We start from the raw sequence: 122,478 nt of genomic DNA, 5'->3' as shown, positions 1-122,478 counted from the left end.
ATTGTACAAAAATGCACTTTGCTGTAGAGCTGGGCAATATGGTCATATATATATATATATATATATATATATATATATATATATATATATATATATATACATACGATATACGATATTTAAAGACGTTTTAATATGACATTATATTTATTGAAATATTTTGTCATGTAAACAAAATGCACCAACACCTCCCATAGGGAGTACCGTTATTTTTGCTCAAATGTGCTGCACTCCATTCATTTAAATAGGACCGATTACACTTCCTGCAATGTTTGCACTGATGGTATTCCCACAATATGGTATACTCATAAAAGCATACTGTGTACCACGATAAAAACAACAACAAAAAAAGATCACCATACATTTTACCAACCCCTACTTCGCTGTGTGAGTGATTCTCACTCATGGAGATGTGATAACAGAGAACACGTAGACGAAACTAATCGATTTCTACTGGAAACATCAGTGTTTACCACACAGAACCTTTATAAAACACCACCCACACCTTTAACCAGCCTTCAGGAGAACATTTCCAACCCATGTCTCAGCCAGCTCATCTTCACCGTTTGGTTGAGCATGTGGTCATTTAACCTGCAGCTTCCTCGTGGTGCCATCCAGACCAGAGGGGACAGATGAGGAGTTCTCCTAGCTCTCCTCGACAGCCGCATTACAGCAAGCAGCAACAGTTAGCAGCTGGCACAGCAGCATTTCTCTCCAGAGAGGGATATTTCCTCCTGCATATTCTGAGGGATTCATCTTGCTAAGTACTTTGGCTTTAAGGTATTCAAATGGTCTCGGTTTCGCTCTCCTCTGCATTTGTATAATCGCTTCAGAGCAGCGCTGAAAATACCCTTTTAGCATTTACCCATTTCTGACCGGTAAGGCTGGAGGCGTTTAGCATTTGTGCTTGCTCCTAGCAAGCTACAGGCTTCGAAAGAGGAGGTGAATAGCGGATAATTACGGCAAAGCGTATTCCAACTGCTCTCCACTGAAGCTAGAAAAGCAGCATTAATGAGCCTTTGGGTGGGAGATTTCCCCCCACTAACAGCAGGAGCAGCATTAAACTCTTACCGCTAGGAGACCTGACCCACTGGAGACACGACGTGACCTCTTGGTAGATATGAATCTGTAGGTGCTGTACTTTACCTGGAGAAGATCCATAAAATACCTGGCACTAAAGAAGCAGCTCTGTCAGTAACTAGCTAAGTTTTTTTTTATTATTATTGTTGTAGCTAATTCTCACCTCTCTGCTGAGACCCCAGCTCAAGGTGGCTTCAGTTGGCCCAAGCTGGTGTTTGATGGTCAAGGTTCAAGCTGGCTGGTCACCCTGTAGAAAATTTACCATATGCTGGTAAACCAGCTAGTTGAACTTTATTTGAGTTGGACGGACAAGCTGGAGTGTTCATGCTGTTCATGCTGGCCAGCACTGCTTGGTCACACTGGTTGACCAGCCTTGTCAGTAGCCGAGCTGACATCTGAAACAAAGCCAGCACAGTCTTAAAGCATTTGCTTTCACTCATGTTTAGGCTAAGCCTTTTCATGTGTTGTACTCTGGACCAGCTGTCTTGAAACATGTGTGATAACTAAAAGTTCTGGGAAATGGGTTTATCTAGGTCATGCAACAGCACCACACGTCTTGTTGGATTCATATACTAAATGATGCCACTTAAACTAAATGCTGTATGATCGTTCTCCAGTAATTAACTCCAAAACAACATTAGTGGTCATTTGTGTCTCATTAGAGAGGCGATTTATCACAACTTAACATAATTAAGCATTGATTTCTGTCTAAATGCATGAAAAAGAAACCCAGACAGCAGGTTTTTCTAAAGAAGGATAGATTCATTCCTGGCCGTGGAGAGGAACTTCAACTTGCCAGGGTTATTGCAGGATGCATCAACCCATACAGTGACACTGGTCAGGCCTGGACCAGTGAACAGGCCTGACCTACATTAATAGAAGTCATGCGTTCAATTTACTCATTTTTACGTTACGTTTTGGCAAGAGTAAGAATATTAAAATATAAAACTGTTGATTTATTACAGGAAGAATTTCCTCAGCAAAAACAAATAGAAATAAGACCAGCTGTTGCTTAACACGCTCATATTAACACTCAAAGAACCTCTGAAACTGAGAATATGGAGCAAGACTAAATAGGCAGAAGTGCAATGTTTATTACAAAAATATACTGCATCATTCAGGCATTTACATTCAACAAATGAAAGATGTTACACTTGAGGTACTGCTCACAATAGTGAAGGTGAAGACGTTCAAGATAAACTTTTTTTTTTTTTTTTTTTTTTTTTTTTTTAGCAATATGATTCAACATACACTTTACATCGGTCAACTATGGCGAGATGTTCTCTGTAAAACTGTGGGGTTAGTATACTGGTTATTGAACAGGCATATGCCTAAACGGAGCGTGAACAATTCTACGGTACGACCAGAAAGCGTAGTGCAAAACCTATTTTTGGTGTTAGCTTTGTGTGTAGGCTTTAAACTCCTACTATTTGAGTAGTGGACATACAAGTGAAGAGTTTACAGGTACTTGTATTTGTGTCTTCAACTGCACCAGGAAAAGTGGCTGAAACTAGTAGTTCTTCAAAGTCAATGAGTAAACACTACCCCTGAAGGCCTCTGCCCTCCTAGTACATCATCCATAGTGTAATTTCACAGCTTTAACACAATCCAGTCACATTTCAGAAGCTTTAAATTTGGAATGCGTTTCAAAAACCAGCGAAGCTTAAGCAAATCAGTCTCACCTAATAAGTTTAAGAGGCTGCTGGGTGACCGGCTCACAGTGCAGTGTTTGCAGTCTGTCTTTGCCTTTTTTATTCATTTAATTCTTCTTACACTTATTAAAATTAAATTAATAAATTTTCCATTGAGAACAGGGCCCCAGGTTGGGGGTGGGGGTCAGTTGCAGTATCAGTTGGTTTCACTGTATTAACAATGTGAAACCCAGTCAACAATTGTAATAATTCATAAAATCTAGTGTAGCAAAATTTGGTTTACAAACAATTAACATTAAAAATGTGTTTCTAGTTATATTTCAAAATAATTTCATTCAGAATAGCCTCGGTACTATCCAGTCTCCTCTTTAAAACTTGTCCAGTGTGTTATTTAGTACTCTCTGCTAAGATTTATTAGTAAATCCCTGCTGACAGAGGCATGTGTTTAAAATGGTCTACTAAACATTTATAACACTGTAAAACGGTTAATATACTCTCATTAACTGAAACTAAAAGTTGATATAATACCAACTGAGAGATTCTGCGCATCACCATCTTCAAGGCTATGTATAATCTCAAGTAGGTCGACAAATGTGTTATCAGTAAGCTTACATGATGCACATGCATCATCATCATCTGTACCTCTTAAATCCACTGGATGAGTTAACAAACAGTACAAACATAAAAAAAAAGTATATTATGGTTCCTTTACACATCAAAAGGCTTAGCTTGGCTCATCTACCAGCATCCTTTTACACTTCTATTCTTTAATAAAACTAGGTTCAGATCAGTACCCAACATAATTGTCCCTGAATATAAAGAAAGGCTTCTTTTGAAACTTGCTCTGTATTCCCCAGTTCTCTCTGTTAGTCACAATCCTAGAACAGAGCTTCTCAAACGTCCAGTCCTAGAGGCCCTCAACAGCTCCCACACTTGTGATTCAGCAAGGGGCCTAATCACTTGCTGACAGACTAAACGAAGTGTGGGTGGGTGGGTGAACAGAATAATAATAATAATAATAATAATAATAATAAAAACAACCCCTGCAGAACATTCTGGCACCCAGGTGTGGCGTGAAGAACCACTGTCTTAGAACTATCTATCTAGATTGGCTGATTGATTGTCAGGTTTCATCCATTTGGCCCCTTTCAGTTAGTTACATGTCAAAGTGATTTTAGTGCCTATATTTCCAACCTCCTTATCATTCATAACGACCAGCTGGCAGGGAAGACTTTCACCACTGTACATTCTTGAATTCATTAAGTTTTCAATGTCTTGAATGCTGAAGTTTTCAATGAGCAAACCGGTATGTAACATTCTGTTCTCCAGCAAGGCTTGAGGCTCCTTACCAATACTGTGCACACTTCTAATTCACTTGGTTTCAGAGTGGACCGGATCATCTCGCCTTGTGATTGTCTTTCTGTAAGTATCCAATGCTCTCCTGTAATTTCTTGGTGAAAATGTGACTGGATCTTCCACAGTATGTGTGCGTTGTACTTTTCAGCTTTTCCTCCAAGGGTTGAAGGAGAGAACTGACTGGATCTTCTCCAAATGGGTACTATAAAAAAATAATAAAAATAAATAATAATAAAACATTTTAAAAACTAAACATAAAAATGAGTAGCGTACTTCTACATAAATATAGCACTTTCCCCCTAGCTTTAACCCTTAATTCATAAGCCATTCAGCCATTATCATTCTGTAGAAGGAAGTGTGATTTTATAATGTTCACAGTGAATAATAATAAAACAAAAGACTTTATGGGGCCTCACTTGCTTTGTGTTCTGGCCTGGCATGAGGTCACTAAAAAGTGCACTTTTTATTATCACTGATGCAACACATATCAGGCCCTGATGAAGCTGCATTTACTGTCTCCTATTGATTTTTATGGGAAGGATGGGCATACTGGATGCTGCCTTGCATTCTCCTAGTCCCAAACGAAGCAACGGCACTAAAGATTTTACGGCTCTTCCGTGGGGTTTGGCACTGTAATGGTGGGGTCTTTTATTGCCAGCCAAACTCCTGCATCTGTGAGTGTGTCTCCAGGGAGTAAACACTACAACAGGATGCTGTGGGGTGTGGTGGGAAGGGTTTCTTGCAGCAGGCAGAAAAGCGGCCTGAGGCCTGATGCAGTCAGAAGTGCAGAAGGTGGAGAGAGAACAGACTTGGTGAGAGAAAGAAACATCAAAGTTCACATTTTACCATTGGGCTCTCTAGCAAGTCATCACCATGCTGAAACAAAATCTAACACATAATCAGACTAAACATTTATCTGATAAAGACAACGTAACTCTCTCAAAGCAACTCCAAATGTGACCGTCTGCTTGGCCTGCCAAACAGACAGCACCCAGTTGAATCATGGGCCTCTACTAATGACAGACCTCATTTAGCTAATGGTCCAGAATGCTTCCTCCGCTGTCAGGGGCAAAGAGGTCTCGCCTGGCCATAATGACCGGAGACACATAGGCACACTTTCACCCTCCCTCTGCAGATAAAATGAACAAGGGATTGACTGCTTGCCACGAACCACAGAAAAAGGGGGAGGGAAAAAGAGAGTGCGTGAGCAACCTCAAGCCTGATGAACGAGGGAGGGATGCAGTGAGGGAGAGATAAAGAATGGAGGGAGGACGAAGGGAGTGTTGGGCTTTAAAGATTAGCGCATTAAGAGCGATCGTTGTGTCTGACGAAGACGACAGAGATTAAGTCCAGAACACGATGGCCCTGGCAGGCCGACGGGAGAAGTTAACAGAGCTATTGATTTCTCCACGTCAGCTTCAGAGCAAACTCTCCCTCTCCTTTCAAATACAAAGGCTCAACAAGCCAGGAAAGCCTGTGGCATTCACTGACCACCTCTTAAAGCAGCTAAATTTAGTATTGTCAAGATTGCCTTTACAAAAAATAAATAAATAAACAAAACAGATGTTCAACACTTTTAATTTTGTTAGTGAATCCCAAAACCCTATACGAAAGTCAAAGTGAGGGAGATGGTTCGAGCAGATCATGTGACATCCAGCGGGACTTAACGTGGTAGACCAACAATGGCCCACAGGACCACAAGCACAGGTGTTATGTCTGAAAAATGTTTGAGACAACATCCCAGTCTTCTCTTCATTCTTCCAGACTGAGCCACTAATATGAAGAACAAGACCGCTAGCCAAATGTGTGTCAGCATGTGCCCAAAGGAACCTCAATATGGCCTTTTCCAAATTAACCACCTCTAATTAGATTTTAGCCTGCCCTAATGAAAACCTTGCATGATGATATTTAGCACTCACATTATTAAGCAGTGCAGCCAATTAAAAAGTTACACCTGTTTTCTCCCGATAGACTTAACAGTGGAGAAGCATTAAAGAAAAGAAAAAAAATATTAATGATACTACAAAAATTCTTACTTTGTGAATGGCTTCATATATGGCTCGGAATGCAGGTTGCTTTTCATCATGGTAAACGCCGCGATTGCCGTGGAGAATATAAACACCATGTTGCTCAGCTGCAGCACAGTTGCTGCCGTAGATGCAGTGGTCTGGACGGTAGTTCCACTGACATGGGAACACAAATAAGCCCTCTGTAAAACATGAGGAACATCAATAGTTATGTGAATGTGTCACTTTCATGTGTTTGTGCACATGTAAAACATCTTTGTGGGGTAGGTTGGGGAAGGAGAGCTGTTTGACTTAAATCAAAGTCTAGTCGAGTAGGAGAGCTGTGGAGAGCTGTAAAACTTTGCAGAACATATGAAACCAAAATAGAAATTAGTACATGCAATTTCATACAATCAAAGAAAGATCCTATACTACATTAACAACTAGACTACTTCTATTCTAAACAATATTCAAATTATATGTCAAGGTTTAAACACTATATACACTCACCAAGCCCTTTATTAGATTAGAAGACACTTGTACACCTGTTCATTCATGCCATTATCTAATCAGACAGATCATGTGGCAGCAGTGCAACACACAAAACTTTGCAGATATGGGCCAGCTGCTTTAGGTAATGTTCTTATCAACCATTAGGATAAGTAAAACAAACAAACAAAAAAGTAAGATTTTAAGCTTTGCACAACTGTTTGTGCAAGACAGGCTTGTTTGAGTACTTCTGGAACAGCTGCTCCCCTGGGATTTTTAGAAGAACTAGAAGTGTCTAGACTTGCACTCAGATTGGCATAAAAAAGAAAAAACATCCAGTGAGTCTCAGTTCTGCAGACAGAAACACCTTGTCGATGACCGAGGTCAATAGAGAATGGCCAGATTCATTTGAGCTGACAGAAAGTCTATGGTAACTGACAGCCTCGCACTAGAGTTACAGTGTGCAGAAAAGCATCTCAGAATGCAAAACACGTTGAACCTTAAGCTGTATAGGCTACAACCCCTTCTGTCAGACAAAAACAGAAAGCTGAGGCTGTGGGCACAGACTCACCAAAACCGCACAGTCGAAGACTGGAAAAACTTATAGCCGGGTCTGGTGAGTCTCGAATTCTTCTGAGGCACACAGATGGTCATGCCATAATTTGGCGCAAATAGCATGAATCCATGGATGCAACGGGCCTTGTGTCAACTAATAGAGTAATAGAAGCGGTGTAATGATGTGGGGAATGTGTTCTTGGCACACATTAGGCCCATCAAGATCAATCCATCAATCATTGCTTAAATGCCACAGTTTATTTGAGTATTGTTGTTGACCATGTTGTTGACATCTCTTCATGGTCACAATTTACACATCGTCCAATGAATAAATCCACCATGGCACAAAGCAAGTTGTCTCAAACTGGTTTTATGAAAATGACTATGTGTTCAGTGTTCTTCAGTGGTTTTTCCAGTCACCAGATCTAAATTCAGCAGAATACCACTGGGACATGGTAGAACAGGAGATTCGCAGCAGGAATGTGCTAGTAAAAAGACCACAGGAATTGCATAATGCAACCATGTCAACATGAGCAAGAATTTTGAGAAAATATTTTCATCTTGTGGAATCTATGTAATGGGGAATTAAAGCTGTATTGAGAGCAAAAGGACGCCCTACCCAGCATTAGTAAAGTGTTCCTAATGAAGAGCTTAATGAGTATGCAAGAGGTGTAAAGACAGTTATCTACCTGGGTTGTGGTGGAATATGATGTTTAGGAGGTCTTGGTCCCCCCAAGTGATATTGAGCTTGTATTTTTGTAGTAGTGGCATAAGCAAGTTCTCCCATCTTAGATTAACTGGTGTCATGTCATTCTATTTAGAAAGGACAGAATAAAAGACCATCAACAAACCTTAAGGAACTTCTAACACAGGGTTATAGTGTACAACACAGACATAAGATGCCCTTATAACAGAGAACAGATTCCCTAGTAGTGGATGAGATCAACATTTGTATGATGAACACTGATCCTAGATAATCACTCAAATACATCTTCAACTTTGCTTCATTAGTATTCTATGGTTTCAAGCTGGGTTGGCACTGATGTGACCAAATGTTTTAAATAAATATTGCTTCCTCCCATCAAGTAGAGGAAGGAGGGCATGATGAAACACTTTCAACAGTCTAGAAATCTGAGAAGCCAACTAACAGAATAACAGTGACCTCTGCTGGTCAGTACTGGTAATATTAAGTACCATTAAAAAGCGATCTCTCTGATCCAAGATTTCCCTTAAATAAATTCAAATTCTAATTAGCTCATAAAACAGACTTCCTCCCTCTTTCAAGAGTTCTTGTAAAACACAGAAACATACGCTCACTATTTTACCTTGAAGTGCTTAGCTCTGATTCGGGTCATGTTCATAAGCATGACTCCAGAGTTGACTCCAGTCTTGCCATAGTATGGATGGCGTGCGAAACGGTTATACCAGGCAATCCGGGGCTCCTCGTGTTCTGGCGCCATGGCTGCCATGTGACTGCTGTTGAACTGGGACAGAAAGTTCCAAATCTCTTCTACTGGCTGCAGAAACAGGATGTCGGTGTCTACGTACAGCAGGGAATCCACCTCACCTAGGATCAGCTGAGAAGAATAACACCAGAAACCCCTTAACTGCTGACCTGAAACAATTCTGTTGCAGAACAGTTCTGCTAAACCAATTATTGCAAGTTGCTCAAGATGCTGCTCTGAACCCATTCAGCTGAAATGGGACGTGTGATTTACCATGAAATGGCAGTTTAGTTACAGTTTTTTCAGTGTCCAAATACTGCAGGGCAAATCTGAACTGACCCTCTGTATCTGTGCAACAAGTGTTTGTATTGAAGTATGATTTCTGCTCTCTGGCTTACCTGACTAATCTTTTATGCACCTTAGTTTGTCCTCCCCGATTAGATAAAATGGGCTTAGAGTGACATAAGTTGTGTGTGGAGAACAGATTCAAGGTGAGCATAAGAGGATTGAGGTAATACAGTGTACGCACCGGCAGGAAAAGCCTCTGAGAAGCACACGGTTTGAACAGCCTCTTCCACTCTTTGGCATTGTCACTGGGGAAAGTGATGGGGTAGGTGGTGTAGTTAAACTTGGAACGGAATCTCACTGGCCATGACTCCAGCTAGCCAAGAGAAGACAAACAGATCCTCATCAAAACAGACCGTTGCAAATTATTACAAGACCACACTAATGAAACTGTCCTAGGAGTTGGAAGCCACCGCGAGTGTATTAGTGATCTATAAATCGACTGTAGGACAGGGAGACTTACTTTTCAACTCTTTAGACTAAAACTGTCAGTTCCAAGAACTTGCCAACACACAGTTACGTGTTTTGACAAAGGATAAGTCCATGGGCTGATTCCCCGGACATGGATTAAGTCATAGAGTACATTTTCCTTTCAATGGAAAATACTCATTCAAAATGCTGTGTAGCCCAGGAGTAAGCTTAAGCCCTGTCTGGGAAACCAGCCCAAAATTTACTTCAAAAATCTAAGAAGATGCCTTAAAGCAGTGTTTCTCAGTCTTGGTCCTGGAGTACACCAGTCCTGCACATTTTATTGTTTTCCTGCTCAAATACACACACACACACAGAGATTGCTTAGTTGCTCAGTGGGCTAGAGCAGAAATGACCACAATAAGCAGGCCAGAGGTACTTCAATACCAGCCTCGGAGACACTGCCTTAGGGACAAAGGAAATCACTAACTTACAGAATCTCTGAAGCCAGAATGAAGCTCATCTTCAGCAAAGATGTGAAAGTGGAGTGCTCTCTGGCTAAAAAGAACAGCGGACTTCAGCATGGTGACAGTCTCCTCCAGCCTTGGGCCACATGCCACGACCGCCAACCTGACCGGCTCAACCCTGTCCACATGACTGACCACAGACAATGTTTTATCCACAGCAAACCTGCAGAACAACAGCAGAGCATTTGTTAGCTGCAGGATCGGTGCCGGGTTGTTCATTCCTTTCACGTTAAGCACTCAGGTAGGTGTAATTAAGCTGATGGGGTGTGAGAACCTGAAAAAAAAACAAGATGTTAAGGGCACCTGCAACCAAACCAGTTGACATGAGTCCAAAATAAGCACAGTCCAGTCCAAACAGCTCTCCACATAACGGATGGCTAAAAACTACACTCACAACCAAGGTTCAAGTCAACCCATCCTACCTACAAGCCGACTCCAAAAAGCAGTTCTTTCCACAAACATCAGGGGGCAGTCTCCAATAGGGATTCCAGTGTGTGACAGACACTGACTTACACCTGACAGAACAAGAAAAATAAGCTCTACATGAAACACTCCTTTCTTTAGTGAACAGCTTCACTCCTCATGAGTCCTTCCACTGGCAGATCTATGATATAGTCATGAAAGGTCAGTCGTAAAAATACAGTTCCAGATCAGTAATGACAGTAGTTCGGGTTACTGCAAAGAGAACTGACATTTCACACACTCCTTATCTTGGAAAAAGCCATTAAAAACAAACGTGAATGGTGGAAGTAATAAAATACAATGACATAATGACAGTGGTAACCGTTATGACAGGTGGATTGGTAGGCAAGCCTCCAAGCCTCAAGAATGAAGGAGACCTGTGTAGAACAGCAGGCCCACCTTTCACAACTGAGAGTGCAGCACTTAACCCATGAGCAAGTCCCACATTTAAGGACACGGCTACAGCAATCATGGGTAACCTTCCCATGTAACAGATTTACATCATTGCTGTCAGGCAAAACCTTGTAGCTAGCCATCTCCAAAAATAACTTTTTCTTGGTCCTTTCTCATGAAATGTGTGGTGTGAACAACACTGTCAAAGTTTTAAATTAGGGTAAAATAATGGTTTAAGTGACAGTGGCGACAACTTTTATTCAGACAACTTTTTAAAAAATTAAAAAAATAAATAAACTGTATTTGAGGTTGCCTAACGATCGCCCAAAGTGACTAGTTAGCTAATTTGCCATACAGCAAGTCAGTCACAGTGAAAAACAACTTGCTCAGGGGTTTAATACTGGAAAACAACACCACTACTGCTAGTTACAGTTGATTAGTAGCGAGTTAGTAAGTTAGGAAATGAGCTAGCTAGAGTTAGCATAACTACACCCAGCTATCTGATGTAAACTAGCAGTAACACAGCTCCCACCCAAAGTAATCCTAGTCAGAGCTTTGCTAGTGCTGAAACGAAGTTGTAAGTTTTCAGAAATCCCGAGATACAGCGAGCCAGCTATCTTGCTAACTAACTAACATGCACGCCGTGGGCTAGGCGCACTTTGTTTACTTTTGGCAGCTAGCGAAGTTAGCCCAGCTCGCTAGCGTACCTGTCCCTCCAGTCCGCGAGGCCTTCCCTCCCCGCGGTTTTCCTGGCGGAGCGCGGCGGGCCTCCATCAGCTCTCGACTCGGTCCACGAGTTCACAGTCTCCAGAGAAGAGGCGAGCTGGTTGAACACATACAACACCGAGAAGAAGAGCAATATCACGCAGGCGAATAAAAGACGAAGATATCGACGCATTTTCTAGGGGGGAAATCTCTGCAGGGAGCTGTCAAACTAAAAGTCACGTCATTTTCAGGCGATTAGAAAGTCGCCCGCTCCACCGAGACGCAGACGAAGCGCCGTATGGATGTGTGTCAACACACACACGCGCGCGCGCAGAAGCAAGCGTGCAACTCTGATAAGCTCAGCTACAGTCCATTACATAATAGGGATCTCCACACTATCAGCAGTGCAGTAAGGACATGAGGGGAAGAGGGGAGTAAAGCTAGCTTCGTAAACCAACAGTCAAGTAAATATTATTATAATAACAGGCACTGCTCCCAGCAGACCACATACATGTTCAGAGAACAGAGATCCCTCAATGTAAAAATACAATGTGCAATACCCCCCTTCCCCCAAATAATCAGTACATAATATTGTTATTGCTTTTTTTTTTAACTTCTATTATTTATATTGTGTATACAGTGGTAATTTCTGTTTTATTAATTAATGTTTTTGCATCTGAGTGTCTTGCTATCCAATTTCTGCTGTGACACTGAGACTTTTTGCCACTGTGGGACTAATACAGGATTATCTTATCTTATATTATCTTATATTAATATTATACTATTATAATTAACAGCTGGAATAGAATAGCCCATATTGTCGTTATTGTTTAGGAAATGTTTTGGAGTGTGTGAACATGAGGGGCAGTGGTGGCTATCGATAACAGGGTTGTGGGTTCGATTCCCGGGCTTGGCAAGCTGCCACTGTTGGGCCCTTGAGCAAGGGCCTTTACCCTCTCTGCTACCCGGGCACTGGAGTTGGCTGCCCACCGCTCTGGGTGTGTGTGTACTCACTGCTCCTAGTCACTAGTGTGTGTGTGTGTGTGTGTTCACTACCAGATGGGTTAAATGCGGAGGACACATTTCACTGTACATAGTACAGTGACAAATACGTGCACCTTAACTTAACTTTTAAAGTTTCTAAATGTACCGTCCCCTCCTCAGATAGTAAACACAGCACACATATGGAAACTGTACTTTTCAGATGTCATGAAACCAGGTACCTGCATTTAATACACCCCCTTTTTCAAGTCAAGTCAATTCAATTCAAGTGGGTTTTTATTGTCATAACAACTATATACAGAGTACACAGTGAAACGAAACAATGTAGTGTGCAAATTATGCAGTGTGCAATAAATATTGAGTCTAGTGAGGTAGTATAGTTATTAGTGCAAATGCTTCCCGTATTGTCTGGGGTAAATGGTTGGTGAATGAGAGAGAGAGAGAGAGAGATAGAGAGAGAGAGAAAGAGAGAGAGAGAGAGTGTGTGTGTGTGTGTGTGTGTGTGTGTGTGTGTGTGTGTGGAACAGAAAAAAACATCAGTTCAGTGTCTGGAGTTGAGGAGTCTGATGGCTTAGGGGAAGAAGCTGTTGCAGAGTCTGGTCGTGTTGGACCGGATGCTGCGGTACCTTCTTCCTGATGGCAGGAGGGAGAACAGTCTGTGTGAAGGGTGGGTGGAGTCAAAACTGGAATTTAATTTAAACCCCCACCAGATGCTGGAACTAGCCCAAAATGGAAACAATTAGCTACATACATGGTGGACCTAATCCTCAAATCTCTGAAACAAAATAAAAACCTTGTTATTGTAATTGTAATGGATGTTTATGTAACATGTTTGTTTTTGGAGCCATTTTAGTTGGTTCACCATGAAATTTGAAATGGACAGAAATGGAAATGCACCAATGTTTTTGTGTGCAACCGTAACTCATCTGGAAATTACTTGTTTTCTGCATTTATTATTTTTATTGAAGTAAAATACCTTTTCTTTAGGATATGCCACTGCTGGAAGTCCCTACACATCTCTAGTGGCTGAACTGATCCCTAGACATTACTTCTCCTTTGTCCTTGTTTCCCTGATTAGCCGTGGTTTACTTAACCTTGAGTCCACCTCTCCCAGCTATAGTGTACTGTACTGTACCTGCCTGTCTCTACTCAGGTGTCCAGCTACTCTAATCATGATTAACATACAATCATAATGCAATTCTTTTTCATTTTCCACTGCCTACAGTAGAGTTTGGCGACAGAGGTAGATTTTTAAAGTAGCCCAAAAAACCTCACCAGCGACCCAGCAATCTTCACCCACAGCTGTCTTTTAAAACTAGCCCAATTTAGCAGAAAAACCACAGAGTCTGCTACCCGGGCACTGGAGTTGGCTGCCCACCGCTCTGGGTGTGTGTGTACTCACTGCTCCTAGTCACTAGTGTGTGTGTGTGTGTGTGTTCACTACCAGATGGGTTAAATGCGGAGGACACATTTCACTGTACATAGTACAGTGACAAATACGTGCACCTTAACTTAACTTTTAAAGTTTCTAAATGTACCGTCCCCTCCTCAGATAGTAAACACAGCACACATATGGAAACTGTACTTTTCAGATGTCATGAAACCAGGTACCTGCATTTAATACACCCCCTTTTTCAAGTCAATTCAAGTGGGTTTTTATTGTCATAACAACTATATACAGAGTACACAGTGAAACGAAACAATGTAGTGTGCAAATTATGCAGTGTGCAATAAATATTGAGTCTAGTGAGGTAGTATAGTTATTAGTGCAAATGCTTCCCGTATTGTCTGGGGTAAATGGTTGGTGAATGAGAGAGAGAGAGAGAGAGAGAGAGAGAGGGAGAGATAGAGAGAGAGAGAAAGAGAGAGAGTGTGTGTGTGTGTGTGGAACAGAAAAAAACATCAGTTCAGTGTCTGGAGTTGAGGAGTCTGATGGCTTAGGGGAAGAAGCTGTTGCAGAGTCTGGTCGTGTTGGACCGGATGCTGCGGTACCTTCTTCCTGATGGCAGGAGGGAGAACAGTCTGTGTGAAGGGTGGGTGGAGTCAAAACTGGAATTTAATTTAAACCCCCACCAGATGCTGGAACTAGCCCAAAATGGAAACAATTAGCTACATACATGGTGGACCTAATCCTCAAATCTCTGAAACAAAATAAAAACCTTGTTATTGTAATTGTAATGGATGTTTATGTAACATGTTTGTTTTTGGAGCCATTTTAGTTGGTTCACCATGAAATTTGAAATGGACAGAAATGGAAATGCACCAATGTTTTTGTGTGCAACCGTAACTCATCTGGAAATTACTTGTTTTCTGCATTTATTATTTTTATTGAAGTAAAATACCTTTTCTTTAGGATATGCCACTGCTGGAAGTCCCTACACATCTCTAGTGGCTGAACTGATCCCTAGACATTACTTCTCCTTTGTCCTTGTTTCCCTGATTAGCCGTGGTTTACTTAACCTTGAGTCCACCTCTCCCAGCTATAGTGTACTGTACTGTACCTGCCTGTCTCTACTCAGGTGTCCAGCTACTCTAATCATGATTAACATACAATCATAATGCAATTCTTTTTCATTTTCCACTGCCTACAGTAGAGTTTGGCGACAGAGGTAGATTTTTAAAGTAGCCCAAAAAACCTCACCAGCGACCCAGCAATCTTCACCCACAGCTGTCTTTTAAAACTAGCCCAATTTAGCAGAAAAACCACAGAGTCTGGTTTCAGCACAGGCTGCTTTTTGAATGAAGCATAATTCAGGTTAGTCAATCAGAAAAGAGAACATTTATAAGCATACACTAACAAAAAGAGGATAAAATAGAGGATAAAACAGGGATAAAGAGAAGCTGTAAAATGATCATGCAAAATGAATAACAATGGTTTTTGGTACTTCAGCTCACAAAAACTATAAAAACTAAAAAGTATGGGCCTATTAAGTACTGAGTATCTTACAGAACTGTAGTAGATCTTCAGCAGCTTTTGCTCAGATCACTGTTCTAAAACAGTGAAGATTCAACGTAAGAGGTGTGACCTAACAGTTTAGATGTGGCCCTCAATGCAATGCAAAGAAACGAAACACAAAGCTGTGTTCACAATCCAAGCCTCACTAATCAAATCTGAATGTTTGCTCAGATGAGATTTGGCTATCTTGGATAGTTTACATTCATAAATGTAAGTGAGCTGTATCTGTCTGTAATGTGAAGGAATCTGTCGCTAAAACGGCATACATGCACACTTTCCTCCACTGTTGTTTTGCTGTGCTGCCTGTGCTGGCTGATGACAGCAGTACTAAGCACATGCGTAGAGGCATCCAAGCTGACTGTTCACACTCTTGTCGCATGCCCACGAATATGATATGTATCTGATCTAAGACCACTGATGCACAAGCATTATCATTTAAAAACACACAGGGAAATACATATCAATCAACATGGTGTTTAAGCACATGTAACTCGAAACTAGTAAATAAACTACCTCTGTAAGCAGCTTATCAGTACATCATTAAAACCCAACTGTAGACACGATTACACACTCATGGTTATAAATATTTTTATTTTATTTGGAAATTCAATACAAACCTTTGAGCTGATAACAGAAATCTCAGAAGTCAAATTCACACAATTTAAATTATTTCATTCCTCAGAACAGCCTTTCCTTATAAAAGAAATAAAAATAATCCAAATACACACATACCCACACATACACACCTGCTTTGCTGAGGACACCAAAGGGAATCCTTTATGAGAAACTTGGCTTTTTGTGAAAATCTAGCCAATAATAAGCACATTAAATCCAAACTTTTAAAAAAACAGGTAAAATAAACCAAAGTCCACAGATCTACAGATTGCCATCAAGTGCTCTAAGTGATGTAAACAAATGAGAGGATGAAGTTCATATTGCAAAAGTAGGCTACTGCATCTTTCAGGGAATAGATTGGGCTGCTGTTGATGAATGCATGTAAAAAGAACGCTTCGCCACTTTTTAACATGTTGCTGCAGTACGTCCAGCTTGAATATAAACTATATGGACAAAAGTATTGGGACACCCGCACTTCCTAAATCAATAGTTATATAAAAAAGTATATCATATAATATAATGCAATTCTGTTCTATAATAGTGTGGTTTTCCACTTACCTGTCATAAATGCTGACAATAATTCAATGCTGGACATAAAGCACACCATGGTAAGAAACCCCTTTAACTCCAAGTGCAAACATAAATCTATCTTTTAACAAAAACCCAGATGATTTTTTTTTTACCTTTCATATAATTGAATACATCATAGCAGTCCACTCAGGAAATGTGTTTTAGTAACATGAAAAATGTTATTTTAAGATTTATAAAATTCTATAAAGTAACTTTTCTGTCCCCAAACCAATTTACCAGACATTAAAACAGTGCCTGTATCTCAGTTCTTTACGATCTACTAAAACCAGTAACTACTCAAATCTCTTCATATTTATGCTCTGTAAACTGTTCACTTGTGTGAAACTCATTCCAAGACAGTCCTCATTAAAAAACAAATAAGAAACAATAACTATGTTATTTGAACATCACAATATTATGGCCATATGCTATACTAGTGGTTCTCAGTCTCAGTATTAGGGACCCTACACAGTGCACATGTTTGTTTTTCACTTATCTGACACACCTGACTCGCTTCCTATATAATTACCTCAATTGAATCAGGTGCATGGATCATACAAACGTGTAATGTGTGAGATTGAGAACCACGGCAGTATCCATATCCTTTAGATACATTCTCATATAGTCCATTACTTCCAAGGGACTGAACTTCAGCAAGTGTCTCTGAGACAAAGCGCCTCTCCATGTAGCTCCAAATGCTTAGAAAAGATAGATAAGTGAGTTGGTTCCTAAAGCAATTTGTCTAAGTTGCGATGACGGACAGCACGAGCATTAACTTCCTGCAACTACATCGAGACCTTCCTGTGATCTTAGTGCAGTGAATGTTGCTGGGAAACTCAAAGCCCCATCCAGTCCAGGTGAGAAGGAGTCAGGGGGTAAAGGAGCGACTAAAGTAACATCTTTGACCTTTCATAAAATGATGGGGTTCACAGGGGGTTAGTGTGGTTCTCCGTTGACAGATGTGCCTTCACCTCGTGGAGAAGAGGATCTAGACACTGCTCTCTCAGCGTTATCTGAGCTGGATCCACTTTGGCTGTGAGGGTCTGCTGACGTGGCTGTGGAGGATGAGCTGGTGGAGGAGGATAGGGGCTTCGTTTTCTCCTTAAAGTCTGTGATGATGACTGTCAGATCCCCCACTGTAACTTCCAAGTGCTGTGCACTGCTTCTGTCAATATTTTTTAACCGTGGCCTGTGAACAGTGAGAAGAAGAAAAAAACACTTAGGATGCAGAACAATTTCAGAATATAGGCATCATAAAAAACAATAACAAGTGTGCATTTGAAAAGAGCTCAATCATAACCCTTTTAATTAAACAAAAAATCTAAAGTAATCTCTGTCCCCAACAATACTGGGCTCCCGTTCACTGCATGTCATATTCCACACGGTACAATGCCAGAACACAGTACAAACTCCTTTACCTCATTTTTTTGTGACCGTTCTTTTTCACTGTTGGCTCCCTGTCGTTTTTATCCTTCTCTGTCTTTTCCTTCTTCTCCTTTTTGGGTTGTGTAGGTGAAGCGAATTGCGGCGGTACTTGCTGAGCCACAATCTGAGAAACGGGGCGAGGTTTACTGGAAGAGAGTGTCGGATGAATAATGATGACATCATGGAGAACTTATAGTCAGGGCTAATGGGGTCATTAGTGGTCAGTACTAAATAAAGGGGTTGTGCTCAAATTCCCAAAACCTCAAGAGCTGGAATCTTGTTAAGCTGACCATTGCCCTGAGGCATGAGTAGAAGATCAGATCTGAACTCTGCAAGCTATGGCACTATTCATCAGTGATCAATATTTAACATTTCTCATTAAATCACATTATTTACACTTGAACTGCCCAAATGATGGGCAGTTCAAATGTAAATCAAGTGCAAGTTACATTAAAAACTCAACCAACCCTAGGCCAGAAAGCAAGGTTATAATAGAAAACATGAATATCAAACTACTAGAATGATTACTTAATGAAGAATTACATATTTATTAAGACATTAAGTTATTAGATATCACAGTGGAGTCATATTGCAATTCTCAATCCTCAAACATTCTTTACCAATTTTAATATTTCTCTAACAGGCCTATTATATTAAGATACTAAACCTTATATACCATACACTTTATATGACATTTTTTAGACCTGTACTCCTATATATGCAATTACTGAATCAGCCAATCATGTGCCAGCAGAGCAATGCTCAAACCCATGCCAATACTGGCCAGCAGCTTCAGGTAAAGTTCATATGTTCACATCAGAGTATTTAAGTGTTTTTAGAACTGCTTATCTCCTGAGGGTTTCAGCGCAACAGTCCATCCTGTGAGTGATAGTCCTGCTGACAGAAATGCCCCGGTATTAAGGGAGGTCAACATGGTCCAAAAAGTAACAGGAATGACTCCAGCATCTTGCTGTTGCCATGAAGAACTAAAGCTGTTTTGAGAGCAAAAGGAGGCCCGGTCCAGTATCAGAACAGTCATCCTAATAACCTGCTGAGTGAGTGTATATTACATCACGTGTAAGCAGTGTTTCATTATTTATTAATCCTCACCTTTCAGGGGTCCCTGTACCACTAATCCCACTTGTTCAATAATCTGTTTTCTTATTTGTGTGACAAATGGGCCTATCCAAATGAAAGACACAAGGTACGAACGCTGTGTTACTGAAATTAAAAACAAATAATTATTTAAACGGAAGTAATAACGGCTACCAATAGGAAAAAGGTCCCTATGTGTATTAACCTTGTTGGTTCATTTCAAATGATAAAGTGTACGAGCAGTAATGAAAACGTCCCCAATTATGTACTTGCCCCTAAAGACTACTGCTAGCCATTAGTCACCACCACACACGTGCTGCCTGGACTAGTGCTGAGGAAGATGAGCAGCAAGTGTGCAATGTTGTATCTGATTTTTTTTTTTATATTATATATATATATATATATATATATATATATATATATATATATATATATATATATTTAAACATCATTGACATATAAATATAATACGGACTATAACATGTCCACAATGTCTGTTAAAACACTGACTTTTTACCTTTATGTGTTAGTATAGTTAAATATTGGTTCCCCTTTGACTCTTAAACTAAGTAAACTTCAGGACTTCAGAGTCAGTGTCGTCACTGTCTGAGAGGTGGGAGAGTTGCGGTAAGCTCCAGGCTGAGGGGCTTCGTGTTTTGAGGTCTTACCGAGTTGACGTCCCCTTCCGAACGTCGCACATCATACATTTGAACGCCTCAGCAGTATTCCTGTAAGTGCAAACGCTACAGTCCCAGTAGCCCTCGTCCGACGGGGGCTTGCAGTGCCTCTTCGGCCTTCAAAGACAAACAGACAGACGGGGAATGAAGCATTAGGGGCGAATCAAGTAACATAGGGACAAATCAACAGAGCACGTCTCATCATCACTGCTGTGTGGTGTTGCCGAGGGCTGAAAGCTGCTGCTGCTAATGTTGTTGAAACTAACCTATCCGCCATGTACGATACCGTACGAGTGGGTGAGTGGGTGAGTGAGTGAGTGAGAGAGAGAGAGAGAGAGAGAGAGAGAGAGAGAGAGAGATACTCAGATACTGCTTTACAAACACGCCGCGGCTTCCCGCAGCCCTATTAGCAAGCTAACTCTTTTACCTTGTCGGGCTCCTCTTGTCTCCCATTTCAACAGGATGTTACAGTAATTAAAGTATACAGAAATTGGACCCCAAATCCTCCCACCGAGCAGAGCTCTCTGTCCAGCTGTCGCGCAAACTCCAGGCGGAAGGCGGTCACGTGGTGCGAGCTGAGCCAATCGCGAGGCAGACTCGCGCTCGCTGGGAAAAGGTTAAACCGGGAAATTCCCTGTAGAGAGCGCTTCTTCTGAAAGTACGTAAAAGCTGTGTCAGCCACTACTGCCGCAAAAGTGGACTCATAGCAGTAGTTTAATATTTAGAGTAACTGGTGACAGACACGTTTTTAGGTGAGCAAAATTAAAGCGAACAGTTTTAAAGTAGCCTAAAGTAAATAATATTGGGAATATCTGGTTGTTTATATCTTGCTTGTTGTAGCCAGCTGGCTAGCTGCCTGTGAGACACGCGCATCACCAAACTGTCCGTCTCCATTGCGTTTCTATTTTGCAATGATGCAGTGACTGATTTCCCCTCAGGCATCTCAGGTATCTCTCTGCTCTTCATATTGGTGTAAGCCCAGTGCTCACCCCAAGAGAAGCCTTTCAGGTCTATCCATGGTTTACATAGTCAAAGAAACACCTGTCAGTCACGTTACAATTTCTGATCAGCCATTCAAAATGATCACCCCCTGCCTAATATTGAGTGGGTACCTCTTGTGCCACCACCATATATCTGACCATTCGAGGCATGGACTCCGCAAGACACTGGTTGTCCATTCTTGTACCAGTTTTGGTAGGTACTGACCACTGCATACCGAGAACACTCCACAAAACCTGCCTGATGTCTTCCATCAGAATCCTAGATCCTCAGATCCGATATGCTCGCCCCTTCCTGCTTTTCTTGCTTTTAGCACATCGTCTTCACGAAAGGGTGATGTATCACACCCCTTGACAGATGCCAGATGAGGATAATCAGTGTTTCTCACTTCAGCTGCTAATGTTATGGCTAATTGGTGTATGTTTATTTGTGTTTCAGTCACAATGTCATACAATCCATCATCATCTCTGTGTGTGTGTGTGTGTGTGTGTGTGTGTGTGTGTGTGGGCAAATCCATTTTTCAGTGGCAGGAGTTTTTTGTGGCCTCCCTGTGTCCACATAGGTGTCCTCTGGGTGCTTGGATTTCCTCCAACCTCCCGAAAACACACTATGCTGAATTGCCTTTAGGTGTGAGCGTGAGTAGGTGTGTGTGGTACCCTGTCCAGGTAGTAGCCCTGCCTTGCACCTAATGATTAAGAGGCATATAAAGAGGCAGATAAGAAAATAAATAAATGAATGTATGTGTTTTTGGATATGAACTTACACAAACACAAAGTAGACAGTATACAGCGAGCTTTTGGAAACTATGTGTGGACTGTATTTCTGTTTTTCCAAATGTCCAAACAAGTCCATGGCTTCACCTGATCCCTTCATGTCGGTCCAACACAGGCCCTAGATCTTCAATACAGAGCCATGTGGGCTCAGCTTGGCTCAGAGCGCCTCCTGTGCGATAGGTGGCGATAGAAGCCTGGCAGTGTTTGCACAGAGACATGTTATGGTGGGCGGAGGAGCAGTAGTGGCTGTTCCAGAGAACTAGCCCTGTCGTCCTGCGTTTGGGGAACTCGTCTAAAACCTGGATGCTGGGGATTTTAAAGCGTGAAGTTGTAGCCAGCTGCTTCCCAGGGTTAAAAGCGGCGTGAGGAACTGTAGTTCCAGTAGTGAGCTCGGTCAGTGCCGGAGCAGCTGCCCTAACTGGCACAGCTAAATAAGACACTTCTTGTTTCCAGCTCGGAAGTAATGTAGCTAGCAGTGCAGTATCTTACCTAATCTTAGCCCGGTAACTTCAGCATGGCGCCATGCTGTGTCATTAGCTGGGTGTCACGTCTGTTGTGTTTTATTGTATTCGGATATCATGTCTAAATCAGGGTGCCCAAACTTTCTGTCTTGGGGTTCAAGGTGTAGTGTGTGGTGGATAAGGGTCAACAAGACAAGACAAAACTTGGTTTCGCGTTTAGTTATTTTAAATATAGTTACATTTCTATAAAAAAAAGCCATATTTGCTGCAGTACAATCAGTAACAAATGCAAAAATAAAAAAAAGTAACCCTTTTTATATAAAAAAAAAAACTGCATTTTGTTACTGAATTAAACGACAACCTTTTATTCCTGTGGTTTCTTTAATTTTAGCAGCTTCAGGCCAGTGGAAATGTAAAATATCAGGTATTTTAGATTTATTGAAATAAAGATTTAAATAATGTATTACTTGAGTTTTGTTTAAAAACATAAATAAATAAAGCATTTAGCAGACTAAAAGTGCTTTGCTGTTTACTCAGAAAATACCCTTACGTAGTTTGTATAGACTAGGATGCACTAAGTACAAACAGTATGAAGCAGTATGAAGACCACATTACTCAACATACGCTACACTTCGCCCAAGTACTTTCAGAAGCTCCAATAAAAGCATTGTAAATTAGTCGCAATATCAAATTTCAATCTGAATCTGCTGATCCTGATGCACATGTTAAATGTAGCTACAGCATTATTGAGAGTAGACACTTGTTTCAATTTTTTCTATATTTATAGTATATCTTTATATAGTAGTCTTATATAGTAGCGGTATAAACATTTAGCTCTTCTGGACTCTTCAGTTTGAAATATCAGTCCAATTTAAACATCCATCCATTTATTAAAGCAATTACCTGCCAACACTAGTATGATTTTGAAATTGTCATGCAGGTTGTATAAAAAGATTTGTCCTCACATTAAGGGAAGACAACTTTCTGGAGGGCTAAATCAGGCAGTTTTGCCTCACAGAGCCCACTTTGGGCAGGTGTGTTGTATATTGTGTAAGAAATAACAAAATCCTAAAACTTGTTGTTCCCCTCCTTTTAGATCACCTTTTTAAGGAGCAAGACAAGAAGAGCTCAGCCACATCGTAAAAAGCAAGTTGCCTTGTTTCAAACTAAGAAATGTTGTCATTCTGTGCAAATCATTTGTGTGTGAGACAGAGAGAGGGTTTATGAGGGGGTACAATGAGAACAATATACAACTGTGAACGATGAAGTTTCCTAAACTGATGACATTTTTTTGGTCAAATTCAAAACGTGTTGTTTAATAGCTTTGATGTATTGTTATTGTAAAATGAGTAAAACAGTTAAAATGAAGACTGATCACGTAAGTGATTACACAAGCTATGGTCATTCTATGGTCAGCTTTTGACACCGGCCTTTTGCTCATATCACAATATTTATAGTTTGTGTCTTTAGATAATCACACTAGAAGATAAAATGAGGAATTCTGTCCCTAGAATTAGTGGTGGTGATAATATAGGTAGTCGTTTTGCTACAAAGCTTTCATTATAAACAGCAATGGTGCATGTTTGTTACAGTGGCATACAGACGGGATCGCATCATCAGAGAGCTGTATGAAGAACGAATTATGGGAAGATCAGTAAGTTGAACCTGACACTATACAGTCTTAGTATTTACTAACTATATATTCTTAGTATTTTTCCATGTTGTGTTCTGTGACACCACCATAACAAATCTAGTCTAAATCAGCTGTTTTTTTTTCCTGTGGGTTAGTTGAGTATTGAAACACTGATTGTTATTTAAGGCCGTTCATAATTTCTCTTGCATGCTCATTTGGAAAATGGTATGCTTTCAAATGGCAGTAGCCCTGGTAATGGTTTAGTGGTTTCCTGACTTGATAAATAACATTGTAGCTGTTTGTTTCTTTTTTGTGTTTTTGTCATCATTCTTATATCAAAAATTCTACTTTCTAAAAATGTATGCATTCTACATTGCTGTTTTTCTTTTAGCAGCCAGCACCGTATCAGAGAATGGTCAGTCTTGTGAACAGAAGGCCTCCCTTCAGACGGTCAGAGGATGACTACGACAGAGAGATTGACTTTGACTATGGTCGTAGAGGAGGTGGATTCCAAGGAGATGATCAGAGAGCCCACCATGGGGAGAGAGTGCAGTATGGTGGAGAAAAAAGAAGTGAACCACCTTACAGAGGGGTGGGACATCTTTCCTAACATTTATACAGTGGATTGGATTGCATGTTCTATAATATACAGTTCAGCTATGTAATTCCAGTAACAGTAGGTGAAACAAGTGTGGAATGCGTGTGAGTGATTTTTAGTATTTTAATATTGAAGTATTTTTTTTATGTGAAATGCAAATGGGGATTTAGAACCCATTACATGAAATTAATGGTGAAGCCAACTGTAGCTTATATATAAATAATGTGTGCATATATAATAATATTGTATTTACATAATAATGTATAGAAACAATCAATAATTAGTTCTTTTGAAAGGGTTTATGTGAACCTAATTAAATCTCTGTTTTCCGGATGTCTGATGTTGAGCTCCTATCAGATCAGATGTTCACCCTTCTCCACCAGTTGGCTTAACAGTAATAAGAAATGCACAAAGCATCTGCTTGCCACTCATGTTCATAAAATGTTTGATGGCTTGGGGTGTCACATTAGTCTGTTATTGTCCACAGACTCTCAATACATATTGGTTGGTCAAAATACTGCTCTTAAATTTGATAAATTGTCATGAGTGTAATTGTCCCTCTAATGTTAAGACCAGTCATACTTCTTCCCATGCAGGAGGATTCATATATGTTTAACAGAGGGTCTTCAGAGGAACACCCATCAACAAGACAGGCTGAATTCAGGTAAGTCACACAGGTGTAAAATGAGTTTTGTGTTGCCATTATTTATTATCATAGTGCATACCTCCTAAAAACATAGATCGAGAAACAACTTCACAGTGCTGTACAGTGTCTAGTAGCATGCTATTATTCTGGCTGCGTCTGACCGGACCAAACTGATATGATGAGCTTTATAGGTGGTTCAGTTTAAGACTATGCATGGATGGATTTTTATAAAAGTGTCCAGCAGGGGGCATAGAAATGGAAAAAGAGAAAATTGTTTACAGCAATGAAAGTCATAAAAGCAGTTGGCTGCATGAAAGACATTTTTGATCTCCTCTTAACTGGTTCCAGCAGAAGCTCACACCCGTGCATGTACCAAATTGGGCGTTGCCAGATTGAAGGCAGTGGGGTGAAAAGAATAAACAGCGGAAACTGCATCTGCCTATTGTGGCACAGGATTAGATTTTAAATAAAGTCAAAAAGGAATAAATAAATGTGCTCATTTCTAGTCTACTGTAATTTCAATGTGTTGTTTGAACATCAGTTAATCAAGGTAACATTACTGCATGTTGTTCTGCCTAAAAAGAAAAGATTTGTGCTGTGTCTCTCAGTCCTGCATGTTGTTTTACATGAAAAGAAAAGATTTGTACTGTGTGTCTCACAGTCCAGAAATGATTGGTCATAATATTTTTAAGCTAATAATGTTTCCCCTGGTGCTGAAGCGGTTAGATTTTCACTGGCAGTATTTGCCTTTGCCCAGCAGGTGGCAGTACAGTACTTTTTACTACTGTGCCTCCATTTGGACTTTGTGTCTCCAGGTTTGCTTTGCAGTTGGAGAGCATCATTTAAACTTTGTGTGTCTTTTTGAGTAACACAACGTAATGGGTGGTTAATCAGGGAGTTCTTTCATTTCTAACTGCTATGCGTTAAGGCAGTCATCCTGTTTTTTTTTTGTTTGTTTTTTTACGTCAGTCTTATGAATGTACATATTGTTTTTATTATTATTACTACAATTAATTTTTCCTTCGTTATCTCTCAGTCTAGATGTGATGGGTGCAGTGGATGTGAGTTGTATATTAGATTTGCAGGTGCGTTATCATGCAATCTCTCTCTTGGTAACTCAAGTCAGACCCCACACATCGCATAACACTTGATCTTGGTACCCAGTGTAGTCATCTGATCCCACCCATGTGCATTAATTTTAAGCCTAACAGGGTGCCAACAGTTCACTGGCATGATCTCCAACTCCCTCCCTCATTTTGCCCCACTCTATTCCCAGTGGAGGCCCACCAGACACCAGGTTTAGGACAAAGGGCACTACTGTCTACTCCTGGAGCCAAAATGTTAAGCCCCTGTGAGGTCCAGCAAAGCCAGCTGGGGAATGGTAGACTCTGGCCTTATCCGTTGCTTTGCACTGAATAAGGGGCTAGCAGAAGTGTCTTTAAGCTTCAGATTTGAACTAGCTTTCACATTGTTCATGGGTGGGAACTACAAAGGCCATTTGGGAACCTGAGTTTGAACACGTTTTAAGCACCTAATCTAAGGTCAGCTTTGTATTTTTACATTCCAGCTGGAAATTTTAAATGTACCATACGACTTTATGGCAATGATAATAACTAAGGCATGCAGACTAACCAGAAGCTTTAGAATAGATTTTTCTGGATTGCTGAGTGGGCTGGTAAAAAATAGTCAGTGCCCTAAGTGTGCAGAGTTTCATGGAACATTCAGTGTATAGGTGTCTTTTAGGAGACCAGCAATATCAGTGTTGCAAATAATGCAGCGTCATGCACAGGTTTGGGCCCCACTGGTCAAAATATCTTTAAATTGCTAGGTGGGTAAAAGATGACATGATTTGATGGCACAAGTCTTTATATTTGAAGCAACATTTGTCCACAGTTCAAGTTCCCTGCATGGTCAGTACTTGGTTAGTTAACAGGTATTACAGCTCACAAGTGTCTGCTCTTAGCTCTGTTAGAGTCCTGTGCAGTCTTTTAAGGTCTAATCACATTTTTTTTATGATGCTGAGGGACTGTGAGGTCCATGGCAAAACCTTCAGCTTGTGCCCCTTGAGGTGTTTAGGATCATTCCTCAATTAAAGCTGCTTCCAAAATGTTCTGGTATTTATTTGGAATCCTTCTTTCCTCTACTAGGTAAAATGTTGGAATGGTGTTCTTTTTTATGTATTTCTAAACACTTTTCTTCGAAAATACCTGTTTTCATTGCAGCCATTGAAGTCCTGTTCAAAATGCAGCATTCCTGTGCACCACTGCTCCAAAGTCTGCTAAATCTTCCGGAAGGTCTTTTTCAGTTAAATGGGGGTTTTACTTTGCCTTTCTATTAATCTTTCGAACAGTTCTTTTAAAGGTTTCTTGGTTTTCCAGACCACAAATTGACCTCCACTGTTCCTGCAAACTGCTAGTAGAGCTTCAGTAGAGCTAATTATGAACTGAATGCCTTAGATTGGTAAATTCAGATTGTGCAGGAGTGCACATATGTTGGAAGTAGATTAAAGCTGGCCTATGTTGCCACCAACTAGCTTCAAACATTTTCATATATCACATATATTTTAGGTATTAGCCTTTTACTGTTGTACGTCATTAACAGGTAAAATATGATACATAAAAAAGGTTTGATGAACTGCAAATGATGAGCCAAGCTTTCTCTGTTATTTCATATTTGTCACAGAGCTTGGTCATAAATATTTAAATAAAATTCAGAACACATTTTAATCATAAAATGAATGTTTAATGTATTTAAGAAACAAGGCTATCTGATATACAGTCAAAGTAATTGCTCCTTTAACATTAAAAGCTAACCTTTAGCAGCAGTATCAACTAACGTTTCCTATTATTTAATACCAGCCTTTCACAATGATGTGGAGCAGCTTAAACCCACTCTTCTTTACAGAACTTAAATTCAGATATATTGGTAGGTTTTAATGCATGAACTGCTCGATTGAGGCCCTGCCACAGCTTCTCTACTGGGTTCAAGTCAGGACTTTTACTAGACCACTCCAAAACATTCCTTTAGTTCAGTTTCAACTATTCAGATGTGGCTTTGCTTTTCTGTTTTTTTTTTTTTTGTGTTTGTTTTATTCTTGTCTAATTGTTGTCTTGCTGCATAACATGGCTATCCAATCTTGGAAAGATTTACCAGTGTCCCTTGCTTTCTCGGTTTGTACATAATGGCTCTCACTGTGTGACTCTCTAGAACTGTAGATATAGGTTTGTAAATCTTTCCAAACTGACATACACCGATCCGCCATAACATTAGTAGGTTGTGACGTGAAAAATAATGCTGATTATCTTCATCTACAGTGGCATCTATGAAAGGGTGGACATATTTGGCAGCAAGTAAACAGTCACTTCTTGAAGGTAGTGTGGAAGCAGGGAAGATGGGAAAACATAAGAACCTGAGCCACTTTCATAAGAGCCAAATTGTGATGGCAAGAAGGCTGAACATCTCAAAACATCTCAGAGCAGGTCTTGTGGGGTATGCAGTCGTCAGTACTTACCAAGAGGCCTGTCCTCACTGCAGCAGTACAGCAGTAAGGCTTGGCTGTGTTAAAAACTATTTGTTGCTAATAACCATGAGGTGATCTGCATACTGGATAATAGTTTGATAAATAAATGAAATTGTAATATGGAATGCAGTTTCTGTAAGGTTTTTTTAGTCTAATATTACATTTTCTCAGGATGATAAGAAGCATCTGTGCACATCTCTTTTCATACCTGTGAAGGATACAGCGCACAAAGAGTCCTAAATGCTAGTAAAAGGATATGTGTATGATGAGTAATGGCTCCATTGTGGGTCAAGATTTACATCTAGATGTGCTTTTCCCCCAAGAAATTAGACATAGACATAAATGTAAAATACATCCTTTCTGTCCAGATTAACTCATCATTGCTATTCTTGTTTACAATATGTTTAGAGCTACTATAAAATAGGGGTTTAAGAAAATGCTTTACAATATTATGTTTTGCAGTTCTTTATTTATTACAAAAACCACAGTATTGATTAATAATTTATAAGTAAATATTGGTGTCAGACAGTGGTTCATTTTGTTTTGTTTAAACCCTTAGCTCTATTAACATTTTCCTTTTCTCAGAGTTTAATTAATGGTGTGTTGTTTCTACAGTTTTCCTAAAATTAGATTTTAAAAATCGCAATAAATTACCTTGCTTACAGTATCGCAAAACATTTAGCTACAGTGGGGGGGGAAAGTACTTAGTCAGTCACCAATTCTGCAAGTTCTCCCACTTAAAAAAATGAGAGAGGCCTGAAATTGACATCATAGGTAGCCCTCAACTATGAGAGACAAAATGAGTAAAAAAATTCAGATAATCACATTGTCTGATTTTTTAAATAATTTATTTGCAAATAATGGTGGAAAATAAGTATTTGGTCACCTACAAACAAGCAAGATTTCTGGCTGTCACAGACCTGTAACAACTTCTTTAAGAGGCTTCTCTGTCCTCCACTCATTACCTGTATTAATGGCACCTGTTTGAACTCGTTAACAGTATAAAAGACACCTGCCCACAGTCACACTCCAAACTCCACTATGGTGAAGACCAATGAGCTGTTGAGGGACACCAGAAACAAAACTGTAGACCTGCACCAGGCTGGGAAGACTAAATCTGCAATAGGCAAGCAGCTTGGTGTGAAGAAATCTACTGTGGGAGCAATAATCAGAAAATGGGAGACCTACAAGACCACTGCTAATCTCCCTCGATCAGGGGCTCCACACAAGATCTCAGCCCATGGGGTCAAAATGATCACAAGAACAGTAAGCAAAAATCCCAGAACCACACGGGGGGACCTAGTAAATGACCTGCAGAAAGCTGGGACCAACCTGTTTCTCTGCAAAGGGACTAGGACGACTGGTCCGTGTACATGAAAGAATGAATGGGGCCATGTATTGTGAGATTTTGAGTGCAAACCTCCCTTCCATCAGCAAGGGCATTGAAGATGAAACGTGGCTGGGTCTTTCAGCATGACAATGATCCCAAGCACACTGCCAGGGCAACAAAGGAGTGGCTTCATAAGAAGCATTTCAAGGTCCTGGAGTGGCCTAGCCAGTCTCCAGATCTCAACCCCATAGAAGACCTTTGGAGGGAGTTGAAAGTCCGTGTTGCCTGCCGACAGCCCCAAAACATCACTGCTCTAGAGGAGATCTGCATGGAGGAATGGGCCAACATACCAGCAATGGTGTGTGCCAACCTTGTGAAGACTTACAGAAAACATTTGACCTCTGTCATTGCCAGCAAAGGATATATAACAAAGTATTGAGATGAACTTTTGTTATTGACCAAATATTTATTTTCCACCATTATGTGCAAATAAATTCTTTAAAAATGTGATTTTCAGATTTTTTTTCCCCCATTTTGTCTCTCATAGTTGAGGTCTAACTATGATGTCAATTATAGGCCTCTCTCATCTTTTTAAGTGGGAGAACTTGCACAATTGGTGACTGACTAAATACTTTTTTTCCCCACTGTATATAATAGCCTCTGTATCTATACTTGCCTCTATAGTAGCCATGTATCGTACCGCCAGGGTACACAAAGTACTACTTTAAACACTTACTGGCTCTGTATTTTTTTTTGTTTACCCTTAATATGCTTTCTGTTCATTAGGAGTGAATTGAATTAACACTTGGTTCTGTAGCTTAGTAGGCTGGCCAGCATTCGACACCATTGACAAATCACTCTTGCTTTCGGCATATCAATCAGTGGTGCTTCAAAGGAATCTGATGACTGTAGAAGCTGTGCCACCATTTAAAGCTGCTCAATATGGTCCTCGGTAACTATGAATAAGTTTGCACTGATGTGGGCGCTCTTCCCCACAGTTTGAAAACCGCTGTTTAGGAAGAGTGTGCAGCCCTCGTCCACTAAGCATGTGGGCCAAATAATTGTTGAAGCTCCACCACAGGTCTGCTGTTCAGAACCTGTGATGTGTGCTCGTATAGCCGGTGGGTATACACATGCACTCACTCGGGGGGGGGGGGGGGGGTCTGTGGGTGTTGGTGGAGGCCCAGTGCTGTAATGGCATTCTGTATGAAGGGTGGGGGAGTGCAGACAGAGCCTGTGGATTTCTCAGTCTGCTCCAACTGTGGCTCTATGTGACCTCATATGATGAATGGCAGATAATGAGCCAAAATGGCCACCCTGTCAAGCACGTCCGAAGTGCAAATGGTTGGCAGACAGCTTCCCTTTGAACGTTTGAATCACCTCAGCAACTCTTTCAATGGTTAGAACGTACTCTCTCAGAAAAGCAACCCATGGCTCCAACTTTGTGTTTAATATTTTATGTGCGGGCCTGACGGTAATTAGCGTTTGCTGATCTCGCCAGTTCCAACACTGATGAAAGCGCTGGATGAAAGCTCGGGTGATTGAGGTAACCGATTTGTTTTCTGTTTGTTTTGATTACTTTTCTGAAGTCTTCCCTGTATTAACTTTGTGGCCTAAAAATGTCTTTCAGGGCTGAATGCTTAAAAAGGCTTCCCATCTCGTCTGGGATCTGTCATGCACATTTGCAGGCCTGTGCAGTTGTCCGTCCTGCTGTGTCTGAAGGAACGCTGCTGTTTATTTTGCCTGCTCAGTGTTTGCCACTCTCTGTGGCACCCTGTTGCTCAGCCACTGTACTGATCTCTTGTTTGAAGTTCCCATTTCATCCTCACGGCAGGACAGAGCTGCGCACACAAACGCACCCACACCTGTCTTGCTGTCTCTGCACCCACTGACACTGCAAATAACAGAACTCCACATGTCAGGCCATGTTTAAGCAGTAGGTTGGATCATGCAAAGTGTCAGGCACCAGTGCTGAGGCGAGACTTGCTGCCCAGGGATGGAAAAAGTACAGAGAAACTGTACGTCGGTGAAAGCATGTGCACTTTCTCAAAATCTCAAAACTCTACTTTTCAGCCCACTCAAATAGCCTGTGTTCGACAAATAAGTATGTTTTATTTGTTTAGTGGTGTGTGTGTGTGTGATGTATGGTGATTAATGGGTGTTAAAGAGTGTAATGGTTTCAATATGCATAAAAACATGAATTTGAAACCTAATGTGGGAATTTAGGACTGTATCCCATTACACCCCCCTAGTCTCTTCCAATGGTCTCTTATGTATCCCCTTTTGCGGAAATCTGTCAGAAATAAATAAAAACATCAACATGGTCGGCCTTTGGTAAGAGGGCCTTTGATTGAGCCTCTAATAAATTAGTTATACATTCTAGAGGTTGTGATTAGCAGGGTTTATTTTGTTAGGGTGTTATGGTGCACTTCTTAAAGAAAAGTATTATTGATCTGATCTGTGTAGTATACATATTAAGAGCGTTAAAAAAAGTATCATAACAATCATATCATATCATATATCATAATCAGACTGGTGTTGCAGCAGTATACCGTTGTTAGGTGTACCACTTAGGTGTGTATTTGCTTAATACCATTACTGAATACAACTGAAAAGAGAATCCCACCAATTTCCTTACTAGAGAAACTTACTTGAGAAACACCAACAATCAAGCAATGAATGGAGCAGCAGATTACTTTAGAATGAAAATAAGCTAGAAAAATAGCTCCACCTCAAATTCAGCTTTCTTTTTTTATTTATTTTTTCAAAAGGGAGACATAAAAAAGGTTAGCAGAACTGCAAAGGATGAGCCAATCTTTCTCTGTTTTTTCATATTTATCACAGAGCATGGTCATAAATCTTTATATAAAATTCCATTCATAATTTTTTTTTTTAGTTCTAAGTATAACAACTTGTTATAACTTGTTTTTAGTTATTTCAAGGTGAATGTGTAATAAGAAGATGACCAAGGAATAATGTAAACATTGTAAAACGGTGATCAGACACTCTTTGCTGAATTAAAGCACAATTTCTACAGAATTCTCTTCTCTGAATTGAAGACACCTACATATAATGCTATAGTAGTTTTGTTACATTCCTGTCACAATTCCTGTCCTGGATTTTAGTTTGATATTTTTATAAAAGTAGTTAAGTGAATGCATGCACAGGAACAGATTGTGAAGAGAAAAAAAAAGAGTTTTGTTTTGTGAATGTTTAGAAGACTTCTGTCACAGTTTCTTCTGTTCTCAAATGTTGGTTCTCTTGTAAGGCCCTAAAAGAGAGAGAGAAAAAAAAAATGGACTTTTAGTGCTGGGCTACCAAAGCTTCTGGCTGAACAGGTCACTGAAGCATTTAGCTTCTATTTATTCAGTGTGACTGAATCAAGTTGGCTCTGGGCAGCAAATGGTGGATGGTGTCTGGATAGTTTCAGCCAGGCCCTAGGTCATTAAAGTCCTTAGCCACGTTAAGCCCGCTCTTTGTTTAGTTTGTGGTCTGAGTTCAGCCACAGGTCGTGGAAACCAGGTGCCATTTATACCTTCATTGCGGTGTTACAGCCTTACGGCACGTCGTATAGCCACCGCTAATCAGGCTGCCGAATCAAAGGCATCAGCAGACAATGAGCTCACTAAAGCAAGCACTTTGCTTTACAGCTGTTGCAGCAGATATGACAGAATGCAAATAATTTGAGGGGAAATCTTCGAAATCCTGGTTGAAGGTTGATCATGTGGCTTCTATTGTTACCCTGAATGACTGAATCAGTTTCCCAGCCTGTTATTTAATGACAGAATTCAAAATCTGTTCCACTGCTCTAACTTTTAAAAAACTTTATAACAAGTGTAGATGCTAGTCATAGGCCTTGACTTTATCATTTACTGCCTTTGTGTCACATTCAATGAGACTGGAGCCACAGTGTGACTATGTGGCCTTTTCCCCAAAAGGTATAGATGTCAGGAGGTCATTTTGCAGTGTCACTGACCTCTAGCCCAGCAGGCTCCAACTGCAGACTTGAAAAGCCAGGGGCTAACTCCTAAAATAAACAATTAAATTAAAAGTAGGAAAGATGCAGGGATCGTTTTCTCCATTGCCCTCTGCTTAACCTGAATTAGACCTAAGAGTAGCAGTGGCAGAGCCCTAATAACTCTTTCCGTCTTACTTACATGCAGCTCTGTCAGGACTAGACCTTTTCTGCTAGGTAGGGTCTGCTTTTGGTAAAGCCACAATCAAGACCTTCATAGCAGCACATTGGCAGCCTTGCATCCACAGGAGGAAATGTACAATGTACAAAGCTCTGAATGGATAATCCAGCTTTCAGTATGAAGAATCACAGTGAAAAACTATTTGGATTAAAGAGGCAAAGGCTATATCACTCAACATGTTGAATTAGGCAAAATATATACACTGACAGAGAATGAGTTTAGTCAGACATGTTTATAATTTCTACCCATATGACATGTAATATGGTAGTACTTAGTACTATAACTGACCCACACAATCAATCTTTACTTAATTAATGCAATCTAATATTTTTTTTTATATTTTAATAATAACATTTGATGGATTGTATGGCTTGTACAGCTCTTGAGTATATTTTCTTTCCCTTTTTTTATATCTTCAGTATAATTTACCATTTTTTAGGAGCAGTAGCAGAGGGACCTCACAACCCAGTTCCAGGGGTCGAAGAGCCTCTCCACGGGCACTAATGAGTTTACCCCTCAGAGGAGACAACAGCGATACATATGGCACTATGAATCCAAGGTACACTAAAGAACATGTACATTATTTATGAAAAAATTAGTGTTTGGAGTGTTTGAACACTTTTATTATTTTAAAACAGGAGTTGCTAGGCTAACATGACTAACATACACTGGATTTGAACTGTGACCGATCTCTTAATAAATACACTGCCATAATGTTAATTTATTTGGTTCACAAATTGTGTTTTTTTCAGACTAAAGTCAGTCATACTGCATCCTAACATGCAAAACAAACAAAGATCTGGATTAGGGCTGGGTGATATGGTAGAATAACTGTAATCCGATCATTTTCATGATGCACAATACATGTGATCATACACTAAATACGTCAGTAGCAACAGGTTCTTGAAAACTACTATTTGGATACTCTCCTATTCAGAGAACAGTGAGTTTTATTCAACAGCTGCTGCACTTTATTTAATTAAGCAGTCTAGTTACACTGTTTGTAATAACACGTGGGGTTGATCAGTGTTATTAAGCACAATACCCCCAATATTGTGTATTACAATAACAAAATTCATAGTACTATAAAACACAGTCATATTTCCCTGCCCAAATCTGGATGCGTTTTGAGCTTGTTGAAAGACGTTTGTGAGCATGTGTTTACAGAGATTAGATTGGATACAGTCTAATTGCAGAGGTTGTTAGCAACTTTAGCATAGCATATCCTATTATAAACTTAAATATAAGTAAATCAGATACCAAACATATCTTGACTGATTTGACTGCATATGTAGTAAGTGACAAATCATGCCAATTGGTCTAGGTTTAGGCTAGTATTTGGGTATCAGCCTTTTTTTTTTTTTGGTATACAGTGTACACTGTACAGTGACAAATATGGGCACCTTTGTTTTCTCAGACATTTTGGCATTTGTCCATTTAGAAGCCAATAGTAATTATTGACCACTTCATCAGATTTTGCTATTACCTGATAATTTGTATTTGTACACCTCATTTAATGCCGCTGTTAAAGGGGTGAGCGTGAGAGCCTGAAGCGGAAAGCTCCTTTCTCTCCTGCTCGGGATTGTTCTCCACCAAAAAGAGAGGTGCCCCCCTCCTCCCGTACTCGCTCCAGCCGCAGCTACTCTCCTGAGTACAGCAAGAGCAACTACCCTCAGCCTAGCCAGCCCAAGAAGACTCCCTTCCACCAAGGTCAGAGATTTCTAGCCTGCTTTAAGCTTCTGTCTCTTTGTTGTGACATTGAACAGAATAAAACTGACCTGAACCTTTATGCAGGCCACATAAACGGGGGGTGGTTTTTGAAATGTTGAAATGTAGTAAGTAATTAAGAACTAATAATTGTATAATTGTTATTCTTATTATAACTCATATATTATATAATAATTTCTGTATATTATAATGCAATATTATTTTATGTTTAAAATTTATTTAGAGACCACAGTGGAATAGTGCAGTTCTCCAGACTCCCAGCTTTAGACTCTGAATACAGTAGAACTGAATACAGTTTTTCTCCAAAGCTAATGACAATTTAGAATCTCTAAACCAGTTTTGTAAATTGAATTGAACTATGGGCACAGTGTAGTATTATTAAAAAGACTTATGTTCACCTAACGTTGGTACTTGCTGGGCTACTGATACACATGCTGATGACTAGACAACACCTAAACAGATGTGAACACAAGTTATTCAAATGCAGCACGAGTGTGTAAATAGGAGCAAATATCATTCCATTCTGACCTGCTCACCTTTGCTTATGCTAATTACCTTAGCATTGGATCCATCATTTAAACTAGTCTGAGATCTGACTACCCCATTTTGCAAGATGTTTTTCCAAGCTGAAAACTATTTCTTGCAAAGAGGTTTTTGCCAAAAGTGCAACAGTGAAATTATTAGCCAAGGTTTCATTTAGCTTAAATATGAACTTTATGATCATTTCTCCATATTGCACTTGCACAGAGTGTTCCAGATCTGTCTGCCATATTTTCAAACTCGTATGTTGGTGCTAAACTGAAGTGAAGCAGCTCTTTTATTTAAAAGCTATTTTTTTATAGCCATTTCCTCTTGCCTTCTGCCTTTAGCCATGGTGTGGAGCAATAGAGCTTTCAGAGCTCTGTGGTTCGCTAGACATGGTCATGGCATCAGAAACCTGAGCAAGCATGTCTAATCACCCTGCTGCAGCCCAGCCAGCCAAGCCTGATGAAGGCTTTTGACTTTTAAAAGGAGGTTAAGCTGTACATGGCTGGAATGAGGAGCTGTAACCGCCACGGCTACAGCATCGAGGGAGTAAACTACCACACTGCACCTTGTTCTCATTCATATGCCTGTTTTTTTCCTCTCAGGTATTACTGTGCAAAATCACAATTTTACCTGGGAAAATCACAATAGGCATGTCATGTTTATTTATATAGCACCTTTCATACACTGTGGTCATTCAAAGTGCTTTTCAGATAAAAAATATATAATTATAAAAAAATTATAAAAAAAATAATTATAAAGATAGTTCACAATAAAAATTCACAATGAAAATGTAAAAAAATATTAAAGCAATATATTTCACAGAAAGACAATTACTCACACAATTGGGATAAAAAGTGCTGTTACTTATAACATCCTAAGATCTAACACTTCAGACAAGCTTTTGCAAGAATAGTTACAATCTCAACAGTGCTCCAAGTAAGACCAGTGTCTAATCTGTTAATCAATCCTTGAGATAGTCGTGCTAGCAACCTTTTAAAACCTTCAAGAAGATTATAAAGCTTAGGTGGAACATTTAGATGTTCTCTCGTCATTTCCAGCACTCTGAGTAAGAGCAAGAAAGTTACTGCTTTCACCCATTGAATAGCAGCCGTAACTGACTAAAATCCTACTTCGGAGTAATACCAACCTTATAAGTTGTTAAGCAATCCTTGGGATATTTGTTATATTTGTTTGTTTTTTAAAACCTCCACAGAGTTGATAAAGTTTAAGAGAACCTTTAAGTTTAGATATCAACAAATACAGTCTAACTAAACGGATAACACACAAACAGTTGTACTGTTCATGTCTTGTATTGTAAGTAATTGAGACTGGAAATCTGGTCTTTCCCATGTGCTTTTCTCATTAAATAGTCTTGGTTTGTGTGAACCATGTCTTGTTACAAAGAACTTTCAAAAGACATGAAAAGCATTGCTAAAGATCTGCTTGTACGTCAGTACACGGTTAGACAAATTGTCTACAAATTGAGTCAAGTCAGGAGTATTGCTACTCTTTCTATTACTGGATGTCCTGTAATAATCTCTCCAAAAGCACAACAGGCCACAAGTCAAAGACCTACTCTGAAAACAAGTAGAAGACCTACTGAAAACTCCACAAATGGTAGAAACCTTTGTTTTTTTTCGTTCACCATTAGAAAGACTATTACTATTAATAGTAAAGTATAGAAAGTTCATGGAGATGGAGACGACATGGAGAAGAAAGTTGCTGCTAAAAAAACCACATGGATGTGGAGATACACAGCACTTCTAAAAAACATGAACTGATAATGACAAAAGTGCTGGGGGAAAAAAAGCACAACACCACCACCAAAACCTTATCCCAACTGTGAAGCATGGTGGAGGGAGCACCTTGTTTTGGAGCTGCTTTGCTGCCTCAGGGCCTGGATGCCTTGCAATCATTGAGGTACCAATAAATTCAAAGGTGCTTCAAAACATTTTATATAAGAGTGCAAGGGCAGCAGTCCAGGATCCCAAGCTGAAGACACGTTGGGTGACATTGACACAAGACAATGACATAAGTAAATTAATAAATGAATGGTTGAAAGATGATGATGACAGTCCTGAACATAACACTGTCAATATGCTGTGGCATGATCTAAATTGGGTTGTACACACAAGTCATCCCAGACATGATCTAAGACATATTTGCAAATAAAAATGGTCCAAAATTCCTCCTAGATGTTGTGTAAATGTCCTTTCAGCTACCAGAACATTTGGTGGAGATAAATGCTGCCAAATAGGGAATTTACATGTTAGTAAATTCAAGGGTTCACTTACTTTTAGACTGCGCTGTGACTGTTTACTGAATGTGCTCAATGAAAGACATGCGAAGCACAGCTGTTTGTGTGTGGTAGATTGTGTTTGACTATAATTGTGACTTGGATAACAATCAGAACACTTTTAGTGATCAATGGAGGTACTTCCAAAGGGTTCACTTACATTTTCTTGCAACTGTACATCCTAGACAGCACTAGCCAGGAAGGCTTCATTTTCACAGCCTCTGACTGCGAGAAGTGTCTGTGTTTATATGTATGTGTATGGAGATTGCAGGCAGCACTTTGACTTTAATCACTTAAAAGTGAGGCATGATGTATTGAGGTGAATCTTTCTACCTGATTTAAGGGGTGTGTGTGTGTGTGTGTGTGTGTGTGTGTGTGTGTGTGTGTGTGTGTGTGTGTTTGTGTGTGTTTGTGTGTGTGTGTGTGTGTGTGCGCGCGTGTGTGCGTGTGTGTGCGCGCGCGCGCGAGTACATGCATGTTAACCTAGGTGTTCCAGAAACAGCATGTCTTCGGGTCTGATAGATATCTCTGGCTTGCAGCACCTTTAAGTCGTTCTGCTTGTCCTTCAACCCTGCCTTCTAGCTATTAGAGCAGTTTGAAGGCTTTTCACGACATTCATGTGTAAAAGATTTTGAAGGGTATAGTTGCAAAATTCTTTACAATCTTTTTTCATTATTTACTGTGATTTCACTGTAATAAGGTGTTCAGAGTTGCCTTTACACACTCCATATATTTCAGTGCTATAGGGTGTTTAGTTATTAGAGAAAGAAAACTGTGGTTTTAATTCCAATATAGATGTGTTTAGTAACGAACAAACAGAATTGTTAAGAATTAACTGGCTTATTTAAAAAAAAATGTCCAACTGTTAAAGAGGCAACTGTGGGTCAATGCATATAACAGTAAACCCGTATACCACAGTAACAATTTTAAAATTGTGATGGTTTCTTAAAATGAGGACAGTATTTAAAAATTCTGACATCTGATGTGTTGGGTCTCTGTTCTGTGTCTATCTAGTACATCCCTCCTGATACAGAGCAGTTTAACGTTTGCAGTTGTTGTCTGACGATTTAACATTCAGTAAATGAATGGTTTAAAATTGCGCACATTTTTCGGTTTTGAAATGTTGCAGAATGAGACGGTATGGATCTTAAATGTAAAACTGTAGTGCTTATTTTCAAGTGTGACTTGTAAGTTCTTGTTTGGACTGGCTTTAAATATTGTTCAAATCCACTAAACACTTCTTGTTCACCATATGAAGGCGTGGTGGGTTAGCCAATAGAAATGATGGCAAATAGCTGGATTATTGCGGTGATAAATGCTTGTCATAACTTCAGTGTTATTTTTTACTCTTTACTCATCGAAACAGTTCTACATTTATATATATATATATATATATATATATATTATACATTATATATATTATACATTATATACATTTATGCATTTGTGTTTATAAGCAGAAAAACATTTTCTTGGGTTTTGAGTTGGATGAAGATTTCTTGGCGTGTGTGTGTGTACAGTCTTTTGAACATCCTTTGACATTCTTGATATTGACATTTTATATTTGCTATGGATCAGAATCTGAAGTGCAGCATCAAACCTGTTGATACAATCATTGGAAAACTGTGATCGTGGATCAAAGCAAAAAGTAATGTAGATTTGTAGTGATCTAAAACCGCAGCTCTCGTCATGGCAGTTTTAATATGATCCTTCCGCTTTTTGAAACTGGAGTCACCATTTCAAAGTCTTACTCAGACTAGGTTTTTTAAAAGAGGATATTTATGTGCTGTTAAGAGAGTTGACTCACCAGAGGCCCCAGTCTACCAGAGTCACTTTGCATTTTGCCAGAATCTTGAGCCCTTCTTTTGATGAGGCTATAAAAGCACCAGCAAACAGATGTTGGTCTGTTACCCCATCACCCCTCTCGTGTCCTGCTGGCCTGCTAATTAACCAACACATCAAAGTAGGCAGAGAACCTATGTCCTCCTAACCTATGTGATCCAGAATGCATGTAGACTTTCACATTAATTCTCTGCAGAATGTCTCTTTCTCTAAAGCCAGAAGATTTTCTCTTTCCAGCACCCTCTTGGATATGCTTAGGATGAGTCTGCACTGATGTACCCTGAGAAACAAGGTGACCAAACTTGCCTGTGCCACAAGGTTATGGGATTTGTGATCCCAGTTCCCATTAGATGTTCTTGCTAGTGTGGTAGTATGTGACTGACTGATTCATATGGTCTAGAAGGGCAGTCTAGGTGGTGATATCTTTACTTGCTGAAGCTTATGGATCCCAACCCTGGAGTACCCCTGCCCTGCTTATCTTGAGAGGATCTGGTGCGTTTCTCCTATTGTTGGGTATGTTCAGGAACTGCCTACTTTGACAGGAAAAGACCATTTAATTAACATGCAAACTGACCATCACCAGAGCAGAAGATTTTCACAATGGTGCTGCTGGATATCCAGTATATACACACTGTGTGCAGAATTATTAGGCAAATGAGTATTTTGATCACATCATCCTTTTTATACATGTTGTCCTACTCCAAGCTCTATAGGCTTGAAAGCCAACTACCAATCAAGTAAATCAGGTGATGTGCATCTCTGTAATGAGAAGGGGTGTGGTCTAATGACATCAACACCCTATATAAGGTGTGCTTAATTATTAGGCAACTTCCTTTCCTTTGGCAAAATGGGTCAGAAGAGAGATTTGACGGACTCTGAAAAGTCAAAAATTGTGAGATGTCTTGCAGAGGGATGCAGCAGTCTTGAAATTGCCAAACTTTTGAAGTGTGATCACAGAACAATCAAGTGTTTCATGGCAAATAGCCAACAGGGTCGCAAGTAACGTGTTGGAAAAAAAAGGCGCAAAATAACTTCCCATGAATTGAGGAAAATCAAGCGTGAAGCTGCCAAGATGCCATTTGCCACCATATTTCAGAGCTGCAACGTTACTGGAGTATCAAAAAGCACAAGGTGTGCGATAGTCAGGGACATGGCCAAGGTAAGGAAGGCTGAAAAACGACCACCTTTGAACAAGAAACATAAGATAAAACGTCAAGACTGGGACAAGAAATATCTTAAGACTGATTTTTCTAAGGTTTTATGGACTGATGAAATGTGAGTGACTCTTGATGGGCCAGATGGATGGGCCCGAGGCTGGATCAGTAAAGGGCAGAGAGCTCCACTCCGACTCAGACGCCAGCAAGGTGGAGGTGGGGTACTGGTATGGGCTGGTATCATCAAAGATGATCTTGTGGGACCTTTTCGGGTTGAGGATGGAGTGAAGCTCAACTCCCAGACCTACTGCCAGTTTCTGGAAGACACCTTCTTCAAGCAGTGGTACAGAAAGAAGTCGGTATCGTTCAAGAAAAACATGATTTTCATGCAGGACAATGCTCCATCACATGCATCCAAATACTCCACAGCGTGGCTGGCCAGTAAGGGTCTAAAAGAAGAAAAAATTATGACATGGCCCCCTTGTTCACCTGATCTGAACCCCATAGAGAACCTGCGGCCCCTCATGAAATGTGAGATCTACAGGGAGGGAAAACAGTACACCTCTCTGAACAGTGTCTGGGAGGCTGTGGTGTCTGCTGCACGCAATGTTGATCATAAACAGATCAAGCAACTGACAGAATCTATGGATGGAAGGCTTTTGAGTGTCATTGTAAAGAAAGTTGGCTATATTGGTCACTGATTTGTTTTTTGTTTTGTTTTTGAATGTCAGAAATGTTTATTTCTAAATGTTACCTGGTGAAAATAAACAAGTGAGATGGGTCTATATTTGTTTTTTATTAAGTTGCCTAATAATTCTGCACAGTAATAGTTACCTGCACAAACAGATATCCTCCTAAGATAGCCAAATCTAAAAATAACCCACTCCAACTTCCAAAAATATTAAGCTTTGATATTTTTGAGTCTTTTGGGTTGATTGAGAACATAGTTGTTGTTCAATAATAAAAAGAATCCTCTCAAATACAACTTGCCTAATAATTCTGCACACACTGTACAGTTTGTGCAGAATTATTAGGCAAGTTGTATTTGAGAGGATTCTTTTTATTGACAAGGAAAGGAAGTTGCCTAATAATTAAGCACACCTTATATAGGGTGTCATTAGACCACACCCCTTCTCATTACAGAGATGCACATCACCTGATTTACTTGATTGGTAGTTGGCTTTCAAGCCTTGGAGTAGGACAACATGTATAAAAAGGATGATGTGATCAAAATACTCATTTGCCTAATAATTCTGCACACAGTGTATGTCCTGCCCTTAAAGGCTTGTCATCACAGCATACAAAGGGCCACTGGTTTTAATAGTGTTTTCCTCAGACTGCATGGACGTGTGGCGAGACAATCAGAATAGAACTGACATAATTCCAACAGTTGTGGTCAATGATATTGCACCTTCTGATGATACACAGTCAATACATGAAAATGATTTCCAATGTCTAGGCTTATGCTGGTGCTGTTCTTAAGGAGAGAAATAGTCAACCAAGCATGTTTTTAATGCCATTGGATATTTTTTTGAAAAAAAAGCTTTTATGTTTGCTGTTTATAGACATTGGAGCCCTGAGAGCACAATATTTCGGGTCTTGACTGTTCAACTGGTTGACAGCTATTGTGCAAGATCTCCACTGGGAGGACAAAACATATACAGCCTATTTGTCTTATGCTCCCTCCCTTTTTTTCCTGTTTTCTCACTGACTTGACTGAAAGCTCAGCTGCATTGCATTGAAATTGGGTCACACTTTCAAAACTGAATTATATGAAGATGGCTCTAATATTCTTTTGGAGCGCTTCCTTGGCAATCTGTATTTCAGATGTGGATGTATTTAAAGTTCATGACAAATTGCTTCTCCTAGTTTACACAAATCTTGCTCTTTCATTCTCTTGCTCTCCTGCTTTCTCTTTGCATAGAAAAAGAGAGACCACCCAGCTGCCGCACTGCTGAATCTCGAGACGGATCCCCACACAGCTCAGTATTAGAAACAAAGGTATTGCTTAACACTTCCATAAAAACAGATTTCCACACTCGCATGAAACTCAGCCCAGATTCCTTTTAGTTATTTTTGCAGTGTTAGATTAGCCATACTTGGGGCCTGACCTGGGGCCTGTCTCATGATGAAAGATTTTTTACTTATCTAGTTAACTTTCAGTCTAACCCTGGATTTTCTGCCCATTAATTCCCGGTAGTTCCCCGTTTATTTCCATGGTAGATTTATTTGTATTGTTATGCCTTCATGTCTGCTGTTGACAAAAAACAGTACATTGATGATAGTGTATGATTCTTTTGAAGTATCCAATATTTCCTAATAATTTCAATACATTCCTAAGTAATAAGTTCCCAAAATTTAAATGGAATGTTTACGTTTTGGAATATTTTCAAAGTTACCGAGCTTAAGTTCCCATGGAAAGTTAAAAGTAGTTTACTGGAAAGTTCACTACTTTAACACCTTTTTAATTTTTGATATAACCCTGCATTTTCTGCCTGACATTAGTAGATTGTAAGTTCATCACGATGGAAATGTTTTAGGCAGAGGATACAAATCAGTCCTTATAGATACCATAAATATTTAGCGGTTATTGCTCTAGTAAACACCAGTATGGTGTCAGTGGTGACATTTAAGTAGTAGTCCTTTCTTTATCTTGTTTAATAAGCCATAAGACAACTTATGTTTTAGACTGTTTGCCTTTCGTAGTAAACAGTGTGCTTTTGTGTGCACAAGCTTTAATCATAGCTTAAGGATCTATTCCTGGTTTAAGAGAGATGGTTTTAATCACTATTGTAAAACCACTGAGCATTTGTTAAGTTTAAATTAAGTTAAATTAAAATTAAATTAAGTTTCATTTTGTATCTGTTGTTCTGTTACCATTTACTGGCCTCTCTGTTAAATGACAACAGTAGCATTTTATTACTAAGCCTTGCTTACACCAGAAAGTAATAGGATAGAGTAACTACCTAGCATTGTTGACTTTTGCTTTCATTTGATATTTCATTTTTATTGTTGTTTTTTAAAAGTTTTAAAAAAATAAACTACATTATATGATTTATATGCTTACTTTCCTTCATTTTTGTTCTTATTTTTTCTGCTGGATATTTGAAGTGTATCTCATCCTGCAGTATTTGAGATCAGCAGTGTCAACACCATGCAACACCAGGCAGCTACCTGAGATACCATAGCAACTGCATATCAACCACCTAGCAACAACATAGCAACAGCCACAACAACCACTTAGTAATACCATAGCTATCACTTGAGGTACCATAGCAACTCAGGGACACTTAGCAACCACCTAGCAACACTATAATCACCACTTCAGGTACTATAGCATCCACCTAGCCACATCATAGCAACCACTTTACTCCAGTGACCACATCAGCAACAGCCTGTCGAGTGTCTGGGGTGGACTCTTTAAGCTATGCAACCTTTTTGCTTCATAGAATGCACATTTGTAGTTTATGTATATTGAGCTTAGTCTAAAGTGATTTTAGCTAAACATGCATGTGAAAAGTGACGTTTCCATGTCGTACCTATTTGACTGTACTCACCAAGTTCCATATGATTTTTTTCAAAGCCCTAATGCTTTTGGGAATTTCAATCTTTGGCTGACACAGTAAATGTTGCTGTTACAGGAGGAGATGGCAGGGTCCAAAGTGGAGCAGGTCGAGGCGATGAAAGTGAAGGAGGAGGCTGGACAGAGTCCAGAAGAGCGTCGGGCACATGCAATCGCAAACAAAGCTTTGGAGATTGAAAAGGTAACTGGATCGCATAGCATCACACCAAGCTTCATTAACATCTTCATGGGCAGTTGCTTTCTTCATTAGGAGGAAGTAGGATTGCAAAAGTACAGGAAATTTAAGGTGGGAATTAACAGGAATCTAAATGTGTGCTTTCAGTAGTGGTGAGTGTCAGGTTTCTAGAAATCATCTGGACAAGCATCTGGACATGCTGTACATGTAATGGAGGAATGAACAGTGCATGTAGGGGGTGTGGTCTCAATAGCCCTTCAGTGTGTAACGTGCCTGGGATTGAGGAGCAGCTTTGCTATTCAACTGTTTTTGTATCATATATAATTATTTTTGCCAAGATTATGCTCCAGTGTATTCATACACACTATATGTGTATATGTTTCTTCGAATATTCCCATTTTATTTCCATTAATTTCTGTTAATTCCCATAATTACCTGTTTATTTCCATGGTAAAATTATTTGTATTGTTATACCTTCATATCTGCTGTTGACAAAAAACTATACATTGATTATGGTGTATGATAAAGTTTCTTTAAAGTATCCAATATTTCCTATTAATTCCAATACATTCTAAAAAAATCCCAAGTAATAAGTTCCCAAACTTTCCATAAAAAGTACATTTTGGAATATTTCCAAAGTTACTGAGCTTAAGTTCCTGTTGGGAGTTATCAGTAGTTTACTGGAAAGTTCACCATTTCAACAGCTTGAAAAATACTCCTTTTTAATTTTTGATATGGCTGTTATTGGCTCTACCTAATTGTGTTGTGAAACTTCTTAAGTGTTCCTAAGAGTAACTAGTGTTCAGCATGTTTACTGCTAAAATAATTCTTAGTAGTGCTTGTTGTGTATGTTTTCTGCCCACCATTTTGTGCATGTGTGTTTCCAAATCTCCTGAGGGTTCCTGATTGTTAGGTGCGTGGGCATTTCCTGCCTTAATGAAGAGATGGCTCAGTCTACGCCATGTCCATAAATGCACAGATTTGTGATTCGTGAAATACATTTGATTTAGTTTATTTTGTATTTAGAAATACATAGTTGATTTAGTTATAAATCTGGCTCTTAAAATAATGATTTTAGTAACTAACGTGGTTTAGACGCGTTCATTAAGCATCACTGCTATTGGTTAAAACAGTTTAGCTTGGTCAGATCTGTTGTTGATGGCTGGGAGTGATTACAGAGACTTCATTCATCATTTCAATCAGCCTAAACGAAATACATCCACTTGGCCTATTATACTCTATCGAGCACTCTGCTTTGCAGCCTCAGTGATTAAATAGCTCTTAATATTCCCTAATGTGTACCAGCCCTCAAATAATTATTCCCACTTCCTTGATTACTGTGGACCCCCTGCTTGCTTTAGCATTCATTTGTTGCAGAACTGCTCTCCTCTGTGCAATGGTTGTGTGATATTCGTAATGTTTCACAGACTAATAGACCAGTCCCCACCTCACCCCCCCCCCTAAGTCTGGACCACGTAGGAAGCTGTGGTTGTTCCAATGTGGTTCCTGGTTGCAAAACCCTGCTTGTGTGGCCATGAGTTATCAGCCCGTGAGATCAGGTCCTGGTCTCCCTCCGTTTGGGAGTAGAAACGATGCATAACCCTGCCACACAAGAGCAGGCACAAGAGTCAAACTCTAGTTTCCTGTTTGCTCAAGTAACAGTGGCAGCCTTTTAGAGTTCCCAATTCATTTTAAGGATGAACCTTCCCAGAAATCAACGGAATATCCTTGCTATAATTACAGCCCAGAACTGGGTGAGGCCTTTCCTGTACCATTCGTGTTTTTATTTCATTGCTTTATTGTAATTACTTGTGGCTGGTGGTTTTGACTATGCTGATATGTCAGGGGAAATCATTGTAAATTGAGTTTATTGTTCATTGCCTTCAGTGCTTTGAGTCTTTTTAACTCTTTTAAAGTGCCTAAAGAGAACACATAGTATTTAGCCTACAGTGTCCACAGTATAGGCTGTTCTAAAGGGCTTGTAGAGAAGGATATATAAAGTGTATATAAAAAGAAGCAAAAAACAATCTGTTCTGATCATCATAAATGCATCATAAAAGCTCTTGTGCCATCTTGAAACTATTTCCCCATGTACCATTAACACCGATAACAATAACTGTCTTGACATCTGTAAGATAGGAGCGAATTCCGAGTTGCAGGGATATGCGTGTAATCGCATGTAGTAGCTTTGCTTTGCAACAGTACGTTATTTCCCTGGAGTGACTACTCTGTTTCATTGTCCTTTTGCTTAAGGAGTAAACCAGCTACCTAGGCTGGACTTCACTGATCTGCTGTAATGCAAAGACATAGGTAGCCAGACCAGTTCGTCTACAACTGTTGTCCAGATTTTGCCGCTTGTCTGCCTGACTTGACTACACGCTCTCTTTTCTTCGCCTTTTTCTTCTCCTTTGGTTTTTGTGTTGGAAACTGGGACAAGAGTAGATCTGTAAATGTTATAGCTGGAGGCTCTGAGAATCCTCTAATTTAGGCTTAAGTTGTAACCCTTGAAGAAGGGTGGGAACACAGTCGTTGCATCTCTGTCAACTAAAAGATGATGTACAGTCAAGGCTTTATTTTCCCAAAAGATAATGTGCCAAGCTTCTCTTTTATAACCACAGGGCAATGTGGCAGTGTGCACCCAGGCTTCTTCTTTTTCCCATTTCTGTCTTTAACTACTTCTCCCAAAGTCTGCAAATTGGCTCTGTCTGTTAGGCTGCCTCCCATCTACTCCATATTCATGCAGAACCTGGTGTTTTATGTTTTGAACCAATATTCTCCAAACTTCCTTACTTCCTTCAGTGACCTGACGGTGATCAGCCTGTGTCTGTTTTTCTGTCCTTATTACAATTGTGAGACAATAATGTGACATAGCTGTACTGAACAGCTGCCATAGACTCTTAATTGAAGTGCTAGTTTTATGATATGGGCTATTTTAAGATATTCTGCTGCTTTCTGAAACTGGCTCTTCAAACCCTCTAATTTTATTCTGTTCTCATGATGTCTTACGAACAAGATGCGTCTCCTTAATTATATAATATCTTTAACACCTTCGTTTTTCTTCCTGAAAGCTCTGCAAAGGGCATGTCTGTCATGTAATAAATTTTTTTACCAAGTCAGCTTATTTTATGCTGAAAGAGAACCTCTGTGTAATTTGTGAGGCCTAATCATGTAAATGTTAGGCTAGCCATCCATCTTATATATATAATTATTTTTGTCAGTGAACTAATGTTATCCTTCTGTCTTCTTCCCAGCTGTATAGACAGGATTGCGAGACCTTTGGGATGGTGGTCAAGATGCTGGTCGCAAAACAGCCAACTCTGGAGAAGCAGCTGGAGACGGCATTGAAAAAGAACCTTATAGAGATTAAGGAGCAATGTCTGGAAGACCTCCGTCACTTTATATCCGAGGTCAACGTAGTGCTTGAATCTGACCAGTGTTGATAGAGAGAGGCTTTGACAAATAACCTTTTATGTGACACTTTAAGCCACAGCAATCTATATACGTGTATATATTTATAGTATAGTTGAGATGTATATTAGCAGTAAATTTTTAAACAGTTCAGTTTACCATTTGTGCAGTTATTAGACAATCTTGATGTAGCTTGTATGTCAAATGCGTGTTCAAAGGCAAAAAAATATTAGCCCAATTTACAGGCCAACTAGTTTTTTAAACAATGCCAAAAATACCCAAGATTGTTTTACATTAAACACTTTAATAAACTTGTTTTCTACAAATGTTTTTGAGCTGAAGATGTGAACATTGACCAAAGCACCAGTGTTTGTGAAAGAAGATGATTTAAAACAAAATATAACTTACATATGCTTTTATTGTCAGCCTTATGTTCCAGTTTTTGCATTTATACAGATTACACATCTGTTTACTATGGCACATAAATAAAAGTCAAAGCAACCAGGCCCTGCATAATACATAGAATGTTTGTTTTCAGTTGCTTTGATAGGAAAGAAGTATGTACATAGAAATAGCGAGGGACTAACTGCATTGTATTTGATGACATTTTTATTTTTAAAACCCTGATTAACAAAAGCCGGGCTTCTGCAAACCATTACTGATACTTGTCAGCTATTCTACTCTATCCGTCTTAAAAAAAATCTTTTGAACTTCAGGGATATAAAAATATCAGCTTTAAATCAATAGTTTTTACAGTATATACACTTATATTTGGACTGTTAAATATTCACTCACTTTATATATGGTGCTTTATAAATACTATATTCTTTCATTCTGTCCATGATCATAAGTGACATTATTTAATACACATACCTAGTTGCTGCCGAGGTGCTTTTTTTGCTTTCTTAATGCATTGTCTGTGACATTATTGCATCTCTTCTCAAACTGTTGGTCTTGTCCATCAGGTGGAACATACTGCAAAAAAAGTTATGACCTACAGTGACTGCTGGCCTTTGAATAAAGGCAGTTAAAATGGAGAAACTATCTACTGCATTGCGTCGGTTTGACGGCTGTTTATGAAATGATACAGTTTTTGCCTTTATGTCCTCTCTTCTTTTTGGAATTTGTCCTTGTGCCAAAAGGTGGGGACACTTGACTGGGAAGTTCATCAGTGTAATACTGATACCTAGGTTGCCTGGGCTGTGGAATTGGCTGACCCAGAAAAAAGCCCTCTTCCTCTGATTCGGAGGAGGAAGAGGAGCACGTAGAGCACCAGTCATCATCGTCTCCATAAAGACGAAAGAACCGTTCTGCAGCCTGGTTCTGCAAACCATAGTCAGAGTTTGCATGGCCATGAGAATGCGGTCCATACTGAGCATTGGGGATAGGAGCATGCTGGCGATGGTCCTCTCTGAAGCACATGCGAGCTCGCTCTTTGGGTACTATGTGCAACGCATTGTCCGACCGAGACTTCCGGCTCCTTCGCCGCCTGTGATTGTGATGATGCCGATGTTGTCGCCTGTCCTGTTCATCAAAATGGTATACCCTTCTGCGAGTGCGTTCACTCATAGGAGGCTGCCGCACCTCCACGTCATCATAGCGACTGTTGTCCACAACATCATCTGAGAACTTGACCTGCTGGGGCCTTGACTGAGATCTGGTCCTCCGAAGAACAGGTATGTGTGGAATTTTGGGCCTTTCTTCTGGGAGAGGGATGACTTCCTCAGGTTCTTCATCCTCTCCAGCTTCCACTTGCTCTAACTCGGAGGTAAGACTCTTGAGTGAGTTGGCACTCCTGTGCAGCATTGAAGAATTGAGAGTTCCCATGTTGCTTGTTTTCTCACAGTCTTCATTCTCCAGCCCTGGGAAGTTTTGCAAGGAATAGGGTAAAGGCTTCTCTTTGAAGTCACCGTCCACTGATGCACCTGTAATAAAAGAGACATGATTAGATTAGCTATCTTAGCAAGAATACTGATAAATTAATATTCAGTGAATTTGTGAATCTTGGCAGTTCCAGTCCAATGTATTGTTAGCTTTTCTTAAAGGACAGATTTTATATGACTTATCAGGCTGATTCTAGTTCTTGTGACTTTAATGCTGACTGTGTTTCTCGCAGAAAGTTCATGCCTCACATGTAAAACTCGGGCTGTGCTGATACAGCTTCAACAATGGCCTGGGTGATCATGCTACTCCAAATGAATACTTGAACTGAACAATAGAAGTCAGTTGTCTAAATATTTTGCTCACCTGTGATGTTTGAGAGTGCTAGAGAGTCCATGGAGTCTCTGACGCTTTGCTCTGCTTGCTTCAGCTCATCTGTGATGCATTCCAGCGAGTCATCATACCATTTCTTGTCTTCTCTCTTAAAGTTAGCACCATGTTCCAGATCCAGCTCCTGGATTTTCCGACTGCTCGCAGGCCCAGGATGACTACCATAGGCGGAGTCTCCCAGTCCATCTTGAGACTGTGTCCAGTACATGTCTGCTTTGTACTTTTTACTAGCCAGGCTCCCGTTGCCACCACTGCTCAACATTTTTGACTCTGCCTTATTTTTGACCTCTGAGTCAGTCGTCCAAAGGTCACTTGGTCTGCTCTCCTCTGACTGCTGGACGATGCCATGCTCTCCAAACTTAAGAAGTAGCTGGGTCATATAGTCGTCATGCTCAGCCCATTCTTCGTGGTCCTCAGGTGCCTCCTGCTCCTCCCTGTTCCTCCAGAAATGGTCATTTTCAAAACTCAAATGGGACAGCTTGTTTGATAAGGTATCATCCGCGTTGCCAGAAAAACCAGGGAACTTGTAGTTTCCAGCAGGAGAAAAGAGCAGAGATTGGCGACACTGGTCTGCAGAACGACTGCTCTTCCCCATTCTTACACTGCGACGGGACTCGCGTGACCTGGCAGACTGAAAGGCAGAATCTGAGGAGTCTGAGGCATGTACATCCTCCCCCAGACTGCAAGCCTTGGAGCAAAAGATGCGGCCTTGTCTGGGCAGGAATGGGCAGCCGAGCAATGAGCTCTTGCACTGGGCACAGCTAAAGCATTCATCTGTGGCATGCCAGTGGAGACCGTCGTACGTCATCTGAGCATGGTCAACTCCTAGAACAAAAAAGCAGGATTTTAAGGTTAGGGTTTGCTTCAAAACCAGGATAGTTTTGACAGTAAATACAGCATCTAGGAACAAGACAGGCTATGGCTTACCGATGTGTTCTCCACAGGCCTCGCAGTATTCCGCATACAAGGACTCAAAGCACCCACAACAGTATGGCCGGCCATCTTTCATGATGTACCGCTGACCACCTAGAATGGTTTCGCATTCAAAGCAGGAAAAGTGCTTCATGTGCCAGTGACGACCCTCAGCCTCGGTGCACTCGTCGGCAAAGATAATCTAGGGAGGTGGGGATAGATTTACTCTTTCTTGCAAATTCTTGAAGGTTTAAAAAAAATGTACAGATGTTTATTGCAGTGACGAGGACGCTTCTGTTTGTCTTACCTCATCACAGGCTGAACAGCGAGGCTTTAACAGTTCAGCATGATGTCGCCCACAGTGAATCTTCCCCTCGTGGTAGAAGTAGATAAGATCCACAAGCAGTTCACTACATGTTGAGCATGCAAAGCATGCTGGATGCCAACACAGTCCTGGCCCTGCTCTTGAAGCAAATACTGCCATCTCTCCTCCGCTGATGTTCTCCCCACACTGAAGATAAAGAACATGTGAACCTTAGTAACCAGGAACCCAATTAAGTACTTGAGTAGAAGCAGTCTTCCTAGAAAAGCAATGTTGTTTGGATACCTACATGCTCACAGATAGCATGAAGCATAGTCCTAGGCAACAACTTGAGGGTTCCACGTCCCAGTGCCTCCTTCTTTCTCTGCACACTAAACATGTGGAGCTCCTTCTTTTCTTCTTCACTGAGAGACTGGCAATATCGCACCTAAAAGAGAAAGTGACAAGCTTGAGTGACAACGTCGCAGCAAATACAGAATGACAAGCTTGTCTAAAAGTCTGGTGAGCACAGTTTTCTCTTAAGCTGTTGCCACATTTAGACACATCTAGTGGCCTCTGCCCCTTGTGTTGGCTGAGAAGATTTGGGTGGCTTTTGTTGAATGACACCTAACAAGAGGGGACATTTACACAGACGGGGCTCTGTGTTTAAAGAGTAATCAAGAGTCAGACAGCAGGACTCAAGCTGAGACACGCAAGTGATGCCATGGTGCCTTGGAAAACAATAATGGCACATACAGAAGTGCCTCAGAGCAATGTCTTTAGCCACTCTCTGCTAGTAAACCGCAGCAATGTGAGGAATCTCTGTGCCACATGTTGTGCAGAGTCCCCCAGCAACATCATAAAATCATCAGCTCAAATATCTCATTGTGCCCACACCCACAGAAAAACAAGGAAACAAAGGTCTCCTCTGTGATGGCAGAGGGAATACAGTGGATGAGACGAGGTACAAAAGTCCATGAAGTTAACCAGCACCCACACCATGAAGGCATTTGAGTGGGGTTCAAACTGTGCCGACGCACATCTCGGTGCAAAAACAGAGACCCTTTTTAGTTGCAGTTTCAGTTGCTCCGGAGGTGGCGTTGCCCTTCTGGTTTATGGCCTCACACCAGAGTTGGAACATACATGGAACTGGTGGTTTCTTGGATCAACTCTAAGGAGGGTTATTGTAGGTATTATGAGGCTAGACATCCAAAAGTCCTTCCTTTGATCACAGCCATTACATTTATAGCCTTGAGCAAGGCACTTATCCAAATTCCTGTAGGCATGCTGCTACATTGTACCTCTGAGTCTACTGTCCCAGCATAGCTGCTGAATAACCAACCGCTAAATGAACTGGATGAAACAAAACCTTTTACTTGCATGCGATAGCCTGAGACAGCTGTGCAAAACAATGAAAGTAATCCATATGTAATGCATAATTTGCACATTTGAACATGAATGCTATTGTTTCTCAAGTTACTCAGGTAAAGGATCTGGGTAGTCCATTGAGCGTACCTCATTATCGTGAGGAGGCAGTTGATACAAGAGCTGTTTGATGCGATGTTTCTCTCCTGGGCTGTTAACGTAGGGAACCTTGTCCTCTGGAAGACAGGAGAAGTACAACTGGACCTACAGGACAGATTGGGACAGATTTGAGAAATGTAATACTCTTACATATTCCTGCCAAGGAACACTAAAAATGTGGAACAAATGACACTGATGTAAAACCAATTTGCCCTATTCATTTTCTCATAGTCTTTAGCAGATTCTAACCTAACAATATGCTTACTATTGATACAGTTTTGTTTTGTCACATTTCTTTACAACTAAATATATACTTTTACAAATGACACTTTTTACTAATTCCGAACATCAAACATGATTCGACCTTTTGAACCCTAGGTTTATATTTCTGTTATTAATTCTAATTCAGTAGCTACTATAAAGTATTTGATAACCTTTGGTTTAGCATGTTTTGTGGCATCCCACAGGGTTCTATTTTAGGGTCTATGAAACTGTGTTATTTATGGGAGCACCACAGGTATGAGAGTGAAGAACTTAGGTTTGGGCCATTGTACAGGGTGTAAGGAGTTAAGCTCATGAGTTTTTACCTGGTGTTTCTAACTACTTTCTGGGTAGTGAACTCATTTGTGTTTGTGAGATTCAAAGTAAAAGCCCAACCATACCATAACTATTGTCCTGCTACCAGTATAGCATTACTCATGAAAAAAGAAATGAAACATTATTCTTCAGTTGAAGGACAGCTTTGAGTCCTCATCTGGGCCCAGTTTCCAAAAATCTTACAGCTAAGATCTTCAGACCTGCTAAAGATGTGAGACCTGAGTCATTAGGAATCATCTTAGTGCTAAAACCCAGCCCTGATTGAGTAATCCCTATCTGTCTGTGACTCACTGTGACTTCTTGATCATTTTATTACTTACTATTATTATCTCATTCTGTGCAATGCAAAGATGCCTTTCGCACTGTGAATGTCCCACTAGCTGATGACCTCTGTAAAGAGGAGCGGTTTATGGGCGCTGGTTGTAACATTCACCAGATAAAGAGAAGGACTGGACATGCCTCCTCCTGCTTAAGCACTATCCTGCTGTTATTCAGCCTGTCTACTGGTCTGTCATTTAAACATGACAATGAAGGACATCATAAATCATGTTGATTTTATGCTAATATTACCACCCACTCCTCTCCCTGGGGCTCCTATTTTTGAGTGTCTATGTACTTCCCTGCAATGATCACCTATAATGTTTGGGGGGCATTTACAGAATAGCTGCTGTAAAGACATTAGAGTTGCTCCTTGCATTTAAACACAAAAGCTGTTTGGATTTGAGCAGTCTCTTATGGCTTTAGACCCTTTTCTCGCCCCTCACCCCTGATTGCAGTCGTATGTGCTCCTCAGACCAGTTGGCGGATTAGAAAGCCCCCCCCGAGATAAGTGTTAGGCCCTTCCCTGTTGACTTGGAAAAGTGCCACATCACAGCACCTTTAGACATGAGAAGAAGACGGTATTTGCACACAGGCCTGCAGAAAAGCAGCCACTGCCTCAAGTGTTCCTCATACTGTTCTTTTAGCTGGCAGTTGGTACTGATCGTTTAAGCTCTTTGTCTGCCAGCTTGCAATAATGACTTGCAGACTTTCTGTGAAGCAGTTTGTAAATAAAAAAAGAACATATCCTGTTTCCTAGCCTTTTGGGGTGGTGCCTACGAAAACGCTTAGCTCCTCGACCAAATGAGTTGGCTCATCTAATTATAATGAAATAGAACAAGCTTGCTGTACTGATGGAATGATTGACCTACTTTTGGCATGTTTGCTTCAAGGGTGCTAACAGAACTCTGCTCTCTGTTCTTAATCCACATGGCTAACACACTATGTAAAAAAAATCAGACACAGATTTTGGCAGAATATAACAGTGCTTCTCCAAGCGCAGTGCTCCCGCTGTGCTCATGATGTGGTATATTTTTAAAGTATACTTTAATACATGGTCATCTGCTCTGGCACAGTAAACAATACACCTAAGGAACCACTCCTTAGGTGTATTGTTTACTGTGCTTTGGCATTTCCACCATGCTTCTACCAGCCAGAAGGGATGGAAGTAAACGTAGCACAGGATACTGAACAATAACCCCACCTGCTCAGGTCGTAGTCCAGGTGGTACCCAGGAGTACTCCTCCAAGGCACAGCCGGAGTCGTCATCTGAGGTAGAGCTTCTCTGAAAGCCAAAAGTAAGCTTGCTGACTTTCTGCTCCATATCAAACTGCCTCCTGCTCCTGTGGAAACCACCAGGATTCTCTAGGTTCATCACACAGACTTCCTAGAGACAAAAATGAAAAGTGATTTGTTAGTCATGCAACCACATCCTATGTGAGTGAGGAGAATAGTCAGACACTGGAATTCTCTTTTCTAAAGTTCTCTTTTTGGCGGCCTTCACTGCAGCTATGGTGCCTTGCCTTTCCTCAGAGGAGAAAGGAGGTCTGTGAAATAGATCTTGACAATAAAATATGACAGCTTTATTGTTACTGCTATTGTGACTGTGCATCATTCAGGGCCCTGGCCTGATGTGGTCAGACGTATCCTCCAAGTTCCACCCTATTATAGTTGGCACATGCTGACTTCTTAACAGTAAATTTACTTTAATGCGCTTTTCTGACTACTCATCACAACGAAAATGTGTCATCGTTTTCCAGTTCTCAAAGGCCTTTCCTTCGTTTGCATGCCCTGCTTCATGTTGTTCAAAACACACTTTCGTGTAGTCATGGAAGGAACGTGCAGTTGTTCATACACATGTATGAAAATATGGCACCATTTACTCAGTTAGATAGGTTCTTTCTATCCAGACAATTTAATTCAATTCAAATTTTATTTATATAGCCCCTTTTACAACAAAGCACTTTACAGAGGTCCAGGTCCACGTGTCTTATGAGCAAGCACCACAAGATCATTTATGTTATTTGCACAATCTGCATGTATAACAAATAAAGACTTTAAAAAAGAAGATTATGAAGATGTACAGTTTTCTGTATCGTATCGACAAGAACCTATAGACCCATTTAGTGCGTCTACGGCCATGTGTGATGTTCTTTTCTCAGACCTGATAAAACAGTCATGCTGTGGTCAAGGCCCAGCTGGAGAAGTGTGCTTTTTAAAGAAAACTGGCCTGCATGTAAGAGCGAGTAGAAAAAACTCTCCTGTCCTGAGGAGAATCAGCCCTGAGATTCATAAACTTGCTTTTTAAACATCCATTTAAAAGTATTTTTAAATATTTAGTTACCAAGTAAGAAGCAGCTGACTGGAACCTAGCCATGCTTAAAAGACAAGTGCAGAACACAAAATAGTGATAGATTTGTACTGCCTCACCTCACCAAGAACCTCCACATAATGGTTGTTCCTACAAGTTTTTGTTGTGTTACTTCTTGAGAAAAGTCCTAACGCAAATTCTATCAGATTCATGTTGTGTTTAATTCGTAAGTGGGCTTTTCTTCTTTAGAATGGTTGGTGAATAAAGCCCAATGTTTATGTGCCTATAAGTGTACACAGGGGCCAACAAGAGCCATTAAGAAACATTTACCCATTAACTAGCCTCACTCTGTATTTTGCCATGAGTTTTCCAAAAGTGCCAGTTGATGTTAATGAGTTCTGTACTTGCGGTCATCTTTCAGTTAATACAGGCTCTGAACTGTGGGACTTCAATTCACCCTGGTCACTGACTTGCTTCCCCCAGCTCCTCCTTCGCTCCCTGCTGTGGTTAAATGGACAGCTGAGAAAACCAGGCACACTTAATTGCACCCTTTGAAGTGTCCAGGCGTGATAGTTCGGGCCAGCATGCTGCATATTCATGACTGTTCAGAGAGTGTTTCGTTCCCATTCACACACGGCGCACAGGTCAAGGTGTTAGCTGCATGAACTGTTCTTTGTATTTCATCCTCAACCATTTCTTCCAGAATCACCCCATCCCTGAAATAACTGACTGCCACCAGCACCCAGCAACTATTGGCTATTCATAAACTGGGCACTCAGGGCTCAAACAGCCAAGGGCCCAAGCCATTCCTCATTCCAACAACAGCTGTGTCCAGCACATGGCTGTTGGAATTCATCACACACAATAAAAATGTAGATTGAGACAGATGTAAGCACTTAACAGTAGCTGCAATAACTAAAAACTGGTTAAGTGACCAGAGTTTGGTCACTTAATGGAAGCTAATCTAAAATCTGGGACATGTTGAGATGTTTATCTCCTCTTTGATTTGTGAACCTGTAAAACGAGGTCTGCTATCTCATTTGAAGCCTTTAGTGCCCGTCCCCCCTTAAGAACCTCAAGTTACCTGTCTTTCGTTAGATAAACAACAGCTCATTTATATGCTTCTTGTTATATGCATGACATTTTACTCTCAGAGACTAGAAAGAGCCCCAGCTAACCCCACATGCTCATTCTAAAGCCCTATGAGCTTTTACAGCAGGACAGGACAGGCAAGATCTGTCATGTTCTTTTACAATCGGAACTCATTCTCACGCATACTATATGTCCAAATGTTTGTAGACACCCCTTCTAATGAAGCTACTTTTAAATGCACCTATTGCTGACACATGTGTGCCTGTGTGCCTGTGTCCCTGTTTTGCTGACAGAATAGGACTCTGAAGCAGCAGTATGAAGCCACCCGGTGGAGCAGTGTAAGTGTGTTTTCTGGAATGATGATGCTCCATCCAGTCCTTTTGCGATGAGTTGGGGAGTTCGGGCTGAGGTGGGTTGGTGATCATCCAACATGCTGATCTCAATAATGCTCTTGATACTGAATGCAATCAAATACTAACTGCAATGCTCCAAAATCTAGTAGAAAGCCTTCTCTGGAGATTGGAGACAGTTCCTCTAACACAAGCAGGCAACATTTTTGATTTCAGAAGAAACAATGAACAGATGTCCCCATACTTTTGTCCATACAGTGTACTTTCTTTGAATGTAATAAGCTGTTTCCTTAAGCATTGTGTTCTCTAAGCAATGTTAGCTTCACAATACACCAGTTTAGCAACTCCCATTAAACTGAAACTGAATCTTACATATGCTAATTTCTAATCTAAGATGCCACTGAAGCAATTTCCTTAACGTTTACACCATCAGCATAACAATGGAGCATGTATCTATATTTAGACTATCCCGTTGCAGCATTTAAGTAAGTTGATGCGTCCTAAAGTTGTGCGTGTGTTTTGTAAATCACTGGAAAGCAGCTGAGGTCATGAAGTGATTTTGTATGTGTGAGCATGTGGTCTCCTTCCAGCTATAGAGGACCTCCAGCAGTAAGTGTTTAACATCCCCCTCTTTTGTAGAAACCCTTGTTAACATGGCTTTGAGAGCCCAAGATGCATATCTTTTAGATCCACCCACAGAGAGTCTGAATTGCTCTCAGCCAGAACTGAAGTTGGGAGCACAGGGGTCCAGGGCAGCCAGGAATGGGTGGAGGGAGAGGGGGAATAGAGATTTTTCACAGTAAAATAATTACTATCAGCAACAGAAAATAACATGCTAGCTAATGTAGCTCAGGTATCTGATCTGTTCTTGTTCAGATGGTAACTGAATAAATGCTAAAAATAACAGCATGGCTGTAGTCAATCACGCTGCAAGAATTGCTATTTACACCCTCAGGAGACGAGGTCAAGGCCCGACTAATTGCTCATTGCTTCCTGACTCACTAATTTACATAATTTTGGTGGAGGAAAAAAGTACCAGCTCTAGTAAAAGGATTTAACTGGCATAAGTAAAGTGTATGTTCTATTTTAATGCCAACAGAACTGTGTATGTATGCATTTTGGTATTTATTTAGGTCAATAAGTTTTGGGGATGGGCCAGCAGTCATCCATCCAAAAGCATCCACATTTTAAAATGAGGTGATTTTTAATCCAAGCCATTTTGTGCTACTGGCTTTTCTAGGGAAGTGCCAGGACGTGTTTCATTTGGAATGGTCTAAAATAGTGGCAGCCCTGGGAACCTGGCTAAGACTTTAATGTCTAGAACAGGATGTCTGGCACAAGTTCTAAGCACCTAAAAGTTTCAGGGCCCCACAAATTAAGAGTTCCCCTCCACTACTGTAGTCAGGATTAAAATGCTAATCCAACAAATACAGATCTTGTTGCCTGTTACAGTTTGGGTGTAGTTTCCAAATAGCAGCTTTGACTGTGGTACGAGCAGAGAGATGGAGATGGAAAATCTTTTCCTCCAACTTAAGCAAGTTATGCAGCCAACAGTGAAGACATAGACACTGTATGTGAGAAACATCATAAATGCATCATTTCTCAATCATGCTTTCTTCTATAATCATTACCCACCAACACAGTGAGCACCAATGCTGTTTTAGATATAACCAGAATAACACATCAGACATATTTTCATTGGTCAAATCATTTTTGTTACTGTGCAGAGCTATATTTCTCATTCCACGAGAATGCTTGAATCATGGGAAACCCTTGCTGAGTCACTATAGAAACATGTAAAGACAGAGAACATCATGTTCTTTTTGATTCAGATAGAAATGTATTCCATGGCCAAATGATTGAAATGCTTGCAAAATGACCACCTGTACTTAGACAAGCTTTCGCCAGGCAGCTGACTAGCACTCTTTGGTATTTACCTAGTTTTTCAGTGGGCACTCACAGAACAAGTTCTTATATGCCCTTAGACAGATGCCTCTATGCCACACTTACTCTTGAGGATAGACCAGTCTTTCAAAAGAGCAACTCCAAAAAAAAAAAACACTTTCCAACTTTTCTCATACTGAACATGCTTTTCAGTGACCTTACCTCTCCAAACACAGCTCCTGAAGTAAAGAATTCTCCAACAGCTCCTTCTCTTTCTTATTGTAAACTGGTCCCTGGGGTATATGTCCTAAATGGTAACATTGTCCAGTCTGGTCATATCTAAATCCAACAGAATAGATCCTCAGGCCTTCTACTGCCTTTACTTCCAAAAGTGTCTGGCTGACCAATGTCCATATCAAGAATGCAGCTGAGAGTTTGAGAGAGAATGTGAGTAGACAAGAGAAGAACAGTCCAACCAGATGGTTCCTGCACTTAGTCCACTCCTGTGGAGCTCTGGCTGGGAGCCACTCCCCCATTAACCCAGCCTCAGCCATTCCTCCTTAACGCCCCCCTCCCACCTCACCCCCACCATCACATACTGCACTTCAAACACTGGATAGTTCTTCCCCTGCTTCTCTCTCTCTCTCTCTCTCTCGCTGTCTTTTTCCATTCCAAGGAGCCACGTACCCAATATGTTCAGGCACATCTATAGATAAAGTCCTCTTAAATAAATCTAGGCGTGTGTACAAGTGAAAGCTGAAGCTTTGATTTTAGAGCATAAACACAGAGTTTAAGAAGTGGGGATATATTCAGATCCAGAAACAGAACAGAAGGTTTATCCAGCTCTGTTTCGGATGCCCAAAAGCACCAACAAAAGTGAAAAGGCCAAAGCCAGTATGCATTTTTAGTTGTAGTAGGGCTGCAGAATGTATTGCTACATATTGTGGTTGCTGTATGCTTTAAAATGGAATGGTTAGGAATTATAAAAAAATGTACAACACCTAAAAACAAACAGAAATATTAAAGAAAATGTGATAGGACAAGAGGAGGACGCATTTGCCTATTGTAGCCTAAAGACGTGTTTATTTTAGTTCATTAGATGGAAATCTACCCTTTTTTTTAGCACGAATACAGGCAACAGTGTCCCGTGCGCTCCTGACCATGAACAGCAACACACTACACTTGAGGGAAAACGCCTGAACCCCTGAAATGGTAGTAGTCATTTTTACCAGGCTCCTCCTACACTTTTCCAAATTAAACTATGCTTAGAACCCAGCACAAAGCACATGCCAAGTTCAAGCTTCACTAGCACCTACTTGAGAGTGTGGTCACATACTCGACGTAATCTCGCTCAAGCCTCACTAAAAAGAAACCCTAGGGTTTAGTTTTGTGTTACCTCATACATTAAATGTACTAAAACCAGCCTTAGGCGGTTTCAGACAGTTTCCCACCCATATAGAGCTGAATGGGTCCCAGCTAAAGTCAGTCTTTCACTTCTCGGTCAACAATGATGTCAGCAGGTCCATGCCACTGTGCCTAAAGAAAAGCTCTACATGAAACCAGGGGGTCTATTTACCATATGAATCAAAGGAACAGTTCCTATCCAGATCAACCACTTCCGCAAGGAAGTTTCATTACTAGTCGCTGTATTATTTCAGGTTTACTAATTTATTTCCATTTCATCGCCAACATTAAAGTGGGGAAGGGTGAATTAAGCTAAAAACAAGCCGCCTCTGAGAACTATTTTTGTTTTGTTAAAAATAAAAACAGCCTTTCAATACCCTCCCAAATTATGGGGTAACCTCGCAAAATTAAGACACTGGAAAAACATTCATGTAGCCAACTTCTTGACCTCACAGGACCCAGAGGTTCTAAGTAGAGAGACAGTTGACCTCATCATCTCTATAATTTCCTGAAGAATGTGCAAAAGGTGAAGGCCTTCCTGTTGTTTCAATAAACAAAGCTTAGCGTTGGGCCTCAGTTTAGGTGGGCCAAGGTGCTTGTTTCCTAAACGATGGATGATGGCGGAAGTTATGAAAACAAATTCCCCTTCCTGGGGTGGTCTTTATGAGCAACCCTGACCATTTCACTGCTAACTTGGATGTGCATGCTCATGAAACAGAATCCTCCTCTGAAGGCCGCAAGAGGTGTCCGATTCTACAGCCTGGCTAATTTCACTGTGATGAGGTCTGTGATGGTACATCTTCACACACATGTTGGTCTTCTTATTTCTCATCTTCTTCTCTGACCAACTGTGCAGCTGATTAGGCATGGAACATCCCTAACTCCAGCTTCTGGTTTTCTTATGTTTAACTGGTTGGTGGGCTTCTCTGAGTGGGTTGGTAACATGGGTTGTGGTCATGCAGGTTTTTGGGGACAAAGCCATTGTTGAAGTCAAGGGCACAGAGACTCAATCCCAGCAGGACTGGACCCGAACTCCAGGCCTTTGTGTTCACAAAGAGAGGAAGAAAGAATTCACACTCCCTTGCATTAGCAAGTCTTTGAGAGATAAACAACCCCACATCCTGCTGTGAAGGAATTCATGTGTCTTGAGGTGGAGAGCTCAAAATGCTGAGTTGCTTCTGTCTGGGGTAGACAAGGGAAACCATGCATTATCATGGTCCAACAGAATCATGGTCCATAGAATGTGCTTGCGTTAGGCAAACATGCAGTGATGGCTTTGAAAGGATGGTGTAAAGTTGAAGTCCCATTGTAGGTTGGGCTCAAATGAATGAATGATTGTTTCTAACATTTATCTGCTAATCTACCATTATCCATTGACTGATAAAACAATTCACCTACTAAAACTATCATTATGTACTATTAGTATTATACATGTAGTATCTCTTCTTGCCACGGTCGCAGCACTGCCATTCATAGTACAATAAAACAATGGAAGTATTATTGGCCTTCTATACTTTCTACAATGCAATCTTTTGCCATTACTGTAAGCATCATATAAGCATTTAGGAGCATAAAGGTGCAACAATGGGTTATTTGAGGGATCCCTAAAGAGTAATGACCTTCACGTAAGAGTTCTTTAATGAAACCTCAATAAAAACTGTATTTATTGAAAGGTTCTTTAAGGAACCAAAAGTGGTCATTTTATTGCATCACACAGCCAATCTTTTGATCAACCAACAGTGAACACTTTAGATTTTAAGTAATTATTGAACAATCAATGGGTGAACTTTTCGTTGATGATTCATTGACTTTGTGTCGTGCATCCCTGCCGTGCTTAAAGTGCTTTTGCTGAGTAATCGCTCTGAGAACAGGCATGAGTCTTTCAAACTTCCTTCAGCGTGAAGGAAGGATGATTCTGAGTTACTAATCTGTCTCTTCCACAGAAGCTCTTGTCATGTAACATCTCTTGATGCCAGCTTTCCCATTTGAGCAGAAGCTGGTTTAACTCAGGTTGCCTCATTCTGTACACAGTGAATGTGCCAATTATCTCATCTGTGCTGAGCCAGTATTTTTTTCCCGTTACACAAACACCGGTGGTTCCATAAAACACTTGAGAAATTCCACATTGGCTGATGAAGCCTGACCACAATACACAAATAAGGTGAGCGTCTGGTGAAGCCTGACCACAACACACAAAGAAGGTGAGGTAGGTTTTATTTTTATACATTTTCTACTCATTAGCCAAATTGCAAAATCTGTCAAAGTGATTTACCTGAGCTTTAACTACTAACTAGCAGTGCTGTGCTCTATTGTTAGAGTGTTGGCTCTTGTTACACAATTCAGGGTTGACCTCAGATACTTGTGAAATATAAAAGACCACAAGTCACACATCCCTGACCTCGGGTTGTTCCTTAGCTCCAACGAGTCATAAATCTCTTCCCCCCTTTCTAACAGCCCCAGCGCTTACTCGTGTTCAGAATGACCCAAACAGCAGCTCACACCTGGCTTTAACCTCTTTGAACTGTAAAACAGACGCTTTGACCCAACTTGTCCTAACTCCAGATCTCATAATTGACATGCTCTGGCACTGTTTGGACCAAAGCTATAGTCCCAAAGTCACATTCCTCAGCCACCCAGTTTAAAGCGTTCTCTAAGGACTTGCATGCGTAGACTGGGATCCCAGAAGAGTGGACTATATTTGACAGTGTCCTAAATTCAACTACATAATGTGGGCCAATTGTCACATGGACAATTGCCTTTACTTTGGTCATAAATCACGTTCCCCTAGTGTACCCCTGTGTCTTGGCTGGTCAGGTCTCCTTATTTGAAAAATGGGCTTAGATCATGGTGGGCAATGTGTGGTCTGTACATAAACGCATACTTGGCACATACAACAGCTTAGACAATTTAAGCAGTATTGGTAGATAAAGATCATGATATGCATTAGAACAGACTATTCCATAAAATAGCAGCACTGGAAATATTGTGCACAGCTTCCTTCGGTGTAGTATTAACAGAATGGTGCATGGCGTGTAATGTAACTAAGATGTTTGTAAGTTACAAAGTAAATGGACTTTTTCATATCCTAGATTTGCTGGACTGTGCTTATAGTCCACTGCTTTTAATTAGCATTGCTTTGTAAAGGTCAGTGGTCCCACCATGGAAGGACTGACTGGGGTATATCACCCTGTAAATGTATGCTGCCAGGAGTTGCAAAGGTGGTCAGACAAGGTTATGCCCCTGCATTGTCCTGTTGTTTACTGCAGTTCGCAGCTATTGTTTAAGATAGTGCCTATTTGTGTGCTTAACTGTCTTATAAAAGTAAGGCTGCTTCTAGACTTTAATGACCTGCCAATGGCCATTATCAAGACACAAGCACAACAAAAGAAGAGTCATAAAGGCCCATAAAAGACCATCATCCTACTGTAATAACAGCCTTTTACACATGAAGAGAGTAGGAAGAGGTCAACTGATGGAGTGTCTGTTGCACTGATATTGACTTAGCCACACTGGTGCTGACAAACCTAGGTCAGTCAACAACGGCTGACCCCTTTTACTGCATTTGCAACAGCAGATCAGGCTGACCTGTATGCTGACACCACAGATGGCTGCGTTGTACTTTATATTCACACTACAATCTCTATTATATGACTCAACACATCACTTTGCTGAGTATTTTTCAATTTCATGAAAGAATAGCTCATAACAACCAGAAACCTCAGAGAATTTGAGCTTTAGTCAACCATGTATGTGCTCTACGCATACACATTTTTATAATTTATTTGCTGGTTATTTATTAGACATACATCCTAATTGAAATTCCACATCATTATATGCTAGTTTTATTAAGTCAGAAAATCCTCCCCTGCCCCTGCTCATCCGCCCCGCACACTGTGACTTATATGGCACTCACTATTTTAGCCTATTTTTTTTGGTTCACAATGCCTGGCATTATTTCACACCATCATCTCCGCTAAACTTGTGGCTAAGGACTGCTTTATATAATCACATACTATTTTCATGACTTTGAAACCCTCTGGAATGGACTCTACTGGACTATAAGACAGGACATCGTATTTCATCCCATATTTGACATCCTCTCACCTAGTCGTAAAGAGCTCAGCTCATTGTGAACAATGGGGAGTGGACACTTACCCACATCCCCAGGCTGTTAAGGGCAGGAAGCCCTTTTATATTGGCACACTATAACTACACAAAGACTTTGTGGCAGTCTACACACACACACACTTGGGTCGAGGGGGTCAGTCCAAACACATACACTTAAACGGGACAGTCTGCCAACAATGCAGACTACAGTGGCAGTATGAAGAATGAGTTTCTGGAGCATTTGGGAAATGAGGGGAGCATGCTAAACATGGTTTGGCATTGCGTGTATACTTACCTGAATGCTGTATTGAAATGTAAATGGTTCTAATCATAATAGAGAAATTAGATTACACATTTACTGAAGATTTCCATTCATTTTTGCTCTGGAACGATGTGTTTTAACAACAAAAGCATTTGTCACTTAGAATTGACCTAAAAAACTGTGCTTTTCAAGTTCCCATGCATGTGAAAATCTCCCCGAGCTGTGTTGTACTTCAAAAGGAATAATATAGGTGCCCTCACATTCAACAATACTCGGAAACAGTTAGCAACATTTCCCAGCCCGGGATCCCTCTAATCATTAACATTCCTTGGAGAAGCGCTCTCTTACAGTCTTTTATAACCAGCTAATTGAACACATGCCTCAGTGGCACTGCACAGGGAGAACACTAACTAGGCTGCATGCTGGATGCTGCAGTTTAGGCCCAGCTTAATTGGGCACAATTTAAGTCATTAGGAAAAGCAGTAAAGTCAAAATGAGAAGGGGGATGAATTATACCCCAACTTAAAACCTCCTACTGGTCTCAGACGTAGAGCATAGATGTATAGCATCATTAGGTTAAGGGGTTCTTTGTGTTTTTAATCCTTAAAGAGTGAGTAAACACTAAAAACATCTGACTTGTCTGCTAAAAGTAATTTAATGCCTATATAGCACTCTTTTCTCTTCCAACTTTAGATAGTGTGCACCCAAGAGGTCAGCTAATTCAATTCGTAGTGGTGGGCGGCAAACCTATGAATGCTGACACTCCCATTCTTGGCAGCAGCAAACTCATCTAACGTGCTCTGTTGTACCCTGCCTACTCCTCTCTAAGCCCCACCTCCACTCGATTGTTATTAGCCCTGTAACATGCATTTTTTTTTTGCTATCCTGTCTCTTGCAAGTCACCTCCATCATTTCTTTACTAATACTTGTTAACACTACCTCAATAACAGCATCATTTCTGTTAGGTAAGGATTCCACCAATCTCTTAACTAAGGAAAAGAGTGGGTTATAAGGGACAAGAACTTAAGAGACTGGCATGGTCCTTAGGGGACGCATAACTAAGCAACAGAGATGAAAAGACAGTAACAACAATTCATTATGTACAGTAACTTACTATGTAATTATATCAGGGATGGCCAATATCATGATATTGTATCGTATCGTGATGAATTTTGTTATCGTGACACACAATATGCTTTTCTAACTCATACAAACTGTGTATTTAGACAGGTTTAACTGGATGAAGTGCAGTCGATTTAGAATAAAAATCACAGTATTCTGTTTGGTAAAGTATTTACAATGTAGTTTTTAAGAAAATGTCTTAAAAATGTCTAAAATAAACATGCAATTATATCTGAATAGTACAACAAAAGTATTAACTCTAAGGGTTAATAGGTGGCTTTACAGGTAGATTTGGCCTAAATTTATGCTGCAATGCCCGCTTCAATCCCCTTTAATTAATCCTTGGATTAATTCCTTAATTCCATTTTAATTCTGTCCATTCAACTGAAAAATAATTTTATGAACTTGAGCATGCACTAAACTTATTACTTCAATGTCAACTGAAATGGATTATTACCAGTTTTTCAAATAACTCCCTTGCTTCAGTTTTCACATTTTGACCACTGCTAGTAACCCTCCCTGACTAAATCACTGTCAATGTTATATTGCAGGTGCTGATGGATTTGATGGTAGTTAGGATGGTAGGATGGTTTGTGTTCGCTACACTGACAGACTGGTTGACCATGGCAATACGCTGTGGTGACCTCAGTATGTTGCCTAGCCACCTTTTGCAGACTTGCAGACTCATTGCGGCCCAATAAAAAGGCAGTTTTGTTGAATCTTACAAGCCCTGTGTGGCCATTGCCTCTCCGCATGTCTATTGTAAGCCCTAAAGTGCATTTTACTCTGCTTCAAAAGGTCAACCACATTTTACTCTGGTTTCCTGTTGTTCTTTCCAAAGCAAAGCAAACACTGCAGACAGCTGACCTGAAAGACACTTCTAGAGACAAGGTTACAGTTTGCAGTAAGAAGATGCTGCTCTGACCCTAAATTTTATCTTCACATACATTTATTTACAGGCTTTTCTTAGACAATTAGGCCCAGATCATGTCCTCCTCTATTAAAAAACTGCTTGTTAATGTTGGATTTGTGTGTCTATAACTTTATAAATAGATCTGACATTTCAGTTGTTTTGATGAATGAACTGGAATAGAAATGGTCCCAAAATACTAAATAGTAAGTGTTAAGTCTTATAACCTGAATTTAAGGCACGTATTGCTGAATATCAGTAATTGCAAGGGTCAGCTAAGAACATAATGGGTGTGTACATATACAGTATGTAAGCTAAGAGTGTATGTGTGTGTCTGTGTGAGATCATGCACATCTGGTTGTCTGCCATTCCACTGTTTTCATTCAGCCTCCAACAGGAAGACAGTGTGAGCATTCCAAACAAACGCATCCCTCTTTGAACCCCCACCCCTCCCTCCATGTGGGCTGGAGGCAACACACTCTTCTTTGTCACCCTCCTGCTTTTGCACCATTGTGGGTAGCGGGTGACACTGGGAGGTATGTCCTCGTTTTGCTTCGGTCAATATTGACCCACCTGTATGCTGACCCTAGATTCTACTGACCCTCACTTCTATCATAAAACCTTAGGGACGTCACTGCCAAGAGACAGGATAGCACTGAAATGCAGCTGCTTGTTTAAAATGGGGGGGTGTAAACATCATTGCCTCGTTGATGTTTATCAATAAAGCATAACCAGATGCTCAATGACATTAAACTATTATCAATAATAAAGGAGCTTCAAATGATTCTTTGAGCAAGGCAATAGCAGAACCACATTTTGGATCAGTGTTTCTAATAAAGATGTTGTGAAGTGTGAAGAAGCTTTTGAAGGTTTGAAGGTGTTTGGTGTAAAGGGTGTTCTCACTCACACATTTCTATTACAAACATGGTTCTGTAAGGAAATAAACGTTCTATGCCAAAGAATCATTAGAATCACCTGTATTTCTAGGAGTAAAGATGTGTATCCTTCTTTCCTTTAGAGTAAACATCAGACTTTTGGAGACAGCAACAGTTTCTGTCTTCAGTGCTGCAGGCTACACAATAGAGATTTAGGTTTCATGGTTAAACTGGTGACGTAGGGCTTATTTTAAACGGCCAGGCCTAGAAAGCAAAGAACAACAATTACATTTTGTTAGCAGGAAGGAAACGATTGAGCCACAGTTCAGTTCAGTTGTGTCAGAGTAGATGTAACTCTGTTTGATTTCCTGCGCCTGATTATTTTGCCAGGCAGCAGAACAAACGTCAACTTAAAATATCAGCACAACAGTGGACTCTTTTGGTGAGTCAAATGTCACTGGCTCTTAAGACTGTTCCTTCTTTCAGTCTTCCGAGTCATTAGCAAAAGAGGACTCTTTAAGAAGGGTTGAGAAGTCAAAAGTTAAAATATCATTACCCCATAATGATATACCGCCTACTTGCAATTCTTCCGAAGTAAGGAGCTGAGAATGTCTTGCTCAGGCTACTTAACTGTTCCTTGCATAAGTGTTAGGGCACAGCAAGCACATCTGAAATTCCAGTCCTAATTCAAGTAATCAGCATTAGGCCGTATGACAGACGAGCCCTTAGTGGAGCTCGGTAACAGGAGCATGTGCTCTTCGCATAAGGAAACCGTGTCCCTTATGTGATTATTAAGAACAACTGAACTGCTGTTTCCCAGAGAGCTGCAAATAGGCTTTGCCTGACTTGAGTCTAGCTCCACCAGCAAAAACATCCCTTATGTGCATTACACATTTTGGTGTATGGTTTGGCATGGTACTGCATTTCTGGTTTTGTATGAAGCATGGCTAGAGAGACAAGTCCTGAGCTTGCAGCTGTACACCACATCTGATGTTAACAACATCGATCATTGCAGTGGTCTGCCCACTTGTGCTCAGTGCAATTACGATTCAAGAGGCCTGGCATGGTGTTTAAATGAACTACCAGGCTCTTTTTTTTCCCAGCAACATTATCGTTCAAGTGCTAATAAAGTGAGTGCTGTCTGGAAGTGCTAAATCACTAGCCACCTCTAATCAGCTCTGAACAATGCTTAGCATGTGTTTACAGCACTTAGCCAGAGCCAAGCCTTTTTAACAGGCTGGAGCGCCATGGACCAAATGAAATGAAAACTATTCCACTGAAGCTCTCGTTAAGACCACGGCACACTGACCCAGCAAACACCTACAAACTCAAACATGGGGTTGGTGTGCCATATGTGTTGAGAAACTCCAGAAGGTCGGCTTTAAACTGACATCCAAACCCATGATTACCCATGAAGGTTTATTGTTGACAAATGTGCTATTCAATTTTAGGAATTTAGGCTGGAGTTTTTGCTTGTGTTCTTTGACATCTTGACACACTTGATACAACTTGCAAACTATTAGACTATTAGAGCTATATTTTGAGCCATACATGTCAGAAACCAATAATATAACACCTCTTTGACAACGGTCAGTTCTGCTAGCATCCTATAAGATTTCTAGTTGAATGTTAGCACCAAGCTAACAGCAATGAACTATTCATATTCATTGCTGGCATTAGAGCTACTGCAATGCTTTTCTAACACCTGACCAAAATGTGGTTGAGCTGCTGCAGGTTTTTAGAGTCAGAGATTTCTAAGACTTCCACAATGTCAAGAGTGATGTTTTTCTCAAGAAATTTGCCCCACCGGCTGAACACCAAAACATGATCGGTTGGTGTGGTCTACTATGTATGGCCATCTCCTGAAGTCCTAACCGATGGTAGCATGGCTGTTCTGAGTAGAACAAGATTCTTGATAGGTTGGGCTAGATAGATAGATAGATATCGATTTGTTGGGCTTTTAAAGATTTGATGTCTTTTTTCAACAAACTTTAACAAGGCTTTATGATTCTATTAAATAAACAGTAATTACAGACACGTATTTTCCAGTAATCAGGAAGCTTTCTCTTAGGGTCTGGAAAGCCCTGAGAGTAGACCCCCTCTGGTGTTCAGATCATGGACAGGTATGTTTCTACTGGTTAGTTTGGCTTATCCATTCCTCTAAACCTTCTAAAGCAACTGTCAACATTGTAAGATAGCCTGTTACATCATGTTACACCAATAAGAATCATTAAACAAGACCTTAAAAAGACCTTTTCCCTATTTTTCCATAACATGATTAAAACTGTATGTAGCTCTGAATGAGAGCATGCTGTCAATGTGAACAGTGTTTTGTTGGTGTGGTTTGGCCTTTAGAATTAGCAGGTATGAACTGCAAGATGAGACAAAGATGCTGGTAGTACATTTTTGTGCAGCAATTTAGACTGATTGCAGTTCCATCTGTGGCTCTAGACAGGCCCTGCATGACACAGCAAGAAACACAGAGATGAACACTGCCGATCTCTGTCTTTCAGGTCAAAGAATGTTTATTAATGTTTATTTTCCTCGCTGGTTGACTGCCCGCACTGCGATAGCATCTGCTTGGTCCCAAAGTGATTTAAATGGCACCCTTGTGGCCAAGCACACAAGGACCACCATCAGTTCAACAAGCTGCGTATTTTAGAGCGTCCTGCTGACAGCGTGCCACAAGCCAGTTTATAGGCAGCTGGAGCCTAGGCCCAAGGTCTAGCATGAGCAGCATGAACCCAGCTAGCCCTGCTGCTTCTTGTCTTGTCTATGAAAGGCGGTGTTATTCAGTGCTGCACGTTTAGTCGCCCACTCATTTTCTCCCCCCCTTCTCTCCTCTTCTGCTCTAGACTCCCTATGTAAAAGACTGCCAGACCGGCTGGGTTTAGGGCAGTTAGCACGAGCAGGCCAGTGGTGATTAATTCAGGCTCACACAAACACACCTCTGTGCGTGTTGCGCCAGGCCAGGCATTAAATCAACAGAGAGACGTACACACACTGGCACTGGGGCTTAACTCTTGACTCCTATGGCACACGCACACACAGGGCATGTTCAATCTGTTTACATTTCAGAGTAGACATGTTCTTATAATCTCACTCCAATCTCACACCTAGCAAAAACACACACACACACACACACATATTAATGTCCTCCTGTGTGAGGGTGTTAGGCTTAAGCTGCACACTAATGCACTCATATGGACTCAAGGAGCTTGTGGAATCACTCCTGCCCTTTGGCATGGACACAAGGAGGCAGTCAGAGAGTGAGAGAGAGGGTCAGGCTGGTGGTCATGAGAAAGATGCTCCTGTTTTTCCAGTTATGAGGTCTTCTAGATCTGAATAGCAAATGAATAGGACAGTACTGAGCAAAGAGAACTGAGAACTGAGATGCAGATGAAGGAATAGGACCTCTAAGACATCTATGGCCTAGCTATTTCTCAACAATTTTGGTTATTGGTAATTACATCACTTTTTTTCTATAATAATGACCAGATCTTGCAGCACTGGAAAACCTTGTAACACTGAATCAGATCAAAATCTGATCTTTTCTTAAAATACACACAGGTAAGACCAGGTGGTTTGTGCTGGTGTATGCTGGCCTGCTGCTGGTTTCTCCTGGTATGCTGGTGATAAGCTATGCTCTTTTATTTTTAGCAGGGATGGAACTGATTCAGATGTTTTAATGCATTTTGCAGCTAAAGTCTTCATATAGACATACACAGGAGCTGCTCTTCAGTTCCTAGTTTCCTCTAAAAGCAGAGGTTCAATTCCAGAGTTTGAGTAAAGCTCATTTTGATGTGAGGGGCTCTCCATAAGTGTCTACAGCAATGCTAATATCTTTACTCTATTACTCATTTCATACTCATTGTCATATTATTGAAGCAGCCTGGCTGCATTTATAACAGTAAAGCAGACGACAGTTGAGTGACTGATCACCAGCAACACTCCTCTCACTGCAAGATAACAGCGTGCCTGCAATGGCTGGTTCGACCACTAGAGGGCATCACCACATTGACTTCACTGTTAAACAGCATTTCAGCGCGTCCACTGGAAATGAGCTCGAAAGTCATTTTGGCCAAATGAATTTTTCTAGGTGTCCTTAAAGAATTGGCCAACACATGAGAGCCCCTGCTTCAAACAGCGTGAACAGACAGAAAACAGTCGAGCCCATACTCTGTAACGCTAGCACAGTTTAAGGCACTCTAATGGAGGACAAGTCTTGCCCTGTTTACATCAGTTAACTCAGGTGAAAGAACCCAGACTTCTGCTTCACCTCTCTGATCTGACAGCCTGTCCTGGGATCAGGACAGCGCTCTGAAAAGCGGACTGCAGTCGCCAGACGTGGCCGCAGAGGCTGATCTGAGAGCTGTGTGAATGTGCTGACGCCAGAGAGTAGATGGGTGAACACATGGCATGAGGAGAGCCGTGTTGACATTTTGCAGACTCCCCACCGGGAGCAAAACAGCGCCTGAGTGAGCGAGGCGAGCAGGCACCTTCACGCAGTTTGGTGATCGCTAACAGTGATTTAAGGAGACCGAGGAGAACTTCAGCGGGAGTGAAATGATCTGCATGATATGAAGCGTAAATATTCAGTAAAAATATTCAGTTTTCAGCTGTGTCTGGTGAATTGTAGCACGTATTTATTATAGCTATAAAAAACGGGCAAGTACTGGCTAGGCTGAGGCTAGCCTGAAAGCCCCAGCAGCTCCACTGTACCGAGCAGTTGTCACCGAAGTGACAGGCAACAGCTGAGTCCAAGGAGAACCAGACCATACGGTGAGAGCCTTTAAATATGAGAACTTTAATCCGCAAGAAACCCCCTGTGTAGAAAAGCTAACATTTATATGAAGGATGAGATACATACATATTTTTTTTATATTTAACTTTTTTTTAAATAGAGATACATTTTCTAAAATACGTTTCTCACAGCCATAACAGCCAATGCATGCAAATCAATACGCAGATCACAAAAAAATAAATAAATAAATATATTAAAAAAAGGTTAGAAAAGCTGTCATTTCTATGAGGGGTTGTATGTGATGCATCATGGCATTTATACATATTTATTTTCTTATTAATAACCATAAACTATTGCAGTTTCTCTAACAGCATTGACAGCCAACAACGTTCACATCTCAGTGCAGCTCAGATCACTGCTGGAAATCCATCGTGTACCTCAGTGAAGGTGAGTCAGAGCGGGCTAGTTAACCCCCAAACAACCGAAGAGACTTACCTTAAAGTTTTGCAAAGCACACGAAATTCCCGAGCCGAATACTCCTGTAATAAAGTGTAAGCCCAGTTCCCGTCAGGACTGTCCACAGCTGCGTGCTTTACTGCGTGGCATTGTCCAGAGCAGCGCGGCTGTCCCGGCTGGGCATGTCCAGGCTGGGCTGTGAGTGGTGCGGCTGTAACGACGAGCCAGCTGCGCTCCTGCTTTATCCGAGGAGCATTTACTTTCTCTAACGGCCTGAGAGTGGCGCCCACTGGAATGACACACTGAACACTGCTCTGCGCCTATTGGGCTGGATCCCCCCTCCCACTACCTCTCGCAGCCCCTCCAGAGAGGCACACATTCTTGGTAGTCTGGACTGGAGCAAGTCAGAAATGTGTTGTGATCATGCAGGGAAAGTGCATGTGTTACGTTGAGCAGTCACACATTGCAGTGTGTTTAGGGGCAAGAGAAGCTGAACACATAAACCTCAAGTTTGAACTCAAACACTTGTTTTTATAACTATATCTCTTGCCCTCCCCCATCTTTCTCGCTGCCTCTCTCCTTAATTGCTTTGGCTTATCTCTACAGTGGCCAGCCTGCTGTGATCCCCTTCCCCAGCACCGGCCAGTTGTAGGCGTGTGGAAACCTGATCAGCTTTTAAAGAGTCGGTTTGCTTTTCACGCTGCTTGCTGTGCTGGAGTAGCTTCGACTTAACAAAAAGAACCAGTGACAAAAAGTGTTCACCATACGCCAACTTGATCAGTCAGGTCTGAATGGTAAGCCTGCATAGCAATGAAGGGGAAGGTATATGCATTGAACTGAGAGGTGAGATACATTGCACCTTGACTGATGCTGTTTATACTGGTGAGCCGAATCGGTCGTAGAACATTAAAAACACTGTATGGAAATTTAGCCCGTATTGCTGACATTCCTCTTCTGAGTATCTCTCTTTTTCTGGCAGGATAGGCAGCTGGTCATCAGAAAACTCTGTAGGCATCCCTTTAATAAGGTAAACGCAGTAAAACCAGTGTTGGAGAGTGACAGTCAACCAATTGTATATATTTTTAAAAGACATATAAACATAAACAAAATCTAATGAAATCTTGAAAAAAATCTGATAAGATCAGGTCTAGATTTTTAATAATCACAAATCATATGACATTGACAATGGTGCAAATTGAGCTCTGTGCAAAAAGGTCATTCAAGTTCTGAAATTCATATAAATAAAATATTCTTCTTTTAACTCATTTATTATTATGCTAGTAATAAAATTCAGCATAACAAACACTGTATGAAATGCCACAGAAATCCTTATTGCACTGCTTATTACCATTTTCATAGTCAGTCAAGTGGTTGACTGGCTTCTCACTGCTGCCTTACTTTCAAGTAAGATTTACGATCACTCAAGCCATGAGTATTTGACTAAAAGCAAGTATGGCAAGTATGCAGCAGTCACATATTTGTTGGTTTTACCCTGATAATTATGAGGCCATAAATAAATAAAGCTCTACGTCTGTGAGTTTGCTGACCCGTAGGTCACTTTCAGGCACTGTGACTGAGGTTTGCTAGGGTTGTGACCCACTGGCCACTCTGTGTCTGCCCATGTCAGAGTAAGGTAAGTGGGACCAGGTTCTGCCAGCCAAAACCTGTCAATCATACACGAGTGTGAGTTTACAGCACAAAGGCCTGGCAGATTGTTGTGAGTCTATTTTTATTTGGACCAGATGGAGACCAGCTCCACAGGTACTCCAAAGTAAAAGCTTTCAGTCTGTTTTGTTAAAGTGAAATAGGCCTAAAAGTGCTGCTCTAGGATCAAGATCCTTTACTATAACCCAAATCTTGACCTGAAACACTCGGTGTCTCTTGGTGAAAATATGTACCAGGTGTAAAATCAGCTGCGGGGAAAGCGTTTCCCTGTACGGCAGCGAGAGCACTATTTCAATAGTTTTACAAACCAGCCATGCAGCCAGTCAAGCTACGCTCATCAACCTGTCAGTCTGTGTACAGTATATGACAGGTGACAAGTGCAGAAGACAACCATTAGAACGAGGACAAATAGTAATTCTGATATAAGAGATTTATTGAAATACTCAAAATGAGTTTTTAAGAACCAGTAAAACAGTTTCCATGTAAAATGTGCAGTTTTCCAAAGGTTTCAGAGGTGAAGCATCTCTGCTGTGTTTTTACTATCCGGAGCTTCTGCTGTAGTACGTAACACTTAATGGCATTTAGTGAGTCAGCTGTTTTCTCTGTAATAGCCACAGCAACAGATATCATATCTGCCAAACCCTGTGATTTAAGCGAACTAGTGTGCCTGAGGACATGCTAGCCCATTAGCCTAAAGCATAGCCTCTTTCACTCGCTCTTATCTGCTCTTTGTCTGGAGTTTATCTACACTTTATCTCACTCAATATTTATGGTAGAGGGGTTGTAAAAATGCTTTCAACAGCATGATTGAGCTGTAAACTAGAGATGGCCTCATTTAGGCCTACTTCAGCCTACAATAGATGTAACATAAAGAAGGTATAAGCTATCTGTAGTTTAATGAGATGCAGTAGCAGGAGATGGTCTACTGAAAATGTGTCATAACATCCACAGTGTAAGCTGTAATTTCTTGAATGCTTCTGTTATATTTGGAGTCATTTACAGCCATGTAACCTCATCCATGCCCACATGACACCATCTCCTGATTCATTTCTTTCTCTTAGTTATTATAGTTGGTTACATGCATACTTTGCTTGTGTTTTATTGGTGCAGAGAAAATGTTTTGACAGTTTTACACCATCGTGGCAGTTTTTAGATCCAGCTGTGTTAGATATACAGTCTTATGCAAAGGTTTGGGCACCCTTGGCCAAATGGCACATGCTGTTGTTTTCCTTTGGCAGAAATCACAGCCTGCAAAGGCTTTTTGTAGCAGTCTTCCTAGTCTACTTTGCAGAGTACCTCTATTTCGGAGATACTCTTAGGTCGTCTTTTATGTGCAGCTTGTTTAAGGTCTGTCCACAAATTGTCTGTGATGTTTAGGTCAATCAGGGGACGAGCTTCAGTCTACGTCTCTTTAGCTGGTCTGTGGTGGTTTTGATGTATATTTTGGATCATTATCCTCTTGTAGAAGCCATCCTCTTTTCAGCTTCAGCCTGTCATAGTTTGACATTTGCATCCAGGATTTGCTGGTATTCTTCTCTCCACATGTGCAATATTGCCATTGCCACCGGTGGCAACATAACTCCAAAGCGTGATAGAGCCACCTTCATGCTTCACAGCATGCAAGGCGCTCATTTTATTGAATGTGATTTCTATTTTCTCAAACTGCACAATTTTGAGTTCAGAACTTTCTCTGTGGGGAATCGATTACCTTCATTTTCGGACCGTTAGACAGTTGCTTAGAGGAGGTTTGAAAAGTTTTTGAAGAGTTAGAGAACTTTTAAAAAGCTTGGAAGATTGATTCAGCTTGCATCAAACCTTAGATTCTATCAAAAAGATCTTCGCCTTTACAATGAGTGTCCAAACTTTGCCACAGGCCACACTGATGGTCATAATGAGTTTTTTTACACTATGAAAGACATTGTAACTATGCATTAGGATTTGCATCCTCTTGTGTTTCATGTTTGATTAGCTACAGAGGTGTTCACTGCTTTTTAATAAAAAAAGAAATGCCAAAGGGCCAAGGATGCACAAACGTGTGCAACAAGACTGTAAGTGATGGTTTGCTAATGAGCCAAATTATTGGTAAAGTGGTGTTTCACTTCTTTTTTCAGTCATTAACTAAAATCAGCCTCTCAGTCACATGCACTCTTGTAGCCGCATTATGCACTCATCAGCTTTATTGTGCAATTCTGTTACTTTCCTGTTACTGACATTGCTGAGATTACTGATCAATGAAGCTGGCAAAAAAGGAGAGATAATTGCACCATGCTGTGAATATACCCAACTGGGGTATAAGTCTTCATGTATTGGTAGGGATTGGATGAGAATAAGCAGAATCCTTAGAGGCTAAATAAGCAAACTTATAATGACAATAGAAGCACATCTTCATCATTAGACTGATTAAAGGAATTCACCATTTTCACCTTCACATACATAGAAACTATAACTGCACCCTACTTACGCACTGCCTGACCAGTGCTTAAAATGCTTAGCACTGCCCATCATGTGCTAGGACATGAAACGGCTTGCAGAGGTACTTAATCATCTGTCATTCACCTTGTCACAATATGCAAACAGAAGACTTGAGAAATGAATGGTGAGCAACGGCCTCCAGCCCTGAGCTGACATTTTGTGTTTCACGGCAACGGTATGATACAAGATGGTTCAAATCAAATAGCGTTAGTATTGCAAGATCAAATATTTGTCTTTCTTCTCTTTTCTGTGCATGTTGCAGCTCTGGTGAATGTTGCATGCTTCAGGCCCATTGTAGAATTGAGGTGTTTTCATCACAGTGCTTTTCTTAAGGGCTTTAATCAGTCTCTTTAAGAGCCAGACGGCAGGAAGAAGAAACTTTTCTTAATGACATACTTTTGTTTGCATTCAGAAACCGTGAGTGTGCGCTTCCGTTACTGTCGGCCCATGACAGGAGCAAATGTGTTGGATGAATCTTTAATCCTGCTAATAAGATTGGGAGCTCAGAGCAGCTCCTGCAGAGCGAGTGCTCCAGCAAACCAACGCTAATTAGGCAAAGATGCCATTTCGCCACAGAATGCTTCTTGCTTCCCTTTGCACTATGGGGACTTTGCACATCCTCTTTGTTCCCTCTCCATCACTGAGTGAGCTGTGCCCTTCAGGAAGTATGCTTAAGTTAGCTTATCCTTTCTTTATCCATTCTTTCTGTCTGTCTGTCTTATTAATTACATAAGTGTAAGGGAGAGGAGTATCCAGCCCCACAGGAAGCTGGAGAGCATACATATTTATAAAGAACATGCTTAACCTGGATATAGAAAGGGCGGAGCCTCAACCAGCCAAAGACAACAATGTTCTGCCTATGAAAACCTTCACTTCCAGCCAAGGCAGGAAATACGGATTTGTTGATGTGGGGTTTAATTCTGATCTGATATCTGCTCAGATGCTGACATTCAGGTTCAGTGGACACTACATGACCATTCCATTTGTAGCTCATGGAAACCCAGTTCTGCCAGACGAGCTGTATTTCAAAGCTTGTGATGCTGTTATTTTTTTGGTGGAAGGAAAATGCAATGAGCTTTAAGTTTCAGTAAACACTGATCTAAAACTGTCCACTGATTTTGCAGATTTCAGCTGAACAAATTCTCCATGCACCGAGAGCAATAAAATAAACCGGTGACTGGATTTGATGTAATTGACCGAATTCTCCTCACAGAGACAGGGATCTTGTTGCCCTGAGTTTACACAGGAAATCTCTAGAACAAACAAAGGCAGGAAGACAAACAAATAGAGTGCGGCAGCGGGACTGGGCAGCTGGGCTCATGCAGCAGTCACCTGGCTTCACTCCACGCTCAAACATGGGCCAATTAGATCCGACTGCCCAAAGCAAAGCCCTGAAAGGCCCAAGCTTTCAGTGTGTTTACTCGCCTTGTTAGTATAGAGCTTGTCACAGAATGACAAATGAGTTCGTATTACTAAAGCAAACTCACTAATGCAGTTGTTTAATAACAACCTCTCTGTTAGCTACTTTCAATTGTGACTCTTGGACACCTTAGCTTGCAAATGAATGCTCGGGTGCTTAGCTGCAGTATTAGCCCAGTAACTGCTACGCTTTCAGAGTCAGCGGCTTACGGTTGTGAACTTATGAAGAGCGGTTGTGAAACAGTCTGGCTCGATGCTGTTGCTAGCCTGTTTGAATAAAACAGATCTTTCTGCTCCAGCTGCACTCCATGAACCTTAGAGACAAGGGGTTAGGTCTTTGGAAGCTGCTCCGGTGCTCCTCAGCACTTAGAGTTTTAAGTTGAAGGTCAGCAGGCCTGCGGGGAAAACTGTTACCTGTCATATTAAATTTATAATAATTGTCCAGCATTCTGTACAGGGTCTACACAACAGTCATGCAATTATTCTTTGATGACACATACCTGCGAGACTACACTTAAGTAAGATACTATATCTGCCCAAAGTTGAGCCCAGCATCAAGAAATGTACAGATAACTTCTGACTTCAATCACTGTTTATCCTCCAGGGATGTGAGTCTGAGTGCCTTTGCCTCAGAAGTGTTGCAGAAGCGCTGGTGAAGAGCTGTCACAATGGTGAAACATCAATACTACAACTCACAGTCACACGGGGTGCTTCTTAGTGTCTGGTGAACTTGTCACTCATGCAGACAACTTTCTAGGAACTGCCTGTCAAGTGGAATACAGTCTTATGCAAAAGTTTGGGCACCCCTGGTCAAATAGACATGTTTTTGATTTCTTAAGAGAAAATAAGCTCATGTCCCCCACAGAGGCATGATGCTTATTTGCTAATGTGTGCAGATGTGGTAGCACATTAAATGCACTATATTTTATTTATTAAAATGAACAAAATTAGTAGGGATTGTGGCTCTAAACTGTACAGAATGCTACAATGTAGTTTCCCTTTGAGGGTTTGCTCAGTTATTTTCACCGAGATCAGGTCGTGGTCATTTGACCAGAGGCAACCAAACAATTGCTCCCAAGCAAATCTAACCAGATAGAGGAGATAGCAACAGAATGTCTTCACATGCACATATTTCTCTTTGATCTTTAGCACCTTTTCTAATTTTCTGCCAGTTTTCTGACCTGCAGCATGAGGCCTGGTTGCTGAAAGTGTGTAGGAGGACAGGGAGGTAGGGAGGTGTTCAGTCTAGACTGAAGGAGATACAATGCTCTCCCTATACCAGCCTGACGTGGCTCAGAAAGCCTACGGAGAAGGCGGGTGGGGCAGTGGGGGACAAATTAACACTGTTTTGCTCTGACAGCCCAGTCTGTTACTGCTGAAAACTGTTCCCACCAGGCTTTCCAATGTATCACAGCATTGTTAATTGCTTCAGACCTGGGTGGTGCAACAAAAACAGTTTCGGGGCGATTATCAATAAATTCACATCCTGAAGTTGCAGATTGAGCCATGTGGAGGAAACTCAGCACTTTCCACCAAGTATTCAAATGAATGGCATTCTGTTGATCAACTGTGATTGCAAACTGTGAAGTGTGAACACTTATTCAATATAGGGCTTAGCAAGCTTTACCATGAGCTTTACTCCACCTTTAAAGCTGTGGCCAAGGCCTAAGGGTTAGAGAAGTGGGCTTGAGACCAGACATTGAGGTGGCTGCACACTGCTCTGGGTGTGTGTTCTCACCCCCAATTCTAGAGTGTTGAGTGTGTGCTCACTGCCACAGATGAGTTCAGTGCGGCGGCTGAACTCCAGTGTACTGCTTACCTGAAAAGTGCATTTCCAATTCTTAAACTGCAGGCTTGTCGTTCAGTTATGTAAAAATGGAAGGACTATTATGAATTATTCTGTATCTAATAACTAACTATTCTGTAAAGCAATAACGGATATGTGTTTATGCAGGCCAATAATTAAATATACACGCCTTTGCAGTTCAGTGGGAGTAGTGAGCTTAAAACAGCATAATTTTGAAACGTATGAGTATGCGTGGCATCTAACTTTAATAGTAATTCAGTTTATTTTCCAACAATAGTCAAAAAGTGTTGTCTAAACAAATGTCCCGTGTTGCCAAAACAAATATCTCGTATAGTGGTGTGTGCCTTGTGAGACATGTTGACTGGTAGGTTCCACTGCCTTCCAGCAGTTACTTTCCGTCTCGCTGGCTCCTCTTGTCTTTCATGTCTATCCCAGACACGGCAGTGTTTCCGCTGTTAATCCTGATCGCTGAGCTGAGACTGCAGAACGTTCTCACTCCACAGCCTGGGAGAAAGCTAGCAGACAATTAAGATTCCTTATGCCACGCAGATAAGCAGCATTCAGCGACTCCCCTCAGTTCTGCTCTACTGTTTGTCTTTCTATCCGTGTCCCTCTTTCCCCTTCTCCCCCAGCAGCTAGGCAAGGAGAGAAGAAATAGAAGTAGCAACATTAATAATGTGAAGTGAAACGTCCATCTGAAATGCAAACATTTTGTTCCCGGTAAGAGCAGAACTTGTAGTGCATCTAACCCATAATTTCTACAAGAAAATGGCGAGTTGTAAAACAGTGCAATAAAATCTTTGAAGTGGTGCTTTATTCATGACTACAGGCCTGACATGTGTGTGTCTAATGTAGTAAATATGTCATGTACTGCTGGAGAGATTATAAATCTCTTAAATAGAGTCATGTATATGATAGACCGCAGATGAAGTTTCTTATACAGCCAGAATTTAGTAAGGCTGAAAAACTTTTATTCAAATATTTTTCTGGCTCTGACATTCAAAAATAAACAACCTTTTCTTTCACATGGATGGCTAGTTCCTCCCCCCCTGCTTCCCCCGTGAAATTGTCTGTATATCTTTAGTGGAAATCATGTAGAGCTCTCAGAGCTTGTAGGCTGTAATTTAATGTGTGCCTCTGGAATTCTGCGCTGGGTCAAACTGCTGCAGAAAATACCATCAACAGCTTTGTTCCGGCACAGAAATACCTCTTATATCAAATGGGGGCACCAGCTCTACAGGACAGTGCATTAGACAGCATGAGAATTACATTAACCACTCTTTGGCAGGAAAGCCAAATAACTGGATTTACTGGATGGCATAAACCTTCTCTATAGTGGGGCTAAAAGCACAATGTGTTTCTCTCTCATTTTAAATCACATGGTAGCATGTTTCAGAGTTTCTGTAGGCAGATACTCTCAAACATAGAGGTTCATCAGCTTGGCTTCATGCCCTGCTCTGTCTGCACCTCTCTTATTGGGTGGGTGAAGGTATTACAAACAGAACACTCCCTGAGAAATCTAGCCCTGATGTTCCAGCCTATGGACTTCAAGGCCAACTACATGGGGTGAGCCAAGCAGCTCCTCAAACATAGTAGGAGGCACAAAGGGGAAAGTGGTCTCGCAGTTACATAAACAAAACCTTCAGTATTACAAGAAACTGCATCCCAACTGTAAATGTAACACTAATGCTGTAATCTACTGTGTATAGTATGTTTATCTGTGTAGGATTTAGCCATATTAATACACATAATTGTAATGTAATGCACCAATTTGCTTTTGAAGGCAAAATCTTCATAAATGCTCATAACAAATGCTCAAATGACTGGCAGCAATGGCTGCCAAACAAAAAACACAAATTAAAGTCAAATATCATAATTTAAATACAGTGGAAAAAGCAATCAATTTATTTTACTACATTATTTTACAGATTTTTCCTGAATTATTAAGATCAAACACATTTTTAAAGAAATGACAACGCAAAACCAAATGCAGAGAATTTTTCCTGAAAGCACATTCATTAAAGTGATAACACTAAAAGTATTGCAGCAAAATGAAAGACCTGCTAAACACTGACAGAATAATTCTGTAAGAGAGAAACTTAGATTAAAATTAGATTTGAGAGTTTTGTTTATTTCAGCATCAATATTCAGTTAATGTGAGATATATAGTATAATAGACAGTAATAAATGATTCCTGTTATTAGTCTTATTGTTAATACAGCCATGCGGCTGTAGTTTACATAAACATTCATATTCAGGTAAAAGAGAGGGCAGGGCCATTATCTGAGTAAAAGTGAATGCCACAAACAAACTTATAAAAAAGCGAAGGACAACAAATCATCTCTACTACATGGCGAGCCCTGACCTGTCCTGATTGATGCTCTCCACTGTGTGGAGTGGAAAGTATGTCAGGGATGAATAAAACATGTTGACTGGAGCTCCTATGGGCCTGGTAGTGTATTGTTACACACAGTCACATCTATTGGACAGCTAGATATCCCACCCTAAAGGGAGGCACTCTTGAACTCTTGGCTGAGGCCTTCCTGATTGTGTTTTCAGATCATGAATTAGGTCAGGTAAAATAGAGCCAAAATGTAGCTTGGGTTGAACTCAATCGTGTTGCTCAAGCAAACATGTACATGTCTGTGAATCATTTTAGCTTTGTAGTGTGCTGCTGTCTTTAATGTTTGGTCTAGCTCACCAGAAAGATATGTGAGCTGTTCGCTAGGGGAATTGCATGTGCTAGTGTCTAGCTCACCAGCTGAGGACTAATGACCAGATGTGTGCAACCCTGACTATGCCTGACTCTAGGGGCAGGTGGGACCTGCCAGAGGACCCATGTCTCACTACCTTGCTATTCCAGAGCCATCTGCCCAAAGCTGGGCACTATGCTGAGACGCTCCCTAATCCCTCTACAACCAGACGTGGCAACTGTATCGATTCCACACTTAAAAGGCAATTGCAAGATTTTTTAAACCTGACATTAGCATGTAAATTTGCAGCTAAATCTCCTCTATTTGTCCCTTAGAATGAAACAAGCTGTTTTATTACCGTGAGTTTAAGACTGCTATACAGTACTTAAAAAAGTCTACATAGTGTGATTTGATTGGGTTAGATTAACCATTAAAACCTCCTCTTGAGGACACATAGTATTTTTGAGACAGTACTGTGTGATATATGACCTATGTTCTGACTGTCTGCCCTGCATTGTACTACAGGCCATTTAAAAATAAGTGTTACGTCAACCAATTCAGTGCGACCATGACAAACCTAAAACCTGAATCCCACATTTGCTTTCATTTGCACTTCACAGTGTCTTGTAACTCACAGTCATCATGTATCTTTTTCGTATATTATCTAATGCAAGACACAGAAAGGACCTCTCCCAAAAGAAATGTTGCTAATATTGAAGCAAAATCAGCTTGGACCTTTAGAAAAGGTTCCCTCGAGAGACATGGAAATGGGACCGACATGAAGTGGCATATGCTAATCTGCTCTAGTTAGCTTATCCCTTTTATTGAAGCACTGGACCTTTTGTTTTCATTGTTTCCATGTTTTCTTAGAAACACACTCATCAAATTAACAGAATTTGCTCCAATTCCAGACTCTGACAGACCAGACATGTCATTCAGACTATTAAGTCGCCACTAACTGGCCATTTGACTTTATAATCTCTCATTAAAGGCTCATTACAACAAATATGCCAACTGACATCCAACCTCCATAATCCAGTTCAGTGCAATGGCCATCATTTATAAATTCTAACTTCCTTTGCTGAATGTGACTCAGTCCCTGGAGGCTGAGGAAATTTGTATTTAGATGCTAATATGGGGACATGTTTTGCCACAGCTGACTCCTTTCATTGTCTGGACTGTGGACAGAAGGAGCTGCCCTGTAACTTGCCTGCTTCTAGCCATGCCTGAACCTACAGCTGTTTGCTTATCTGTGAACTATTCAGAAGAGTGGGCAGCTAGCCAGCATGCCATATGTGGTCAGAGGTGTTTTAGGTGAATCAAATTGGTCACATGTTAAAGTAGATGGCTGGTGACAAAGTCAAACCAGTGCATGTAGCGGCACAACACGTTATGCAAAAAAGCAAAGCAAGCAAGCAAAAAAGTTTGCATCTCATGCTTATGCAAAACCAGCCCTGACTGGAGAATATGACTGTTGGTATTATAGGTCAAGTGAATATATTTGGCTATTTGGAAAATTTACATGTATCCTTAAGTTTGCAGAATTTTCTCATCATCTGACATCCATATTACTAACCATATACAATGCTAAAATGCTTAAAATCGCTCAGTTTGAAGTAAACATTTACTTTACATGTGAGGCATAGATCAGGTGTGTGAATGTGTTGTAGGCTGATGTATATGTATATTTACCAGAGTCCTCATATGTAGCTAACTGTTTTAGGGCCTATTCCTAAAAGTAGTCATGGGAGGTGTAGTCGTGCTAATCTTGGATCAGATCCCTGTCTTATTTACAATGACCTTGTTGACAGAAACGGATCCTAGATCAGCACTCCTGCTCTGAGAAGACTGATAAACATGACCCCTGGTCTTCAGGAGATAGCTAAATTGCTCTGCAAGAATTAGGTAGGCCGTTTAACTGCTTTTCCCAACAACTCAACCAAGGGGCAAACACTGAAACTAAGGGTGCAATGCATGCTTTTGAAACCCTGCAGATTTGGGTCTAAGTCTAACACTCACAGGCCAATAAAGAAGTCTACCCTCAAATGAATAAAACTCAACATCATGTTGATGCGTCTACTTTTATATAATATAAATACATTTCAAATTAAGTCTATTTGTATTAATTTGACCTTGTTAACTCTTAAGTTCTGGTAAATAATTTCATGGAAAACAAACTGGCTGAGTTATAGAAGGAATGCAAGTCTGGAACTGATGGTAGTTTAAGGTTGAAGACATCTATTCTTTCTCTTCCTTCTTTGGTTGCCGTTTACAGCAGCTATCAGGGCATGTCTTGCTAAAGCAGTACAGCAGTACAGCTCTGCAGCTGTTAAATCTTGATGTAATGTAGAGGAACAGAAAGAGCCATTCAGTTTGTGAACAAAACCACAGGCAGTCATCAAAGCACAGGACTGTATCCCATGATTGCCTGTGAATTCTGTAGGGATTTGAGTCCAGTAGAGCGATTACACAATATTGATTAGTGATAATTGCATGGATAACTGACCTAATGATCTGGTATTTTATATTCATCACTTATTTGAAATCAATATGTTCTGGCTTTTTTCATTGTGAATTGATCAAAAGCAGCAAAGTCTTTGTCCTTTGCATGCTGTATTTTAATGTGAAGGTCTTAAATCAGTAACGCAATACTTTGTCTTCCTGCACCTGGTACAATTGATGTCAGTTTGTACCGAACAGCCATTTAAAATGTGTTACAGGAGCCTTGAGAACTGCCACGGATGGACAAAAGGTGTTATGCTTTTGGCGGTGTAGCATAACGTTTGTGTATACAGTGCTGTCGACTGATGTCTTTCTGTTCTTAAACTGTCCATCCGTCATCTGAGATGTCCATGCCAGCTCAGTCACTCCTGGGCCTCATGAGGGGGGGCGTTCATGCACCTGCTATGATAGATGGTGGCAGTTTGGTGGAGGACTGGGTGAGGAATAGCTGAGTAAGGTGGGGAATAGATAAAGAGTTGGACGTTGTGTCCCTTTGGGGGACAAATTCTTGAGACACTCAGCTGGGTCGGGGATCACCCCCTCCATCCAACCCTCCTCCTCTTTTTCCTTCTGAATTACTCCATCAAGCGACAACAACCCGTTCGAGGGGGCGTCCATCATACGAAACGCAGCCTGTCAACAACATAATGGCTTGGCGATTACAACTACAGCAGCAGTGAAAGAAATCACGCAGAGAGGCTCGGCAGAAAGGGCTAGCGTAACTAAAGCGTGTCTGCTTTCACGCCACTGCTCTTTAATGTGGTCTGCTGTCTCGCCTGCATTCAAGGCCAAAACGGACATGAACAAAGAGATAATATATTACATACTGTATGGCTGTGTGGGGGTGGGCTAGAAATATCGCTCAGTGTCAGGACATGGTCATTGTGTGAGCCTCTTTTAGGTGCTGCTTTACTCTACCAACACAGTAGCCTAATCCCCAAGGAGAAGAGAAAAGTCAATGTATCCTTCAAAAGTGTACAAAGATATACAACAGTCATTTAGGAAGTGTACTCTCACTTTACCGACCACTGAGCAATATCATTGGCCAGTTATCTCTACTGGTTTTTATCAGCTTCTTGACTAAAGAGCATTTTCTATTTCTATTAGCTAAATAACAACCTAATGCAGTCTTATTCTTGCTGTGTATGAAAGACTTCTTAACACAGCAAATACAATGTACGCTTTATGTCCAAATGTTTGTGGACACCCCATCTACTGCACACAAAGCTTGTTTAGTCCTGCAGATAGAAAAAGACTCTCTGGAGTCGATAAACATGAACCTGTTGGCACCATGCCTAATGCCATGCGTGAGCTAGAGGGCTATAAAGCCCCCCGGCATTGAGCTGTGGAGCAGTGGAACTGTGTTCTCTGGAATGATGGTTGATGCTCCATCCAATATTTTTGGGATGTGTTGGGGAGGAGGTAGAGTGGGTATCATTCAACATCCTGACCTCACTAACGCTCTTGTCATTCAATGCAATCAGATTCTCACAGCAATGCTCCCAAATTTAGCACCTTCCCTAAATGTCCCTTAGTTTCAAGCCTTCCCTGGACAGTAGAGACAGTTACTCCAACAAAAGCAAGATACACTCTTTTTTTAATACCTTTGATTTTGGAATAAACACTGAATAAGCCAAGAGTCCAAGATTCCAAGTACTTTTGTCCATATAATGTATCCAGCACGTAATTTCATTCTCAAGCTACACAAGTTTATCCTCTAAACACTATATGTCATCTTGACAAAAGCACTTGTAGGTAATTCAAGGTTGGATAAGCTTTGAAAACCAGTGGCAAAAATCACATTCAATTATTCAGTCATATTCAATGAGCAATTGAGGCTAGTACAACAGATTATTTACATTTATTTTGCATTTCAAAGATCACACTTAGGATATATCATAATTTTTTGGCTTGTAACCAAGCTAACTGTAACATGGTGCCAAATTCAATCAATTGCTAGTCCCATTTGCTGTAACAACACAGTCGAGCAGCATTTTAACCTGGAAACTCCAAAATATGTGGCAAATATAATCTCCAGTTTACATGTGTAAGGTTTAGCTAACAGTCTGTGAACCAGTCTGGGTGAAGCATGAATTGGTCAACTAGCATAAAATGGATGAATACTCATTTTAATGGATTCAAGTGTATTTTTCAGTTATATGAAACTAACATCCATCATATTGTGCATATTAGTCTAAATAATAACCTTTAAGAACAATAAATGAATAATAATCTAATGAACGAGTGAACTAATCTGTATGTTGAATAAGGTTGTTTGAGCAGTTAGCATGGTGTATATGTGTGTGTGTGTGTGTGTGTGTGCGGTGCTAAGGTCAGCTTGGGTCTTCAGCGCTGTGCCTGCAGCTGGAACTGCCTGAGTGAAGTAGACTGAACTAAAAAGAGGAGTCACACTGTGGTCATTGTCTCTATATCTATCACCCTCTGCTCCTTTTCCTCGTCTGTACTCACTCTAGGTTGACCTAATAAAGTTCTCAATTAAAAAGGTTGTGTCAAACTAACCTACTGGCTTCATGAGGAAAATGAATGCAAATGTGTAAATGGGGTGGTGATAATGGGAGATTTTGGCTTGGAAGCATGAATCTGGGGAAAACCTTTCACTGGAAGACCATTTACATTATGGATGTTCTTTAGTTTTTTAGAAAAAGGTTCCTCACACTGACACATTTAATTCTCTAATGATAATTGTGTTGAACTATGAGTAGTTATTTTATGGTATCACTCCAAATAACCTCCTATAGTAACTTTAATTTAAAGAGTAAAATATCAGCGTTTGATATTCGTCTATTGGTAAGAAAAACGTATTTCCTGTCTACCATCATCAGTAATAATTGTTTAATTAAAATTGTATGGTATAATGTATTAAATTAAAACCATGCTATTTATGTTGACACCCCTGTCTTTAAGGAATAAACAGAAAAACAAATGCCCTGCCGTTGTAAAACACAGGCAAAGCGTATATGACCAAATGGCTTATCATTGCTCCTTGCAGAGACAGGGAGGCTCTCGTATGCTAAAAACAACAAACCCCCTAAAGGCAAATCTGCAGCATCTGAATAGGGGTGGATGTGGGTATTACTACATGGATGGGAATGTGACGATGACAAATTGAATGTCACCTATGAGTAATGATGAGGAGCTTTTCCATGCACTCGGTGTGTCATGCAGGCCTATAGACAGCAATGTCCCTGAAGCACTCAAGTGTGCGCATGCCTGTGTGAGAGTGTTTCTCCGCACATGACTTTATGTGTGTTTGAACTTGAACAAATACACTAAGACAGGCAGTGTTTTGATGCAGAACGAAAGCGGAAACACTCCAGACTGAGACGAAGCAATTCAGTTTCTTGTTGTATTCTCAACATATATGGTGTAGATGTTGAGAATACAACCCTTGTATCTTCAAAATAGCAATCTTACAGAAGAAGGGGAAAATAAACCTTTAAATGGAAATCAATGTAGAAAAATTTGATTACAAGTATTTATTTTTGGAGCCTTATAATCTATTCTTCATGAAATTTGACACAATATAAAGAATGTGCAGAATTTAATTATGCCAAAAACTGCAAAAATTTAAACACAAGGTATCTTGTGTGACAGAGACAATATGTATGTGAAGAAAAAGATGCATGTCCATGTAAATGAGGTCACTTCAGCATTACCAATCTCTGCTGACATGTAAAGGGGAGAAAAGTGTCTCTATAATTCCCACTCTGGGTCCAGACTGGCAAAGTGGGCAGGAAAATGCTCACAAGAACTGTGTAATGCTGCATAAGTCATATTCGTGTAAAATCCTTTTATTATTCTACCAAATGAGTCCACTTGCTTTTTTCTAGGAACCCAATCCGACCCAGTGGGATTTGTTGTAACCACGGTGTTCAAAGCTGTTCTCAGACAGTAAATAAAAAAGTTTGCGGTGTGGCGCTATTTATTGAAAACATAACATAATATCTGAAGCTTTATTTTAAAAAATGATTGTGGAAACAAAAAGGACATTCAGAACTGAGTGGAGGCTAATGCTAATGCTAATACACACACTATAGAAAACTCAATCATAGCTCATTCAACCTTCTATAAAACCCACTCATGTCACATCAGTAGTCGAAAAACAAAATATATCAATTCAGACTGTATCACTATACACACACACACACACACACACACACAGTAATCTGACTGCAATGTTTTAAAGGAGCTGTGAGCTGAATGGTCTAGGAGGTGAGCCGGACTGAATTATAAGATATTAAACACACTATGTCTTTACTAAACTAAATCACTCAGTCCAAAATGTCTCAAAGCACAAATTACACTACCCAACTGTAGGGGGAGCTCAAGAGCGAGGAAGACTAACATTTTATTCCAAATAATTTCAGACCATTCCCATTGGTTCATTCATTGTTATTACGTTCTTCAAAACCAAATGAAAAAAGTAGGGCATTTTGGTAGTAGTTCTGAAATAGAAACCAAATGTGGACACAGCATTGCAGCACACGGCCACTGAATGTCTTTTACAAAGAGTCAAAACCAATCTCTAAAAGCGCTGAAAGGTTTATACATCTGAAACCGTGCCCCTGCCGGCGTCGATGCCTCAGAGCCTCTAGGGGATGGCCAGGCATTTCAGAGTTTCATAGAAGCATGTAGGCCTGATCCCCGAGGGCGTGCAGCAGTCATGCCAGCATAGTGGCTTCAGATTCCCATATCTTCTGACAGCAATCTGTCAATGGCTTCACAAGTATGTAAACAGCGCACCAGGCTGTGGAGCAAGCTGAAAATATAATCTCCCTCCACACTAAAGGATATCATATTAAAATACCACAAAGCTAAGGTGCAATTCGCCCACTTTTAGACAAGCGCAATGTCATAACAGAGAAACTCGCCATGTGATCATGTCAGACTGGTCTCTGCAGTGTGGAATGGCTTGGTATGTGTTTTTGCGATAGCGTTTGCCTACCTGAGCTAGCAAAGGCATTGCAGAGAGGCAGATAAGGGAGGAACTGTTCCAGATAGACTTTTATCACATTTTTCCATGTAGTCAGAGACAGTTATGTCCATTGCAGTAAGTTTTATTTTTTATGCATGTTATGGAGTTTAACTAAATTTTTAACAAAATCGAATGTACACTGATGAAGACCCACAAGCTGAAACTGAACTCTGGTTATTAAAGAAGTGTGGAATTCTTCAGTCATCAGGTGTCACTGGTTTTACTCTTTTCTACAGTTTTTGTATTTAATCAAGCACCTACACAATTTTACCCAAATATAGACAATCCGTTAAAGCAGGGGCTCCTAATCCCAGTCCTGAGGACCTCTTCGCTACGTACGTTTTTGTGCTTTTCCTAATCTAGCACACCTGATTCAACTTACTAACTAATTACCATGCTCCTCGGCTCCTGCTGGGTGAGGTGTGTTGGAGTAGGGAAAACATATAAATGTGCAAAAAACATGGGTCGACATTTGTCTAGATAGACAAGCGTAAATACTAAGGTAAGACATGTTTGGTGTCAGAAGTTTGCTTCTTTGAGTGTGCACTGGAGCAACATGGCTTGTAGCTAAACAGGGCAGTTTCTTACTATGAGCAGTATCAGCAGTGCCAGAGGACAGCCACAATTAAGGAGCCCTGCAAGTACTTATTTATTTATGAATTTAATATAGTTTGGGCCATTCCTCAGGGTACTTCATTTACACACTTTATTTTTTTTCATCAAAATTACAGTATTATTTAAATGAGTGCAGGCCTACAATTGCGATTTTGCTTTTAAGGCCACCAGACATTCAGATATAGGACCTGTACATGATGAGTAATGGAAGCTTATGAGCACTAATTATCATCATGCAAACGGCATACCTTTAAACATCACATACACGCATTGAGAAATATTACTATTTTTGATCAATTATATAATATTTGCTTGTGTTTTTAGATTTGGATGGAAATTGATGATTGTGTTTGCATCATGGACAACAGCTGTCATTATTTTAGTCTTGCAGGTTCAGTGCAAGGGTAAGAAAGCAAACTTTGTATTTCATGTTCAAATGTGCATGAATCCTTTGACAACACTTGTCAAACTAAGCTTAACCTAAATCTCAAGCCTAAAAAGTGCTCAGCACTGGCATAAAGGACAAAAGAACACTGCCATCCTTTACTATTCTGTGCCTCCTATTGTATTGTATTCCCTACAACTCCAAATTTCAAAGTCTCCAAGGTCCCAGGTTGCAGATTCCAGTTGTTTAGTGAGTTGTCTTGCATGCTGTGTGTGTGTGTGTGTGTGTGTGTGTGTGTGTGTGTGTGTGTGAACACAAGCTAGAACACATTCTCTGGTGCTCACACTGAAGAGAAAGGCAGACTCATATGGTTCCACTCAGAGTGTATGTTCTCCAGAAATGCGCTTTGAGGAGCTCCTGTTTCCAGCATGCGTAGGTGCAGCCATGTATTTAGGTCAGAGCAGAGCAGAGCAAGCAGAGCAAGCAGAGCACAGCAAGCAGGGCAAGAGCAGCGCTGTTTTCCTCCCAGTCCGAGAGCAACTTTATGAACTGCGCTCTCACTGGCTGCAATGAGCCGTGTCAGCTTCCATTTACATTAACACCCTTCTCTGAACAGACTCCCATGAGAACTGGCCAAACCCTCTGGGGAATAATCGAGTGTTCCACCAACAGTCAGATTTAGTAAAAGCGTGAATGAAAAATATGTAAGGAAATATTATCATCACAGTGACTCAAACGTCTCTCTTGTTTTATAATGAGCTTCACAGAGCTGATCTTAAAAGCTACTGTGGATATGTGTGATACAGCAGCATGAAAACAGGGGTTTGGGCACCCCTGGTTAAAATGGATGTTACAGTCAATAGTTAAGAGTGTAGAAGACGAACCGAGCTCCAAAAGGTACTGTATGTAACATTTTAAGCCTGATCACAATTATTAGGAAAAGCCAGGTGGTGCAACTTCCAAAGTTTGCCCCAACAATCAGCAGAGATGGGCTCTTTTAAACAGCTGATAAGCACTCTGAAAATGTAAATAATTGATTCCCACAAAGAAGCAGAAGGCTATAAGAAGGAATATTATTAAGGAACATAATTTCTTGATAAGAACACCTCTCCAAATGTTAAGCATGGGACCCCCATGCTTAACATTTGGAGAGGTGTTCTTATCAAGAAATTATGTTCCTTAATAATATTCCTTCTTATAGCCTCTTATAGGATTTATCGATTGTGCTTGTGTTGCAGCCGGTGGCACAAGGACCATTTTGAGGGATGAATGGAATTCATAATTTAAATACCAGTAACTTCTGGGAGCAAACATCACCCTGTACAGTCTGTACAATATCTGAAGATGAAAAGAGGATGGCTTGTACTGCAGGATAGTGACCCTAAACCCTAGCACCTGAAAATCCACACTGGAAGACCTCAATAGGCGAAGCTAAAGGTTTTGCCATGGTCATTACTGCCCCGACCTTAACATCATCGACCATCTGTGGATAAACCTCAAAAGTGCAGTGCATTTTACATTTGATTTTACAGAACTACACGCATTTGCAAAAAAGAATGATCCAAAATTCTTATAAACGTAAACTGAAAGACTCTTAGCTGGCTTTAAAAAGCATTTACAAGACCATGCATGGAGCCCAAATGTTTGCTTTGGGCCCTTTTCCTTTTTGTTATTTTGGAACTGTGAAAAAAAAAAGACATTATGCATTTTGGTCATCTTTTACCCACTTAGCTATTCACAGTAACAGATCTTTAGACCAGTTTTGACAGAAACTTGAGTATGGCACATTAAATAAAGCTTAGTCTGATCGCTGATTACATTTCACACTCAAACAGCTTGCACTGACATTCTGTTCTGCTGGTTGCCGGTTTCTTGGACTCAGAGTAGTATCCCAGATTGTGTGTGTGGGTGTGTATGTGTAGCGACAGAGTTCTTGAGGCACTGTGGATTATACCTAGCCTCTGGCTGTGCTCACTCCATGCTAGTCTCTAAAGCACACCATTCATTCCATGTTGTTTTCATTCCCCCCTCTTCCACTACATGCATGGGAAAAAAATGTGTTTTCCCAAGCTGAGGCATTCCTCTCTCTCTCTCTCTCTCTCTCTCTCTCTCTCTCTCTCTCTCTCTCTTTCTCTCCTTCTCCTCTCTCTCGCTCTCTCGCTCTCTCTCTCTTTCACACACACAACACACACACACCTGGATGAAGCCTGTTCATTTGATACCCTGGGTTTTGAGTTTTTCTGCACTTAGATGGCCAGAAATATGTCCTCTCTCTGGAGCAGTATGAATCCAGCACTAATGACACATCTAAGCCAGTGAAGGCAAGCAAATATTGTTAACTGAACAAGCCTTTGGGATGTGTTTTTCCTTGAGTTTATTTTTGTTAGAGACAGGTCAGATATATTTGAGTTTGGGACCTGTCCAGGTACAGTACCACTCCAAACACAGCCAGTCCCCTTTTCTGCTGTAAAATCTAAAATGACTGTACTGGAACACAGGAAGCATCAGCTCTTGTAATGAAAGAAAAATAAAGAATGTAATGGGGGAAATCAGTATTTCTTGGCATAGGACACTGGACACAGTCAGGCCAAGAGCTCGCATACTGCATGTCTCAAATGTTGTTTGCCACAAATGTCTCCTCATTTCAAATCTACTGTATTTCACAGGAACGGTTTCAAATAATCAAGACATGACAGCGGGAAGTATATAAACACCGGCTCATTCCCTGTTAATTGCAGTTGATTTTGTCCTCATACTTATACTGGGTTTATTATCAGTTTATTACCAAGAATCCCCATGTGCTGTGTGTGAACTGTGCACTAGCAGTGGCCTTGTAACCATGTTTGGCGTGCGGTGCACATCTGAATGCAGTGCTCAGAGCGTGACTCCTGCCCTCCTAATCATGATCTCTACACCAGCATGGTAATGTGTGGCCCTTTCTCTGCCGCACACACGCAGCCCCTATGGAGAAAATGCTCCAGAGACATACATCATTCATCAGAGATGCGTTGAAGCTAGCTGAATGAGTCATCTCATCAGGCCAAGCTCATAGTGTCAACACTCATGATGCTGCAGTAATGTAATTATTACCAGACCATCTCTGTGTATTTTAGCCCCTTTGAAATACATAGTTTTTTTGGACTGCATGCTCCCATGTCTGTAAAGATCACAGTGGTTTTACCAATTATATACTGAACTATTGAAGTAATTGCAGGTTATGCTTTTCCATAGTGTAAATACACTCTATGGACATAGTATTGGGACACCTGCTCATTTCTTGTTTCTTCCAAAATCAAGGGTATTAAGAGTTTATACTGCTTTTGCTGGAGTAACTGTCTCCACTGTCCAGGGGAGGCCCACTACTAGATTTTGGAGCATTGCTTCTGATTACATTAAGTGACAAGAGCACTAGTGAGGTCAGCATGTTAAAAAATCACCACCCCACCTCATCGTCAACTCCCCAACTCATCCCAAAATTATTGGAGCACCATCCATCATTCCAGAGAACACAGTTCCACTGCCCCACAGCTCAATGCTGGGGGCTGTAGCCCACACCTGGTATTAGACACTGTGTCAATAGGTTCATGTTTATTTACTCCAGAGAGTCATATTCTATTTGCAGTACTTCTCTACAGGGACTAGACAAGCTGTGTGTGTGTGTGTGTGTGTGTGTGTGTGTGTGTGTGCATTTGCACATCTGTGTCAGCAATGGCTCCACAAACATTTGGTCATACAGTGAATTTTATGTGATATCACATTCAGCTCTCTGAACACATCTCTGTAAAGAAGATGTAACAGTCAAGTGTAAAATGAAGGTTAACAGCTTGCCAAAACAAACTAAGCTGAGTAATATATCTGTCAAAAATGAGAGGACATGCTAGAAAGTGAGATATTGTCATGTGCTGATCTACTACTGCAGCACACCTGTGGTAGTATCTCTCAGTATAGCATGGCTTTGAGTGAACTATCGCCATTTTTTACAAATGCACATTTTCATGGAAAGTAAAAGAGAAATTCCAACACCCATATTACACAAGGATCTTTTTAGGTGTAAATTTCATAAATGCATAAATAGAATTGGCAGATTATCTATGTAATTTATAGACAACTCTCTTACACCAAGCAAATCAGTCACCAACATTACAGAAGTTGTGGCATACAGTACAAATGTTTTTTTTCTTGGTTATATGTGAGTTAATCTATATAATTAAAATGAAAAAAAAAAAAAAAACAGCAACACAAAATGAATGTATTGAAGCATCAATTAACCAAACAAAGTTTTGGAGAATTCTAGTTTTTTAAAGATAGGTGGCATAAATGATTGTGTTGTTGTTGTTGTTAATATAATATTAGTGCTTTTCTAAGCAAATACATGCTTACTGCCTGAAGATACCATTCTAAGACTTTGTCCACACGTTTTGTAAAACATAGGGTTTCCTCACTGTCTCTACCAGTTTCTAAAAATCTTTCTATTGACAGAAGAATCGTAGAATACGCCAGCCCAGCAGGGGGTGTTAACGCCTCAAAAAGTTTGATGTCAGATTTCTCAAGAAGCAGTGTAACATCCAAAACAGAGCTAAATACATAATAATGTAATAAATAATGTGCTCTGTAACACAGTGTAAAAGCTGTGTTTTTCCCATCCACACAAAAACACTGAAAATAAAGTTCACAACAAATACCACCAAGTGTTTTCAGTCACCTACTTTTGACAAGAGGGCAGAAAGCAAAGAACATTACATACTACATTTTGAAATATATAAAAACATGTGGCTAAGGCCTAAGTATAGGTTTTCCAGGTAGTGTGTTTGGACAACATATCCCAGCAGAATGTCCCAGTAGAACCCCTTTCTCCTTTTTTCTCTGTAAGTTGAAGTTTATCTTAACACTCAGATGCAGAGAGTGGTCTGAAATCTATTACGTTCTATGGGCAGATGTAGATATCATTCACAGCTTCATATCCAGCGGATGTGTGTCCACCCTCTCCTAGTGAGCCGGTATGGAAATGAGGGTACATAGGTGCTTTGTTGTGGAGGGAAGCAGTGCTAGTCTACTGCCAATCTTTCCCTCCAAAGTGCTTATCTCAGGCTCTCTCAACAAGGCCAGCTTTCAGGTGGTAAACCCCCCACTGGATGCTACAATATCATCCCATACTTCCACCTCTGTCAGAGGTGGAATCAGATTGGATCTTGGAGGCGGAATCATGGCTTCCCTCATCCACCCATATTTTTCTAATTTACTCAGACGATTCTTCACAGAGCAGATCTTATGGAAAGCTATGACATCACCTAGAAGCAACATAGATGAACCATTGAGGACATTTGTTTGAAGAAGATACTAAAGTTTGACATGGTGTCCCAGAACATGAGTGATGTGTATATTGAAGGGAAAATACTAAATTATGGGGTAGGGCTTTTTGGTTTATCTAAGAACTATAATGTAATGGGTTTGCCTGATTGTGTTCACTTATGAGGAAAGTTCATGCCCTATGAAGTTTAAGAGGCCAGATTCATGAAACCCAGCAGTAACTAAAAACCTCACAATTCTATTAAAAGTAATTCTAATAGAAGTAGAAATGCTTTTGGTGAAACACAGAAATACAGCAACAAATGGGGAAAACAAACACAGTCTTAAGTGAAAGCTAGGGCGCCCTTGGACTATGTTTGTTTGTTTGTTTTTGAAGTAGTAACACAGCACATTTGGGGAGCTTACTGAGTCAGTACTTAGTAACACCCCATTTCACAGAAATCACTGCTTCCAAATGCTTTTTGAGTCTTTTTGAATAATTGAAGTCTTTCAATTATTTTAGTTGGAATTATCCTTATTATTCTTTGCAAAACTATCCACTATTTTCCCATTATGCAAAGGTCAGGAGACTCTAAGGCCCATTCCAAAAGCTTCAGTTTGTATATCTTCATGTTAGTCTATGGGGAGTTTTAAGTTATATTTTGGATCATTATCCTGTTTTAGAAGCCCTCCCTTTTTTCAGCTTCAGATTTGTTTAACAGTTGTTTTGATATTTGCATCCAGGACGTGTTTGTATTTTGCTGGTATATTTGAGTCCATTCTTCCCTCCATCAGTGAAATGTTGTCAATGTCACTAGCGGCAACACACCTTCATGCTTCAAAATTGGCAACATAGTTGGTGTTGACTCTTATATATGAAGATTATGTTTACGCAAACACCAGTGCACAGTGATACAGTGCATAAGTTCTTGGCAGTGATTGGATTTGCCTGTCTAACCAGAATATGAGCAGTTCTTTTTTTGGTCTTCTAGATTTTGTGTAGATATCCACAGTTCTCCTGAACTGCCTTTTCTTTAAGAGCCTCTACATTGTAGTAACTAAAAAAACATTGTAGAAGACATGGTCTAAACTCACAGAACATTGGTTGTGTCTGAATAGTTGAGCCACTGTAGGTCTTGTAAAATACAGATTTTTATGATTTTGCATTAATGGGCTCTTAAATCCTTCTTGAAAAAGTCATTATCATAACTGTAGCTGCAGGGTGGTGCATCATGATCAATCAGAAATAGCTTTTTAAGAATGAGGAAATCTGTTACGATGATGCTGGTTACTCCTAATGTCACAGTAAAGTTGATACTGCATATGAATCCTATGAACAGAGAAATTTATACAAGTGAAAACGTAAGTTAAACCATTTCAAATAATAATGAAAAGATGAAGACCTTATATAAAAATCTATAGTAATCCTACAGGATTTTTTTTAATAAAGAATCTGAATTAGGACAATTACTTATGTTTATTGTATGATGTAGATTACCATAATAAAATAAGGCAGTAATATAGTAATACATAAAGGGGTAACAAAATTTAAACTTGGTGTAGAAGCACTAAATTTTATGTCTTATACACTCTTTTTTATAACAGATTAATCTTTTTAACATGTAAATACATTGATTCAATTGATGCTATATATAGAGTGAATCTCCATTCCTTGAGAGTAACATCATATTACTTGTAGTTGAATGTGTACTAGTTAAACTCTCATGCTGTGAGAAAACTGTTTTGAAAGGCAACGGCAGAAAGAGAGATTACAAGCCCATAGACTTTATTTTGGAAGTAGTATCTTACTGATTGCCAAGTAAAGCACCACAGCTGTAGGAACGGGATCATTTTAATGCTCAGCAAAGAGATTCAGGTCATCCTGAAGCACTGCTGATTTCAGCTCTTAAAAACAGCCAGCCTTTTAAGACATGAAAGATGGAGGCTTGTAGCAGCATAACTTTGACAACCCTGCATGTTCCAAGAGAAAATAACCTATAAAGCACAGGCTCTTGTAGCTATAGATCACAATAGGCCACTGATAAAGTATCATACTGATTTAACAATGGCAGTACATGAATTCTGCCTATTAACCATGGATTTCATTCATATCATCTTATTAAGATTAACATTTTTCTGCACACTTCATATCATATATACTTTATGTAGGCCTGGAGGCCTAGACTGGTATAAGGTGATTCTGTTTTGTGGTCTCTGTTCCTCTTGATCCAATATAGCACATACATTGTAAATCTACAGCAAATGTTGTGGGTAAACGTGCCTCAGTGAGAGAGTAATTGGCTTTTAAAAGGCGACAACCAAAACAAAGTGGGCCCAATGCAAATCCTGTTGGGCTTCAGAGAGAGTACCCATCACTGTGGTGACCCCAGGGTAGAGTAAACATTCCATTTGCCCTTCATGACTCTAAACTAATTACCCAGTCACCCCTGGGGCACCACAGCATGCTTTTACCAGCAACGAACACACCAAGAAACAGTCTGTCATATTCACTGTTGGCCAGCCCACTTCTGATCGTCTGAATGTTATCAAGGGAGCCATTAAATTTATGAAATGTGGCCAAAACCAAGGGGATTTCGGCTAAGTGGAAACAAAAGCATATTTTAAGAGTATTACAGGTATCGTATTTATCAGTTGTGTTTTTTTTTTTTTCATTTCTTGTTGCATGTTACAGATTTGACAGCAGTGTCAAATGAACTGAAATGAACAGCATATAATTTCTTAAAAAGTTCACCAGGTGAAATAAAATAAATATGTAAGTCATGTAAAGACTGTATAGAAACCAGAAACGGTGGTTGATCTTTTAAGAGATGTCTTAGAACCTCTTTTGCTTCTCTGAAGAACCAGGGTGGTGATAATCCAACATCATGACCTTGTTACTGACTGCAATCCAATCCTCACAGCAGTGCTCCAAAATCTAGTAGAAAGCCTTCCCTGGACAGTAAAGAGAGTTACACCAACAAAGGCAGGATACACTCTTTTTAATACCCCTGCTTTCAGAACAAACAGCAAATGAGTGGGTGTCCCAGTACTTTTGTCCATAGAATGTACATTATGTGCATGTCATGTTTGAAACATGCACTAATCTGATGGTGCTCAAATGTATCCCACTTACTCGTTCATAGTGTGTGCACATCTGCCTGTGACCTGTGCTTATGCAGGTTAGGTTTAGACTGAGAGGTTTAGAGTGAGAGGCTTCTCTGCTGAAGTGTCTCGCACCAAACTCCATCAGTTCCTGATTAACAGCAAAAGGAACATATTGTACTTCAGCTGTACTTTGGAATGGTTAAATAATACATAAAGGTGAAAAAACACTTTGGCTTCCTTAATAACTTTGCAGTGGACAATTCTTAGGATCAACTGTTGTAAATAAGTTTATAGAACTTATCTAAGTTTATAGAAGCCTTTTAGTCCAATGCTCATAAAAGGACCTCTGGAATTACTGTACTTTGACTCAAGTTCTTAAAAAGACATATTAATATAGAGGACAACAAATTTGACTAGCGTTTATGAAGTGCTGAATGAAGGAAGATATGAACATGAATCAAATTCTAGGCTTTTTTTTTTTACTCTGGTTGATTTTATCCAGAGGCTGTTTTTGTTAAATTTAGGTTATCAAAAGCAGGCCAGACTCCCCTGTACTACTTTACACACACACTTACACTCTCTGCTCCAGGGACATTACCACCACAGATCCAGCTCAGTGTTGTTGATGTTGGAAAGCACTGTTCAAGGCCTGTGAGTGTGTAAGTGACTGGCAATTCTTTCTCCAGAAGGAAGTGAGGTCACCTTTAGCAAGAATAGCAGATGAAAATAGGAGAATTAAGCCAAATATAGTAAACTGTTTTGATATTAGAAGTATAATTGGAGAGACATTAGTATCCCCTTTTCATCACATCCAAATATCACACATACATCCAAATATGTATATCATTGCTGTCACAGGAGAAGCTTTACAGGAGAAGGTAAAAATCTTCTGGACTTTCAGTGGAAGTCAGTTTGGAGCATTTCTATTGGTACATTCACCATAAAATTGAAAAAAAAAAATCAATTATGTCAAAAAACCCCAAAAAACAACAGTGCATGAACTAAACATTACACTTGGACATATTTGTTCTTCACAAGTACACACCCCTTGCTACCTTTAACACTTCACTATAAGAGCCTATATGTAGGTCCACATATGCATACACATCATTTTTAATAACGCATTTCTGAACACTTTAAAGCTCTTATTGAATTATTTAGAGTAGTCACTGAATAATAAGCCTAAAGAATCATGCTAAGCCTGTAGTTTAACCAGTTAAAACCAAACACAATGCTCCGTTTTTATGTCCTGCGTTAGGCTTGAGCTGTGAGACGTCTTGACTGGTGAGCATTCTGTCAAGGCTCTAATGGCCAGGTTGTTAGGCTGATGGATGTGTGTTTCCTAAAAAAACGGCCCCTCATTCAGACATGAAACTATACATCATCCTAATTGACTGGGGTGAGACGGTGACTTGTGACAATTATAGCAGAGCAAATGAGCAGCTACTGGGCAGACAAACACTTTAGCCTGGCACTAATGAAATAATCAGCCTCAGCACTCAGCAGTCACAGTGAAGGCTTTTGGAATCGCTTGCTGCAGTTCCCTCCAAACCGGTCTTTGTTAAATGCACATACTCGGTAATGTGACTACTCTTAGTTCTAGTGTATTTTACATCAATTCTGTTTATTTTAAGAACTCTAGATGGTTTAAACTGGCAGTGAAACAGGAAAGATCACATCAGATGAAAGGTAAAAGAAGTATAGTCCAACAGTATAGTACAAAATTGTATTCTCATGACTGAAACAGTATCATGTAAAACATTTTACAGCACGCTAAAAGTAAAGTGGTGTTTGCAAAAGCTGCGCTGTCTAGTTAGCCTAGGCCTGAATACAGCCACTGTTCACTCAGACTAGCTAAATAAATGTTTATACAAGCAGTCACATGGCTATATGAAAAAAAGCTCATTACCTTTCAGTCTGATTAACTTTAAAACTCCAGGTTAACACATTTATGACACATTTCACCGTGAGGGGGAAAAGTGATATTAACTCTTTAAGCTCTTCAGAGGCCCAAACTTCTTTACCCTCATAACTGTGATACTCTTATAATTAACTTCAGTGTCATAACCCTAAAATTGTACCCTGGGACTTAATAGCAGTTTCTGGTTAATAATTGAATTATAAACCTATGTTTGTAAGTACACACAAGACACTCTTTAATGAGAAGCAAGCTATATTGATTGTATTGGAAGCACAAATTTAACATTGCCATTAAACTAAGAAGAAATTTGACGTTACTAGATTCAAACATGTAATCGTTTTCACATGAATGCATTTTTGTATGTTTTTAATAAATAAATAAATAATAGATCTCTTTATAAAGCTTAATAAAGCTCTTTTTAAAGCTAAGCTAACTAACTCCAAGCTGTGGTGAGATTATATATTTTATTCATTTGGAAATGACACATGTGTCAGGCTTCAGTTTTCTGCAGTGTGGGTTCAGTTTCTTGAAGAAGAGTATACAAGAAGGCTATAGAATAGCTCCTTAGTGCACCACAAAAAGGACCAAATTTTGCAAGTGGACAGTTGAGTGTGCCACAGATGGACACTCCGTATCAGTGTAACCCACTTGTAAAGTGTTCTAAGAGTACCCTTAAATGGCTAAGCGGTTACTTCAATGTAGTTTTTTCTTTTTTTTTTTTTTTTTGCTAACGACGTTCTTTTCTAGCTTGACTGCCAGATGAGATATTATAGGCACTGCAAAGATTGGGACAATGCTTCTATGGCAGAAAATCAGTCTTTTAGGAATATCAAACAAGTAGGATGGGGGGATTTTTCCATGCTGCTGGCGACACATTGAGCCACACAGACACACAGGCTATATGTAAATAAAGCCACTGGATAAGACACGCTGAATGTTGGGCTCTGGTCTCCAGTCTCTGGCCATATAAGGACACTGTGTGTTTCTGAGAACAGACCCAGGGATATCTGATCCACAGAAACAAATGGAAAACACTCACTCTGTTTCTACCGAGAGGAAAAAGAGGGCAGCGGGGTGGTCCTGAGACATCTATTTTACAGATGCGAGTACTTGTGTGTTTTGACAGCTCTGACTTTAAGGACTAAAAGGGGTTGAGAACATTAAATAAAAGTGAAGATAGGATATGGGGGGGCTTGCTTGCTTCGGATGATGGAGGGTCACAAAATGACACTTTATAAAACAGTTCCACTTCGGAAATCTGATTGGCTGAGGCATGATCAAGGCCATTGTAAAATACTTATATCTACACAAGTATAGTATAGCATATACACAAAAATGAGCACCACCTATTAATTTCTATTTAAATGAAAAGTCTTTAAGGCATTAATGGAATATTATTTTTTACCTTTGTGTTGTTTAACAACCACAGCCTACAGTTAGCAAATAAGGTATTTGGCAGACAAATTGCTTATTAATATTGTGCCAATTGAGACAATGTGATTTTATCACACTTGACCCCTTAAACAGACTATGGCCTGCCAGCAGGCTGAGTGTTATTAAAAACTTCTGTAACCAAGAAATTGCCCCACCAGTTTGTACAGTCCCTGTTGTTCCTAAATAAAACACCTTAGTGTGTAATAAGACTGAATGCGTTAAGGGGTTAAGAGAGTAATTTCATCAACTCATCTTAACCATGGCAAAATCAGTTGAGGCTTATTGCTTTAACTTATCATTTTTGAGGAAAGGTGTCTGGGCTGTTTATACTGTGGAAATGAAAGCAGACAGGCCATGTTGTTTGATTCCCTAGACCTTTTTTTCAGAAAGTGGCATTAGTGCTGGTGTAATCGCATATGTAGGCTTCTAGGAAGATTGTGACTGAAAATAACTGCCAAACAATATAACAGCTCCCTTATTGCGCTCCATATGCACACGCTTTAATTAACAAAAAAGTCTCTGTTGGCAGCTCAGAGATCCAAAGCACAAGCTAACATCACTCAGTGAAGACTGCAGGCCTTTTGGAGCACATCAGAAGAAAGATGGAAGGAGGGAGGACTGACAGGAATCTCAAACCATTCTTTTTTACAGGATGAAAGGATGGAATCCGTCCATCTCTGGAGCCGTTGACAGCACATCTCACTTCCAGGTCAGGCCTGGGTGTGGACTTCAGTGGAGTCTGGAACCCTGTGGTGAGATCAGAGCAACAGGTGGCCCTCTCAGCACCCATCAACAACTAGACGCACCAAGAGCTGAGTCAAGAGAGTCTGATTCAGAAGAGAGCTGGATATCACAGCATACCGTGACTGTTAGCATGCTAATTGTGTAACAAATCATGAACAGAGACGTTTCAAGAGTGTCCAGAGAGGTCTGACCACCCTAATTAGTGCGCAACTCTACAGAACGATTGTTGATATTGAACCAAAAGCAAAGCAAGCACTTCAGAAGCCACCATATTCATGGGCGTGCATTGTCAAGGCAAACTACATTGGTCCTAACTGGGTTAGCAAATTGTTGCTACATTTGCTGCTGCGAAGCTAACAGTTGGGACTGTCTCCTACAAACATCAGAAACGTACTGATCTACTGTTTTTGTGAAACAGCTCAAATAACTTAATGTTAATCTCCTATCAGGCAGAAATGGAGTAATCACTTTTCATGCCTTACTTTCGGAGGTCTCTCCATTGTTAAAACACCTCACTGAGACACATCTTTTCTGATCTTTTCAAATCTTCTCTTATTTATATATTTTTTTACCCAATTTTAGATTGTATAGTACTCTCCTCTGACACTGGGGTGTGAGGACTGACAAATGCATCTACCAACACATGCGCACAGCCTCTTTTTGAACTGCAGCCTATGCAACATCACCAGTCTAACCATCATGCTCGGAGGAAAGCACCAGGTATGCAGCTCTAATGCATTATCTGGTATCCAGCTCTAATGCATTATCTGATGCAATGGCACTGGGCATCCAATGTACTTGGCGGAAAGCACTGGGTCTGATAGCATTGAGGTGATGGGAAAGAGGGAGCCATCTATTCAGTTGAAGTATATTGAGCCAATTGTGCTCTCTCGGGCGCCGGCTGCTGATGGCAACCAACAATCCTCAAGTCATACTGGCAGCACCTTTGTCCGCTGCACCATTTGGAGCCCCAGATCTTCTCTTTTTTTGGGCCTTCTCTCCTTCATGTCAATGCATGGAGTTCATCAGTATGCATGTACGTTTTCACAAATGTTTGCACATAGCAATACAAGTAGTCCTGTATAGTGTTGTGTTGTTCAACATTGCACTTGCCTTGACTCTGGAACTCATAAAACATAAACCTTACTATATACTTCTGATCTGATTGTCTATGACTCTGTTTGCCAAATGTAATGAATTATAATTTATGTCCTTGTTTAGGCACATTTTGCACACTGCAGCAAAATGGTGGACCTCCCAGACATCCCCTAGCATCAATCCGCCACTAAATGAACAACAGCTGTGGCAAATCATCACAATCTCCTGGCACATCTGTAGTATAAAAGCATTCCTATGCGTTTGTGACACTAGCGTGATAAAATACAAGCTATTCACTGGTTCATTGATCAGGCTAACGGTACAACATTTCATATTTGATTGTTGATACAGTCTCAGAGGCCATATATTTTCCTACCTCTTCCTTTAAATGTTGGCCCGAAGGCCAAATGATGACACAGTCCAAAAGAACTCACACAAAAGCTCTCCACGGCCCTCTTGTCTGGTGTGAAAATATGTCATTAACTTGTGAATATGGATCTTGTTTTTGAACAGCAGCTGCAGTGGCTCTCCCCAGCCAGAGTCAGGTGTGAGGACCACCCAGCAGCCATGAAGGCCATGGAGCGCTAAGGCCTCTGTCATTCCTCCCACAACCATGCAGGTGTACAGCTTCACTCATGAGGGAGCTGGACCTGATCCAGAGCTTGTCAGTGCCTGGTGGGCTGCCAGAAAATAAGTGATTAATGAAAGTCTGTTTCGTGGCTGTAACTCATAGGAGGATTATGCTCTCTGATCAAGTCATTTGAGGCCGATTTGCCCTCTCAAGTGCTTACTGTGTCAGATTAACCAGCTCAGATCAGTTTATCAGGCTGTGTGAATGTTTCAGTCAAAAACAATTATACAGCCTTCTCAATGGCTCAGCTGTGCTGCTCATATGTGGATACAGAAATGATGAACAAATGATGAACAATAGCATTCATACAGTTCATCTGTGAGGAAGATACAACTGAAAGGGTTCTAAGGAATTACATCGCTGGAAAAGCATTGCAACAAAAGTTCTTTCTGTCAATTTTCATGGAATTAATTCATTTAGACTATATACGCTTAGATAACTATGCTACTTAAACTAGTTTCGCAGCCATCACCAAATATTTCATGATAATAAGCCAGTTCCATATGTTCTTTTAACCTACAATTTTCTGTGTAGGTACTGAATAATAAGGTGTATAATTTTGATATTTAAAGGATCACTGGTGTAAAACATACAGAGAAACTATACTTAAGTGAAAGTATAATCTGTGTCAAGAGTATGGAATGTGAATTTAATTAAGTCTACAAGTCATTTAAATGTACGTATAAAAAATTGTATATACTATATACATATAAACATAATATACCTACAGTATATACGTATAAACAGCACATGTGAAGATCTGTAACCGAATAGTCAGCTCTCGTAGTTGACATGTTAGATGTAGGTGAAATAGGCAGATGAAGACCTGAGTCAAGGGACAAATTATTACGGTCAGCTGATTGGGTCAGAGCATCTCCAAGACAACAAGGCCTTTGGGGTGCTCCTGGTCAGTTGTGGCGAGTCACTACTGACAGTGGCCAGAGGAGGGACAAACCACAAAGACAGGGTGTTGGGCACACAAGACTTATCAAAGACTGACGGTCAATAAAGCAACAAAGGGCAACAAAGGCTATCCTGGCTTGACCAAACGGTCAGAAAGACTGCTGAGACACAAGAAATCTTTAATGATGGTTATTGAAGGAATGTGTCACAACACCCAGTTCATTACACCCATAGATGCAGACAGGTTAACGTGCCTATGCTAACCCCTGTCACCAGGGTATGCTGGTACCAGATACCATAGGTGCTTCAGAGGTCATGTAGAGTGAGCTGTTTTGGTGGCATGCAGAGAAACAATATATTAGAAGAATAAAAAGAATATTAGGCAGGTTGTGGTAATATGTTAGCTGATATAAAGTGAAAATGTCTATAAATACATATAAAGATGTGTTACAAGGTGTTATATTAAAATGAATAGGAGGCACTTTTTACTTTTTAGCATAGTGAAAAGCAGATTCACTTCACACTGAGAAAAAAATTGTACAATAACAATACAATACAATAATATTATTTGAATAATATTCCCCCTAATGTGTGATTAATGTAAATAAGTGAGAAGTTGGCATTTTTAACATAGGGGTTATTGAATACAGAATTTAATACAGTACAATACTACAATAGAGTAAATAACTATATGTTAACATAATGAGCAATTTTATATTGCTAACACAAGCTGAAACACATGGACCACAAAATGGCCCTGCTTTGCGCACCCTGCACCTCTGACCTCCCGCTGCGTTCACAGTGAGGGCTCTCTCTGTAAACAGACTGAGCAGACGTGTCCTGCATGAATCTGCCATTGCCTCTCTAAGAGCAGGGGACCACGACAGCTGGCCCTCAACCCAACACACAAAGCACTGGGGCAGGACCCAGCAGAGAAGGGACAGGCTGCCCGCTCTATTCTCTCTCCCTTAGGGTTTTTCCCTCCGCTCAGGGTGCCCTCCTCCTGGACCAGCCCGAGTTAAACTCTTAATCCCCCCAAAATCTCAAAAGCAATGCCAGCCCCCCAGAGGAGAGTGGGGATTCGTTTTCTACCACACTGTGGGGCCTGGCCTCTATTTACACGCCATAAGGACCCCTTTCAGCCATAAGAGTTGGATCTTTAAAAGAGGTGCTATTCTGGCCTGAGGGCAAGCACTCAGATCTATGAGCACTCATCTTCTCAAAACACGTTTACGGTAGGCCTTTCTGACCCCAAAACCAGCTTTGTTTGCCTCTGCGGAGGACTGTATAAATATTTAATTGCCTGTTAGTCATGCCTGGTGCTAATCCCTCCCCCTGCACCTCTGTCAGCTATGAGCATATTTATGCGCTGGGTTATAAATCACAATATGATAAATATAGAGCTGCCACTACCAGTGCACTGCACACTCAGGCCAAATAAGTTATGTAATGACAGCAATGGTTGTGTATATGAGTATCTAATAACTAAACAGATTATTTACTTCATCAGCCAAATTAACATGTGGAGCAGTACAACCACATTTCTACTGTTGCTTCCTTAAGGATCTTAAATTACCTCTTCTGATTTATCATTCTCATATAGGCAGTAGCTCTAAATCCATTTATGTTGGGTGAAAGATTTGAACAACAGCTAAACTGATTGTTATGCTCAAGGCATAATGTGCAGTAGAAACCCAGTGCCACCTAATTACTAGTCTTGTTAAGAGACAGGATGGACTTATGGAGTGTCCCAAACAACTGTATCTTGGTTTGGTCTGCCCCAGTGTCAAAGCACGGCACTGAAAATACTGTATACCCCTATCAGTGGGAGTAGAGGTGATGGATGTCCAGTTTTGACAAGGGTTATCCTATACTCCTGATAAACTTTCACAGCCAGACATCTGCAGTCTATTACTGCATGATTTCATCTAAGGGCACACAAACTGTACGAGATGGTTATAACAGGATTAACTGCTTAGTTATCAACTTTTATTTAGATCAACCATTGCTGTAATTGTAAAGTATTTGACCCCTAGTTAAACTGCTTGTTACCACTTGAAGTATTTTCTTTAGACTTGCTCTTTTTACAGTGTATCCTCAGACCCTTTTTTTAGTTTATTTACAAAAACATAAGTATATATCGCATACAAGTAAATAGTGTAAATGTTTATTTTTCTAAGGTTTCTAAGGGTAAGCTAAACTTTCAGGTTATTTCATTTCAAGTTATGTTTACAAATGGATTAAAATGTATAGGGAAATTAAGTTAAATTAAAATAAAACCTAACCTAATAAATGTAGCAGTTTTTTGTCCAATGTTCAGGGTCAACAAAATTCTAAATTAAATTTCTAAATAATTTAAACATTTCTACAGTATAGAAATTTACACTGTAAAGAAAAACTAGAACTTCATCTGGTTAATCTGGTAAAAAGCAGTTTAGCTAAGCTTTATTTTATTTAAATTACTTATTTTAGTTAAATCACAGCAGGAATTTTTTTGGTTTTGGATGTGATCTTCTTATGGTGTTTCCTAATTTAGTATCTCCAAAAATGTGCATTTGCTTGAAGAAAAAAAAAAAAAAAATACTTTCATGTGAGAAATCCATACAATCCTGCATTGGATATATTTTAAAAGGATTTAGAAATCCTACAAAATATATTTTCATTCATGTTAACTTAAGTAAACATTAAAAACAATTGGCCATAAAATAATAGTGCAGACAGTTTGATGTAAAAGTACAAAAATATATTTTTAAATAATATTTGCTCCACTCGAACAAGAAGCATAAAGCAATTGCTTCATCTGGTAAAAAGCAATTTCACTAGGTTTGCAATGGTTCTTTTATTTAGTTAAAGTGCTTATTACCACTGAATGTTGTTTTTTGACAAATCATTTCGTACAGTGTAAACATTTAGTTACACTTCTGTTCTGAAGTTAAAATCTTTGAGTAAAATATTAGTTGTTCAAAAAATATGTTGACTTGCCAAAAATGTTCTGAAATCATACCTCCATGTTGATTATATGTTGAATACACACTACTATTTCTTTCTGATTTTAAGGAGTTTTCTGTCATGAACTGTACTTTTGATGCCAAAGTAGTGTAGTTCCTCCACACTTAAATTTCATACTGTGCAGACTTTTGTGGGAAATCGGAGAGCTATTAGCACAATCTCTCTGTGATAGTAAAGTGTGCTGATTGACTGCACTTTTGCTGTATTTCTACAGGATTACAGAGTTTATTGGCTTAAGGTAAGTGGATTCTGGTATGTCCGATAAGTGGAAGCAGGTGTGTGTGTTCAGAGAATACCGAGAGACACAAAACACACTGTCATACTGTACATGCTTCTGCTGAGTTTTCACAGGACTGTTCACTCATGGGAATCATATCACATGTTTCTACCCTGGGACTATGTTGGAATTTGTGATCCAACCTCTATGCCTTCTAATTCCATATATCCCGCTTCCTGCAGTTTTGAAGATAGACTGCATATGTTCATGTTTCAGTTTTGAGCACTGTCAGCGCTGGCGTACAGATTATAACTGTAGAAAGTGGACCTGCTGTCTGTTACTGTAATGTTTTTAAGATAAGGAAAAACATGAATATCCATTTGTTTACTTTAACAGCAGTTCTTCGTTTGATGCATGCGAGTGTGTGAGAGATAATCCTGCATCTAAAGTTCATTAAGGACAAGTACCTTCATCATCCCAATGTGCTGTATCTTTTCCGAACTGTAAATCAATGTTATCTTATTTAGACCAGCAAACATCTACAACACACTGTCAAATTTAAACCCTTGGACTCTAGGCTAATTATTCAGCTGTTAAAGGAATATTTCAGTGCTTTTCAACCTAGTCTCTATATTTAGCCAATCTATTTCATGCGTTCAGTTAAAAAGCACAAAAATGTTAATGTTTTGTGCTTAGAAAACAGAAAGCCTGTGTATAAGCCAATAGGAAGCTGTTGAATTTTCAACTTTATTGTCATTGTACTAATACAGGGTTATACAGTACAATGAAACACTGTTAGGCTAAGTGTCCGCTGTAGAATAGGTAGGAACATTGTACAATAGTTCAAGGACAAAAGACAAATTAAATGAAATCAAATTTATTCCTATAGCTCTTTTTACAACTGCCGTTGTCACAAAGCAGCTTTATAGCATCAGTAAGAAGACAAGAAATCAACAACATAAGAAGACATGAAAACCTGAGACCCCCAGTGATCAAGCCAGAGGCGACAGTGGCAAAGAAAAACTTCCTTAAGCCTGGACGAAGAACCCTTGGGAGGAACCAAGGTCAGAACTATTTATAAATTATTTGTTCTACTGCCTAGGTGTGCAACATAAACCTCGTATTATAATATAATAATAATAATAAGAATCATTGTGTAGTATAACTTACTATAATCACAGTAGTGATGGTAAGAGTAATGAGAGTAATGATAGTTGATGGTGGTAATATTAAAAGTGGCAGATAGTTAGGAGTCCATGTAGATTTGAACATGCTCATGGTGCTCAACAGGGTGCATAGACTATAAGAAAGAAAGTACTATAAGAAAGTAAATGCAAAAAATACAAAGATATCCAGGCCTGTGCATGTACATGAGCAAATGTGTGCATTAAGGCTGGTGATTTAGGTCCAAACTAAGTTTTGCCAATAGAATAGGACTCTCTGGACCAAATGAACCCATTGTCACCACACCTAATGCCTGGCATGAGCTAGAGGGATATAAGGCCCCTCAACACTGAGAACTGTGCAACTGTGTTCTCTGGAATGATGGTTGGTGCTCCATCCAACACTTTTGGGATGAGTTGGGGAGTCACAAACGTTCTTGTTGCTGAATGCAATCAAATCTTTACAGTAATGCTCCAAAATCTAGTCTTCCATGGATAGAAGAGACAGTTACTTCAACAAAAGCTGGAACAACTTTTGGAATACACCTGATGACTGAGCAGGTGTCCCAGTAATTTTGTCTATATAGTGTATCTATATGATTGCTGTCTAAAAAACATCTCCAAAATGTTCACTTTACAGGAGAAGGTGAAAATGTTCTTACCATTTAATGCTCATTAATGTAATGAAGAAGCTTTTTTTTCGGACAAATTTTGCTGCACTTCCATTGGTGAATGAAGATACCAGTTGAAATGTGTATTCTCATACAGGCTCATGGGGTTTAAAATGTTAAAAACGGCCTTGGCAGAAATGACTGTGACACATCTGTACAGAGATCCTCAGCTGGCCTCAGTTCTACCATGGCACTGAGGCACTGTGGAGCCTCTTTAAGCTGCAGGCGACACCAGCACACTGCCTTTTTTGTCTTTGGGGAGTGTTTATTGCTGAGCGGATTATGGTATTGCAAGGTTAGAATGACTTTGAAGATGGCTCATTAGGTTTGCTGGTTTCTCTTTGCTGTAATTGTCTGAGCCAGACTGAGGCGATCAGCCTGGGCCGTGGTCTCCAGGGAGCATAGCTGGCCTGGAGGAAGTGGAAAGGGTGTGCCTGGGTGAGAGGGTTTTAACTCTGGGTAGCAAACTATAAAGCAAAGTCTAGGTCGAGGCTCCTCGATCCAGATTTTATCTCATAGCAGGACTTTGCATATTCTTGTTAGGCTATTTTCTGACCTCTCCTGAGGCACATTCCTCTCCACCAAGAGGGCGCCGGAGTAGGATTGCAACTTGTGCTCTGATGAGTCAGTGACTGTGGTACAGAAATAGCATCTCATTAAAGCTTTCAATAGAGCAGTGGCACATTATAAAAGTAATAAATAAATGTACTGAGGGAACTAGGACACTTTTCTTTTTCACTTTCTAATTCTGCATATTGATTCACAAGTCAAAATGCTTTGTATGTATCACCACATGTACAGCTGTCAGCATGCAATCAAACAGCCCCTCACTTCTTATAGGTAGGGCACAAGCATCTCTACCTATACTGAAGATGTTTCTGCCTGAATGCATCCTTGTCTAATCAGTTAACAACACTCAAAATTAGTGTGTGAAATCAGGAGCTTCACCTTTGGCCTTCCGTGTTCTTTGAAGGGCTGTGCGGTTTAATCACCCAGCATTGGCTTGAATTACAGACAGGGCCTCAGGGGTTAGTGAAGGGTCATGGTACCTGAAAATAGGAATGTATGCTTGGGCATAGATAAGAAATTTGTGGATAGTGAGGCAACGTTTACATTTGACAGGGGTGAGGGTCAGGTGAGGTCACCATTATGTGTAATTATCCAGACACTAATAAGTTGAGATGCATAGGAGCGCAGTTTAGATATCGTTGGTATGGAAAACAAGTGGGGTGCTTTAACTGAATTTGACCAAATGTGTAGGTGCACAGGTCAAAATTCCAGCAAAGGTCTGTGCTCAGCAGTTTTCAGTGATTCATATTTTAGTCTTCGATGGTGAATGTTTTAACCTGACAGCCTTTATCAGTATCAGTCTTTACCTCAAATTCTGGAATTTTAATGGTACTATATTAAAACAAATGGGAACGTTCTGTTCCACAACTGCTTGCTGTAAGCGAAACTAAGTTTAAATAGACTGGAAATGAACTGCTAATTGATAAAGAGTTGAAACTGTTGAATAATAAACATGAACTAAGTTAAAAAATCCTGTCTGGGGATTACATAAATAACGTAAAATAGATACACAGTTTACATGGCATAGATTAGATATTTACATTGATGAGACTATATAGTTCACCAATATTCAATACCAACACCAATATTAATTTAAAAACTAAATGAAATGAAAAAGTCTGGCACAGATCTACTGTAAAATAGACAGGGTTTTATTTATTATCAGACACAATACTTTGCAAAGGCTTAGGTTTAATAAACACAGCTGACAGAAGGTAGATATCTGATGGTAATCCCTGACCCAAGGTTACCTGGAGCCACGGTCGCATATGGAGTGAATATGGTGATGTGAGCAAAGAGGGGTAATGACACATGTCTGAACTTTATTTGCCCCGAACACGGATTTACAGGATAGCATCACTAATTTTATAGTAAATCCGTAATTTAATTACATTTGCAAGCTGTAATGTAATCCAGTATGGTAGATTACGATATGTTAGGCAGCTTGTAAATACTGAATAATGAACTGGGCATGATGTTCCATTCCTTACAGCACTAAACTGACTTCTGTAGTTGTGTAGGTGCTACAGAGCACTGAACATTGTAGATTCAGAATATGCATGAAGCTTCTTTTTTAAAATGCTACATAATTATAAAAGGTAATTTATTCAGATTTCTATTAAACATTAGTTAACTGTAGCTCCAGGACATGGTTGTACGGATTGAGTAATGCAGCAATAGGCTTGCCCAGCGATTGCCTGAGATTATTTGATCTAGTGGCTTCAGTAATTTACCCTACTTCAAACACCTATAAGGCAATTACATCTAGGACATCTTAGTATTAAGGTTGCATTTTTAAATTAGGTTTAAAAAATACATTTAAGCTTTTCATGAGGTCATATCCACATGTTTTCAACAAAACCAAATATCTATATATCTGTATTATCTATAAAATTCATCCACCCTCACCCCAACCCTAACTGTAACCTTTAACATTGGAACCCAACCCAACCATAACTCTTTTAACAAAGTTGCCCTAAAATAGAAAACTACATTTATTTAGGCAAAGTTGATTAATGAGAGTTCAGTGCATGGAGGTGACATACCATGAACCTAAATCACTGTTGTCTCTTTATTCAAAAGAAAATCCAAAAGAATAACCAAAACAGATCTGTAAAACAGGCGAATTCCAAAACCCCAAAACTATTATGTAACAGTCTTGACTCATTATATTAATGCCTCCTAGCAAAACCCTTTTGATATTAAATGCAATGGCTATAAAGAGAGAATATGTACATGATGCTGTAGACTACAAACCTTTGCTAGGCTGACCGGAGGAGGAAGAAGGGCCAATCAGAGCAATTGCTGTTGCAGGTATCTACGGCACAGCACGGCACACAAAATGTATTGCGTTGCCAAAGGACCACATAGCGGTGTGCGGCAGCCAAGGGTGTGGCTAAAAGGCTGCCTAGAGGTTATAAATAGTCCAAGCAGATGGGCTCTAGTTAAATCCAGAACTGCTATTGTGAATAAAATCACTGAAATTTGACTGTGGCTACAATCACTTCAGCTAGCTAACCACACACCACACCAAAAGGACACAATGAGGGCAGCAATACTATCTGGTAAGGAAATGACAAAAAATAACTTGTTCTTGTTACAGTGACAGACAAGGCTAGGCTATGTGTGCACTGTGGGCTGTCATGATGACATTTACCAGACATTTTTTTTGGACAAACCCACTATAATGTCTTCAGAGGGAAAATAACAGGGTTGTAAAAAAGTTTGTAATACCGCATCTGGGCATTTTTCACCTCAACCAGTCACATACAGTACTTATTTCTACACCAAAGAACACCTTAAAATACTCAATGAATACATTCTATGGCTCCTTTAAAAACAAATGATCATATCCCAATAACAAAATCTTGCAAATTTTACCATAATGTAGGCAGCTGTACAGTGTTTACTTAATTGTGCAGATGTAAATTAATGCCAGGAAACATATGTGCAGTTAAGTTCACCAATGATGGTGATCCAGCATCCCTCAGTAGAGCTCAATGAGAAAAATAATTGGCTAATTTATCAGTCTATGCATGTTTTAGCAGAAACTGGCGTGATTATTGGCTGAATTGCTTTGTAAGGTTGCAGTGTTTTCTACACAATGGTTTAAAAATGTTAAATAAATAAGCATTGATGGTGTTTCCTTCAAAGGTTGTGCTTTTTAAATGAGAATATGGAAAAAGATTAGTAATAAATATTCTGTCGGTTGTCTGTTTGAAATGAAATAATGAATAATAAAATTATGAAATAATCATAATAAATCCTTAAACCCAATAACAACTTAAATAAGTGAAAGGGAGAAATGTAATGCTAAGTAAGTCTTTGGTTTGATGGGCTACAGTTGGATTTGCATGTAACTGATTTCCTCTTTCCACATCCTGTGTCACTTTTTCACTGTTTGTGATTGCTTTAAGATGCTTAGCCACTCTCCCAGAGTGAGAAAGTTTAGCAGATATTTCCTCTGCGGTTTCAGCAAAATGTGCATAGTTTGTTTATTCTGCAGATTGTGTGTGTCTGTTTTTGTTCAGGGTGGGTGCTGCAGCATTTTAACAGTAATGGAAAGCACTTTTCGTGGCCAAGTTTAAAGGATCTTTCTGCCTTCTGGTTTAGTTCATTCACTTACTATGCTAACCATGCTTCTTTCTCTAGTGGAGCGGTTACACCATACAAATTTACAAATAAAACTAAAAACCCATGTTAACATGTTGTTATCAACTTCATCATTAGATGAATATGAAGATGAATAAAATCAGAATGATGTATATGAACTATATATGGTGTAAAGTTGATGACATATGTTGACATGATTTTTATGAAGCAACAATATACTTATAAGAAAATGAAAGCAGAACTGTGTGCTAGTGCTAATAATATTTGACTGGAAGGACCAGGTGTGTAGCACTAACCAAGTTCTGTACTGGTACTCAAAGTAGAACAGACAAACACCCCACAGTTGGGATACTCACACACACACACAATTTATAATCTACAAGCCAGTGAGGAACCCTGAGGACCTTCTCGGCCTTCAGAAAGAAAAAAAAAACAGCAGCAGTCCTGAGCCAGAACTCTTTACTGAAAGACACACTGTTCAACTGCAACAGACGGGGTAAAACACATGGGGAAGTTTGTTATTAGCTTCAAATCAAACTTTGAATGTTTATGTTTATTTTAGAATGGCCAAAAATTTTTCAAGTGCACTGCTGTCAGCTTTGCGCTAATATACTACAGCTAGTAACAAAAAGCCTGATCATACAGGTGGCTTTCTCCCTGTTTATTTTACCATGTTTTAATTGATGGCCTGAACTGAAGGCCTAGTTTTAATGGTCACCATTTGCCCCTGCAACAAACAACAAGCATATCAGACACAGGGCGTCATGTCTTGATGTTCATTTCCCTGTCTAGTAATAAAGGAAAATCTGTTCCTTTATGGGGAAATCAACCCATACATCACCGACATAGTTGGACTTCAGTGGATATTTGTACCCCCCTGGTCAGCTGAGATATGTGGCGAATCCTTTTGGCACTTCTCTTCTCCTGCTGGGTAATAACATAAAAAAGAATGCAAATAGACACATTACTTATTCATTTCTGTTTGCAGCCACATTTCAGTGATTTTATGCCCAATAGCAGTTCTGGATTCAGCTACAGCCCATCTGCCGGGACTGTTTATTACCTTTTGGCAGACTATAAGCGTTTTGTAATGACACAGTTTGGCCCTGTTTTTTAATTGTAATCATGACTTTCCATGCAGCCTTGATTCGTGATGCAGAGGTTCAGTCCAGGTAGTTGTAAAATTAAAATTTTATAGGCTTTCCCATACACCTCATAATCATTATTACCTCAGAAATGATGTAGAATAAGTTCTGCAATAAATTCTAGGGATTTAAAAATATATATATGGCATGGGCACAGCAAAGCGATGACAGTATGCTGGAAAACATTTGTTGCATAAAACTGAAACATAATAAGATCCAGTGGTTAGGATCATAAATGCCACTACACAAGCAATAAAACTATAATCAGAATGATACATCATTTTCGTGTTTGTAGCTGATTTGTTTTGAAGATAATTGCAGTTGGTTACCGAGTTGAAATGCCAGTTCAACCCACTCACTTATTAAAATAGCTCATAGTTACTTGGTGACGGTATGTAAGATGGATGGCTATACACATTAAAGATTTAGGGTTTACACACCACTCTTAATATTTACAATTCCCTGTCTGCAATTTACATTTTTTACCCTTTAATTTAAAACTACATCCAAATCGTACTTGATAAGAGTAGATTTCCTGGATCATGCTGGATTACAACCATTGTTTTGTTATAAAAACTAACATTGTTTAACATCGTGTTGCTTTTGGTAAAAAGCAAGCAATATACCAAACATCCAAGCCAAGAACTGTTCAGAACTGTTCAGAATCTTCCTAAATGCTTTTTGGCTTGGATGTTTGGTATAGAACCATTTCTCTTTTGTGGAGGTCATTTAAACATGAGGTTCTTCATTCTTACATATCACCTTTACCCCAATGGTTCTTCAAAGAACCTGGAATCTCAAAAACTTTTATAAAAAAAAACATTATTATAAAATATATAAAATAATTTTATTTTATCATTTTATCACCTTTATTTTAGATTTTACTTTAATTTTACGGTGTACAGCAAACAATCTGAAGGATTTAAATGAATGTATAATGATGATAGCCGCAGTGCCTATAAAATGGCCTTTAATATAAAAGAGACTTATTTTCTCTTGACCCAGGCTATACAATGAAATGGCCACAACTATTTAAGGAATGAGACTGTTTTGCACGTTTTCATGTGCTAGGTAAGCTCAGACATATTTCACTGATGTATGTATGCAGTTTGGGAAATCTTGGCTCAAGACCTTCCTGTTCTTTGGTTTAGAGGTCAGTAGATAGTATCTCAGTTCTGCTGTGCCAAATAGTAGTATGGTAAATGTACATTTTAGCATTAACAAAGCATTGCATACTATTACAGGGAGGCAGTGGAAACTTTGCAGCTTAAATAGCTTCCTAAGATATTCCAGATATAGTGCCTGCAGTGCTTTATATTATAGGAGTGCTTTTGTACTAGGGTATTTGGATGGCCGTGTAGATATTTTCATATGACCATGTGGTTTGACTAAATCCTTCTTCCAAAACAAATTCATCTTCCAAAACAAGATTTCATAGGAAGCAGGGTTGTTTCATTGCATATCTATACAAAATGCTTGAATCTCTGTTCATGGAGAGGAAAATTTTGAGGCTGGCACAAGGACAAGCCCTGTTGACCCTGCTGTCAATAGCAACGCACAACGTGTCCAAAATCGTTCACTACCTTATCGAATTGTGTTCCCTATAATAATGCTTTATATTGTGATCTAGATTTTTGCTTCTAGGGATAGTGAATGAGGTACAGTTTCCCTCACCATGGCCCTAATTCTAACCCTAACCTCAACCTTAACCCAAAACCTAATGAACTATTACCTGGTTGTAATTCTAACCTTAACCTCAACCCAAAACCTAATCATAACCATCATCAATTTGGTCCTAACTTTAACCTTAACCTCGGCCCAACATCTAATCCTAACCATCATCCTGGCCCTAGTCCTAATCGAAACCCTCACCATGGTCATTAATCTCAGTCTAATCCAGTTAAGCTCCCGTTCCAGACTGGTGTCAGCAGCAGGTCTATAACAGCTGGTGGAGGTGAACATCTGCAGCTGAATTCAGTAATTATGAACAAAAATATTTATGCAGTTAATTCAGTTTCTTGATAATCTACTGAATGAATTTAGATACTTCTCCTCTGCTACATTACTGAGACGTTGTTGATGTATTACTGAAAATCGAATGAGTGTTCGTTTAGTTTAAAAAGGAACTTTTTTTTCAATCTTGTAGTGTGGGTCAGGCCTTAGTGACCTTAGGTCACATTTTTTATTTCTGTTTATTGTGCTTCTATTCTAAAAGGTAACAAATGTTCAAACATAGAAATGTATGTAAATTAACTTTAAATTAGGTTTCAGAAAATTTAAAAGCTTAGAATTATTGTTTAGAATTGCTTAGAATTATTTCTGCCATGAAAGGCCTTGCTTTGTCTAGAGGGTCTATAATAAAAGAGTAATTGGAAAAATTAAACATGTATGTGATGAATCTTAAACACCAGTTATTTTTAGGTAAGAAATGGGGAGCAGTTCTTTAAAGTCCAAGCTAGATGCATTCAGCAGTCTACCACAGATTTATTCAGTTTCATACAAATAAAAGTCCTAGAACTAAGGATTAGGTTTAAACATGTTATTATACACTTTTATACAGCCATGAATTAGTTTGACAATATGCAACAGTTACAGAAAGGTCTGTTTATGTATTTGAGCATGATGGATTCTGTAAGTAATATTACCGCAGTGTTAGGTTCAAATGTATACACTGTCAGCTCAGTGAAAACTAAGCTTAAATTTACAGCCGCTCCACATAGCCTCTACTCCGGGGTTCTATAGGTTTGACAGCTGAAATGTAAAGCTTTTTTTACGTGCTCTCTGCTGGGGAATAAAAGGCCCGGTCCTGTATACTGCGTGTCGGTTGTTATAAGCGGTGAGCCAACATCGTTTTAAAGTGGCATTAGTGGAATTAAATACTGATGCGGAGCAGCTAAACGGACTGAAAGCAGGGACAAAAGACACAAGTACAGCACAGATATGCAGTCTAGTGCTTGTTATTAAGGGAAAGCGAGCAGTGCAGTATTTTCCATACAAATAAAAGGAAAAAGTCCACTGGGATGGATTTCAGTGCTCATCTGGAAGAGATTATGGATACATTACTCAGAAGAGAAGAGCAGGGACCACAGTATGACCCTCAGGCAAGTGGCCAATGACATAATAGCTTGAGAAGCTTCAGAAACAAGTGCTTGCTTATTCATCGTGGCAGTCAAAGTGAAGATCACTTCCATGACAGACACTTCCCAGTTTACTTTGAGTTGTCTTTTGTTGTCAGAGGTTACATATGAAGTCATCCAGCATATGGGTTGTATTGCTCTTTTGGAGAAGGTTTAACCCTAAGATGCCTTGTGTAATTATTGCCATTCTGAAATACTGCTGTAAATACTGATATACTGATTTATATATATTTATAAATGACACATTTGTTTCAGTGTCAGCAAATGACAAACACATGGCAAACACGGTTTAGAAGCTGCACTTTTCCCAACTTTTTTTTGTTAGCATAGTTCTAAATAATTAATATCATACTATACCACACTTTTGTTACTGCGATCACTAACCGTGACCTCTATGGGTTCATGTTTAGGTATGTTGTTTCTGGATCAGTTCATAAGTTTCAGCACAGTGATTATGATCACAGTGGATTTTGGGAAATCTGATCACAGATCAGCTCACCTACTCTGAGCTGCAGAGTCTGTCAGTAGAGAGTCACAACATGCCTCTCTTCTGTTTTATTAGTCACTAAAGAGAACAAAAAGCAGCTGGCCTCCTGGCAGTGATGCACAGGGGAAGGATCTTTCCCATTTGTTCAAGATTTAATTCAGGAGTGCCTGATAGAAGATAAGATTTTGTGAGTCCCTCACTGCAGAGGGATGCCCCTAAAGGCAAGCTCACTTCAAAGCAGGCAGAGACAGCAGATAGCTGGCGTGCCTCGAGAAGCAAAACAGCTGGAAAGAGAGAAAATCACCAAATAAATAAAAGCATGATAGAACCAGTAAAGTCAGGGGAGTCTGAGTTAAGAGCAAGCTCAAAACAGACCTGAAAAGGCAAAGGGAAACTTGTAAGGCTCAGTAAAACACGAAATCAGTCTAACACTGTAGGTGTTCATTTAACAGTAGCTCAAGGAAAGCATTCTGTTACAGTGAAGTCAAATGTGTGAATATTTAGTGGGGGTGTATCAGTACACAAAAGTCACAAGGTTGGCTCTAAGTGAACAAGCGGAATAAGGTGCTGTCCCTATGACCAGAGGGTTGCTAGTTCGATTCCTGGTCATGCTGCTAGCTATCGGCACCCGGGGCTACGAGAGAGCTCAGTTGGTCTCTCTAGGGTGGGTAGCTGTTTCTCCAAACAGTACTCCAGTGCAGTGCTGGCCGGAACTGGGGTC

The 122,478-nt window shown here is 40.1% G+C and overlaps 4 protein-coding genes across 9 annotated transcripts; 1 reads left to right on the top strand and 3 right to left on the bottom strand.

Moving 5' to 3' along the window:
- Positions 1-2,151: 2,151 nt before the first annotated feature.
- Positions 2,152-11,727, bottom strand: gxylt1a (glucoside xylosyltransferase 1a). 3 transcript variants are annotated; one of them, XM_072672182.1, is made up of 8 exons: positions 11,423-11,727; positions 10,283-10,375; positions 9,828-10,023; positions 9,110-9,241; positions 8,461-8,712; positions 7,825-7,948; positions 6,122-6,294; positions 2,152-4,287 (listed from the first exon to the last, which is right to left on the bottom strand). In XM_072672182.1, exons 1-8 carry the CDS (start codon positions 11,611-11,613, stop codon positions 4,126-4,128), a joined length of 1,323 nt encoding a protein of 440 aa, XP_072528283.1. In that variant the 5' UTR covers positions 11,614-11,727; the 3' UTR covers positions 2,152-4,125. The 3 variants fall into 3 exon arrangements, with proteins under 3 accessions (XP_072528283.1, XP_072528285.1, XP_072528284.1); XM_072672184.1 differs by having other exon boundaries at positions 10,283-10,414; positions 11,477-11,727; XM_072672183.1 differs by lacking the exon at positions 10,283-10,375.
- A 4,228-nt stretch (positions 11,728-15,955) lies between these two features.
- LOC140548996 (YY1-associated factor 2-like) lies at positions 15,956-20,296 on the bottom strand. 2 transcript variants are annotated; one of them, XM_072672181.1, is made up of 5 exons: positions 20,188-20,296; positions 19,752-19,877; positions 19,367-19,371; positions 17,982-18,177; positions 15,956-17,752 (listed from the first exon to the last, which is right to left on the bottom strand). In XM_072672181.1, exons 1-5 carry the CDS (start codon positions 20,211-20,213, stop codon positions 17,500-17,502), a joined length of 606 nt encoding a protein of 201 aa, XP_072528282.1. In that variant the 5' UTR covers positions 20,214-20,296; the 3' UTR covers positions 15,956-17,499. The 2 variants fall into 2 exon arrangements, with proteins under 2 accessions (XP_072528282.1, XP_072528281.1); XM_072672180.1 differs by lacking the exon at positions 19,367-19,371 and having other exon boundaries at positions 17,982-18,134.
- On the top strand, positions 19,705-49,327 carry LOC140548995 (uncharacterized). 2 transcript variants are annotated; one of them, XM_072672179.1, is made up of 10 exons: positions 19,705-19,813; positions 23,090-23,139; positions 23,586-23,647; positions 24,018-24,218; positions 24,821-24,888; positions 34,356-34,475; positions 35,448-35,626; positions 43,389-43,465; positions 45,106-45,228; positions 48,474-49,327. In XM_072672179.1, coding segments are annotated over exons 2-10 (1,020 nt in total). In that variant the 5' UTR covers positions 19,705-19,813; positions 23,090-23,138; the 3' UTR covers positions 48,663-49,327. The 2 variants fall into 2 exon arrangements, with proteins under 2 accessions (XP_072528280.1, XP_072528279.1); XM_072672178.1 differs by lacking the exon at positions 19,705-19,813 and adding an exon at positions 21,766-21,925.
- On the bottom strand, positions 49,031-74,349 carry prickle1a (prickle homolog 1a). 2 transcript variants are annotated; one of them, XM_072672176.1, is made up of 8 exons: positions 74,110-74,349; positions 55,758-55,940; positions 53,630-53,743; positions 52,425-52,562; positions 52,121-52,324; positions 51,829-52,015; positions 50,878-51,726; positions 49,031-50,555 (listed from the first exon to the last, which is right to left on the bottom strand). In XM_072672176.1, exons 2-8 carry the CDS (start codon positions 55,926-55,928, stop codon positions 49,705-49,707), a joined length of 2,514 nt encoding a protein of 837 aa, XP_072528277.1. In that variant the 5' UTR covers positions 55,929-55,940; positions 74,110-74,349; the 3' UTR covers positions 49,031-49,704. The 2 variants fall into 2 exon arrangements, with proteins under 2 accessions (XP_072528277.1, XP_072528278.1); XM_072672177.1 differs by lacking the exon at positions 74,110-74,349 and adding an exon at positions 60,413-60,590.
- Between the last annotated feature and the right edge of the window lie 48,129 nt (positions 74,350-122,478).

This window comes from Salminus brasiliensis, chromosome 2, assembly GCF_030463535.1.
Source record: "Salminus brasiliensis chromosome 2, fSalBra1.hap2, whole genome shotgun sequence".
Lineage (NCBI taxonomy): Eukaryota > Metazoa > Chordata > Actinopteri > Characiformes > Bryconidae > Salminus > Salminus brasiliensis.
This window is presented reverse-complemented; position numbering and strand designations above follow the sequence as displayed.

Coding starts and splice junctions, on each gene's coding strand:
- gxylt1a (XM_072672182.1), bottom strand. CDS start 11,613: ATGCGTCGATATCTTCGTCTTTTATTCGCCTGCGTGATATTGCTCTTC. Junction 8,713..9,109: donor CTCAGAGGCTTTTCCTGCCG/GTGCGTACACTG, acceptor TATTCTTCTCAG/CTGATCCTAGGTGAGGTGGA. Junction 4,288..6,121: donor TATATGAAGCCATTCACAAA/GTAAGAATTTTT, acceptor ATTTTTTTATAG/TACCCATTTGGAGAAGATCC.
- LOC140548996 (XM_072672181.1), bottom strand. CDS start 20,213: ATGGGAGACAAGAGGAGCCCGACAAG. Junction 19,878..20,187: donor GACAAGAGGAGCCCGACAAG/GTAAAAGAGTTA, acceptor TTGTCTTTGAAG/GCCGAAGAGGCACTGCAAGC. Junction 17,753..17,981: donor AACGGTCACAAAAAAATGAG/GTAAAGGAGTTT, acceptor CACTGTTCACAG/GCCACGGTTAAAAAATATTG.
- prickle1a (XM_072672176.1), bottom strand. CDS start 55,928: ATGAACCTAGAGAATCCTGGTGGTTTCCACAGGAGCAGGAGGCAGTTT. Junction 53,744..55,757: donor CTGGACTACGACCTGAGCAG/GTGGGGTTATTG, acceptor TCTGTCCTGTAG/GTCCAGTTGTACTTCTCCTG. Junction 52,563..53,629: donor TGCCTCCTCACGATAATGAG/GTACGCTCAATG, acceptor TTTCTCTTTTAG/GTGCGATATTGCCAGTCTCT.
- LOC140548995 (XM_072672179.1), top strand. Junction 23,648..24,017: donor AACGAATTATGGGAAGATCA/GTAAGTTGAACC, acceptor TTTTTCTTTTAG/CAGCCAGCACCGTATCAGAG. Junction 24,889..34,355: donor ACAAGACAGGCTGAATTCAG/GTAAGTCACACA, acceptor ACCATTTTTTAG/GAGCAGTAGCAGAGGGACCT.